Source organism: Schistocerca gregaria, chromosome 2 (genome assembly GCF_023897955.1).
Source record: "Schistocerca gregaria isolate iqSchGreg1 chromosome 2, iqSchGreg1.2, whole genome shotgun sequence".
In the NCBI taxonomy this organism is placed as follows: domain Eukaryota; kingdom Metazoa; phylum Arthropoda; class Insecta; order Orthoptera; family Acrididae; genus Schistocerca; species Schistocerca gregaria.
The window spans coordinates 1,023,543,909-1,023,665,804 of record NC_064921.1 but is presented as its reverse complement, the minus strand read 5'-3'; the positions used below and the strand labels follow the sequence as shown (position 1 = coordinate 1,023,665,804).

Genomic DNA, 121,896 nt, shown 5'->3' with positions numbered 1-121,896 from the left:
GTGTGTTCCACTTTTCTCCTCTTAAGCTGGCTAAAGATGTTTGTGGAAACTGAAACCATAGTTTAGGCTGAAGTTAAGTATGGAACATCATATTATGTGCACCTTTATTTGATGTACATGAAGACAGATGGAAAAGGAACTCATCTAAGCATATTGGCAATGCATAGCGGCGAATGTGCGTCCCCACTGCCACTTACATTCTGGCATTGTAGCTTGGTGTCGCCGTGGAAGTCAAGGAGGAAAGGGATGCTGGCAAGAATGTAATTGATGCAACAACTATGGAATAGTGATGAGAACAACCATTCCGTCTCTAATGCCAAAGCGTTGCATGTACATGGTATGATCTATTGTGAGCCACAAGTTATGAGCAATCTGTTTCACGTGAAATAGTAAAAGTAAAATTGAAACATTGCTGTTGCAGTATAGAATAATTACCCCAAATCTGACTCTGTAATTTCAGCAGCTTAAATAGATCAGAGCTCTCTTCCAGCACCCAGCCCAAATGCTAAAGCAGAACAACTCACAAGGTGTTGTTTAGTGCTACTGCTAAAGCAATTAACTTCAAGAATGGCAACCGCAAATTACTCGTAAGGTAAAGTTGGCTCACACATGCAACCAGGTGACAGAATGTACATGAAGTGCAATACCACAACAGTGTAACACTCCAATACATAGTAAAGCAAGGATGAAAAACCAAGAAACTAAATGGGGCTTTAAAATTTTTGTGGTGGTGCATTCATGTTAATTATCATTCTTTATTACAAAATGAAAATATTTATTGCTCAAGAATATGCAGTATAAATAATATGTGGTATTCATACCCAAAGCAGTTTTAAAGAATTCTTTAGAGTGTAGCTGCCTCACAATACATTTAGTCTGTTGTAAATTTTGTTGTCAATTAACAAGCACGATACAAAGACCATAGTTGATGTTATAAATATAATACTGATATATAATACATAGCCACTGACATACCTGAAACATATATCTGATGTCTTGAAGCTGAAGTGCCAAGTTCCACCTCATAATGAATTACTGTGCAAAAATCCACAAAAGAAGTAACTGACTAAAGCTGAAAAGTACTTTCTGAAGCAGCCAAAACAAAACAGGCCAGGGCAGATCCTAATTAGATACAAACAAAGTGACAAAACCTGTGCAGGTAAATAATACAATGCACGCAGTTGTTTTATGATCTTCAGATTTTGAATTTACAGGCTACATAAATGCCAAGAGTGCAGTAGGTAAATATACATACCACTGTAGGTTTGGATAATAAGTAACTATCTATGTACTCAGCCAGAACAATACAAACACCATATTTCCAATGATATCCAGATAAGCATACCACCATACCTACCTTTCTCTACATTTTTACGAAAAAATTAAAAATTCTATACCACAGAATATGAGAGCTAAAATTACCATTGATCTGCCTCAGTATATTTTATCACTGAAGCATATTTATCATACAAATGTGTTTGTTGATTTCTGCATTTTACTTTTTTCATCCCGTAATGTAACAAGTGTGTTCCACAGAAGTTACACAAGACAAAAAGTCTCTCGTGCTCTACTTACTTCCATTTTCATTGTCAGAGATTATTCTCCTAGTGTGAACAGCTTGGGTCAAATTTTCCAGCAGTCAAAAATTGTTAGTGCTAAAAATTTGCATTAAAAACGTTGTATTTGTTTTCACACAGTTGGTGGGTGATGGTTCTGAAATCTTACAATGGGTGAATTGTTTCATTTGTGGGTGATACTGTTCTCTGGATCTAAATATATACTAGACAAATAAGATTTGTAGAGGAAAAATTGCCCCATGCCAACAAGATTCCAAAATTATGAGAAAGAATGCAACATTTGTTGTAAAAGCAAAATAGTTATATTTGAAGACTCCTGGCCATGTGTTTGTACAATAGATAATTCCTTAATTATTTACAAGTAATAGTATGAGCAGTGTATATATTTACAAGTCAGTCATATGCAAACTTTCTGCCACAAAAAGTCGCAACATTTTGTTCAGATTGTCTACCGTGCTGAAGTCAATAGCTTTGCGGTTATCACGGAATGTGTGCCAGACTTCAGGGAAGGCGCGTGGTATTATATGTAGTACGCGTACACCTGTAATAAAAAGTTATTTTTACTATACTGCAAATATTGGAAGAAAATGTAATATATATAAAATAGAAAGAAACTTCAACATGGGAAAAATATATTAAAACAAAGATTTCAAGACTTACCAAGCGGGAAAGCGATGGTAGACAGGGACAATAAATAAAACGCACAAAATTTCTAGCTTTTGCAACCGACAGTTGCTTCTTCAGGAAAGGGGGAATGAGAGCGAAAGACGAAAGGATGTGGGTTTTAAGGGAGAGGGTAAGGAGTCATTCCAATCCCGGGAGCGGAAAGACTTACCTTAGGGGGGAAAAAAGGACAGGTGTACACACACACACACACACACACACACACACACACATATATATATATATATATATATATCCATCCGCACATACGCAGACATTTATAAAGGCAAAGAGTTCGGGCAGAGATGTCAGTCGAGGCAGAAGTGCAGAAGCAAAGAAGTTGTTGAAAGACAGGTGAGGTATGAGCGGCAGCAACTTGAAATTAGCGGAGGTTGAGGCCTGGTGGATATCGAGAAGAGAGGATATATTGAAGGGCAAGTTCCCATCTCCGAAGTTCTGATAGGTTGGGATTGGTGGGAAGTGTATCCAGATAACCCGGATGGTGTAACACTGTGCCAAGATGTGCTAGCCGTGCACCAAGGCATGTTAAGCCACAGCGTGATCCTCATTACCAACAAACAGTCTGCCTGTGTCCATTCATGCGAATGGGCAGTTTGTTGCTGGTCATTCCCACATTGAAAGCGTCGCAGTGTAGGCAGGTCAGTTGGTAAATCACGTGGGTGCTTTCACACGTGGCTCTGCCTTTGATCGTGTACACCTTCCGGGTTACAGGACTGGAGTAGGTGGTGGTGGTGGGAGGGTGCATAGGACAGGTTTTACACCGGGGGCGGTTGCAAGGGTAGGAGCCAGAGGGTAGGGAAGGTGGTTTGGGGATTTAATAGGGATGCACCAGGAGGTTATGAAGGTTAGGTGGACGGCGGAAAGACACTCTTGGTGGAGTGGGGAGGATTTCATGAAGGATGGATCTCATTTCGGGGCAGGATTTTAGGAAGTTGTATCCCTGCTGGAGAGCCACATTCAGAGTCTACTCTTGGTGGAGTGGGGAGGATTTCATGAAGGATGGATATCATTTCGGGGCAGGATTTTAGGAAGTCATATCCCTGCTGGAGAGCCACATTCAAGGTCTGATCCAGTCCCGGGAAGTATCCTGTCACAAGTGGGGCACTTTTGGGGTTCTTCTGTGAGAGGTTCTGGGTTTGAGGGGATGAGGAAGTGGCTCTCTTTATTTGCTTCTGTACCAGGTCGGGAGGGTAGTTGCGGGATGCAAAAGCTGTTTTCAGGTTGTTGGTGTAATGGCCCAGGGATTCAGGACTGGAGCAGATTCGTTTGCCACGAAGGCCTAGGCTGTGGGGAAGGGACCGTTTGATATGGAATGGGTGGGAGTTGTCATAATGGAGGTACTGTTTGATGTGGACGGATGTGTGAAGCTGGCCACTGGACAGATGGAGGTCAACGTCAAGGAAAGTGGCATGGGATTTGGAGTAGGACCAGGTGAATCTGATGGAACCAAAGGAGTTGAGGTTGGAGAGGAAATTCTTGAGTTGTTCTTCACTGTGAGTCCAGATCATGAAGATGTCATCAATAAATGTGTACCAAACTTTGGGTTGGCAAGCTTGGGTAACCAAGAAGGCTTCCTCTAAGCAACCCATAAATAGGTTGGCATACGAGGGGGCCATCCTGGTACCCATGGCTGTTCCCTTTAATTGTTGGTATGTCTGGCCTTCAAAAGTGAAGAAGTTGTGGGTCAGGATGAAGCTGGCTAAGGTGACGAGGAAAGAGGTTTTAAGTAGGGTGGCAGGTGATCGGCATGAAAGGAAGTGCTCCATTGCAGCGAGGCCCTGGACGTGCGGGATATTTGTGTATAGGGAAGTGGCATCAATGGTTATAAGGATGGTTTCCGGGGGTAACAGACTGGGTAAGGATTCCAGGCGTTCGAGAAAGTGGTTGGTGTCTTTGATGAAGGATGGGAGACTGCATGTAATGGGTTGAAGGTGTTGATCTACGTAGGCAGAGATACGTTCTGTGGGGGCTTGGTAACCAGCTACAATGGGGCGGCCAGGATGTTTGGGTTCGTGAATTTTAGGAAGTAGGTAGAAGGTAGGAGTGCGAGGTGTCGGCGAGGTCAGGAGTTTGATGGAGTCACGTGAAAGGTTTTGTAGGGGGGCCTAAGGTTCTAAGGATACCTTGAAGCTCCGCCTGGACATCACGAATGGGATTACCTTGGCAAACTTTGTATGTAGAGTTGTCTGAAAGCTGACGCAGTCCCTCAGCCACATACTCCCGACGATCAAGTAGCACAGTCGTGAAACCCTTGTCAGCCAGAAGAATGATGATGATGGATCGGTCAGCTTTCAGATCACGGATAGCCTGGGCTTCGGCTGTGGTGATGTTGGGAGTTGGATTAAGGTTTTTCAAGAAAGATTGAGAGGCAAGGCTGGAAGTGAGAAATTCTTGGAAGGTTTGGAGAGCGTGATTTTGAGGAAGAGGAGGTGGGTTCCGCTGTGATGGAGGACGGAACTGTTCCAGGCAGGGTTCAATTTGGATAGTGTCTTGGGGAGTTGGATCATTAGGAGTGGGATCAGGATTATTTTTCATCGTTGGCAAAGTGATTTTCCAGCAGAGACTACGAGTGTAGGACAGTAAATCTTTGACAAGGGCAGTTTGGTTGAACCTGGGAGTGGGGCTGAAGGTGAGGCCTTTGGATAGGACAGAGCTTTCGGATTGGGAGAGAGGTTTGGAGGAAAGGTTAACTACTGAATTGTGGTGTTGTGGTTCCAGATTGTGTTGACTAGAATTTTGAGGTGTTGGGGGGAGTGGAGCTGGAAGTGGGAGATTGAGTAGCTGGGAGAGACTGGGTCCGTGTGCAATGAGAGGAGGTTGAGGTTTGTTGGAAAGGTTGTGGAGAGTGAGTGAGTTGCCTTTCTGGAGGTGGGAAACCAGGAAATTGGATAGTTTTTTGAGGTGGAGGGTGGCATGCTGTTCTAATTTCCGGTTGGCCTGTAGGAGGATGCTATGAACAGCCGGTGTGGATGTGGGAGAGGAAAGATTGAGGACTTTGATTTGGAATAGACGTTGACGAGTGTGTTCATTGGCCGAGTCGATGTATAGGTGAAGGATTAGGCGGGTGAGGGCTATGGATTGTGCAGTTTGGAAACTGGTATAAGGACTGATGGAAAGAAGGATTGCAGCCAGGTGAGGTATGAGTGGTGACAACTTAAAATTAGCAGAGATTGAGGCCTGGTGGGTAACGAGAAGAGAGGATATAGTGAAGGGCAAGTTCCCATCTCCCGAGTTCGGATAGGTTGGTGTTGGTGGGAAGTATTACATTATATGCAGTCTCCCATCCTTCATCAAAGACACCAACCACTTTCTTGAACGCCTGCAATCCTTACCCAGTCGTTATCCCGGAAACCATCCTTATAACCATTGATGCAACTTCCCTATACACGAATATCCCGCACGTCCAGGGCCTCGTTGCAATGGAGCACTTCCTTTCACGCCGATCACCTGCCACCCTACCTAAAACCTCATTCCTCGTCACCTTAGCCAGCTTCATCCTGACCCACAACTTCTTCACTTTTGAAGGCCAGACATACCAACAATTAAAGGGAACAGCCATGGGTACCAGGATGGCCCCCTCGTATGCCAACCTATTTATGGGTCGCTTAGAGGAAGCCTTCTTGGTTACCCAAGCCTGCCAACCCAAAGTTTGGTACAGATTTATTGATGACATCTTCATGATCTGGACTCACAGTGAAGAACAACTCCAGAATTTCCTCTCCAACCTCAACTCCTTTGGTTCCATCAGATTCACCTGGTCCTACTCCAAATCCCATGCCACTTTCCTTGACGTTGACCTCCATCTGTCCAATGGCCAGCTTCACACATCCGTCCACATCAAACCCACCAACAAGCAACAGTACCTCCATTATGACAGCTGCCACCCATTCCATATCAAACGGTCCCTTCCCTACAGCCTAGGCCTTCGTGGCAAACGAATCTGCTCCAGTCCTGAATCCCTCGACCATTACACCAACAACCTGAAAACAGCTTTCGCATCCCGCAACTACCCTCCCAACCTGGTACAGAAGCAGATAACCAGAGCCACTTCCTCATCCCCTCAAACCCAGAACCTCTCACAGAAGAACCCCAAAAGTGCCCCACTTGTGACAGGATACTTCCCGCGACTGGATCAGACTCTGAATGTGGTTCTCCAGCAGGGATACGACTTCCTAAAATCCTGCCCCGAAATGAGATCCATCCTTTATGAAATCCTCCCCACTCCACCAAGAGTGTCTTTCCGCCGTCCACCTAACCTTCGTAACCTCCTGGTGCATCCCTATGAAATCCCCAAACCGCCTTCCCTACCCTCTGGCTCCTACCCTTGTAACTGCCCCCGGTGTAAAACCTGTCCTATGCACCCTCCCACCACCACCTACTCCAGTCCTGTAACCCGGAAGGTGTACCCGATCAAAGCCAGAGCCACGTGTGAAAGCACCCACGTGATTTACCAACTGACCTGCCTACACTGTGACGCTTTCTATGTGGGAATGACCAGCAACAAACTGTCCATTCGCATGAATGGACACTGGCAGACAGTGTTTGTTGGTAATGAGGATCACCCTGTGGCTAAACATGCCTTGGTGCACGGCCAGCACATCTTGGCACAGTGTTACACTGTCCGGGTTATCTGGATACTTCCCTCAAATCCCAACCTATTAGAACTCCGGAGATGGGAACTTGCCCTTCAATATGTCCTCTCTTCTCGATATCCGCCAGGCCTCAACCTCCGCTAATTTCAAGTTGCCGCCACTCATACCTCACCTGTCATTCAACATTATCTTTGCCTCTGCACTTCCGCCTTGACTGACATCTCTGCCCAAACTCTTTGCCTTTAAATATGTCTGCGTGTGTCTGTATATGTATGTATGTGTGTGTGTGTGTGTGTGTGTGTGTGTGTGTGTGTGTGTGCGCGCGCGTGTGTGTGCGAGTGTATACCTATCCTTTTTTCCCCCTAAGGTAAGTCTTTCTGCTCCCGGGATTGGAATGGCTCCTTACCCTCTCCCTTAAAACCCACATCCTTTCATCTTTCCTTCTCCTTCCCGACTAAGCAACCGCTGGTTGCGAAAGCTCGTAATTTTGTGTGTGTGTTATTTAATTGTGCCTGTCTACCAGTGCTTTCTCGCTTGGTAAGTCTTGGAATCTTTATATACATTTCAGTGACTTTTCAATGTATTTTTCTTTGGGAGGAGGGTGTGGGAGAAAAACTGACTAAAACCATATCTCAAGAAACTCAGTGACATTCACTATTTTGTCGTTGCGTTATTTAAAAATACAGATTTTAAATGTTACAATGGATAAATGATTTTGGACTGAAATTATGTTTTTTTTTTATGGGCGCAGAAAGCGCTGAGACTCTAAATACTCACAAAAATATAACATTAGTGTCATAAAAAAGTGTTATTTGTTGTTCATAGCAAATGTTGAATACAAGAAAGCTTTTTTGTATGCTCTATTTTTCAATTCACAAATCAATTTTTCAACTGAAATGTAATTTTTATGAATAGTTTTAACTGTAACTCTAGTAAATTAAAAATTCACAGAATTTCATACCTAACAAATTTTACTTTTAGGCTTTAGCTCTGTTAAATGGTTCACTACATAAAAAAAACATTTACAGTGTGTATTCAGGCACACTCCAATTTCTGCACAGTATGTGTATTAATTATACTTATTTTTAAAGTATTATGTTAATAATGTGCTGTAACTATCACCCATTCAATGGCAGGCTATTAAGGAGTGCAGTTATCTGCAACAGAACTGAAAACCAAATTCTACAGATCTAAATTTGCACACAAATACTGAATAAATACAATGCCACGCAATGCCAGTATGGATGATGGGCACAGATTACTTGAAGTTACAAGAGCCTAAAATTTACATTGAAGTAGTGCTGAAGATTCTTATGCTGGAAAATAATGAACATGTAGGACCGAACCGACTAATGATTGGTGTGAAGATTGCAATTACTAAAAATTTGTTGCACAAAGCTTGAAGGAGAATTATGTGAATCGTCCTGAAAAATAATCATATTGCTAAAGGAGTCAATGTACAATACGAGACAGGTACAAGAAAATCATGTTGGAACAATGTAGGAAGATGAACTGAAAATTCTGTATAGGAAACTACTGAAAACAACAGTAGCATGAGGAGAAAAAACTAACACATTCCGTCAGTTAAGATGGAAAATGGCACAGTAGCTAATGACACAGTGTAAATTATATAAGCATTGCACAATTACTTGAAGTGAGTATACAGTTCGATGGGTGAATAAAATACACACGTAATGAATAATTAATAGCAACAACATTCTGAAAATAATGCCAGATGAGGTACACAATGGCAGTGAAAGTATGGAAAAAGGAAAGGCATTGTTGGTTGAACAAAAGAAGTGGTTAAAGATATGGGCAAAAGTATTACAAATGGGAATTGCAAAACTGTTTACAGAATGCTTACAGGGGAAGATAATTCCTCAAAACTAGAACAATGCTGTAATTATTATAATTCACAAGAAGGGATGAAAATGAACCAAATCAGACCTTACTACTCCACATAATGTGCAAAACAATCACTACAATTTTCTATAGCAGCACAGAACCACCATGTATTTTAATTAATCACAGGAACAAAATGGCTTTTATGTACATATAGTAAAATGATTATTTATAGGCTGAGAACTACATTACAGACTAGAATGGAGTAAAGAATGTGAATTCTCATACTGCAAGGGATTCAATGTGGGCTAAAAGCCTATATATAAGTCTGTAATAGCAGCCCTGAAGAAACAAGGTTTTGAAAAAAATATAGATAACATGGATACACCGCTACCAATGGATGCTCAAACATAAATGCAAACGATAGCCAAGCCTGCAGGTTGCACTACGAGTGGTATTGTCAAATGTCATATACGATGGAAGTGCCAGATGTGGTCAGAAGAGTGTTCAGAGTAGTTGTGTGTTCTTTATGTAAGAGCTAAGTGAATTCAAACCTGAGTAAATTGTTGGTGCTCTTATGGTGTGTGGCTGCTTCTATAACCAAAGGAGATGAAGTGTTTGGTGTCTCAAGACGCTCCTGTATAAAATTTATACCAGGTAGAGGGTAAACAGAAAAACATCTGCTAAGTTACAGTGTGAACAAAAGGGTGGCTCAGGTGATTTTGATTAGACCGTCACTGAAGAAGACTATGGCAAAGGATACACGGACAAAATCTGCGAAAGTCACTGCAGAACTGAATGTTGCACTCGTGAATCCTGTCAGCTTAAAGCACCACGAAGGGAGCACTATTAACTGGGAATTGCAGGGTGAGCTGGGATTACCAAACCACTCAGCAGTGATACAAATACCACTAACAGAAAACATGGTGCTGAAGCCATAAAACCAAGACAATACAGCAAAGGAAGGAAGTCACATGGTCAGATGAGGCTTCTTTCACATAGTTTCGAAATTCTGGTCGAGTTTACATAGCCAGAGTGAAACAAGGTGTGGGTTCATTGACGACTGGGCAACCTTATCACGGTATTCCATGGCCCCCACTGTTACTCTGCAAGGTTGCATTACTGCTAAGGATGAGGTAACCGCTTTCACCCATCAGGTCCATCCCACGGTACAGTGTTTGCTCCTCAATGCTGTGTTCCAAGACGATAGAGCCTAGTTCACTCAGGTCCCACTGTCCAGATCAGTTTTTGCCGGTACGAAGATGTATTGTCGCATCTCCCCTCGCCTCCAGACACTGTATCTCAATATTAATGAGCCTTTGTTGTCTAATTTGGAGAGAAGGCTGTGTAATCGCTACCTACCTCCACTACCACTACCTGCACTTGCCACTATTTTATAGGAAGAACTGTATAAGGCAAAACCAAACAGAACCTGCATTTATCCGTTCTGAAATGACAGAGCTGCTTTGAATGTCAACGAGTTTCCTACACCATATTAGGCACGACAATGTGTTGTGTTTTTGGTGTTTTCGTATTCTTGTCCAACCCCTGCCTGTGTCAATGCTGCAGCTTCCATTAGACTCCATCAGGATAGTGGGAAATTCATAACAAAGGGGAGTGAGGCAAGGAGAATCCAAATCATCAACACTATTCACAGAATTCCTAGACAGAACTTTCACATTCTTAAAATAACAAATGATGCCTGAATTGAAGAGGACGCAAAGTGTAGACTGAATATAGCATGGAACGCATTTCTGAAAAACAGGAATTTGTTAACATCTAATATAAATTTAACTGTTAGATGTCTTTTCTGAAGGTACGTCCGTGGAATGTAGCCTGGTACGGAAGCGACACATCAATAAGCAGTTAAGACAAAAAGAGAATAGAAGTTTTCGAAATATAGTGCTACAGAATAATGCTGAAGATCTGATGGGTACAACGTGTAATTAATGAGGAGATGCTGAAAAGAATTGGAGAGAAAATAAATTTGTGGCACATCTTGACTAAAAGATAGAATAGATTGATAGGACATATCATCAGACATCAAGGGAGACAAAGAGAGGAATACAGCAAACAGGTTCAAAAGGATGGTGGTGGGAGTAGTTATTCAGAGATCAAAAGGTTGCACAGGAGACGCTATCATGGAGAGCTGTATCAATCTGTCTTTGGACCGAAGACAATGATTACTACTACTACTACTACTACTACTACTACTACTACCACCACAACCACCAGTTGTTTTCATTGCTAACATTAAGAATTTATATCTGCACATACAACTATAATTAACTGTTTCAGTTATGACTCATTATTAACTGCAATGCTTTGGTACATTTTGTGTTGTTATATTAAATAATGTGTACATAAATAAATGTGAAGACACTGTTGTCCACTGTGTTTATCAGATGATGGCTACGCTCTATTACCTCTTATTAGGAAAGGAATGTGGTCATCCTCAATCCCTGATGCAGTAGACATGAGTTGGAAATAACGTTGTTCAGGCTTTCCATTCGAGTATCTCTGTAGCTGTTTCAAAGCAGCTAGGCGTTCCTCTGTACTTGCAATGTGTCGGTAATACTGTTCGGTGTTCGAAAAATAACTGTAGAATACAGGATCAGGAGCACCCAATAAGTCAAGCAAGACCAATACATCCTGTAAACAACAAAGCACACAATTAACAAAATCCACTATTATCGTCTCTGAGTTAGTTAGGTAAGTTTGTTTACTTGTTCCATAGATTACATACAAGGCAAACATGGAAGTTTCATAAGACTTCAGATCAGTGTGAAAATTTCACTGAAGAGAAGTGAAGAGTATCACAGGAAGGAGATTTCTGCAATCGCGTTGCACATAAAATATTTTCTTTTGATTGTCCTTATGATTATCCTTATTTGAGAAAGTGGTGGGAGATAAATTTTAATTTCTCTGTGCCATTCCTGCAGGGTACTGCTTAATTTTCTCTTCTAAATTACTAGCATTAATTTTCTCAACTTCTCTTAAAAAATGGTTATTAAAAATGTCTCATGGCATGAAAGACTGAAACGAAATCTGAGGTGGTTTGTACTGGTTTGAGCAAATGGCCGTTCATCTGTGCAATGTTCTGGCATTTGCCAGCAGGCTGATGGGTGTGTCAATATAATGTGGCAGTAGCGGCAGGACCCATATGCTTCTGTCAGATTTGCCAGCATTCAGGCATGATGTGCTGGACTGCTGTTGAAATTGCTCGTCAATATAAAGTTTTAGTCTTCAGTTACTTATTTTAAAGTTTATTTGTGTTAATATTTGCTGTAAAAGTAACTTATTAGTGGATTTCCATTAATCTCAGTCTTCCTTCCTGTGTTACTGACTCGAGTGGTCTGTTATTCGTGAGTGTGCTTACATTGTTCATCCAAGCCTCACACCTCAGTAGTGTGTTTACATTCTGCGGCGTACAGTTGCAGCTGTAGCAGTTATAAAGCTAAGTACTGACAGAGTAAATACTGCCATTTGCTCAAACCAGTACAAACCACCTCAGATTTCGTTTCAGTCTTTCATGCCATGAGACATTTTTAATAACCATCTTTTAAGAGAAGTTGAGAAAATTAATGCTAGTAATTTAGAAGAGAAAGTACTGACAGACTTATTTGTGCACTGTTATAGAGTTATTAAATTTAATAGTTTTCAGTGGTGTTTTGTGCTATTTGTGGTGAAATAACAATTTAATAAACTTTTGCAAACATTCAAACATTTAAGAGTTTTCTGTGCGTTGAAGTCATTTAGTAAATTTTGTGCTATAGTTTTCAGCTGGCGTTTATTATTGTTTCTAGTGAAATATTTCAGTAAAATTTTCATTCAGTGTTTTCAACTTCACTGAGTGTTCCAGTGACTGCTAGAATTTTTGGTTTTAGCAAATAATTTTGTGAATTTTTGTTGGTATTGGTATTAGCTAATGTGTAGTAGTATTAATACAAGTAGTTGCTTTCTTAGTAGACAGAGAATTTTGAGACCACTATTGTTAGTTCTGTAAATAGTTATACTGGTGTAACTGAACTTTGGTAACATAGGCTTATAGTTTTTTCATTAACTGTAAAATTTTACCATGAGTAAGAAGTGTGGGCTCTGTCGTAGGTTTGTGAGCAGTGGGATTTGTTCAAGGTACTTTCATTGTGTAGAATGCAGTGGGGAAACCATTGGGCATTCTAGCGAGATCCTCCCTTGGGAATGCAGAATATGTAGTAGAAATAAGTTGATTGAGGAGCAGGAGTGTAAGATCTGTGCCCTTCAGGTGCTATTAGAACGTCTAAAGAAGGAACCAGGTAGGTTGAGGAGGGTGAAGGGTGGTGGGGAATGAGAAGTGGAAATGGCAAGAAGGCAGCTACTAGGAGGAGGTATTCAGACAGTTACACTTTACGTATATGCAATAGATTTGACCATCTGTCAGAGTTGAGTGGAGAGAAGCCTCTTGTATCTGTAGATGTAGGGAGCATGCAGTAGACATCAGCAGTTAAGAGGCCTAGGTCAGCTGCAAAATCTTAACAGAAACAACAAGGTTCTGTGGCTAGGTAGTTCGCGCAGAAGAGGTGTGGGCCAGCAGTTGCAGGAAGAGTTGGGGAGTGAGTACCAGGTCACCAGTATTGTGAAGCCTATCGCAGGGTTGGCTCAGGTGACTGACACCATAGGGGAGTTTTGTAGGAATTTTCGGAGGAGGATCAGATAGTGATAGTGGGTGGAGCACAGAACAGTCTTCATAAGGACGGGGAATATGATTTAGGTGGTCACTTGCTAAAGATAGCTACTACAATTGGTGGCTCTAATGTGCATTTCGTGCAACTGTTTCGCATCATGATGGGCCTCATCCTGATGCGACTGTTAGGTACGTTAATATGGGGCTGGAGAAGGCACCGATGGTAGAGGGCATGGATCACATTTCAGTGGTGCCAGTTGAGTCTATCCGTAGATCAGGTTTCACTAGGCATGGCCTGCACCTCAATAGGTATGGGTAGGTGAGGCTGGCAAAGCTTATAGGTGACACTGTGGTGGGATCACTCATGGAAAAATTTCTGTAGGAGTTGGTGTTATAGCTGCATTTTTTTTTGGATTGAAGTCAGCTGATAGGTATACCTGCTCAAAGGAAGCCCCTCTAACAGGGCTCACCTTCAGTGGACATCATGTTTCCAAGTAGGGAAGGAACTAGCATATTTCATCAAAATGTACGTGGTATTAGAGATAACGTTAGTGAACTGCTTATAGATGTTGACTCTGAAATTATTGGTATACCGGAGCACCACTTAAATAATTTGACAATTCAGAGGCCCCCCTTACCTGGTAAGGATACAGATCAGCTGGCTGTTTTTCAAGGAGTTTCTTGCGGGGTGAGGGAGTGGCTATGTATGTAAAAAATGGTATTCCATTTGAGTCCACAGACGTATCATGACACTGCACTGAACAGATATTTGAATGGTGTGCAGGGCAGTTGAATTTAGTGAAACAAAATTTCTAATTGTTGTTGTTTATAGGTCCCCTAACTCTGACTTCAGAGCATTTCTGCTCAAGCTAGAGAGGGTGCTTGACTCACTTTGTAGGAAGTACCAGAAATTAGTTATATGTGGCGACTTCAATATAAATTTTCCTTATGATGGTGCAAGAAAAAGAATGTTGGTAGATCTCCTAAGTTCATATGATCTGATGCACATTGTGTTTTTTTCCAACTATGGTGCTGGGGAACAGTAGCACAGCCACAGACAATTTTTTTTCCATTTATTCTTCATTACTAGATCAGCATTCTGTTAGTAAAACAGTGAATGGCCCTTCAGACCATGATGCACAAAATTTAACAGTAAAAGACTGTTGTACTCAAACAAATGTTATATATAATTAGAAACTATGTTGGAAAGCTAATCCAACAGCAATAGAGAGTTTTTTTAAACCTTGTCAAGGAAAAAGAGTGGCAGCATGTTTATAGTGCCAATAACATAGATGACAAATATAATGCTTTCCTTAACACATTTCTCATGCTCTTTGAGAGGTTCTTTCCATTAGAACATTCTAAATAGGGTACTAGCAGTAAAAGGCAGCTCAAGTGGCTGACTAGTGCGATAAGGATATCATGTAGAACAAAGTGGGAATTGTATCAAAATGTTCACAATCAAGCTACAGTAGCCCATTACAAAAAGTACTGTAAGGTGCTTAAAATGTTATTACGAAGGCAAAGACTATGTGGTATGCAAACAAAATAGCTAATTCAGAGGATAAAATTAAAACCGAATGATCAGTTGTGAAGCAAGTGTCTGGTCAGCACCACAAGGCCGACAATATGTCAGTTCATAGTAAAAATATTTCTGTTTCTGATAAATCGGATATATGTATGAATTTAACAATCATTGTCTGAGCATTGCTGGTGAATTAATTTAGTTTCTACAGGGAATTGTATAACTTTCTTGGCAAATGCCTTTCTGCAAGGGATGTCTGAAATACTCCTCTGTGATACAGACAAAGGTGAGATTGGGTCAATAATTAAATCACTGATGATTAAGGACTCTCATGGATATGATTGGAGTGTCTAGCAGAATATTAAAGTACTGTGCTGCACATGTTAGCCCTGTATTTGTAATTTTTCCTGTAGGAATGGTCAGTTTCCTGAGTGATTAAAGTACTCAGTAGTAAAGCCGCTATATAAAAGTGGAGAAAGGGATAATGTAGATAATTTTAGACCTATTGCTATGCCACCAGTGTTTGCTAAAGTTATTGAAAAGGCTGTGTATGTTAGGATAATTGATCATTTTATATCACATGATTTGCTATCAAATGTACAGTTCAGCTTTAGAAGTCTTAACAACTGAAAAGGCTATTTCTCTTTTCTCTGTGAGGTACTGGATGGCTTCAACAACAGGTATCTAACGCTAGGCTTATTTTTTGTATTTAACTAAAGTATTTGATTGTAGTGATCACAAAATATTGCTCCAGAAGTTGGAGCAATATAGAATACAGAGAGTAGCTCACAATTGGTTCACCTCTTACTTTAGCAACAGGCAGCAAAAGGTCATTATTCACAGTGTTGAGAATGGCTGTGATGTGGGGTCTGAGTGAGGTATGGTCAAGTGAGGGGGGGGGGGGGGGGGGAGATCAGTGTTAGGGCCACTCCTGTTCCTCACTTATTTATATAAATGTCCTCTAGTATTATGGGTAGCTCTAAAATGTTTCTGTTTGCTGATGACAGTATCTTGGTAGTAAAGGATGTTGTGCACAATAAAACTTGATGTTTTAATTTCACAGAATGGGCATATGATTAGTGAAAATGAATGGTTCAAATTTCTAGGTGTTCAGATAGATAGTAAACTGTCGTGAAAAGCCCACATTCAGGATTTTGTTCAAAGAGTTAATTCTGTCGTTTTTACTATTGGAACGGTATCTGAAGTGAGTGATCAGTTGACATGAAAATTAGTCTACTTTGTTTATTTTCATTCAATTACATCATATGGTATTATATTTTGGTGTACTTATTCCCATTCCAAAAGGATATTTTTGGCTTAGAAACGGGTGGTTCGGGTAATAAGTGGTGTAAGTTCATGAACCTCTTGTCGACCCCTGTTCACAAGCCAGGGTGTTTATACATTGGCCTCTCAATATATATATATACACCTTATTGTCATTTCTTGTTATCAATATTAGCTTATTCCCAAGAATAAGCAGCTTGCATTCAGTTAACACTTGGCAGAAATCAAACCTGCATTTGGATCAGACTTCCTTAACTCTTGTGCAGAAAGGTGTGCAGTATACTGCTACACCCATTTTCAATAAGGTACCACTTGAACTCAAAAATCTTAGCAGTAATCCACACACTTTCAAATCGAAACCGAAGAGTTTCTTCATGGGCCACTACTCCTATTCTGTCGAGGAGTTCCCTTAAAAATTAAGCTTATTCTTGTAGTGTTGTTGATTGCAATTACTTAAACTTAAGGCTTGACTTTTTTTTTCGGGTTCATAAACATTTTAAGTTTATCTGTTATTACCTTTATGTTGTAATTTCATATACTGACATATTCCATAAACTTGGGGATTTGCGCCTCAATTTGGTCCTATGGAACTTGACGTGTAAAATATAAAATAGAAAGAAACTTCCACATGGGAAAAATATATTAAAAACAAAGATTCCAAGACTTACCAAGCGGGAAAGCGCCGGTAGATAGGCACAATGAATAAAACACAAACACACACACAGAATTTGAGCTTTCGCAACCGGCGGCTGCTTCGTCAGGAAAGAGGGAAGGAAAAGGAAAGATGAAAGGATGTGGGTTTTAAGGGAGAGGGTAAGGAGTCATTCCAATCCCGGGAGCGGAAAGACTTACCTTAGGGGGAAAAAGGATAGGTATATGCTCGCTCGCGCGCGCCCACACACACACACACACACACACACACACACACACACACACACACACACACACACACACACACACACACACACATATCCATCCATACATACACAGACACAAGCAGACATATTTAAAGGCCTTTGTGTGTGTGTGTGTGTGTGTGTGTGTGTGTGTGTGTGTGTGTGTGTGTGTGTGTGTGTGTGTGTGAGCATATACCTGTCCTTTTCCCCCCTAAGGTAAGTCTTTCCGCTCCCGGGATTGGAATGACTCCTTACCCTCTCCCTTAAAACCCACATCCTTTCATCTTTCCTTTTCCTTCCCTCTTTCCTGACGAAGCAGCCGCCGGTTGCGAAAGCTCAAATTCTGTGTGTGTGTTTGTGTTTTATTCATTGTGCCTATCTACCGGCGCTTTCCCGCTTGGTAAGTCTTGGACGAATGTCATTAGCAGTTAGCAAAAACTTTTAGTAATACAATTAAGCACTTGAGACACAAACAACTAAAAGTACAAGAAATTACAATCCATCAAATTAAAAGAGCTTAATGAGACAATTATTTTAGTGTACAGCCTGATTATGAATGTGAAGTATTTAATTAATTAATTAATTAATTGATTGATTAATGGAAAAGAAACTTGTAATGACTTACTGCGACAAATGTAATAACACTTACACTGACTGAGCCACAGACAAGACCATCTGACCAAATGAAAGGACTCGTCAAGACAAATCGATTGATCTACCAACATGTTTACTTATGCACTTAATTAGCTGACAAGAAACATTTGAATTATTGCTTAATTAAAGTCTGCATAGCTAATTATACAAAACAAATAACACAAACAGCATTGCATCATGTGCTGGAGAATGCAACCAATGCAACCACACACTATACACAACCTATAGATCATTAATTTTCAGTGTTTAATTGCTATTTTTGGTTAATTAAATTAATTTTTAATAGTTTTCCAATAACTTAAGTCCCATTGTAGGTACACAAATTTGGATGACATTAGCAGAAAGAGCAGCTGATTTCCTATAACACTGATGTGCTACATACATGTGTTCAGTGCATGTCCAAGGTACAATTCACTAAGATTAAATATAGTCCTAGTTACATGAAAATTGTTTTCATTTTAATTGAGATTGCTTGTAAAATATTCATCCTAAAATTTATTATAATGTATAATTTTAATCAGCATCTTAGTGTGCATATTTGATATCATTAGTTTTAAGACAGCACGTAAGTGTATTAATTTGTACTGGTGAACAACTATACAAATTGCTTGTTGCGATTAAGGGGAAAGCCAGATGTTATCTCTGTAGGAGGCAACAATGGTTGGAATATGTTATTTGAGCACAGAGCTGGTTTGCTCTTTGAATTATTTCACAGAGTTAAATTTATATTTTTCAAGTTTCTTAGGTCTGTGAACTTACAGATAGGTCAGTGGCACATTTACGAACAGTTTACTTTAAATTTATAGACATTTTGCAACTCTATATGGGGGCTCGTGTCATATTCATGTCAAAAATACAACAGCAATAGGTCATTCTTGACCAGTCCACTGTTGAATGTACATAATTAGTTTATAAGTACTGGCAATTTTCTATTAATAATCACGTTGTCGGGGCACATTATTTGTACAGTATGTATCCAAAATAACAAACTAATTTTGCTGGCTTTGTATTTCAGTGAGATTTAATTTCATTGTCATTGAGAGGGACAGACAGGAATCGTAATGACTATGACCCCTATGTAGTGCTGTCACTATTTCTTGGCACTACTGAGTCAAATAGCAACACTGTCACAGATGCTGCAAAAGGCCACAAATGTTGGCAAGTGCAGAGCCGATCAAAGCACTGTTACATCGTATTGAGCAACACCACTGGTCAACTTCGACAAAGTAGGCCAAACCAGTGGCCAGCAACATCGATACAGCAGAAAAACAGTCCAACTGCAGCATCAGGCTGCCAGTTAGTACACCTCCAAGATGGGCTGTTTTGGTGTAAGTGGTTGGAAGTGGTGCTTTGGCAAAACAAGTAGACCCAAACCAATATAAATATCCACATTGTTGGCTGAAGAGGTCTGTCTGGCAGCATCATCTATAATGGGAGGTCTATGCCAGGCAACATGGTTAGCTACAAGCAGCCAATACGTGACTTTCCCTCCATCACCAACCGGCTTACTGCTGGTCCGAAGTCCATCACCATGGACCCAGTTGCTTCTAGCCAGTCAGTCACCGCTGGGCTTACTCCAACTGAAAGCAACCTTCTGCCCTGGAGGGCAGCTGATCGAGACCAGGGTGGTGCAGCTGTTTAACCATCTGCGACTGGGTGGATATAATGAAGTTATAAGCCTCTGCTCACAGTGGCAGACACCGCTACTGAGGGCTGTCTTCCTCTACAAGAATCATGGCACGTCCTGCCTTGAGCTGCAGAGCCATGCCGAGATGGTAAATGTGCTGCCCAATGTGGTGTCATCCCCCAGACACCACACTTGCTAGGTGGTAGCCTTTAAGTCGGCCGCAGTCCGTTAGTATACGTCAGACCAGCACGTCGCCACCATCAGTGATTGCAGACCGAGCGCCGCCACACAGGTCTAGTCTAGAGAGACTCCCTAGCACTCGCCCCAGTTGTACAGCCAACTTTGATAGCGATGGTTCACTGTCTACATACACTCTCATTTACAGAGACGACAGTTTAGCATAGCCTTCAGCTACGTCATTTGCTACGACCTAGCAAGGCGTCATATTCAGTTACTATGTCTTCTGAACAGATAATATTGTAACTCATGTACCGTCAAGAGCAACGTTCATCATTAATGGATTAAAGTTAAGTATCAAACTAATTACATCCACTTTCTGAATTCTCATTCCTTGTCATGTTCCAATCCTCACGTCAGTATAGTTCTTCCCTCCTCAAGCCAGCCTGCATGAGCTATAATGCGTGCATTTTGGCCTCCAATCGTAACACGGTGTTGGCTCTTCTGCCAACACAACACCCAAGTGTGTACATTTTCACATGCCACTGTGGTTAAAGTATAGAGTTCTTGACACAACCAGCACTGAGGCAATTACGGTGCACCACGGGCCACAGGTGACAGGGGTGAACGACGGCTGTGGAGATGTGTACGGGCGAACAATCATGCAACTGACCACCAAGAAGAGCTGAGGAACTGCCAACAGCTTCTCCTCAATGACCGTTCAGCAAACATTGCTGTGAACGGGCCTCCACAGCAGGTGCCCGGTTCACGCACCCGTGCCAAAACCTGTTAGTTGGTGATGAAGGTTGGAATTTGCATGTCACTACTGCAACTGGACATTCACCGAGTGGAGACAGGTGACCTTTTCCGATGTATCGTGTCTTGTGGTTCATCAGACTGCAGTGTGGATGGCACGAAACATCTGAAAGCAAAGAGTCAAGACCGGAAGAGGGACAGTTATGGTCTGGGGAATGATTTCCTGGCATTTCCTGCAAGATTTCATCATTTTGTAAAGCACAGTCGATCAACACAAGTATGCATCTATCCTCAGGAATGACGTCCACCCCTCAGCATATCGTATCTACCAGCAGGACAAAGCAATATGTCACACAGCTTGCAGTGTACATGCAAAGTTCGAAGATCACCAGGATGAGTTTACCGTTCTCCCTTTGCCATTTGCCATTTGCGAAGTCAGTCAAGAATCTGTGGGACCTCCTCAGTCAGGCTGTTCGCACAATGGATCCTCAACTGAGAAACTTTGCACACTTGGCGACTGTGCTGGAGTTGGCACCGCTCCACGTGGTCACATTATTGTGACTGGACAGTGTAATGTGTTTTATTGCCAGTGTGATCACTGTGTGAGAGCACAGGTGACTTCAATCAGGTTATTGAGTTTACACACAATAAAAGTTTTGGGAATTGTCCACCATATTAGCAGACAGACTTACTTTTGAATTCACGGAATGATTCTTTATTTTTGTTACACTTTCTTTGGCCTTTTTACGTCTGAGATAAAGCTCTCTCTGATTTTGTAGCAACTTTTTGGCGAGGTTACTCAACTGGAGTGGGATCTTCGCATGTAACTGTCTAAAGCATATATTTTAATTTTTAAAGTTTTTTTCTTTCATAAAATGCAGAAATACAATTGTGAGCCATTACCACCAATGCCTAATTAAGCACAGTAGTGTTCAAATATACCTGCAGCTCGATGAACAATTGGTTTTGACTTTTATGACTTATTCAATAAGTGACAAATGTCAGCAGGTGCTGCCAGAATTATACTCTCATAAGATAAAAAAAGGAGTATTGAACTGGACTGCCATACCAAAGTGTATCAAGAGAAATTTTTATAAAACTGTAATCTGAAAAAATATATACAATTAGGATGACTTACAATTCTGTCCAGTTCTTTTGCACCACTTTTCCTTGGAGATCGTGTCTGTTCCCACTTTTGTGCCAAATGCCTTGCCCCATAAATTGAATCTGTAGGGCTCCAGTGACGGAAAGCTTCTTCTCCATCAAAGAAAATAAACATCAGACTCATGTCTTCCTAAATTAAAAAAAAAAAAAAAAAGTTACTTGCACATAAACAGATAAGAAAAAGTAATGTTGCATATCATACAATACACACCAATACATACATTTAATCAAAATTGCAGTAGTTAAAAGTTAATTTTGTGTATGTTCCCCCTACAATACTGACACTACTTTGGATGGATTCAATCAGCTTAATGAACAGTTCCTATCGAATATTGCTTAGGTAAAGCTATCCTCAGCTAAGAATGGTAACGGGGATGTTGATCTAAATGGAAAGCATCTATTGTGTCATGGGCAGGCACATTAAAAATGATTCAAGGAAAGCACACTGGCTGTGACATTTGAGTTCTACATTCAACCTACTATACATTGTTAAACTGACCTCATAATGATGCACTATCAACCACAAAAAGAAGAAAATTACCAATAGCACTACCATATAACGAAACAATAGTTGTAGAGATCTCTCACATGTACCTTTAACCCCACAACGAAATCATTTTGGGTACACGGAGGTCAGAACACTGTATTTTGGTATTTAGCAGATTTATAGCTTATTTCATATTTCAGACCCACTAAAAATGTAAATGCGGAGGTTTTCCTGCATTACACATTTGGGAACAGTGTAGTGCTCCTATCAGTATGTTCTCATCTAAAATGTTCTCCTGTTCAATGTATTTCTATTAATTGTGTAAAACATGTTGGCCCAAGATGCACAGAGTTATCCTTGATTGAAACAAATGGTCAGTTTGAGGAAGAAATCAAACAGCATAATCCTGGCACATTGGATCAATGAACACAGCTGTTGGTTAAAAATTTACAGCAATCAGCAGAAATTTTATTTCCACCTGATTTCATCTCGGTAAATGTGAAATGCAAACTATCTTTAGTGCATCAAAATATTGGAGGGCTTAGAAGTAAAATTAATGTACTTATTATGTGCATTGATGAATTAGAGTCATAAAACCCAGTTGATATAACCTGCCTCTCTGAATATCATGTGACCACTAGTATAGATATGTTAAACCTAACTGAATTTAAGTTAGCCTCTTACTTCTGTAGACAAAATATGGAGAAAGGAGGAGTTGCCACATTTGTTAAAAACATTTTCAAATTTAAGAATACTGGCATTAATAAATTTTGTTTAGAGTAGCACTTAGAAGCATGTGCAACAGAGATAGAATTTCTTAAAAACAAAGATTCCAAGACTTACCAAGCGGGAAAGCGCTGGTAGACAGCCACAATAAAATAACACACTCACACAAAATTTCGAGCTTTCGCAACCGGTGGCTGCTTCGTCAGGAAAGAGGGAAGGAAAAGTAAAGATGAAAGGATGTGGATTTTAAGGGAGAGGGTAAGGCGTCATGCCAATCCCGGGAGCGGAAAGACTTACCTTAGGGGGAAAAAAGGATAGGTATACACACACACACACACACACACACACACACACACAAGCAGACATATTTAAAGGCAAAGAGTTTGGGCAGAGATGTCAGTCGAGGCGGAAGTGTGGAGGCAAAGATGATGATGAACGACAGGTGAGGTACGAGTGGCGGCAACTTGAAATTAGCGGAGATTGAGGCCTGGTGGATAACGAGAAGAGAGGATATATTGAAGGGAAAGTTCCTCTCTTCGGCGTGAAAGGAAGTGCTCCATTGGAGCGAGGCCCTGGACGTGCAGGATATTCGTGTATAGGGAAGTGGCATCAATGGTTACAAGGATGGTTTCCGGGGGTAACAGACTGGGTACGGATTCCAGGCGTTCGAGAAAGTGGTTGGTGTCTTTGATGAAGGATGGGAGACTGCACGTAATGGGTTGAAGGTGTTGATCTACGTAGGCAGAGATACGTTCTGTGTGGGCTTGGTAACCAGCTACAATGGGGCGGCCAGGATGTTTGGGTTTGTGAATTTTAGGAAGTAGGTAGAAGGTAGGAGTGCGAGGTGTCGGTGGGGTGAGGAGTTTGATGGAGTCAGGTGAATGGTTTTGTAGGGGGCCTAAGGTTCTGAGGATTCCTTGAAGCTCCGCCTGGACATCAGGAATGGGATTACCTTGGCAAACTTTGTATGTAGAGTTGTCTGAAAGCTGACGCAGTCCCTCAGCCACATACTCCCGACGATCAAGTACCACGGTCGTGGAACCCTTGTCAGCCGGAAGAATGATAATGGATCGGTTAACCTTTCCTCCAAACCCCTCTCCCAATCCGAAACCTCTGTCCTATCCAAAGGCCTCACCTTCAGCCCCACTCCCAGGTTCAACCAAACTGCCCTTGTCAAAGATTTATTGTCCTACACTCGTAGTCTCTGCTGGAAATATCACTTTGCCACGAAGAAAAATAATCCTGATCCCACTCCTAATGATCCAACTCCCCAAGACACTATCCAAATTGAACCCTGCCTGCAACAGTTCCGTCCTCCATCACAGCGGGACCCACCTCCTCTACCTCAAAATCAACCTCTCCAAACCTTACAGGAATTTCTCACTTCCAGCCTTGCCTCTCAATCTTTCTTGAAAAACCTTAATCCTACTCCCAACATCACCACAGCCGAAGCCCAGGCTATCCGTGATCTGAAAGGTTTCGGATTGGGAGAGGGGTTTGGAGGAAAGGTTAACCGATCCATTATCATTCTTCCGGCTGACAAGGGTTCCACGACCGTGGTACTTGATCGTCGGGAGTATGTGGCTGAGGGACTGCGTCAGCTTTCAGACAACTCTACATACAAAGTTTGCCAAGGTAATCCCATTCCTGATGTCCAGGCGGAGCTTCAAGGAATCCTCAGAACCTTAGGCCCCCTACAAAACCATTCACCTGACTCCATCAAACTCCTCAGCCCACCGACACCTCGCACTCCTACCTTCTACCTACTTCCTAAAATTCACAAACCCAAACATCCTGGCCGCCCCATTGTAGCTGGTTACCAAGCCCACACAGAACGTATCTCTGCCTACGAAGATCAACACCTTCAACCCATTACATGCAGTCTCCCATCCTTCATCAAAGACACCAACCACTTTCTCGAACGCCTGGAATCCGTACCCAGTCTGTTACCCTGGAAACCATCCTTGTAACCATTGATGCCACTTCCCTATACACGAATATCCCGCACGTCCAGGGCCTCGTTGCAATGGAGCACTTCCTTTCACGCCGATCACCTGCCACCCTACCTAAAACCTCATTCCTCGTCACCTTAGCCAGCTTCATCCTGACCCACAACTTCTTCACTTTTGAAGGCCAGACATACCAACAATTAAAGGGAACAGCCATGGGTACCAGGATGGCCCCCTCGTATGCCAACCTATTTATGGGTCGCTTAGAGGAAGCCTTCTTGGTTACCCAAGCCTGCCAACCCAAAGTTTGGTACAGATTTATTGATGACATCTTCATGATCTGGACTCACAGTGAAGAACAACTCCAGAATTTCCTCTCCAACCTCAACTCCTTTGGTTCCATCAGATTCACCTGGTCCTACTCCAAATCCCATGTCACTTTCCTTGACGTTGACCTCCATCTGTCCAATGGCCAGCTTCACACATCCGTCCACATCAAACCCACCAACAAGCAACAGTACCTCCATTATGACAGCTGCCACCCATTCCATATCAAACGGTCCCTTCCCTACAGCCTAGGCCTTCGTGGCAAACGAATCTGCTCCAGTCCTGAATCCCTCGACCATTACACCAACAACCTGAAAACAGCTTTCGCATCCCGCAACTACCCTCCCAACCTGGTACAGAAGCAGATAACCAGAGCCACTTCCTCATCCCCTCAAACCCAGAACCTCTCACAGAAGAACCCCAAAAGTGCCCCACTTGTGACAGGATACTTCCCAGGACTGGATCAGACTCTGAATGTGGTTCTCCAGCAGGGATACGACTTCCTAAAATCCTGCCCCGAAATGAGATCCATCCTTCATGAAATCCTCCCCACTCCACCAAGAGTGTCTTTCCGCCGTCCACCTAACCTTCGTAACCTCCTGGTGCATCCCTATGAAATCCCCAAACCGCCTTCCCTACCCTCTGGTTCCTACCCTTGTAACTGCCCCCGGTGTAAAACCTGTCCTATGCACCCTCCCACCACCACCTACTCCAGTCCTGTAACCCGGAAGGTGTACCCGATCAAAGCCAGAGCCACGTGTGAAAGCACCCACGTGATTTACCAACTGACCTGCCTACACTGTGACGCTTTCTATGTGGGAATGACCAGCAACAAACTGTCCATTCGCATGAATGGACACAGGCAGACAGTGTTTGTTGGTAATGAGGATCACCCTGTGGCTAAACATGCCTTGATGCACGGCCAGCACATCTTGGCACAGTGTTACACTGTCCGAGTTATCTGGATACTTCCCACCAACACCAACCTATCCGAACTCTGGAGATGGGAACTCGTCCTTCAGTATATCCTCTCTTCTCGATATCCGCCAGGCCTCAACCTCCGCTAATTTCAAGTTGCCGCCGCTCATACCTCACCTGTCTTTCAACAACTTCTTTGCCTCTGTACGTTCACCTCGACTGACATCTCTGCCCTTACTCTTTGCCTTTAAATATGTCTGCTTGTGTCTGTGTATGTGCGGGTGTGTGTGTGTGTGTGTGTGTGTGTGTGTGTGTGTGTGTGTGTGTGTGTGTGTGTGTGTACACCTGTCCATTTTTTCCCCTAAGGGAAGTCTTTCCGCTCCCGGGATTGGAATGACTCCTTACCCTCTCCCTTAAAACCCACATCCTTTCGTCTTTCCCTCTCCTTCCTGAAGAAGCAACCATCAGTTGCGAAAGCTAGTAATTCTGTGTGTGTGTTTGTGTGTTTTGTTCATGTGCCTGTCTGCCGGCGCTTTCCCGCTTGGTAAGTCTTGGAATCTTTGTTTTTAATATATTTTTCCCATGTGGAAGTTTCTTTCTATTTTATTTACGTCAGAGATAGAATTTCATAATACGTCCTTTATAATAGTAGCCATATACAGAGCACCTTCAGGAATTTTCAACCCGTCCATAAATGGTCTTGAAAATTTATTACTTTATCTAAAATTAAAAAACGAAGAACTAGTGGTTGCTGATGATTTTAATATAGATGTCCTGAAAAACACTGTCAGTGAACAGTTACTGAAATCAGTTACATTGTCATTCAATTTAATTTCTACTGTAAATTTCCCAACCAGGGTATACAAATGTTCTAAGGCTGCCATTGATAATATCTTTATAGACAATTCTAGGCAACTAAGCCACATTACAAATCCAGTAGTAAATGGGCTATCTGACCATGACATGCAACACCTAACATTTAATTTTGAAAATTGCCAGGGTAAAATATCTATCAGAACTGAGTACAGAAGGCCAATAAGACAGTCAAAAACTGAGAAATTTAGGAGATTGCTCAAAGAAATTAATTGGATGGATGTTTACAGCATCCAAGACAAAAATGGAAAGTACAAAACATTCATTAATAAAGTTAGCACCTTATTTGAAAATTGTTTTCCCCTGAAGGAAACTCAAATTAAGCAGAAGTCTAATAAGAAACCATGGATCACACAAGGTATAAAGATATCATGTGAGACAAAAAGGAAACTATCTGATATGTAGGGACACCTTTGATACTAGCATTACAGCTCATTACAAAAATTAACTGCAAAATACTGAAGAAGGTTATCCAGAAATCTAAACACCTGCATTATGAGAAGAAGAAAAATACATCCAGAAATAAAATACAAACAATGTGGGATACAGTTAAGTCAGAGATAGGTACGACCAGAAATGAGGAGGAACAAATAGCTCTAAAAATAAATGAAACCCTGGTAACAAATGCATGTTGTGTTGCAAACAATTTAAACAAGTATTTTGTCTCTGTTACTGACAGCATGGGGTTGTCAGGTTCAGTAAATAATGCAATGGAATATCTGATAACAGTGAACACACGCAATCTCAGTAAAATGGAATTGACACTTACTTCACCCAAAGAAATAGAATACATCATAAAGTCCTTGAAATCAAAGCATTCTAGTGGTTATGATGACATATCAACAAAGTTATAAAAGTGTGTTCATGTTAGCTTAGACATACCTTACGTTATTTGTGTAGTCAATCACTTATCACAGGAACATTCCCAGACTGGCTTAAATATGCTGAAGTTATACCTCTCCATAAGAAAGGGGGCAAAGAATGCCGTCAAATTACCGACCGATCTCACTTTTGCCAGCTTTTTCAAAAATCTTTGGAAAGGTTATGTTCAAATGTCTACTTAAGCACCTTAGTGAAAATAACACACTGTCAAAGTCACAGTTTGGGTTTCTTACGGGTTCTGATATTGAGAAGGCTATTTAAACTTACAGTGAAAATGTCCTTAATTCATTAGACAAAAAATTAGAGGCAACGGGCATATTATGTGACCTGTCAAGGGCTTTTGACTGTGTCAATCACAGCACTCTTAAGTAAATTAAAATATTATGGCATCACTGGTAGTGCTGCAAAGTGGTTTCAGTCATATCTTACTAAAAGAAAACAAAGAGTGTCATTACATAACACTTCAGCAGTAGGCAATCAGACATCATTTGACTGGGAAGAAATAACATAGTGTTCCCCAAGATTATCTTGTGTATATTAATGACCTGTCATCTGTTACATTACCAGATGCCAAGTTTGTCTTATTTGCAGACGATACAAACATTGCAATTAATAGTAAATCAAATATAAATTTAGAAAGAGCGGCTTATCAGATTTTTACTGACATTAGTAAGTGGTTCATAGCCAATTCACTGTCATTAAACTTTGAAAAGACCCACTATATGCAGTTCAGAACTTCCAAGATATTTCCTTCTAGTGTGCGTATAAAATATGACGACATGGAAATAGAAGTTGAGAGTGTAAAATTCTTGGGATTACAACTTGATAATAAATTCAGTTGGGAGCAAAATACTAACGAACTGCAAAAGTGCCTAAACAAGTCTGTGTTGGCAAGTGAATGATGTCAGACATGGAAGATATAAATATAAAAAACTGGCATATTTTGCTTATTTTCACTCCATTATGTCATATTGTATCATATTTTGGGGTTACTCTGCAAACCGAGAAATTTTTTTGAGTACAGTAAGAGTAATGTGTAGTGTAAATCCAAGAACATCATGTCGAAACCTATTCAAAGAATTGGGCATACTAACCACAGCTTCTAAGTATATTTATTCCTTAATGAAGCTTGTTGTAAATAATACATCTCTTTTTCCAACTAACTGCTTAGTACACAGTATCAGTACTAGGAATAAGACAATATACATAAAGATTTAAAATCACTGACTCTTGTCCAGAAAGGAGTCCAGTATTCAGCAACGTGTATTTTCAATAAGTTTCCAGCAACCATTAAGAGTTTAGTTTCAGACAAGGCACAATTTAAACATAATTTAAAAGAATTTCTGGTGGCCAACTCCTTCTATTCCATCCATGAATTTCTCAAAATGTGCAGTAGACCATTTTCATGAAAATTTATTACACTTTAATTTTTGACAATACTTGGTTGCAACAGCCAAGTAACTATTTACTGTGTGAAAGATGGATGTATGGAAAGCAGATGTAAGTCTTAAGTCTGTAAATAGTGGAAGTTTAATTTTAAATCTTGTATATCATTTGACTGTTCTTAACTGAGGATCATTGAAATGAATAATTTACTTTAATTTTTGACAATACTTGGTTGTAATAGCCAAGTAACTAGCTACTGTGTGAATGATGGATTTAATGAAAGCAGATGTTAGTATTAAGCCTGTAAATACTAGAAGTTTAATTTTCATTCATGTACTTAATTTTACTGTTTATTGACTGAGGATCATTAAAATTAATGAAACTCAAATTTTTCTAATTACATTTTTGACATGTTCCACACCCAGCAGGATCCCCTCTTTTGTAGGTCTATGGAATGAATAATTAATCTAATCTAATCTTTATGACGAGGTCTGTGGACAGCCTGGATTCATACACTGCTTTCTGCCTGCATTTAATTTGTATTCAGCTAACTACCCCAAATTTCTGTAAGCAAGAGGCAATGGAAACCTCTGGCCGTGGCTTTTCACGAATGAAAATATGTATTGTGAAACACTTTGTGCCATAGTCTCTGATAAAGTAGATTCTATTGTACACATGGACCAATATGGTTTAGATCTGCTTGTAAAGGCACTGCACCACTTTTGCTTGTATGTAAGTGTTACTGCAGAATATTAACAACCCCTAATGCTCCTGTCCTTGGAAATTCCACATTCAACAGCCTTGGGGTTAGTTGCTGTACCTTTACTCATGCATCATGATCTTTCCTATTCATTTGTAACTCTTGGGAAAATGTACTTTGTACTTATCTTCACACACATATCCCCTGGATATATCAGAATATCATGTCGCATTCTTTAACTGTAGGGAAACCATAGTGAAATGGTTCAAAAACAGGCAACTTGTTACAGTAGCACCCAAAACTTAATGATAGTGTATTGGGATGGAGCCTGATTATGAGTGACAGTCTAGTGTTTTAAGCATTATGTCATCTCACATGGTCGTATGTTGAATACATTTACTCAACAGATGGACATTTTAAGTACATTATTGAGATATTCCACAGAATAATTTCACAACAAAATAAAAATTGTTCTACTTACAAACCAGCACCAGAAACAAGTGCACTCAGATACCTCATAAATTGCTAACTTCAAGTGACTGCTAGATAGGAAATGCTTGTTACATCATAAATTTATTTTCTTCTACCTATATTTAACTAAGTCACATTTTAGAAAGTTTTCATATAAAAACATAAACGTAAAGAGATTAAATCGACAAACGGGAAAGAATCATCATATCAGCACTCTATAGTTCTTTATTTGGATACTTTCAATATTTATATCTTCCACCGACTCACACTGTGGTCCAGTATTTACATTCTGGAACAAAATGCTAATCAATAAACATTAAAGCACAAACACAATGTGTCATTAAAGTTAATGTGGCAAATGATTACTATAACTGCTTCATTAAACACTTAATTTATCCCAGGGTCTCAAGAGCTCTTTCAGCGAAAAATGTGGACTGTTACTGGTATCACGAGGTGGGTGGCAAATTATGTGAATGCACTCACAATTAATATTAGGCACGAAAATGAATGGCCACGTCGAAATACTCAGCACAGAGTACTAGTAATAAATTCAGGTAAAGTGTACAACTAATGCTCAAACTGAGATGCAAAGTTCCTTGCTGGACAATTCTGTAACTACAACCTCTGGTAATAAAGTGAATAGTCCTGTAACATTAACTACAGTTACCTTATTGTCCTTCGAAATAATCACCTCCCATAACTATGAACCGCTGAGCTCTGCGATACATGTTCTGAAAACTTTGCATGTAGTAGTTCTTTGGGATGGTGTTCAAAAGCCGCATCACATTTCGTTGGACTTCAGGAATATCATCAATCTCTTTCCTTTCAAAGCGAGTCTGAGTTGAGGGAATAGGAGAAATCTGGAGGATTGAGATCTGGAGAGTATGGTGGATGTTCAAGTTGCACCACCTCCTCTTCTTCCAGGAACTGCTTGACGATATTGACTTATGTGGGTGAGCACTGTCATGAAAAAAAGAAAAACCAGGAACCTTGTTGTGCATACTGGGATCATACCCTGTGTAGACATTGTATGAAATAGGTCAAAATTTCAACATACTGTGCAGTGTTCAACGTCGTTCCTTCACGTAGAAATTCCTTGTAGATAATGGTTGTTTGGGGGAGGAGACCAAACAGCAAAGTCATCGGTCTCATTGGATTACGGCAGGACGGGGAAGGAAATTGGCCGTGCCCTTTCAAAGGAGCCATCCCGGCATTGCCTGGAGCAATTTAGGAAAATCACGGAAAACCTAAATTGGGATGGCTGGACGCGGGATTGAACCGTCGTCCTCCCAAATGCGAGTCCAGTGTGCTAACCACTGCGCCACCTCGCTCGGTGTGAATAATGCCTCGACTATTGACAAAGGTGATGAGCATTGTTTTGACCTTTTCCCAATGAGATGATGTCAGAGAACACCATTCAATGCTTTGACATTTCATTTCGAGGTTGTACCCGAGACATCAGGTTTCACCCTCAGTGACAATATGGTTCAAGAAATTGAATGTCACATCCACCATTTCAAGAAAATCCTGTGAAGCCTCTAAATGTGCCTGTTTCTGATCACCAGTCAAATGATGTCGCACAAGATGACAACACGCTTTCCTCTTCCCTAACTGCTGGGTAAGGATGTGCTGCATGGATTCACGGTTCATCTGCAGTTCATCCGAAATCATATGCACAGTTAATTGACAGCCGTTTGTGATTAATATCCTCACTTTGTCAATGTTTTCATCACTGACAGTGGTCGCTGGTCATCTGCTAAGGGGATTGTCACAAACACTTTCTCAGCCTCCTCAAAAATGGGCGAACCACTCTTACACACACTTCATGGACAGTGCTTGATCCCCACAAACACATACCAACATTGCATGTGTTTCTTTCAGTGTCTTGCCAAGCTTAGAACAAAACTTTAAATAGATCATTTGCTTACCATTGTCCTGTTCTCAGTTCAGAACAAACACACTAAACACGCACTTCGTCCAACGGGCCTAACATGGAACACACATGATGATCAACTGAACTACGGTGGGACGGGGTGTCAACACTGGACACTATGCAGGTGCAGTGTTGTGAGTCACCTGAGTTGCCCCATCTACCATTCTGATTTCATTCACTGAACTTTATTGTCAGAGGTTGTACATAACATGTTGGGAGACATGTCGACTCATGCAATGTATAACTAGCCACACTAAACAACTTACCTGATTACAATAAAGTGGCATGATGGGAAACTGAGTTATTAATTAACAGACAACAGAAAATTTCAAAGCAAAGCAACCATAAAGGAAGCTTACTGGGGGGATATGTGTAATGTGACAAGATGTCAGTTCCAAACATAATGTATTTATTCGCAGCTTTTTAACAATCTTTAATAGCTCATTTCCCAAGAAAATAATTAAGAATGGTACAACAAAGCATCAAAAAATCTCTGGATTATAAAAGTAATCAAATTATCATGTGCAAGGAAAAGTAAATTGTCTGAAATTATTAGGACAAATGGAGAAATAGGACTGATTACATATTACAAGAATTACTGTGCTGTCTTATAGTCAAGAGAGAAACTAGGAAATCAGTTAAGGAATGTAAGGACTTTGTTATTCAAGAAAATAGCCAAATAATAAATGAGAGCGATCAAATAGCCAATGTATTTAATAATAACACACCTGAAGCATCCCAGAAGACTGGAGTGGACAATTCAGTGGATAAAGCAATAGAAATATGCAATAAGCAATGCCTTATATGAAGGCATACTGAAAAGCAATGCCTCTGAATTTCTCATGTGAAAACTCTTAAAGCTTTCTAAATAAAACAAACTTTATTAACTTTGGAGAGAAGGGTCCATGATCACCATCTACCTCCATCACTGTTATCTGAACCTGCCACTATCCTGCATTTAGAATGGCATAAGATTCTGTTGAAAACTACACACGACTGGTATTTATCCATTCCGAGACAAATGGAACCTGTTTTGAATCACAACAGGTGTTCAGTATCGAATTAGGCAAGGTAATGTGTTGCGTTTTTGGTATTTCTACATTTTTGTCCACCTAGATTGCTTCTCCAATCACGCGCAGCCCTCTGCTGTCTGACATCGACACCCAGAGGCAGTGATTGTGGTTTCTGTGTGTGTGTGTGTGTGTGTGTGTGTGTGTGTGTGTGTGTGTGTGTGTGTGTGTGTGTGTGTCCACTATCCTTTCCATAATACTGTCATCGTTCCATCCTGGAGTTTCCATTATTGGAAATGAAAGTTCAAGAGTGGGATTTAAAATAAGCGGTAATAGGATAACAATGATAATATTCCCTGATGACACTGCCGTCCTTAGTGAAAGTGGATACGAATTACAGGACCTGTAATTCAGTGGAGTGAACAATCTAATGAGTACAGAATATGAACTGAGAATAAACTGTAGAAAGACGAGAGTACTGAGGAGTATCAGAAATGACATTAGTTGTAAACTTAACATAAAAAGTCAAGGAATTCTGAAACTATAGAAGCATGACAACACATGACAGACAAAGCAAGGCGAACCTAAAAAGCAGATAAGCACAGGCAAAGAGGGCATTCCTGATCAAAAGACGGCTGCTAGTATCAAACACCTGCCATAATTTGAGGAAGAAATTTCTGAGAAGGTGTGTTTGAAGTACAGGATTGCTTGGTAATGAATCATGGAAAGTGTGAAAATCAGGAAAGAAGAAAATCGAAGTACGTAAGATGTGGTGGCTTAGAAGGATGTCGAAAATTAGGCAGAGGATAAGATATGGAGTGAGGAGGTTCTCCACAGAGTGGCAAAGAAAGGAACATACGGGAAATACTAACCAGAAGAGGGAGAGCATAATGAAATATGTGAATGTTCCATCTACTTTTGAATGTGCCCTGTTGTTACCAACAAATCCTTGAGGGAGTATGTACTCTCAAACAGCAAACTTCTCATCCACAATGCTTGAACAATAGTGATGAAAAGTACCTTACCAAAAATTGTGCAAACACCGAGTACCTGCTCACCAGCACCCATAAGTCATTTAAACATTCTATTTTCTGAGAAATTTTACTATCTCATAACCATAATACTTTCACTAAATCACTTCAACATTCACTGCACATTCTGCAGCTATCTAAAGTTACCATCATAATACAAAGCTAACACACAAGTGAGTAGGACCTATCTGTCTGCTTATTCGATCCAAAATAACAAATTTTGGTCACCTTATGGTTGGTTGGTTGGGTATGGGATTGAAGGGACCAGACTGCTAAGGTCATCGGTCCCTTGTTCCACGATAAAATCACACGAAATAAATACTGTCAGTCGTTAAAAACGGAGAACTGAGACAAGGGACGACACAATACAAGAAAGACAGACAAAGACCAGACAAACGGAACTAAAATCACATTGAGTGTGAAGGTGGTTGGCCGACCATGAAAATAAGGAAAAGCCAACCACCAAATGACATTAAAACCCACAGTTTAAAACCACAGGCCAAAGGCCCAAGTCAATACAGGAAATAAAAGGACAAACACTCAAATCATACGATAAAAACCCCCTGCCCGAATAAAACTCAACACGAGGTCCGCCATAGCAACGTCATCACATAAAAGGGCAGGGAGGGTATCAGGCAGCGCAAACGTCTGCCTGAGTCCTGTTAAAAGCGGGCAGTCCACCAAAATGTGGACCACCGTCAGAGCTGCCCCGCAGCGACATAGCGGTGGGTCCTCCCGGCGCAACAAATGGCCGTGCGTCAGCCGCGTGTGGCCAACGCGCAGCCGGCAGAGGACGACAGAGTCCTTCCGAGAGGCCCGCATGGAGGAGCGCCACACACCGGTCGTCTCCTTCACCGCCCGAAGTTTGTTGGGCGTGGGCAGGGTGCGCCACTCGTCACCCCAGGCACCAAGCACTTTCTGGCGCAAAAGCGACAGGAGATCACACTCCATAAGGCCGAGTTCCAGAGCCGGTGAACTCACTGCCTGTTTAGCCAGCGTGTCAACCCGCTCATTGCCTGGGATGCCGACATGACCTGGGGTCCAAACAAAGACCACGGAGCGGCCGCAACGGGCAAGAGCATGGAGCGACTCGTGGATGGCCATCACCAGACGGGAACGAGGAAAGCACTGGTCAAGAGCTCGTAAACCACTCAGGGAGTCACTACAGATGACAAAGGACTCACCTGAGCGGGAGCGGATATACTCTAGGGCGCGATAGATGGCAACCAACTCGGCAGTGTATACACTGTTCCCGGGTGCCAGCGACCGTTGCTCACAATGATCCTCTAGAGTAAGCGCGTAACCAGTGCGACCAGACCATCGAACCGTCGGTATAGGCCACGGCAGATCCGGGAAACTCGGCAAGGAGAGAAACAAAGCGGCGGCGGAGGGCCGGAGGAGGGACCGAGTCTTTCGGACCCTGTGCCAAATCCAGCCGAATGCATGCTCGGCGCACACACCAAGGGGGCAGACGGAGATTGGCCTGGAAAACAGGCGGGAGAGGAAAAAACTCAATCCCACACAATAGAGCCCGGATGCGAACCGCGATCGTACACCCTGACCGGGGCCGCCTGTCTGGAAGATGGACGATAGAGTGCGGGAACAGGAGACGGTAGTTGGGATGCCCTGGCAAGCTACAAACGTGGGCAGCATAAGCGGCCAGAAGTCGGTCGCTCCAGATTCGCAATGGAGGAACACCAGCCTCCACAAGTAAGCTGTCAACAGGGCTCGTCCGAACTGCTCCTGTGGCGAGTCGGATCCCGCAGTGATGGATGGGATCCAGCAATTGCAACGCTGATGGCGATGCCGAACCATAAGCCACACACCCATAATCAAGGCGGGACTGGATCAGCGCTTGATACAGCCGGAGAAGGGTGGACCGATCGGCACCCCATCCAGTGTGGCTAAGGCAACGGAGAGCGTTTAAATGCCGCCAGCATGTTTGTTTAAGCTGCCTAATATGAGGCAGCCAAGTCAACCGGGCATCTAATACCAGTCCCAAGAACCGATGCGTCTCTACCACAGCAAGAGGTTCACCGTCGAGGTAAAGGCGTGGCTCAGGGTGAACCGTGCGACGCCGGCAGAAATGCATAACGCAGGTCTTAGCGGCCGAAAACTGGAAGCCGTGCGCTACAGCCCACGACTGCGCCTTGCGGATAGCGCCCTGCAGCTGGCGCTCAGCAACTGCAATGCCAGCGGAGCTGTATTAGAGGCAGAAGTCGTCTGCATACAACGAAGCTGCGACGAACGATCCCACCGCCTCAGCGAGCCCATTGATCGCAATTAAAAACAGGGAGACACTGAGGACAGACCCCTGTGGGACCCCGTTCTCCTGGACCCGGGAGGAACTATGGGACGCAGCAACTTGCACGCGGAAGGAACGAGACGACAGAAAATTCTGAATAAAAATCGGGAGCGGGCCCCTAAGACCCCACCCATGAAGTGTGGCCAGGATGTGATATCGCCAAGTCGTATTGTACGCCTTCCGCATGTCGAAGAAGACGGCAACCAGATGTTGGCGGCGTGCAAAGGCTGTACGGACGGCAGACTCTAGGGAGACCAGATTATCGACGGCAGAGCGGCCTTTACGGAACCCACCCTGAGACGGAGCCAGAAGGCCTCGAGACTCGAGGAGCCAACTCAACCTCCGGCTCACCATACGTTCTAGCAACTTGCAAAGAACGTTGGTGAGGCTTATGGGGCGGTAGCTGTCCACCTCCAGCGGGTTCTTGCCAGGTTTCAACACGGGGAGGACGATGCTTTCTCGCCATTGAGACGGGAACACACCCTCAACCCAGATGCGGTTGAAAACATCTAGGAGGCGTCGCTTGCAATTCACAGAGAGGTGTTTCAGCATCTGGCTGTGGATGCGGTCTGGCCCAGGAGCCGTATCAGGGCAAGCAGATAGGGCACTCTGGAATTCCCAGTCGCTGAAAGGAGCATTGTACGACTCCGCGTGGCGCGTGTGAAAGGAAAGCCTCCAACTTTCCAACCGCTCTTTCCGGGAGCGGAAGGCCAGTGGGTAATTCGTAGATGCGGAACACTGAGCAAAATGCGCTGCTAACCGGTCCGCAATCGTGTCGGAGTCAGAACACACCACTCCATTCAGCGAAAGCCCAGGGACAGAGACAGGCGGCCGATAGCCATGGAGTCGCCTAATCTTAGCCCAAACCTGCGATGCAGAGGTACGGACGCCAATGGTGGAAACATACCGTTCCCAGCACTCATGCTTGCATTGGCGAATAAGGTGACGGGCACGGGCACGGAGCTGTTTAAAAACGATGAGGTTCTCCAAGGACGGGTGCTGCTTATGGCGTTGAAGAGCCCGCCGGCGATCTCTAATCGCCTCTGCGATCTCGGGCGCCCACCAAGGCACAGTCCTCCGCCGAGGGGACCCGGATGAACAGGGAATCGCAGATGCCGCCGCAGAAACGATGCCGGTGGTGACCGACTGAACCACCGCATCAATGGTGTCATGGGAAGGAGGTGCGATAGTGGCGAGAGAGGAGAACGAGCCCCAATCAGCCTTATTCAGAGCCCACCTGGAGGGGCGTTCAGAAGAGTGACGCTGTGGTAGTGACAGAAAGATGGGGAAATGGTCACTACCACATAAGTCGTCATGGACACTCCAGTGGATGGATGGTGAAAGTCCGGGGCTGCAGATAGAAAGGTCGATGGCCGAAAATGTGCCATGGACGACGCTGAAATGTGTCGGCTCTCCCGTGTTTAAGAGGCAGAGGTCAAGCTGCGAGAGAAGAGTCTCGACATCTCTACCCCGGCCAGTAATCGCGGCGCTACCCCACAGGGGGTTATGGGTGTTAAGGTCGCCCAGTAACACAAAAGGAGGAGGCAGTTGTGCTATCAATGCAGCCAACACATGACGCGAGACATCACCATCTGGCGGAAGATACAAACTGCAGACAGTAATAGGCTGAGGCGTCCACATCCTTGCAGCGACAGCCTCTAAAGGTGTGTGAAGAGGTACACACTCGCTGTAGACAGAGTTAAGGATGTAGACGCAGACTCCACCAGATACCCTCTCATAAGCTGCCCGGTTCTTGTAATAACCCCGATACCCACGTAGGGCAGGGTCCGCATTGCCGGAAACCAAGTTTCCTGTAGGGCAATGCAGAGGAAAGGGTGACTGCTGATGAGTTGGCGAAGCTCAGCAAGGTGGTGGAAAAAAGCGCTGCAGTTCCACTGGAGTATCGCTTTGTCCATGTCCGAAAAAGGCGTGAAGGGGCCGAGGAGGCAGATCACGCCACTGGGTCACCTGCTGCCACCGATGGAGGACCAGTACAATCTGCTTCCACGGTGTCTGAGGGTCCGGCGAGATCCAGGTCCTCAGCGGACGCCCGGATCTCCACCTTATCCCCGGACGCAGAGCCTGTAGGGAGCAGTGGGGTGGATGCCACCACGTGGTCCTTGGCCTTAGAGGTCTTCTTCTTCGTCTTGTCTCTCTGGTCCTTGGGTTTCATTGGCTGGGAGGGCTCCAGTGAGTCAGTCTCCGGGACGGAGGAGGAGCGGGAAGCCCTGCGACCAGCCGCTGGTCTGCTTTTCTTCCATTGGCTGACGTCACCCTTCCCAGAGGCGGAAACCTGGAAAGGAAGGGACCCTTTTCGTGCTATTCGAGCCGGGGAAGTTTGAGGCTTCCCCAGCTTAGAAGTGGGGACTTATGTCCCCGATGGTTGGGGGGTTGCTGCTCCTGAGGCAGGTAGAGCAGGAGCAGCAGGGAGTGAAGTTCCCCCCACCATCAAGGGGGCAGATGTAGCATTCCGGCTCTGAGAGGTGGCAGTCTGAGGGAGAGCTAATGGGGCCATAACAGTAGTAGCCGCGGCGTAAGAGGCAGTCATTCGAACAGGATGGAGGCGTACGAACTTCTGCTTGGCCTCAGTGTATGTCAGGCGGTCCAGGGTCTTATACTCCATGATTTTGCGCTCTTTCTGGAAGATCCTGCAGTCCGGCGAGCAAGGCGAGTGGTGCTCTCCGCAGTTTACACAGATGGGAGGCAGAGCACATGGAGTATTGGGATGTGATGGGCGTCCACAATCTCGACATGTGAGGCTGGAAGTACAGCGGGAAGACATACGCCCGAACTTCCAGCACTTAAAGCACCGCATCGGGGGAGGGATATATGGCTTGACGTCACAATGATAGACCATCACCTTGACCTTCTCAGGTAAAGTATCACCCTCGAAGGCCAAGATGAAGGCACCGGTGGCAACCTGCTTATCCCTTGGACCACGATGTACGCGCCGGACGAAGTGAACACCTCGCCGCTCTAAACTGGCGCGAAGCTCGTCATCGGACTGCAATAGAAGGTCCCGATGGAATATTATGCCCTGGACCATATTAAGACTCTTATGGGGCGTGATTGTAACCGGAACATCCCCCAGCTTGTACAATCGAGTAACCGGCGGGACTGGGCGGAGGACGCCGATTTGATCAAAACCGAGCCCGAGCGCATTTTGAACAAGCCCTCCACCTCCCCGAACTTGTCCTCTAAGTGCTCGACGAAGAACTGGGGCTTCATGGATGTAAAGGATTCACCATCAGCTCTCGTACACACCAGGTAGCGGGGCGAGTATGGGTCGCTGGCATCCTTAGTCTTTCGTTCCTCCCATGGTGTAGCCAGGGAGGGTAACGATTTGGGGTCATATGTAGTTGCGTTGTATTGAGCCCTGGAACGCTTAGAGACTGCTGGCGGCTGGCCGCCAGCAAGAGATGATGTACCACGCTTCATTGCGGGTCATCCGCCCTGATGCCACCTACTCCGACCAAGGGCCCTCCCCACGGGCGCCACCCAGCCTCAGCAACGACCACCTGGCAGGATGGCCATTGCCGGGAGTCCCAATGCCCCAAGGAGATAGGCATCTACTCCTTGGCATACGTGGGGAGTTAACGGCGTTGGCATCAGCAGAGCGATCCCTGTGTAGTCAGGGGGCTACAACCAACAGGGTACATGGCGGCCCCACCACAACGGACTGGCTACCGTGCTGGATTTCAGGTGATGTAGTCCAATATCGTCATTGGCGCATAAAGCGACATAGCATAGCAGACTGCAATAAACTGCACCCAAGAACAAATCCACGCCCAAGAGATGGTAGGTGAGCGGGCCTGCTAAGCGATGACGACAAACCTGGCTAGAGATGGTAATGCATGATGGACACATCGCTCTTCGGAAAATTTAGAAGGATGGAGGTCAAACCCGTTAGGGGACCATCTCACAAGGCCAAAACGTTTGAGACTCCTTTTAGTCGCCTCTTACGACAGGCAGGAATACCGTGGGCCTATTCTTACCCCCGAACCCACAGGGGGGGGGGGGGGGGGTCACCTTATGGTTGGTTGGTTTAAAAGAGGGGGAAAGGGACCGCACGACGAGGTCATCGGTCCCTTGTTCCTAATAAAAAAATGCCTCAAGTGTGAGAATAAAACAGACGAGACATATAACACAAAAAAAGGAAGACCACATGAATGAAGGAAAGGCAATGAACACTAAAACGAACAAAAGAGGAGAAGAAAATAACAGAGATATGCAAGAAACAGTTAGAAGAGAGTTAAACAAGGAAGCAGATTACAGAGGCTGGTAGACCACAGAAATAAAAAGGAAAAGCCAGCCTCTCTGCAACACAATAAAACCTCCATCCTAAAAGCACTAGGGTGGAGGACATTGAGGAACAAAGGACATGCACTAAAACTCAATTATGTAAGTTATGCTAAAATGACCTCAATGGAGAGAAAGAGAGTTGTGCTGTCATTTTTACATCAGAACTATAAAAATGGCAGCACTGTGACAACGAAAGATTTCCAATATCAATATAACCCACACTGAAGAAGCGATGACAATATTAACTGCAAATAATAATCAAATCTAACCTAGCTTATTGCAGCACGTTTCGTATATAATTTATTTTTTACTTGTATCATCACACAGAAACGAAGATTAAAACTAAAACTCTAACATGGCGCAGATAAACAAAGCTTTTTTTATTTAAATATTTTAATAGAACCTGGAAAAATTGGAGAATAAAGAGATTTACATAGTGCTTTGCACTTCAATATCAAACTTACCTTATCTTTTAGTTTTGATAGTTGTTTCTGCATGGTATATGCCAAATTTATCATCATCGCACATGGTACTGCTGAATCTGTGGCTCCCAAAAATTCTCCTTCACGAAAATATTTTGAATCATAATGGCATGCTAAAGTCAAGAAACTGTGAGCACTTGGATTCAATCTTGCAATTACATTTTCAAATGTAAGAGAGCCAAATACAGGCGTATTTGCTTTGAACTTATCAGTTTCTACATCCCAGCCTAGTTTTGTCATAGTCTGCACTAAAAACTGAAAAAGTCACTCATTACTCATCAAAATCTGTGAATAGTACCATATTACAGATTACATAGATTGAATCTACAAATTACAGCAAGCACTTAAATACTATTAGGTACCTGCAAATGTGGATGTGCACAACCAAAGCATTTTTAACATTGAAACACTTACAGTCATTACTTGAAACATAGGCAACCAGCCTCTGGCTGCTTTCGGTATTTCATCAATTAATTTAATCTACAGCCACGGAGCTCAGTCACCATTATCATTGATAAATTAAGTATTTTTTGTTTACTTCTTTTTTATGAATCAGTTTTGATACAAGAACAGTTAAATGGCCAGCCCTTTAGAGCACTATTGCTAGATTATTAATAAATGCTGAATTTAAATTTAACAAAGATGGTGCTGCAGCTGGATTGAGATGGACAATATTTGGCAGCATTCCCTTCTGGCAGTGGAATAACTACTCCCAACCATAATAATTTCTACTTCTGATGCCAGTGATCTTTCCCCAAATATCTATACCTTTTTCCATTCCCAGCCTCAACTTTTTAGTGATGCATAATCACTATTAAAGCTCACATAGTATTTGTGACATTTAAAATTTTTCCAGGGTACTGATTAACCTAGACCTTATTTAATTGCCTCAGCTCCTTTTGCAAAATCCAGTAACTCTGAAAATAACTTCCTGCATCCCATGTCTGAGAATGAGGCGATTGCTCTTCTACAGTTTGAATAGCAGCTCTGCAACATCACCTGAGGATGCTATCCAGATATTAGTCCCAACTCTGTGAGCCCAAGAACCCACTATTGTCTTTCGTCTCCCACAACTTCTAACCAGTTTCTTACAGTTCCACCATCACTGACTTACTCTGCCTCCAACAACCACAAGAACCCTTCTTCAGTCCCAATATAACAAACTATATATGAACTCTCTACGTTTCACACATTACCTTCAACCTATCTACAAAAAACCTGAGTCCCCTGGAATAACCATTGATATATTCGCTTCTTTGTACTTTCACTCATCTGAACAAAGAATTCTTTTACTCTCTTCCACAGCTTTTTATGACATATCAGGACTTCAATTAAATCACACAATACAATTTTGAAGACAGCATATTGCATAAAAATGGAAAGAGCTGAGCAAAAGAGAAATGCATCAGACATACTACGTACGATTCTAATGCGTCATCTTCCTATAACATTAAAATTCCTTGACCCATAAGCCACGACTGCTCCAGACATCAAATCTTTGGTATGCTGCAGCCATAACATGGCAATTTTATGGGGGTTTCTGAATTGTGGTTCTCTTAGATACCAGAACATGCATGTCCTGCACTACCTCATTTATGGCACTGTGAATCTCAGCAAGCATTTGCAGCAACCATTACCAAATGTTTTATGTACTCTGCTTTGCTTTGCTTTGCTTTGCATTAAATGCTATGTGTTGTTTTCTTGTCTTATTTTAAAATGAGTCAAGTAGTATCCCAGACCCTCCATGAGGTTCAAATACAACTCATGCAAGACCAAACAGGATCGGCTCAAAGCAAGTTGCTCCAATTGACATGATTTAAGAAATGGTTAAGTTCCAATAGAAGGGCAACAAATCCAGATACTTCAAGACCATTGCAGTATTAAATTCCACAACAGAGTCTAAGTAATTTATATGGGTATGCCCAAGCTAGTTAAGATGGCAGATCTGTATGTGGGATGAATATATGAATTTCTGTACTGATGACACGTCTCTGCAGGCAGTGTTATATGTTCAAGTTTAAAAAAGCCGCTACATAATTCAGCCCATACTCTGAGCTTGCTTTCTTCAAGGTTATATGGTAGCACTATAAGCCTGCAAATAGTGATACATTAAGGGTAAAAGATCCCTATTTTACACAAATGTTACAGATTAAATTGCTGCTAGTAGTTAATTTTAAAAGCATACAATCATTATTTTATTACAAAATAAGGTAAACATAAATCATGCGACTTCTTGTGCAATTAATTTATACATAAGATGATTGCATTACAGTTCCGTAAAGCAAAGAAATAAAGAAAAATGCCACTGCTTACATTAGCACAGCCGGATGTAAAAAGGGAACATTTCTAGTAACCTCCTCCCCCTCCCCCTCTATTTTGGATCCAGTTTGTCATTTTTGCTAGACTGCAGTCCATCTCTGCCAGATGTTAACTTCAAACAATGAATTATAAACCACAGTACCAGTGTTGTACTGAGGCAGAGCTGCACTGCTTCAAAATATTGAAATAGTTTCATGGTTGTGTAAGCAAACACAATTTCCAGTGCTGTTCTGATCAATGTGAACACGCGTGCCAGACAGTGAAACTACAATTACAGTCCACACCATGTTTGGCCCGTTATCAGCCAGGGAAACCACTCTTAGGAGATGCCTACACCTCAGATCACAGCATGGGAGCAGTACTTGGCCACAAAAATTTGAACGGATCAGAACAGCTCATTGCTTTTGTGTGCAAGTTATTGAATGTCACAAAGCAGAGATGTTCCCATATACAGAAAAAAATCATATATATCTCTACAAAAATACCTTTCAACATATCACTGACCACAAGCTGCTGGTCACACTGTTCAATGCGGCTGCCAAGATTCTGGACAAACTCCTCATGGCCTACAGAGGTATCCCAATATCACTGCAAATGCTTCAGGAATACCAATGTCAATGCTGATGATTTATTGCAACTGACCCCAATTTTGATCAGGACGAACACAAGTTATTTCAACTTGATGACGACTTGCAAATGACCTTAAATAATTTGCAAATGACTTTAAATAATTTTCCACTCACCAGTGAATTAATCGACAAGGATACTGGAGCGAACTCCATACTCTGGGTAGTACAAAAGTACATCTTACAAGGATCGCCAGAGTCGATGCTATGAAGAGGCAAATATTGAGCAATGTCAATCAGAAATCATAATCCCAACAACGCTTGACGGTGCACTCTAAAAATGCTCCATCAAAGACAATGGGGAGCTGTCAGAAAAAATGCTGTAGCCTGCAGTTTTGCCTACAGTCTGGGGATATGCTAGGACATTGAGAGTATGACACAAATATGCTGTCACTGTAATGCATCAAACAGCTCGGTGCCACATGTTCACCCCATGGCTGGCAGCTACACCCACCATGGGAATGAGTCCACATTAATCTAGCAGGGCCGTTTCTCAACATCATGTGGCTCATCACAATTGATGCATATTCTCACGTCCCTTACACTGTCAACTGTCGGTCTAGCATGTCAGAACAATTGATGAATGCCCTTTGCAAAGTTATTTTGAGGGTCTCCCTCACATTCCAGTTTCTGACAATGGGCCAAGTTTCTGGAGCCAAGCTTGCAAGGATTTCTGCATTCATCATTGGATCTGACACATTTGGTCTCTCCTCTTCCACCACACTAATGGGGATGTAGAGAGACTAGTATGCATTTTTAAAACCCAAAAGAAAAAAATGCATGGAAAAACAGTCAACCAAAGATGTGCTGCTTCTGTTCTAGAAAGAGTACAGGTCCATGTGTCCTTTACAGATGCCCTCATCTGGTGGTGTCGCAGACCAACCATTCGCCAGTACTGCTGTCCAACATATACCAGCCGGAAACACCAGTGTGGGCTTTGGGGTTTGGACAAAAGGCAGCCTAGTTGCCAGCCGCCACCATTTGTCATCTAGGGAGGAGGTTTTCACCATCTAGGTGGGGGACCGAGAAGGCATCTGCGACTCCAATCAGCTCTGCCTATACCATGGTGAGATCCTTCAAGAGAGCCGATGACCTCACCCCCAGTGCCATGACTGGTGTATAGCTTCTCTTCTGCCTCAGCCCCTTCCACCTTGCCTCCACATACATAATGCTATCACTTCCAACAACACAATGTCCCCTCTGGAGTTACACTATCCTTTGTTTTCAGTGGGAAATGCCAATCCCTATGTGAAGCACCTACAGGATCTGACAACTATTTGCTGACTCCCCGGAGCCATCTCCCATCAACCAGCCTCCTCCCGAGCAGCATCAGGAACCACCCTTGGTGGAGGGACTGCCATCAGAGATAGCCACCGGCACCGTTTGGTGACACTGTCCCTGCACCCAGAGCTGCACATCATAGGAGCTGTTGACGGTTCCCTCCCCAGGACACTTCTGGCTCTACATTCCTACTACAGCTAGCTGGCAGCTACTGCATGTGCACTGAATGCTATTTCACATCACAGCCATATATGTGAAGCAAGACAGACCAAGCAAGGAATTTTATCTAGCTGCTTCTACTTTAGCTGATCTGCCAAAGAGATTAACAACAACAACAACAACAACAACAACAACATCACTAGGCACAGAATGCCAGGAAGACTCACTGGCTGGCCACAAAGGCCATCTTCGGTATGGGCGATAAATTGTGGAACATCACAGCCTGGAAGCGGATCTCACCTTCAGCCGCCGCCGCCGCCACCACACACACACACACACACACACACACACACACACACACATACACACACACACACACACACACACACACACACACACACAGGTGCAAATGTTAAGACTGCCCTTATTTAAATGAGTACTCATGCTGCTACAGCCAGTTCACCTCCCTTCACTGTGCTATGCTACTACCGAAACCAGAGATCAAAAGTTTCGATCTTCACTGTCTATGCTTGGCCAGACTATCCAGACACTGTTTATCAGAACGGACTTTGGCTTATGAATTGGACTTCTATTTTTGTGGTGTGAGTAATAAAGATGTGTCAGGAACTACTATGTTCTTTCAGTCATAACACAGAAAGTGGCAATCTAATAATATTGTTCAAATGATCCTCCAATAGATAACGGCACAGGAAAAGAAACCGATGAAGGTGCAAGCACAGACCTACAAAGTGATTATGGCTCAAATGCAAATCATGATGACTGAAGCCCTGTTACAGGAGGCACAACCACTGCCTTTTCCTTTGTGTGACGAAGCCAAAGGGGAATGGGATTCATATTAAAAACCTATTTTCCAACACTTTGCAGCCTCCAAGGTAGGAGATATTAACACCATGAAGTGACTTTTTCTCCTTGGTAGTGCAAGCCTCAAATGTATGAGCTGCTGGGTCAATTACCACTACTGACAGAGCCTACAGCATTAACTTATGATGAAACGTATGTGTAGTCAATGCATAAAAACAGCAGCACTACCACGTCTTTTGGCACAGGTAGAATTTTATCAGAGGAAGAAGTTTCATAGCCGCATGTGACATGGTGCGAGATATGATCATTCAATCAGCCCCAGATAAACAATTCCAACATGACGCCCCGCAGTTAACTAATCGACATCTACATCTACATTTATACTCCGCAAGCCACCCAATGGCGTGTGGCGGAGGGCACTTTACGTGCCACTGTCATTACCTCCATTTTCTGTTCCAGTCGCGTATGGTTTGCGGGAAGAACGACTGTCTGAAAGCCTCCGTGTGCGCTCTAATCTCTCTAATTTTACATTTGTGATCTCCTCGGGATGTATATAAGTAGGGGGGAAGCAATATATTCGATACCTCATCCAGAAACGCACCCTCTCGAAACCTGGCGAGGAAGCTACACCGCGATGCAGAGCGCCTCTCTTGCAGAGTTTGCCACTTGAGTTTGCTAAACATCTCCGTAACGCTATCACGGTTAGTGAATAACCCTGTGACGAAATGCGCCGCTCTTCTTTGGATCTTCTCTATCTCCTCCGTCAACCCGATCTGGTACGGATCCCACACCGATGAGCAATACTCAAGTACAGGTCGAACAAGTGTTTTGTAAGCCCATGTTAGAACAGGTGCTCGTACTTGCCCATTCACACACAGTTTTGAATGTGTCAGGAAATGGTTAGAAACACGGGCACACACAGCAGCAGTCAACCACGACCTAGAAAAGCTTTATATGTGGGACCAAGAGGGAAGCGAACTTTCCAACCAAAGTCCAGAAACCGGTGCCTACTTCCAATGACACCCTGATTGTTTTATTAAACATCAATGTGATGACTGCCTATACTGGAAGTACTTTTGTGATCTTTGCGACTAAGGAGAGTACATAGTGTCCGCCTGCAGAGCAAACATGCATTACCCCTTTTCCCAGCAAAGCGCACCTACAGATGTTAACAAGATCGAGGAAAGCAGTTCAAGCACTGGCCAAACCTGTTTTTGATCTTACAATTAAGGAAATGGCATCTAGCTACAGGTGGTCAATGGTGCTAATGACATTTTGATCAGCTGGCCAATGCACATCCAATTGAGATTACCAAAGCTGACCCCCACACGCTGCCAAATTGTCACCTACAACACATAGCATTTTCCGTGAAAGAGCCAAGTCACTGTCTCGACTTCTTACAGGAATATAATCTGATGGTTGGTTGGTTGGTTGGTTTGGGGTATAAAGGGACCAAACCACGGGGTCATCAGTCTTTTTTTCCTTACACAAGCAAGGCTCAAGATACAAAAACACCCAACACCACACCTCAAAAGAAAACAAATGGAACAAACAAAAAATGGAGAAAACATACACCACAAGGAAAAGCAGAAGAAGGTATTAAAACCACAGAGCAGATGCTCTGGGCTGGCTGATCACAATAATAAAAGAGGATGAGCCAGCCACTCTGCAACACATTAAAATGCCCATCACAAAAAGACAACGTGAGAGGAACACATGTAGGAAAAAGACGACCACCAAGACAAACAAATGCAAAGAAAGTGCACCAGAGTTAAAATGGAGAGAGGGTGGCAGCATCAGAGAAGGCTGAATACCCACTCATAGGTGGTACGATAAAAAGAAGGTAGGGTGCTGGGAAGGTTAAAAGTCTGCCGCAGAGTGGCTAAAAGTGAGCAGTCCAGCAAGATGTGTACAACAGTCATACATGAGCCATAGTGACACTGAGGTGGGTCCCCATGATGGAGGAGGTAGCCACATGTAGCCAATGTGGAGCCAGCAGAGGACCACAGAGTCGCTCACGTGGAGGTCTTCCACACATTCGAAGACTCCTTAATGGCACGCAGTTTGTTGTGCGTACTGAGATTATGCCATTCCATCTCCCAAAGTTGAAAAACCTTGCGGCATTATAAGGAACACAGGTCAGTTACAGGGATGCAAATCTCCAGCTGTGGTTTCCGCGTAGCCTGTTCGGCCAGCCTGTCAGCAAGTTCGTTGCCTGGGAAGTCGACATGTCTTGGGGCCAAACAAACACCACTGAACGATGGGACCAGTCCAGGGCATAGATGGACTCCTCAATGGACGCTACCAAAGGACGGTGAGGGCAGCACTGGTTGATAGCTTGTAGGCTGCTCAAGGAGTCAGTACACAGAAGAAATGATTCCCTGGAGCATGAACGAATATACCGAAGTGCACAAGAGATGGCCACCAGCTCTGCAGTGGATCCACTGCAGCCATCTGGCAAGGAATGCTGTTCAAAATGGCCTCTGTGGATGGAGGCAAAGTCAACATGAACATCAGCCGTCGAGCCATCAGTGCATACCACTTCAGAGCCCCAGAACACATCAAGAATCGAGAGGAAGTGACAGTGGAGAGCGGCAGGAATAACTGAGTCCTTAGGGTCATGGAAAAGGTCCAGAAGAATCTGCGGTCTAGGTGTACAACATGGAGGTTTATGTGGACAGATCTGGATGGGAGGTGGTAAAGGGAAGGACTCCAGTTCAGAGAGAAGGGATTGCACGTGAACTGCAATCATTAGCCCTGACCTAGGCCGCCGATGCGGGAGATGAACTGCCGCGGGTGCAAAAAGGAGATGGTAAGTCAGACGCTCAGGAGAACTACAAATGTGTGCAACGTGATTGGTGAGCAGTTATGCACGTCAGGTCTGTAATGGAAGGACTCCGGCTTCCACAAGGACGCTTGCCACCGGACTTGTCCTACAAGCACCTGTTGCTAGGTGAACGCCACAGTGGTGCACTGGGTCGAGTACAAGCAACGCTGAGGGCACCACTGAACCATAAATCAGACTCCCATAGTCAAGGCGGGATTGAACATAGGCATTGTAGAGCTGCAGCAGGGTAGAACGATCTGCACCCCAGTTGGTTTAGCTCAGGCAGCAGAGGGCATTGAGGTGCTGGCGGCACTTCCTCTTAAGCTGACGAAGATGAAGTAGCTAAGTCTATTGGGCATTGAAAACCAGTCCTAAGAACTGATAAATCTCCACTACAGCAAGTGGATCATCATGAAGGTAAAGTTCTGGTTCCGGATGAACAATACGACACCGACAGAAGTGCACGGCACACGACTTAGTGGCAGAAAACTGGAAGCTGTGGGCGAGAGCCCATGACTGCACCGCTCAGCAACACCAGTGCTGGTGGAGCAGTATGAAATGCAGAAGTCATCTGCATACAGAGAGGGTGAGACGGACAACACTACAGCTGCTGCTAGACCATTAATGGCCACCAAAAATAGTGATACCCCATTCTCCTGGATATGATGGGAACTTTGGGAGGCACCAACTTGGACGCAGAAAATACAAAGAGATAGTTTTGGATAAAAACCAGGAGTGGGCCCCAGAGACACCTCTCATATAATGTCAGAAGGATATGATGTTGGCAGGTCATGTCACAAGCTTTTTGCAATTAAAAAAAAAAAGACAGCAACAGGTGTTGGCATCTGGAAAAGGCTGTTCGGGTGGCAGGCTCAAGGAGAACTAGATTATCAATGGTAGAGCGACCCCGGCAGAAACCGCCCTGGCATGGAGCCAGAAGGCCACGTGACTCCAGGATCCAACACAACCGCCGACTTACCATACGTTGTAACAGCTTACAAAGAATGTTGGTGAGGCTGATGGGCCGACAGCTATCGACATCAAACAGGTTTTTACCGGGTTTGACTACTGGAATGATGGTGCTCTCCTGCAATTGCGATGGAAAGACGCCATCGCACCAGATCCGGTTGAAGATGACAAGGAGATGTCGCTTGTAATCGGACGAGAGATGTTTGATCATCTGACTGTGGATCCAATCTGGCCCAGGAGCTGTGTGGGGGCAATGTGCAAGGACACCAAGGAGCTCTGCAAGTACACTGAGGAGCTCCCACTCTGTATATGTGGCACCATAGGGTTCACTGTGACGTTCAAGAAACGAGAGGGCTTTCCTTTCCATCTGCTGTTTGAGGGTGTGAAATGCTGGGGGATAATTCTCCGACGTGGAGGTTCAAGCATACTCCTCAGCGAAGTGCTCGGCAATTGCATTTGCGTCGGTAGATAACACGCCATTGATGTTAAAGCCAGTAACATCTGTCGAGATTTGGTACTCACAAACATTTCTGATCTTTGTCCAGACTTGAGAAGGTGATGTATGGCAACAAATGGTCACGACGTACCTCTCCCAACATTGCTGTTTCTGTCTTTTTACAAGCTGGTGAATGCCGGCACGGAGCAGTTTAAAAGCTATTAGGTGCTCTATGGAAGGATGTCACTTATGTCACTGTAGAGCTCGCTGATGCTCTTTAATGGCCTCAGCGATTTCTGGCAATCACCAAAGTACTGACTTTCGTCTGGGGCATCCTACAGAACAAGGGATCGTGTTTTCCGCCACAGGAACAATTGTTCTAGTGACCTGATCAACTACCACATTGATGGCATCTTGTGGGGGAGATTCAAAAGTGACAGCAGAGGTGAAAGCTTCCCAGTCTGCCTTGTTTAAAGCCCACCTTGCTAGACGTCTGGAAGAACGGTGCTGGGAGGAGTGACAGGAACTTGGTAAGTTAACTGGTCCAAGGTCTTTGCGATTGTGGGCTCTCCAGTGGACAGATGGGAGAAGTCCTGACCTGCAGAGGGATAAATCAATGGCTGAGTAAATGCCATGAGTCACACTGGAATGTGTGTGTGTGTGTGTGGGGGGGGGGGGGGGGGGGCAAAGTATTGAAGAGGCAGAGGTCTAGTTGTGACAGGGAAGTTTCGACATCTCTGCCTCAGCCAGTAAACATGGTGCCAACCCACAAGGGGTTATGGGCGTTAAAATATCCCAAAAGTAGGAAAGGTTTAGGGAGTTCATGAATCAGTGCAGCCGATGTGTTCAGGGGTTCTGCACAATCTGAAGGAAGACATATGTTGTAGACATTTCCTGTGTCATCCTTATCATGACAGCCACAGCATCAAGAGGGGTTTGAAAGGGTACAGGTTCACTGCGTATTGAGTTCAGGACATAGACACAAACTCCACCTGACACTCTAATAGTCACTATGGTTCTTGTAATATACCCTATAGCTGTGGAGGGCAAGGGTACACCTTTCTGGGAACGAGGTTTTCTGGAGGGCAATGCAGAAAGCAGGTGTAAAGCTTAATAGTTGCTGTAGCTCAGCCAGTTGGTGGAAAAAAAAAACACAGCAATTCCACTGGAGGATGACATTATCATGAGGCTCAGAAGGCACGAAGCATGCAAGGAGGCAGGTTGTGCCTCTGGGTCACCTGCTGCCACCGATTGTGTATGTGTAGCCACTCCTATGGTGGATGACGTCGTATCAGTGAGATCCAGGTCTGCAGGGAACGCTAAGATCTCCACCGCACCCGCAGATGCAGAATTGGTAGGGAGTGACGGTGGTGTTGGGGCCACTGGAGGATCGTTTTTCTTAGCAGACTTCTTTGTTTGCCCTCTCGCTTCTCTTTAGGGGCTTGCTGGGAGAACTTCTCCGAAGTAACTTCAGGCAAGGCGGAAGACTTTGAAGCTCTTCGTCCACCAGGTTTTGGTTCCCTTAGCAACTGGTGAGTGACAACTGTGGCATTAGTGGAGACCTTGGGAGAGAGGGTCCCAATGGGCCTCCTCTGCATGAGAGGAGCCGGAGGGGGCTGTTGCTTCTCCGGCTGGGGGGGGGGGGGGGGGGGGGGGGTTTGCTCCAGGGGCAGGTACTTTGGGAGCAATGGAAGGAGATTTTCTCCCTCTCACCAAGAGGGAAGATGTATTCTGGAGCCCCTGGACCACTGTTCGTGGCACAGAGTGTGGTATGACTGGTACTTGTGATGGCGATGGTAATGTAGCAACAGCGTATGTGGATGTCAACCAAATGGGGTGTAATCGTACAAATTTACTTTTAGCCTCTTGGTAAGTTAACTGGTCCAAGGTCTTTCTGCCCCTTTTGCAGTACTGTGCAGCATGGCAAGCAGGGGGGTGATGCTCTCTGCAGTTGATACAAGTGGGAGGAGTTGCACAGGGAGTATCTCGATGCAGTGGACATCAGCAGTATCAACATGTGGCGCTGAAAGTGCAGTGGGAAGATATGTGACCAAATTTCCAACACTTAAAGCACCACATAGGAGGAGGGACGTATGGTATAACGTCACAGTGGTAAACTATCACCTTGACCTTTTCAGGCAATGTATCACCCTCAAAGACCAAGATGAAGGTACCAGTAGCAAACCTGTTGCCTTTGGGTCCCCTGTAAACGCGCCAAATGAAATGAACACCCCGCCATTCTATATTGGCACAGAGCTCGCCGTCAAACTGCAAGAGGAGGTCATGATGGAAAATAATCACCTGGACCATGTTGAGGCTTTTAAGGGGAGTGACAGAAACAGGATTATCACCCAGCCAATCACAAGCAAGTAATGCCCGGGATTGGGCTGCAGATGCTGTTTGTATCAAGACTGCCCCGCTTATCAAACAGCACTGTCACTACCCCAAACTTATCCTCAAGGTGTTCAACAAAAAACTGAATCTTCATAAGTAGAAAGGAGTCCCCGTCCATTTTGCTACAGACTAAATACCAAGGCAAATAGGGCTCATCTTTCTGTAGCCTTACGTTCCTCCCATGGTGTAGCAAGGGAAGGAAACAATTTAGGATCATATCTGTCAGCATTGTACTCTATCTTGCCCTTCTTAGAGACTGCTGGTGCCGTACCGTCACCAGCAAGAGATGACTTAGTCCTCTTCATTGCGGGTCATCTACCCTGAAGCCACCCACTCCATTCAGGGGCTCTCCCCACAGGCACCACCCAGCCACAGCAGAGGCCATCTGGAATTATGGACGTTGCCCGGAGTCCAGATGCCCCAGGAAGACAGGCATCTACTCCTTGGCATATGTGGGGAGTTTACAGCTCAGGCATCAGCAGTGCAATCCCTGTGTTGTCAGGGAGCTATCGCCAAATGGGTACATGACAGCCCCACCACAACAGACTGGCTACCATACTGGATACTTGGATACTGGGCACACAGAAATCCAATATTATCATGGGAGCGAAAGAGGACAGGAGACAACAGAAGACGACATACCCCAGGAAGTGTGCTCACCCAAACAGTTGAATTGCAGGTGGAGATGCAAAGCCATGACAAGAGGTCCAGCAGATCGAATCTAAGGGCACTATGGATAACTCATGCACCGCGTAAGGTATCCTTCCTCATATGGCCTAGACTTCTGTAGAATTTGGAAAGTGGCAGGCCAAACCATAAAATGGGACCCAAACTTAAAGGGCCGAAAAGTGTGAGACTCCTTTTAGTCACCTCTTACGACAGGCCACAAAAAATGTTGACGCATCAGAACAACCTATCGCTTTTATGCCAAGTCACTGAACGCCGTATAGCACAGATATTCACGAGTACAACAAGAAGCACTGGCAATTGTGATGGCACTAAAAGAGTTTCATGTTTATCTTTATGGAAATGCCTTTCAGGTCACCACTGACCACTAGCCGCTGGTTGCACTGTTTGATTCAGCTGCCAAGATTCCAAACCAAACTTCTCCCCATCTCCAGAGATGCACATTATCAGTAAGTAACACACTTTAGGAACAGCTCCATGCATGCCAGTGCTGATGGTTCATGTTGATTGCCCATTGGTCCTCACACTGATTTCGATCAGGATAAGCTCATGGGTTTTTAGCTAGACAACGACTTGCATTACGAGTCTGGCCGGAGTAGAGGCAATGAACAACTGAGTCATTATTTCTCTTTAAGACATGGTCTGTGGTTAATGAATGGTGAAGTACTCTTGAATACTGAGTAATGTCAACCCTGAATCATAACCCCACCAGCACTTCGCCACCACATGCTGGAATTGCTCCATGAAGGACATTCAGAAGTTGACAGAACGAAAGCCTTATAGTGCTGTATTACCTACTGGCTGAGGATTAGACAGGACATCAAGAGTATAATACAAACATGCTGCAACTGTGCAGTGCATCAAGCAGCTCTCCAACAGACTTTCGCCACTTGGCTTACAGCCATGTCACCATGGGAACAAGTCCACTTAGTCCTAACAGGGCCATTTCTCGACACAATGTCGCTCTTCATTATCGATACATGTTCCCCCTTCCCTTACACTGTCAACTGTCAGCCTGCCACCTCAGAACAAGTGATCACTGTCCTTTCCAAAGTTTTTTGATTGAGAGCCTCCCTCACATTCCAGTTTCCGACAATTGGCACCAGTTCCAGTGTCAAGCCTTTGACTATTTCTTTACTCATAATAATGGATCCGACATATTCGGTCTCCCCTTCCAACCCCAACCGAATGGGGAGGCAGAGAGTGGTATGCACTTTTTAACCCAAATGAAAAAATATGTCGAATAATAGTACCTGGTGACTTGCTACTTCTGTTCTTGAGTTCGTACAGGTTCGTGCCAATGGGCAAGAAAAGTCCAGCTGAAATCCTTCACAAACGCCAACCCTGAACCCTTTTTCATCTGCTAGTGTCACGGTCCGACCACTTGCTGGTACTGCCATCCAGCAGGTACCAGCCAGGCACACCAGTGGTGCGCACGGGTGTTTGGATGATAGGCACCCCGGTCCCCAACCACCATCATTTGTCTGTGAGGGCAGAGAGTCTTCACCACACGGTTGGGGAGCCAGGAGGTTATCAACCGCTCCACTGAGCTTCGCATTTGCTGTGGTGACATCCTTCAACGAACGCACCAATCCCACCTCCAGTTCCACAACTAGTGACCGGCTTCCCTTAAACCTCAAGCCCGTCCACCCTGCCTCCAAATATGGCATCCTATCACTACCAACAACACCATATCTCCACTGGACTTACACTGTCCTTCATTTTCATCCCCATCTAGTACCCCAGCAGAACCCACTGTCACCTTTCACTGACTCTCAGCAGCCGTCTCTCATAAGCCATTCCGCTCCCGGGCCATGTCAGGAACCAAACTTGCTGGAGATCCCGCACATGGAGATGACTCCGTGACATTTCAGCGACCCTATCCCTGTGCCCAGAGCTGTGCCTCCTAGAAGCTAACAGCAATCCCACATCGAACACACTTACCCAAGCCTGCTGGCAGCAATTGCGGGACATGGACGACCTGGCACTGGGAGAAGACCCCAGGTTGCCAGAGCAAATGGATGTTGCCCACATCTGGACCATCCCATAGCACTTTGATGGTCACTGAGACCCATGTTGCCACTTTGGTGACGAACACTTCGTGTTCTAGCCGGATATGAGAAGGGGGACAATCTAAGCGGTGACAGCACCGTGTCTGGTTACTTCTACCTTAGCCAATCATCCAAAGAGATTGGGATTACTATTTTTATTAACAACAGTAACAACAACAACAACAACAACAACAACAACAACCAACATTAGCCATAGTGTGCTGGGAGGACTTGTCGACTGGCCAGACAGGCTGACTTAGATATGGCCAATAGAGGGTGAGCCATCACAACCTGGAAGCGAGTCTTGCCTTGGGCCACCATCAGGCTCACACTACGAGCTGCCTTATTTAAATGTACATGCAGCCTGCCACAGCCAGTTCATCCCACTTCACTGTGTTACACGGCCAACCAACGCCAACGATTGAGAGTTACGATTGCATTCCAAATTCTGGACTAGCATTCTGGGACATTGTATCATTCACTGTCTATGCTGGGTCAAACTATTTCGACATTGTTCATCAGAACAGACTTTGGCTTGCAAATTGGATGAGTAATAAACATATGTCAGTAATTGATTCTGTGTTCTTTCAGTCATTGTACCTGAAGCTACACATGAAAAACAGAGTGTAAAATGCAGAAGAATTACTGCTAAGCTGTTTATGTCATTTAATAGCTTTGACACACTGGAGCTCTCTTCCAGCATCTACACACTGCAACAAAGAGAAGTGCGATGGTACAGTTCCGTGGTACTGCATAGCAGGACAACGAAAGGAATTAAATTTGATAAAGTGGACAGTAATTAAAAATGAGATAAAATTGACACACACACATTATGATGACAGATTGTAAGTGGAGTAAAATTCAAGAGCGACCACATAGCACCCCAGTACAAACAAGTCCCATTACTGATCCTTGAGATAAATCAACAATACTATATTACACTATCATCTGATAAGTGCCCAGAAATAGTTTTATGATTGACATTGGTGTGCATGTAATTGCTGCTTGCTTATGATTGCTCAGGAAGCACCTGATCCAATTGTTGGACAAACACTGAACACCATACGTTTCCAGCTTTGACAGCAGAATCTTATGGGAAACCAAGTCATAAGCTTTCAACAGATACATAAATACTCCTGTTGATTCCTGTTCTTTATTTTCCAGGTTTAGTGTGCAATTTAATAACTCATAATGGCAGTTCTAGTTGATCTCTTATCTGAATCCATGTTGTTTATTGCATAGGATTTTATTTTATTTACTTTTATATTTTATTTACTTTTTCTGACTATTTTTAAATTCTGTGAAAATTGTGATGGACCTTTAGTTATGTACATCATCCCTCTCACCTTCTTTTACGCATTACAATTATCTTACATGCTTTGAATACATTAAGGAAAGTGTCTGCTCGAAGTGAGTGATCATATCTGCATATAAGTTTTTCAACTAAGCTTAGAACACTTTCATTAAAATTGTTGCGGGGACACCATCAATGTCTGCAGAATAGAGATTTTTAAGCCATTTTATTGCTTTTGGAATTGGTATTCTTATTTCTGTTTGATACTATGGTATTATATGCAACACCTCTGAAAATGTTAAATGTGTTGGCTCCTTCCAAAAGGTTTGTTACATTTTTATTTTCTCATGATAGTGTTATATTTTTACACAAAGCTCTGTATTTACAAGTTTCACTTTTTCAAAACACTTCACATAGTCTTATTATGAAAAGGATAGAGAGGCTACTCACACACAACAGCAATCAGGAGTGGGCCGGGAAGGGGCAGGGATAGCAGGGTGCCGACGGGGGGAAAGAAGTGAGAGCTGCCTGGCAGAGCTTGTAGGGACTAGACAATGGCATGACGAGGCTACCTGGAGCAAGTGTTGGAAAAATGGTTGGGGAGGGGGGGGGGGGGCAGTAGGAAGTGGAAAGGAGAAGAGCAAAGAAAGGGAAAGATCGGTGGGCGTGTTGGCAGAGAGCAGCACATAATGAGGGTGAGGTGATGTTAATAGGGAGGAGGCTTTGGCACAGAAGGGGCAGAAACCATTGGGTGATTTTTGCGGGTCAGGTTACCATAGGTTGACGCCAAGATGATTTCAGCAGTGGAGAATTTGTTGTAAGGATAACTAGCAGCTGCACAGTTCAGAAAAGCCAGTGGTGAAGGCAAGGATCCATATGGACTGGATTGTGAAGCAGCCATTGAGAACAAGTATGTTATATTGGGCTGCAAGCTGTGCCACAGCGTGGTCCACTTTGCTCTTGGCCACAGTTTGGCAGTGCCCATTCATCTTGGTGGACAGCTGGTTGGAAGTCATACCAATGCAGTCCAGTCACATTAATGCGGCTAAGCAGCTTGTGCCAGCACTAGCAGTGGAGGATATATAAAGAGCTTCAGTGTCGTAGAAAACAGCGCAGTCATCACCGTAATGCAAAAACAGAGCAATTTATCTGACATCCTAAAGGGCATTATCATTCGCTTTTGGGCCAGAAGTGGAAGCATTTCTGAAATAGCAAAAATATAAACAACTCGAATGCCACCATGGTAAAGTATACCATGCATTGTAAAACCGCACAATCCAAAATCGACACTGAAGCAACTGTGGTGCACCATAGGCCACAGATGACAAGTGAACAACGACTGCAGAGATGTACAGAGGCAAATAGACATGTAACTGTTGAGCAAATGACTGCACAGGAATCAAGGGGCTACCAACAATACCTCCTCAATGAACATTCTGTAAACTTTGCTGCATATGGGTCTCCACAGCATGTGCCTGGCTCGTGCACCCATGCTGACTGCTGTTTACTAATCACAAAGGCTAGAATTTGCACACCAATACCATAACTGGACTTTCACAGAGTGCTGACAGGTGCTATTTCAGATGAATCACGTTTTATGCTCCATTGGACAGATGGTTGGTTATACCAACATCCATCATGTCTACAGTCTTTCCACTACCGAATGCTACCTCTCCTAATGTCATATTGGCTAAGGTTCAAACTCCTTCAGTGATGACTTCCAAATAGTTCCGAGGTCAAGAGCAGCTTTTTCCCCGCAGTTATACTGGCAAGTGCATTTATTTGTATTTCATTCTGTGGTCATGGTTATTGTATAGGCATCACATTTGACATCTGGCTTTTTAAGGGCAAAATAGTAAACACTGGAGGTTATATAGAAAACTCTTTTGTGTTCACCACAGGGGAAATATCAGTTAATTCTCAACTCGTGGATTTTCCTTTCAATTTTATAAGCTCTATACTTCTTACACTCATGGAGAGCTGCATCAAACCAGTCTCAGGACTGAAGACCACAACAACTTCCTGCACTAATCTGGGTGACCCCCAGAGCAGTATATACATTTCAGAAAAAGTGTACAAGGATCACTTGATTTATGAGCTGAGCCTCCACAATTTCCACATGTAGCCCTCGTGTTAAATGCTGTGGTGGTATGACCAAATCTTGGGTATTTAAAGCTTAGCAGTGGGCTGGGAACAAACACACGAACCGTATGATGAAATATAGCCTGCAAGAATATGTTCAGGTAGTTCTGGAGTGTTAAAAGATGAAAATAAAGGTAGCAGTATTTTCTCGTGTGCTGTTGACACTTCCCATATAGTTATGCACTTCCGTGACTGACACGTCGTTCCATTCTTCACATAATTCCTCAGCGTCCATTTCCATTGTATCAGAGCAGGTAAATATACCTTTACAGAAGTTAAGAGTGTTATGCAATTCAGGCACAACAGGATAATCACCTAAGATCTTCCATCCTCGAAGTTTAGATATTTGATGTGGCATGACAGTTTCAACTAAAACTGTTGTGTTACGAAACTGTTTAACACTTTTAAAGGATCCAGAAATAACCTCCAATCCACTGCGAATAGAAAGCGGCGATATTTTCAAAGGTTCCCTCTGCTCTCTTGATTACAATGAAAGTGTTACAGTAGACAAGTACTCTGTTACTGCAGTTCTGACAGCACCCCCCTCCCATCAAGAGTAGATTCGAGTTGAGGTCGCTCCACTGGAATCCCATGATCTGCTAGGGAAATTAATGTCAAACCCCACACAAAAGTCACGATTGCCTGAACAAGTCTTAGATAACGGGAGGGGTTGGGGTGGGAGAGATTATTAGGCACACCAGAAGTTACTTCCTAGAAACTATTTTACCTCAACAGCCATACATCCCACCAGCATATAAAACACAGTCAGCTGGCAAAGCCAAGGCCCGTGTTCCCTGAAATACAAAACATAACTCTACCATCCCCTATGATGGTCCCAAAAGTATACTCTGAGTCTATGCTATCACCAGCATAGCCCACAGCGTCACTGGGGTACACAAACCTTCCCACCTGGCACTCAAGGTGTCTAGGACAATCAGTTAGGGAAGAAATTATTAACAGTACATGTCAGCGGTTGGGAAGGGAGTGAGAAAGAGTTGTAGCCTGTCCCCAATGTTATTCAATCTGTATATTGAGCATGCAGTAAAGGAAACAAAAGAAAAATTCAGAATGGGTATTAAAGTCCATGGAGCAGAAATAAAAACGTTGAGGTTTGCCGATGACATTGTAATTCTGTCAGAGACAGCAAAGGACTTGGAAGAGCAGTTGAACAGAATGGACAGTATCTTGAAGGAGGATATAAGATGAACATCAACAAAAGCAAAACGAGTATAATGGAATGTAGTCGAATAAGTCGGGTGATGGTGAGGGAATTAGATTAGGAAATGAGACACTTAAAGCAGTAAAGGAGTTTTGCTATTTGGGGAGCAAAATAGCTGATGATGGTTGAAGTAGAGAGGATATAAAATGTAGACTGGCAATAGCAAGGACAGCGTTTCTGAACAAGAGAAATTTGTTAACAACAAGAAGAGATTTAAGTCACAGGAAGTCGGTTATGAAAGTATTTGTATGGAGTGTAGCCATGTATGGAAGTAAAACATGGGCGATAAATAGTTTGGACAAGAAGAGAATAGAAGCTTTTGAAATGTGGTGCTACAGAAGAATGCTGAGAATTAGATGGGTAGATCACATAACTAATGAGGAGGTATTGAATAGAATTGGGCAAAAGAGAAGTTTGTGGCACAACTTGACAAGAAGAAGGGACTGGTTGGTAGGACATGTTCTGAGCCATCAAGGGATCACAAATTTAGCATTGGAGGGCAGCATGGAGGGTAAAAATCGTAGAGATGAATACACTAAGCAGATTCAGAAGGATGTAGGTTGCAGTAAGTACTGGGAGATGAAGAAGCTTGCACAGGATAGAGTAGCATGGAGAGCTGCATCAAACCAGTCTCAGGACTGAAGACAACAACAACATGTCAAGTAAGAAACTTAAGTAACATCGACTTGTTTTACCCAAACCCTACTTTTGCACAGGATTTCTAAGAGTTTTCAGTGAACTTCAGCCATTTATAACATCAGTAGTGGTATTCAACACAAGTATATGTTTAAAACCTATTTAACAATTCTGTACCCATGTACCCACATCAAAACGCAATTTTTTTTGGAAGTAATGAGATTTTGTCATTTGAGAATGAAAGTGACTAAATTCATTAACATAGTGCTTCAAAACTTAATGGTATTGGCCTATGTTTGCCATCATCAGAACCATAAAATAAAGTGGCAAATGGTAGTGGTGATGACAAATAACACTATGTCAAAGCCGAGTATGGCAAAGGAGCGTGTATCACCACAATCATCCTTTTGCTGCTTTATCTTACAATTCTTATGATGATTAGGGTAGTCAGACACCAATCAACATTTTATGATTGTGTAAAAAGAAAATAAAGTGTTAGCAATTATTTAAGAACAATTTTCTGACTACTTACTGATTTCACTACTTCATGGGTCGGCGTTCCAACTACTCTTGGTATCAGTATGCTATCAAGCACTTCCTCAAAATTCGTAGTATTTGACAGTTTGGAAATAGTGACAATTTCATCATTGCTCAGCGATGAAGGTTGGTATCCCTGCTTTAAACAATAAAAACACAACTCATTAGGTATATTTGTTAAATAACTACACAGGTGATTCAAATGAAAACCTTAAAACTGCAATAAAATTTCTAAAAGTAAATTTGTAAAGAGCCAAGAATTATCCTTGTATTGCAACAAATTACAAACAGATGGCAGCCTATTGCTGCATCACAAAAAAAGAAGGGTGTGTCTGTCCAAAAATTTCAATCAATTGACTATTTGTTTGAAAGATAACTAAAGAATTACCAGCAATCAACCAATCAAAAATGCAAACTACATTTGAAAGATTTAGCAGATTGCAAATAAATCTAATCAAAGGAATTAAACATGTTAACATAGGAGGAAAGATAGTAAATAGGGAACAAAGTGAAGTAACTCTTAAAAAATGTGGCAAGGTTATCAGACTAGAATGCGAAATGTAAACATGGGGAAGATAGCAACCTACAACAAAAGATTAAAGAAGAGTGAAGAAACTACAAGTAGCGTATGTTTAGAAAATGTATTAGGCAGCAGGTTTCAGTTTCTGGTGCATTGTGTTTTGTATTCAGTATAATACTCATCACTGACACACACGTTTTTGCAGATGAGATAAATGAAGTGGTAGATTTTTGCTTTACGAGCGTTCTTTGGTTCACCACTGCGCCGCCCTCAGTGATTTTAGCTTTCCTTCTACTCACTCACAAGAGTCTATCTCTACAGTCCTGCAAGAAATTGGAAGTATATGATTAGGAAGCCCCCCCCCCCCCCCCCCGCCCCCCATGAACCATGGACCTTGCCTTTGGTGGGGAGGCTCGCGTGCCTCAGCGATACAGATAGCCGTACCGTAGGTGCAACCACAACGGAGGGGTATCTGCTGAGAGGCCAGACAAATGCTTGGTTCCTGAAGAGGGGCAGCAGTCTTTTTAGTTGCAGAGGCAACAGTCTGGATGATTGACTGATCTGGACTTGTAACACTAACCAAAACGGCCTTGCTGTGCTGGTACTGCAAACGGTTGAAAGCAAGGGGAAACTACAGCCGTACTTTTTCCCGAGGGTATGCAGCTCTACTGTATAGTTAAATGATGATGACGTCCTCTTGGGTAAAATATTCCAGAGATGAAATAGTCCCCCATTCGGATCTCTGGGAGGGGACGTCGTTATCAGGAGAGAGAAAACTTGCGTTCTATGGATTGGAGCGTGGAATGTCAGATCCCTTAATCGGGAAGGTAGGTTAGAAAACTTAAAAAGGGAAATGGATAGGTTAAAGTTAGATATAGTGGGAATTAGTGAAGTTCGGTGGCAGGAGGAACACTACTTTTGGTCAGGCGAATACAGGGTTATAAATACAAAGTCAAACAGGCGTAATTCAGGAGTAGGTTTAATAATGAATAAAAAAATAGGAATGCGGGTAAGCTACTACAAACAGCATAGTGATCACATTATTGTGGCCAAGATAGACATAAAGCCCACGCCTACTACAGTAGTACAAGTTTATAGCCAACTAGCTCAGCAGATGATGAAGAAAGAGATGAAATGTATGATGAAATAAAGGAAATTATTCAGATAATGAAGGGAGACGAAAATTTAATAGTCATGGGTGACTGGAATTCGGTAGTAAGAAAAGGGGGAGAAGGAAATGTAGCAGGTGAATATGGATTGGGGGTTAGAAATGAAAGAGGAAGCCGCCTGGTAGAATTTTGCACAGAGCACAACTTAATCATAGCTAACACTTGGTTCAAGAATCATAAAAGAAGGCTGTATACATGGAAGAAGCCTGGAGATACTGACAGGTTTCAGATAGATTATATAATGGTACGACAGAGATTTAGGAACCAGGTTTTAAATTGTAAGACATTTCCATGGGCAGATGTGGACTCTGACCACAATCTGTTGGTTATGAACTGTAGATAAGAACTGAAGAAACTGCAAAAAGGTGGGAACTTAAGGAGATATGACCTGGATAAACTGAAAGAACCAGAGGTTATAGAGAGCTTCAGGGAGAGAATAAGGGAACATTTTGACAGGAATGGGCGAAAGAAATACAGTAGAAGAAGAATGGGTAGCTTTGAGGGATGAAGTAGTGAAGGCAGCAGAGGTTCAAGTAGGTAAAAAGACGAGGGCTAGTAAAAAGCCTTGGGTAACAGAAGAAATATTGAATTTAATTGATGAAAGGAGAAAATATAAAAATGCAGTAAATGAAGCAGGTGAAAAGGAACACAAACGTCTCAAAAACGAGATCGACAGGAAGTGCAAAATGGCTAAGCAGGGATGGCTAGAGGACAAATGTAAGGATGTAGAGGCTTATCTCACTAGGGGTAAGATAGATACTGCCTACAGGAAAATTAAAGAGACCTTTGGAGAAAAGACAACCACTTGTATGAATGTAAAGAGCTCAGATGTAAACCCAGTTCTAAGCAAAGAAGGGAAAGCAGAAAGGTGGAGGGAGTAAACAGAGGGCCTATACAAGGGCAATGTACTTGAGGACAATATTATGGAAAGGGACGAGGATGTAGATGAAGACAAAATGGGAGATAAGATACTGCGTAAAGAGTTTGACAGCGCACTGAAAGACCTGAGTCGAAACAAGGCCCGGCGAGTAGACAACATTCCATCGGAACTACTGATGGCCTTGGGAGAGCCAGTCCTGACAAAACTCTACCATCTGGTGAGCAAGATGTACGAGACAGGCGAAACACCCTCAGACTTCAAGAAGAATATAATAATTCCAATCCCAATAAAAGCAGGTGTTGACAGATGTGAAAATTACCAAACTATCAGTTTAATAAGTCACAGCTGCAAAATACTAACGTGAATTCATTACAGACAAATGGAAAAACTAGTAGAAGCCGACCTTGCGGAAGATCAGTTTCGATTCCGTAGAAATATTGGAACACGTGAAGCAATACTGATCCTACGGCTTATCTTAGAAGCTAGATTAAGAAAAGGCAAACCTACGATTCTAGCATTTGTAGACTTAGAAAGCTTTTGACAATGTTGACTGGAATACTCTCTTTCAAATTCTAAAGGTGGCAGGGGTAAAATACAGGGAGCGAAAGGCTATTTACAATTTGTACAGCAACCAGATGGCAGTTATAAGGGTCGAGGGGCATGAAAGGGAAGCAGTGGTTGGGAAGGGAGTGAGGCAGGGTTGTAGCCTGTCCCCAATGTTATTCAATCTGTGTATTGAGCATGCAGTAAAGGAAACAAAAGAAAAATTCGGAGTGGGTATTAAAATCCAAGGAGAAGAAATAAAAACATTGAGGTTTGCCGATGACATTGTAATTCTGTCAGAGACAGCAAAGGACTTGGAAGAGCAGTTGAACGGAATGGATAGTGTCTTGAAGGGAGGATATAAGATGAACATCAACAAAAGCAAAACTAGAAGAATGGAATGTAGTCTAATTAAGTCGGGCGATGCTGAGGGAATTAGATTAGGAAATGAGACACTTAAAGTAGTAAAGTAGTTTTGCTATTTGGGGAGCAAAATAACTGATGATGGTTGAAGTAGAGAGGATATAAAATGTAGACTGGCAATAGCAAGGAAAGCGTTTCTGAAGAAGAGAAATTTGTTAACAACAAGTAGAGATTTAAGTGTCAGGAAGTCATTTCTGAAAGTATTTGTTTGGAGTGTAGCCATGTATGGAAGTGAAACATGGAGGATAAATAGTTTGGACAAGAAGAGAATAGAAGCTTTCGAAATGTGGTGCTACAGAAGATTGCTAAAGATTAGATGGGTAGATCACATAACTAATGAGGAGGTACTGAATAGAAATGGGCAGAAGAGAAGTTTGTGGTACAACTTGAGAAAAAGAAGGGACCGGTTGGTAGGACATGTTCTGAGGCATCAAGGGATCACAAATTTAGCATTGGAGGGCAGCGTGGAGGGTAAAAATCGTAGAGGGAGACCAAGAGATGAATACAGTAAGCAGATTCAGAAGGATGTAGGTTGCAGTAGGTACTGGGAGATGAAGAAGCTTGAACAGGATACAGTAGCATGGAGAGCTGCATCAAACCAGTCTCAGGACTGAAGACAACAACAACAACATGATTAGGAAGACTGTGTCCAGAAATCCACATTTTGCTTCGGGCCTTCTCTTATTGTGGTGTGTCTACATTTATTATTGTTTCAATAAAAAACAGTAAGTGGGTTTTCTGTTAAACTGATATGACACTAATTTGCAGGTTTCTAAGTTTAAATAGAGTATGCTAATTGCCTCTGACATGGATAAGATACATTTTTTAATTATAACTAGTTATTAACGTAATTTGCAAAAGCAGTTTATCACACTACATTACTGTGATGAATTCCATTTATCATACACATTATGTGTTCTGTAAATCCCATCACAAAGAGAATCTTGTATCTTGTAATGCCACACATCCCTCATGACTCTCAATCACTGTGGTATCTTGTAAACACAATTCGAGTGAAAGAATTGGGGGCAAATGGGCAGCGAGTGGTGGATGGAGTGTGGGGAGGAGTTATTGCAACAAGGATTCCCCTGGGTGTGGTTTTTTTTTTTTTTTGTGATCAACTGAGAGACGATACAGAAAAGAGCAGTAAAAATACTGACACATATAAGCAACTGGGTGATGCAAGTTCAAGGCCAACTGGATGAAACAAGTGGATGATTGTAAAGACAGTGAAAACGAAGGTAGTTTAATATCTCTTTAATGATGATGTCATAAGGCAGGGCAAAACTTGGATCTGCACTCCACTCAAATGCCATTTCACTTCCTTAAACATTGCACCACCTCAATACGTGAAAATGTCACACAGGAATTTACAGAGACAGCATCGAATGCAGAGAAAAGAAACAAGTCTGAATCATAAAAATGGTATGAATGAAAGAGCAGTAAAAGAAACAGGAGCCAGTCAAATTAATTACCAGATTCAAGACAAAGTGTAGCACATATTTTCAACTGTCACAATGTATTTGTGAATTACATACAAGGTGGTTTCAGAATAGGTAGTAGAAGAAAGACTGAAGGAAAAAAAACTAAAAATGTAAACAAGAGAAGAAATACATTTAAAATGTTGAGAAAATGGTAGCCATAAGAAAAATAAGAGTAGGGCCTTTGTGGAATTAGAAAAGGGAAAGCAAAAAACAGAGAAAATTAATACTGATGGAAAAATCTGGAAATGAGATTACAGCCTTAAATTGCCATATAATGGTAAGCACCAGGCAGTTTACAAAAATTAATTACATCCTGAAAAAGAATATCTATCAAAGAAATTAAGATTTTTTTTTTTTTTTTGGAGGGGGGGGGGTGGCAAGGGAGGAGTAGAAGTCATGTAGGTAAAGCTCATTTTGTGACCACTAAAGACAATAGGTTACATTCACTGTGACTAAAAGTAAGATTCTCTACTACCAGTGTGATCAACCTGTACCCCTGAAGAAAGCGTAACAAATGAAATTGCGAAAATAGCAACAACTCCCAAACAAATTCTTGTGAACCTTACAACACTGTCTCTGTTTCTAGCTCTGCCTGGTTTCCTTCCATTTCTGGTAATCAGCAGTGGCTACAAGGATTGCAGTGGTAACTCCTCACATCTTGGTCACTAACTGACAGAGGATTAAATAATGGAATCTGGCTGCTGCCATAGCTATTTCTTAGAATTATGTGGCTCTTGAAATTATTATTAATTTCTATCTATTTCTGCTCAACATGTGACCTCCTCATTAAACCTTGAGATGCTGAGATATATGCTGCTCTGCTCTAGTATTAACCGCTAAATCTGCAACCATGAGTGAAACTCTTACTAAGGAATTTGGGACATAAACAATAAACATGAGCTTGGCTCATGGTGCTTCATGCAGACTACACGTAAACAAGATGAACCTGGCTCATTGTATGTCATTCAAGACAAACAACAACACAAATCAGACTCTTGGTCAAACAGTTCTTGATATTCTCTAACTTCAGTTGCAAGTACTCCTTCATTGCATTCACACATGTTGCTCATAACTCCCTAAAATAATTAATCAACCCATATACCTATCATGTGAATAAAAAGAACATCTAATAACGATGATAGTAGTAACAAAAATTTTGTTATTGTAGATCGTGATTTGGTAGATCCTTCCGACAATGATAATGGTGGTAGCAGTATTTTGTTTCTTGTTAAAAAATGCCCAAGAAAATAAACCACTGAAGATGACACTGATGATGAAGACAGTGTCAATCATCTATCACTGAAGCATTAGATTTGGAAAGAAGAAAATTAAACAAAAAATCTGGGAGTACAAACAGACAATTGGCATAAAGAGTGTCAGTTTTATAGGAGTTAGGTGGAAGTATAAGAGGGTTATATTGTTTTTGTATATAATGTTTGACAATATATTTTGGGATAATACTGTTATTGAAACGAATTGGTACGCAAAACAAACAAAGTTCAATGAAAATTCAAGAAACAAAATTAATGAGACATGGATACTTGTCAGTTACAAAGAAGTTCAAATACACTTTAAATTATGCATAATAATGGCTCAAGTAAAAAATAAATAACTAAAAAATTCAGATGTGCTGGTCTAAAAGACTCAGAAACACCAAAATTTTAAACTATACCACTGAAAAAATGTGTGTAAATCATAAGAATTTTACATTTGGCAAATAACGATGACTGACACAATGGATAAATTATGTAAGATCATACCTGCGGCAAACTATTTTAATAAAAAATTCAGAGAAGTATACGTAATGGATGAGAACATTGTGTTCGATGAATTGTCAATGAAATTTAAGGAATGCAAGTGTAATAAACATTTTAATCCCTCGAAGGGGACAGGATTTGGGATAAAATTTTATAAACTGTGAGAATCAGTGTCAAACTATTGCTATAAATTTAAAATATACTCAGAAAATGATAAAACAGATCTTGTTTACAATGCATCTGAAACAGTTGTGATTGAGTTATCAAAGTCGGTACTAAGCAAAGGACACATTTTGTACATGGACAACTAGTATTCTCTGCCAAAACTGTTTGCAACTTCAGTTGAAGATGCACCGCATGTCGTTGAGACAGCAGATTTCAGCAGAAGGTAAAAAAAATTTTAAAAAAAATAATTTGGGAGCTTTTGCTTTGCTAAAGAAAAATTTGCAAAAGAGGGAATCCGTAATTAAAAGCTGCAACGGCATGTTAGCATTGAAGTGCAAGGATAGAGAGGATGGTCGTATTATTTCTACAAAGCACGAAAGTGTAGAAACAATTGAACACAACATAAGTCAATGGTACCTCACTTTCCAACCAAAATGTATTGCTGATTACAACAGGAGAATGAATGATACTGGGTGCAAAGATCAGAAATTAGCAGTTTCCCTGCCATGAGCAAAAACTTGAAAAGGTACCAAAAATCTTTAATTACACATTTGGTATGAAATTTTATAATTAATATATTCTGTACAACAAAAACAGTATGAAAAAGAAACAGAATTACACCAAGTACGGACTTCAAACAGCAGAAGCATTGTTACATATGATTAGTGAAACTGAACAGTTCAAATTTCTAGACGTTCCGTTAGATAGTAAACTGTCGTGGAAAGACTTAATGCTGCTACTTTTCTTATTCGAACGGTATCTGAAGTAAGAGATCATTCAACACGAAAATTAGTTCTCCTTTGCTTATTTTCATTCGCTTATGTCACATGGTATTATATTTTGGGTAACTCTTCATCAGCTTACTCCCAAGAATAAGTAGCTTTCACTCAGTTAATACTCAGCAGAAATCCAACTTGCATTTGGATCAGATTTCCTTAACTCTTGTCCAGAAAGGTGTGCAGTATACTACTGCATCCATTTTCAATAAACTACAAAAAAAATTCAAAAATCTTAGCAGTAATCCACATGTTTTCAAATCAAAACTGAAGGGTTTCTTCATGGGCAATTTCCTCTATTCTGTTGAGGAGTTCCTAGAAAATTTAAGCCAATTCTAATGTTATATTGTTGATTGTGTTTACTTAAACGTATGACTTGACTTTCTTTGGGTTCATAAACATTTTATTTTTATCTGTTATTACTTTTATGTTGTAACTTCATGTACTGACATGTTCCATGACCTTGGAGATTTGGTCCTCCATTTGGTACTACAAAACTTGACAAGTGTAAAAAAAATTAAATAAATAAAAAAATTGACATTTCATGTCAAAAAATTATAAAAGTTAAGGACCTTGTTGGCAGGAGATGTACCAATGAGACTACACGTGCGACAATGGAGTCTCCTCCAAAAATATATAGATCCCACACCCTTGAAAACTCATCCAACAAGAGCCTGAAAGCAGTAAAAAAATATCAAACTGAGTCAAGTGTCATGAGGATGTAGAAACTGTCACTTCTACATCTACATCTACATCCATACTCCGCAAGCAACCTGACGGTGTGTGGCGGAGGGTACCCTGAGTACCTCTATCGGTTCTCCCTTCCATTCCAGTCTCGTATTGTACGTGGAAAGAAGGATTGTCGGTATGCTTCTGTGTGGGCTCTAATCTCTCTGATTTTATCCTCATGGTCTCTTCGCGAGATATACATAGGAGGGAGCAATATACTGCTTGACTCTTCGGTGAAGGTATGTTCTCGAAACTTTAACAAAAGCCCGTACCGAGCTATTGAGCGTCTCTCCTGCAGAGTCTTCCACTGGAGTTTATCTATCATCTCCGTAACGCTTTCGCGATTACTAAATGATCCTGTAACGAAGTGCGCTGCTCTCCGTTGGATCTTCTCTATCTCTTCTATCAACCCTATCTGGTGCGGATCCCACACTGCTGAGCAGTATTCAAGCAGTGTGCGAACAAGTGTACTGTAACCTACTTCCTTTGTTGTCAGATTGCATTTCCTTAGGATTCTTCCAATGAATCTCAGTCTGGCATCTGCTTTACCGACGATCAACTTTATATGATCATTCCATTTTAAATCACTCCTAATGCGTACTCACTTTGTGTTACATGAGTGTAATTGGGCGATAGTGTGTAGGTCAAGGGATTAAGACTGATGAGTGTACGTGATGTCCGAGTGGTTCTGGTTCTTCCGTTCCACAAAACAATAAGGCCATTCTTAGTTGCAGCGGGTAACCTACACTGCAAGATTTTAGTCAATGTTCTTGACTTGTCTGTACTGTGTGTGGGTATAATCAATCATATCCAGACAGCTCTCATAACAAATCACTCTGACAGTGGAGAACTACATCCACAGATATTGGAGTCTTAAAATAACCCAATCTGTCTGGTGGGACACTAGCTATTGCTAAGTCCAATGAAATAGTCCAAGCTAAAGATTGTGCCACCAAATTTCCAAAAGATAATGTTCTCACCATACTGATGACAAATAAATGCTGGGCACTGACCAGCTCCCACCAAGAACATTACACATTACTATCTAGGTTAGGGATATGTTTTATTAATAAAATATATCACTAATCTAGAATTTACAGTCACAGACAGCCCGTGACTTAATTTTTATTAATACCATTTCTATCCAGCCATGATTGCTTCAAGTGTCTCCATTTGCGTACCTTGTAAAACATAGCAATCAACAATGACTGTTGCAGCACTACTGCACCTAATCTATTTGGTTGCTAAAGGTGGATGCATCCACCACACAAATTATTGATTGACTGAAGTCTTCCAACATCAACAGATTTTGAACAGGGGAGTCCACATGCCATGAAAAATGTGCACACACTGTCCCTAGATTACAAGAATTATAGTCCGCCACCGGTAGCTGAGTGGTCAGCGCAACAGACTGTCAATCCAAAGGGCCCGGGTTCGATTCCCGGCTGGGTCGGAGATTTTCTCCGCTCAGGGACTGGGTGTTGTGTTGTCCTAATCATCATCATTTCATCCCCATCGACGCGCAAGTCGCCGAACTGGCGTCAAATCGAAAGACTTGCACCAGGCGAACGGTCTACCCGACGAGAGGCCCTCGTCACACGACATTTCATTTTACAAGAAATATAATCCCTTTATATTTTGAAATCATACATTAAAGACAGACCTTGCCAAGTTGAGGTGGCAACAATAGGGACAGCCATACAAAAAGTGCAACCACAACTGAGGCATGGATGTGGAGGGGTCACAAAAACATGTAGTTTCTGAAGAGCGGCAGCAGTCTTTTCAGTAGCTGAAGGAGCTAAAGTCTGGATAATCGATTGATTTGTCCTTGTAACTTAAGCCAACATGATTTTGCTGTGCTGTAATGTAAATGAGGAGAAACTAGAGCAATTATTTTTCCTGAGGGGATGAATATGTACTGCACAGTTAAATGATTACGGCATCATCCTGGGTAAAATATTCTGGAAGCAAAATAGTCCCCCCACTCCAATTTCTGGGTGCAGCCTACCTAGCAGGATTTCATTGCTAGGAAAAACAAAACTGGTACTCAATGGGTCGGAGCATGGAAGGTCAGACCCTTTGATTAGGTAGAGAGGTTAGAGAATTTAAAACTGGAAATGAATAGTTGAAGTTAGATATAGTGGGAACTAGTGGAGTGCAGTGACAGGAAGAAAAGGACTTCTGTAACAGACACTCCCCAATAGCAGAAGTTTTAAAATTCCCCTGAAAAATAACCTTAGTCCTTATGGTAATTTTTTTTCAAACTTCCTCCATAACAGATGCAGACATCAAAATGTATACCGCAACAATAATTAAAACTTCCAAACAACAGAGTGTGAAAGAAAATGACAGTTGCAAATTAAACAACAACAATCCTTTTCATACATTCAATACATTAATACGTGTAGTGTTTTGGTCTTCTATACAACTGTCTTTGAGTTGTTATATGAACGTTTGGTTAACCATACCAACCAAAAATAAATGAGAAAATTAAATTCTTACTAAAGTTTGAACCTTGTTGAAGAAAGTTCAACTCCTACATGCCAATATGTTACAGGGAATGAAATTTGGGTATTTTACTTCAAGCTAGTCGCACAAGTGACTGTTCACACAGTTGACAGAAATCAGAGTCCCTGCAACGAGATAGGGAAGTTATTTCATGTATGGTACTGTTTTCTAGAATGGAAAAAAGAGATTCTTCATTTTGATTACCTTTAAAAGGATAAATCATAACTATCTAATCATGCAAAATACTTTTAAATCACCTGGATAAAACATTTCTAAATTGAAGACTGTACCTGGAGGAAAAAAAAACTTTCCTCAGGATAATGCATCTGCCTACAAATATTTTTCCGCAACAGATTAGATTAGATTCTGTAGACCCAAAAAACGAGATGATTTTCCTGGGTGTGGAATATGTCAGAAAGTATAACATACAACATTTGACTATAATACTTACTACCCTGATTTTTTGTCACGAGATTGTCGAAATAGGAGAATACATCGTGGTAAACTGGGACAGCCAATATTTACAGAATTAACACGTTGTCAGAATGAAACATTGGTATGCACTATTAATAAATTTATCATACACAAAATACCTAATCTTGACTGTTGTGACCAAATGCTTTCAAAACTGAAATATAATACATTTTTATTTAAACTGGCTTAACAGTCTCTCTTAAGATACTCATCTATAGAGTAGGAAGAGACTTTCAAACTCTGGTTAAACTGAGCTTCATCAGAAACTAAGTTTTTGATGGTTGCTGTCAATTTATTGAAAATGTATGTTCCTAAATATTGGACCCCTTTTTGGACCAAGGTAAGTGATTTCAAGTCTTAATGTAGATTGTTCTTGTTCCTAGTATTGATACTATGTATTGAGCTATTGGTTGGAAAAAGAGATATATTACTTGCAACAAATTTTACTAAGGAATAAATATACTGAGAAGCAGTGGTTAGAATACAAAGTTCCTTCAACAGGTTTATACACGATGTTCTTGAATTTGCACCACAAATTATTCTTATCAACACTTGTGCACCCTAAAAACTTTTGCTCGGTTTGATGAGTTGCTCCAAAATATAACCCCCACATGACATAACAGAATGAAAATAAGCAAATTGTGCAAGTTTATATATGAAATTTAGAACTGTCAACTTTTTCGAGAGTTAACTGAATGACAGGTTCCCTGGCCACAACATACAATACATAACCTATGACACCCACCAACTACTAAACACAAAGCAATTCATGGCTAGATGGTGATGTTACGGTAAATGCACAAGGGCATTTTAAGAACTTAAATCACACTGTGGAGTTGGAATAAACTTGCTGGTAAAACTTTTAAAAAACTGTAATAACATGCAAGGGGATTAGGTAAAAAAATACCTGCATATTTCATTAAAATAATTATAATAACCATGAAAAAATTTCCACCGTTAGGCTGAGAAATCTCCCTGCTGTGCTTCTAGCTTATTAGAAGGAAAGAGTAACTAATGACCCTATGATAACCACAGTGAGGAAATAAATTTTTATAACTGAAGGCATTATCCTGAATGAAGGAAGTCACAAAAAAGTTCATCATTCTCTCTTTATCATCTGAACTTTTTCCTTAAGGCACCTTGTGCACTATTTTACCACAAAGTATATCTTGTTGCATGGATTAGATGAGTTTCTACAGGTTCATTGAAAATATCCAGTACTTTGGGACGAGCATATAACTGCATCTTGTTTTTGTTAATGTAATCACAGAGGTTATACTAGACAAGAAAACCATACTTTACAATTAGTGAACAGGGTGCATTACAGAATTGTTTATTTGTTCAAGGCATACCTGAAAGAAAAAATACTTCCATTTCCAGCAGATTTAAGCCATATTAATGGATTAAAGCCATATCCATAAGTTTTCCACATTCCAATATGCAATTAAATTGTCACATGTGAAAATTAGGCAGTTTTTCCCTTTCGTAAGTTAACATGGCAATACAAATCTGAATAAATTTTGTGCTCACTAAATCGCTGCAAAACGAAGCAGAGAGGATTATTATTTTAAAATTTAAAGCCAAAACATTAATGTAAACCAGAGAGATGGGTGATCATATGTAGATGGGTTTAAAAAATAATTATATACATTATTTAAAACTGTAACAAATTCAAATACTTTAAAAGATATACAGAACGTCTTTGATTATTTGTGGTATTCATTCGAGTCAAGGCATTAACTAGCATTAAACAGATTTATGACAGAAATGAGTATAAAAGTGTACACAAAAATAGTGCCATAAACTGTCGGTTATGTCAATACGAACTGACACAGTGAAAGTACATTTCTATCAAACATGTCTTTCATCTTCTGGTCATAATAATCATGAATCATTTCACAAAATAGCATTTCATATACCATCTGCATACAGGTTGAGGAGGATGAGTGAACTCATCTTGGACACTAGTATTCATTGTCTGCGAGCTTTTACAAATATAAATAAACAAAAGCCACTGCATAGTTTGGAACAACAATAGTGGTTAACGACGCGTAAATTTCGCCTTAAAATACAACTTCTAGACGATAGTGGCTGGTGACACAACAACGGATTCAGCATATGTTTAATGGATGTTGCGGGAGAATTACGTCGCAACGTACGCTATACGTTTATAGACGTTATTACATGATATCAAGAAGTAAATAATATATATGGACGCCATAAAGTCGAAGTAGGTGACCAAGATCTATACAGTGACATACTTACACGTGCAATTCTCTTAGACGGATCGCTGGTTGTAACACTTCCGCATAATAGAATCAAAGCTACACCATAGCACAAATACATATTTTCGTACTCTTGAGCTTATCTGTATGTCAGCTTGCTTCTTTCGAACAGAACTTTTACGTGTGGACCTTGCCAAATTCGAAAAGACCGCTATAGTTTCACCGATTAGATGACCATATGGTTACTACCAACTACCACAAAGGCTGTCAAGTGACAGGCCAACAAGTATTTACATCCAGGCAAAGATATTGAAACAGGTATAGGTAAACACATACCCTTCTAGATACACAAAGATCATTGTAGTTAAATTCGCAGAAGTGAAGGTTAAATGTCTGAAGTCTGTCGCTTCTCAAGCAGTTGCGTAACTAACATCTACCAACGTCACAAAATCACTTTGTAAGATGTTAATGGCGTAAAATTGTTAGCTTTAGTTTTTGTGTGCCCACAACAGCATTAAAATGCGTGTGAGTCTAATAAGTGCGCTGTACTCATGACGTGGCTTAGTTCCTGACGATTAGTATTATGTTGATCAAGTGACTTGCTTTGTTGGCGACATTGTTATATCTTAAGATGGCAGCGAGAGACTTATGTCACAAGTTGTACTAGAAATAGTGGTTGCTTCACGTCGTGGAAGCGCGTTGGTGCTAGGCTGTGCTGCGTTTGCTGAATTTCAGAAAAGTAAGTAGTAATTAGGGTGTCGATTTTAATTCATAACATGCAGACTGGTGAAGTTCTACGTACTTGATGATTGGAATTTAGAATGCTGATGTTGAGTTGCTGTTATTGTAAGCTGTGATTTCAGCGGCGTTGAGCATTTCATGAGCAACAGAAGCTAATATTTATCACCGAAGGATATATATTTATTGACAATTAAATATGCGTTTTCGGTTTCAGGTGTCTGAAGATGTCTAACGGAGCACTGTCATCCGACACACCTGTTGCGCGGCTTTGCCATATAATACAGTGGAAGCATTTCGATGGTTATGGATTCAACTTACATGCTGAGAAGGGGAAGCCAGGACAGTATATCGGCAAAGTCGACGAAGGTTCACCAGCTGAAGCCGCCGGTCTGAAAGAAGGTGATAGAATAATAGAGGTCAATGGTGTAAATATTGCCAACGAAAACCATAAGCAGGTAGTTCAGAGGATTAAGGCAATCCCCAACGAAACAAAACTTTTGGTAGTTGATGCTGAAGCAGATAAATATTACAAAGCAAACAATGTCACTATTAAGAGCGGTTCACCCGATGTTAAGTACCTGAAAACACCAATGCCAGATGCAGACAATTCAGATGATACAGATGAGAAGAAGTCTGGGAATAATGAAGATGGTCAGATTGATGCAGTCGCTAATGACAAGAAATCAAGTGATGCTGGAAGTTCAAATACTACTCCGTCAACAGACAGGAAGAGTAGTAGCAGTCATGTCTCCGAGCATGGAAATGATTCCAATACAGTGCAAGAGGTAAATTCAAAATCTCCTGGGGCAGGAAGTAACAATAGTACTTTAGAGCGCAGTAGTGCTAACAGTGGGATTAATCTGAACATGTCAGCAAAGGAACTGCGAGAGAAACTTGCATCTCGTAAAAAATACGATCCGAAAAAGGAAAGTATGGATTTCAAGAAGAAGTTCGAAATAGTGCAAACTTTGTGAATGGACAATCAGTTGTTGAGGAGAGTGAAACACAAACAGCACAAAATCTGATCTGAAGGAAAGAACTTACTTTTAGTGTATTTTTAACGGTCGTCTACATTCCATTTCGCTGCAATGAATAATGGAAATTTCTTATTTGGTTTGGGATGTAATTCTTAGTTAAGTTATACTGAATAGTAATTGGGTTTTTCACTAATTACAGTTCCATCTTCATTATGCACTGGAATCGTCTCTGACATTGTTTCCAGTTAAGCATTAGTTAATGAACATTTAAGACAATATTTGTCGTGGTAAACATTCCATTGTTGTGTGTTGTAGATATATTTTTAAAGATGAGGGCTTGCATTTTAATTGTTGCTCTCTGATGTTATTCTGAACTCAGCTGCAGTAAGCAAATAATTTTTTTGTGTGTGTATAGCTCGAAGAACTGCATAGTCTGGTGTAACTTCAAGATCAGACTGTCAAAACAACTCTTGATTTCCCACTTTTCAACCTAATAATTTGTATCAGTAAAGCTCAAAAAGTTTTTTGCCCAACTCATATGCAGGTGAGGTGACTTACAAGTAGCACTTGTTGAATTGTGCACTGCTATTGATAAAATTCACTCACTTTGACAAGACTGTAATAGTCTTAAACAGCTGTATGTATAGAATCAGTATTGTCTATTAATGTTTCCTTATCTGAATATGGAGTCATAGCATCTTTCTTGGTAGTGCCTATGGGCATGTTTCCAGTGGCAGTGCATTAGAAGTAAAAAAAAAAATTGCCTTAAAAAAAAAGTATGTTAGCCCTACCTTAGTTTGGCCATTTTCTGGGTCACACATTGTGTTGTTGTGCTGATGTACAGTGCTTCAATTAATCAGTGCCTTATCCTCTAGTCTCAGTGCACATGTTAGTCAGTTTCACGAACTTTTTCTTGGAAAGGATAAATAGGTGCATTCTTGAAAAGATCATACGCTTCTGCAGCTTTTGCAGAATTGATGAATGTTTAATGATAACCTTGAGCTACAATGCTGTTATATTTTTGATAGTTTTTACATATATTGTGTGCACACTTCTGTGCACATTGAAAATATTTTATTAAACTCTATAATATGGAAATCATATACTAAAATGTTAAAAGGTTATGAAAAATGGTGAATATTTTTGTAGTGAAATGCCGAACTATGGACTATAGTTAATTCTGCTTTTGTAGAATATCGAATGCAGCTCATTGAAAATTATGCTGTAGGATTGGCAGAAATTGCCCCAGGAAAATATAGTTCACAGCGTGATGCACAATAAGACTGTAATAAAGAGCTTCACTTAATATGAACCTATACTTTGAGATGTGACCATATGTTTTCAGAAGCATAGCTTTAACACCAAAAACTTTACAAAGTATTTGATAACTGTGTTTTAATGTTTCTTGAATTAGAATGTATCATACATCAGAGTCATATCAATGTATTTTTGTCGTGACTTACAAGTGTATAAATATTATTTAAAATACATCTGTTTAAAGCATCAGCCAATCTGTGTTTGTTTACTGTGTGTGTGTGTGTGTGTGTGTGTGTGTGTGTGTGTGTGTGTGTGTGTGTGTGTGTGTGTGTGTGTGTGTGTGTCAATCGCAATGATGTCCATGGAGATAAGTAGTTAATAATGGTGAATAACTGGCTTACGTGTTATTTGAGTAATTAATGTGGGTGTTCAGATTCTAATTATGCACACAGCAATATCACAATATACATGTAACATCATAGAAAACTGACTTGTCCAAACATAGCATGTGTGGTTCTGTTAATGTTGGGTATACTATTGCGAGTGGGTGATCAAAACTGTGTGATGTAAAGTGACAAGCTGTAGTTAATCACACCTCACCAGCTAATAGCATCAGTCTGTTCCATCTTGCCATAGCTTACACTTTAAGGAGTGCAAGCTATCCTTTATTACTGCACATTAGCAATGACATCCTGTAGTGGAGTATAAGTTGTATAAAGCAAACACAACTAGTATGATGTTAAGAAGTGGTAGCAGTAACATTAAAAGTGCATAAAGTTTTTAGAAGAAAATGACAGGCACAAATGTGTCCCCATTTGGAGTGTAGCCTGGGGGTGAGAACAACTGGTGCCTTCATAAAGTATTTACCATCTCTCACAGTGCAGAATTCACCACACAGCAACAAACTACTAGCTGAACATTCTTTTGACAGGTAGGAGTGCTGCATTCACCTGATGACCTGTTATCTGGTGTGAAGATCTGTTGTTTGCCTTTAAATTTTTTTAATCATATAAAACTTGAGAAGAATGTAGTATGATGGGGAAAGGGAGCACGTGTATGAAAGATGTGTTTGTGTTTTTCATGGTCATCATAAATTTTCTTAAGATCTTAAGAAATGCATATTTTTTCCTGTTTTCATAACTCTGCCCCCCCACCCCCCTTTTTTTAAACAATGTCCACCAAGTCGTTACTTGCTAAGCAACTGAATTTACGATACTGGATGTGGACATAACAAATAACTATTCTTGTTCTGCCATATGCTAATTATCTTTGGAATAGTGTGGTTAGAGGCGTCTATGAAATAGTCTATGTAGTATTGAAACTAACAATTTAGCATGTGTACCATGACAGCTATTGTACTGTATATTGCAGATGATACTGCCTTTTCTGTTCCATTTGTAAATTGAATCTTGCATACTCAATTGTATGCTGTTAGCTTAGTGAAAGTTCATGGTGCATCTTGTAAAAATTTATAGTGGCTTTTTTTAATCCAGTTACAACTCTGGCTGCACACCAAATCTTTGATTTCATCCTGTAGCCCCACATAATAAGAATTCTAAACATTTTGGTAGTATAAAGGATATGTCGAACTACTTGTGCATGCAAATTTTTTCGTAAACGCACAAACGTCCAAGAATTCTTTAATAAAGCTGTTTCCATTGACATAATATGAAAAACTGACAATTTCATTTTATGAATATAATTTAATTTTCAATGTTGTTAATTAGATTGTATCAAACTATTGTTTTCGATGGTTACTTTCCTGTTGTATGAATCCATCTCTAGCTGATTCACTGAGTATTACACTAATTCATGCATTGAGGGTAGTATATAAATAATCTTTTTCTAAGGAATGTCATCTGAGATTTTACAGCTGTCAGTATGATGTGCAGCCTCAACTGTAATAGTGCTAACTTGTCTTTTCAGTTCATTCTTTTATAGTGTGGAGTGCATATTCAGAAAAGGCATAAAGATGAGAGCTTTATTCTAATTGACAGACAGCTTGTTAGGGATAAAATTGTGCTCGAGAATTCTAAGGAATGAGTAACATTTATCTCTTTGGACTTGTACAATGTAATATTTTCTACAATATTTTTGGTAAGTGTTTCACATTTTTGGAATTTTGAAATGAAGTCTTCAGTCCCACTGCCCTAACTTGTGTTAATGTACATGGACTTCTGTTATAGGTTAATAACAGAAAGTGAAGTGATGACAAATTACCTAATTGATCCTTGATGGAAAATTTTGGCAATGAGCCTGTTTAAGTTTAAAAACTTCTTTCTGCAACAGGTGTTAGATAGACAAATTTTAATGTGAAGAAAATGTTTTTTGAGTGCTGAATGTTAAGAGGCGTTGTATAGTAAACCACTAGAAGTACATTACTCAAAACTTCATTTTGTTTTGTGTCAGTTTCGACATAATGAGCTATGTAAAATATGCAGGTTAGTAGAGATTGTATAAAGTGTGAGAATTGTACTGTCTATAGATGACTGTTTTTTCCCCTCTCGCAATTTTTGACTGTCTCAAATGGCGATCCTCAAATCCATGTGATGCACGGAACCACCACGTCATGATGATGCATGGTCATGTGCAGTATATGGATATGAGGATGGCTATTTGAGTTGTTGGAAAATAAGAGTACACATTGTGCAATGATGATAGGTAGAAGTGTTTACAGTTTAATGTCGGAAATAGACTGAGATAATTAGTTGAGAAACTGTTGAAGTAGTGTGGCGACAATGAATGAATTGACATCAAGCTTAAAATAGAGCTATCCCGGCATTCATGTCATGTTGTTTATGAATTCTGAATTCTGCTTTTTGTCAGTGTGAGTTCAGTAATTTGATCACTGCATCACCTCGTTTTGAGTTATAAAAATTCATTGTACTTGGGATGGGCCAGCTATTCATATCATAATACCCTAAACCAGACATATGCGAAGTTACAACAAGCAAGAAGTTACATGAACATTAGAAAATGTATATAGCCATAAAAAAAATTACACAGTTAAAAAATTGTATGAAAGAACCAATCAGTTGACAGTTTCACTGTGGGTATATCAGTAACATCAAATATCTTTATAAGAGGAGTTAGATAATTACTGCAGAAACAAACTTTGTGGTCAGATTGAATGTATTTAGTTCCCGAGATTTATTTAACGAGGAAAATAATGAACAAATGACACTTGCTTGTCAAATATGGATGTTTTTAATGGAAAACAAATCTTGTAGAATAGGTGCAGACCTTGTTAATAATTGTGGAAACAAATTGACACTATTAGTAATACTGAACTTATAATTTTGTCATTTGTTGCAAATAGATGTAAAGTTAGAGGCTCCAGTGTGATTTATAAATGCTATGGACAAAATATATTTTGTACTTTTTTCATTGAACAGACACTGTTAGTACTTTAAAAAGTGGTTTATTATACTTAGTGTATGAGAACTTAGCTTACAAAGAGAGCTATTGATAACAGCTTCTAAACACAAGACATTATGAAACTTCCTGGCAGATTAAAACTGTGTGCCAGACCGAGACTCGAACACGGGACCTGCCTTTTGCGGGCAAGTGCTCTACCAACAGAGCTACCCAAGCACGACTCACGCCCCGTCCTCACAGCTTTACTTCTGCCAGTACCTCATCTCCTACCTTCCAAACTTTCAAAAGTTCATTCTACAAGACATTATATTTCCTACTATAATGCTTGTGTTAACTACTAACACTAAAATTTCAATATACAAAAATTTCTCAGAAGTGTAATATTTACCTCGTTCATTAAATATACCTCTTTCTGTGAACTGTGCAGTTTGATTGGTAGTTGAGGGGGAAGTAAAAAGCTTCAGAGCAAACACTTCCATGTGATAGTGGTAGCTAATGGAACAAAGAAAATGACAACCAAGATTGTTTCAGTGAAATAAGAAAAAAAGTTTTTGTGCATATCATCCCAAAATATTAACTTAGTCATGAAGAATTTTATGAATGTAGGCAGGAATGAGTGGTAATGTGTAGACCGGGAGAAACTGTTTGCTTTCCAAATATACTGAATGATGCCAACCAGTTGTTTCTTTATTATCAGCATTTGGACCAGTTGCTTGTTGGTTCCCTTCTAAGATGAACAGTTTCAAGCATTTCACACATCTTGAGATTGCTTACATTCAGTGTGTGTTTTGTGCAGTTAACCACTTTGTCATGTCAATTTTCACACTAAAACAAAGATTATACAATAAATTGAGTGGTTCATATTGTGGAAAATGATTGTAAATAGTGTTAACTATATTATAATGGAATTGTGTAGGAAAAAAATCTATTCACCAAGCAGTTGCAGGAGAAAACACACAAAGGTTAAGTAAATGTGCAAGCTTTCGGAGTTAGTGTATGCCCTGGGTCATGGCAAACTTAACAGATGGTACGTCTCGAATGACTCAGGATTTTGAGCAATTTCTCCAAACTCCCTACATTTTCTAAATCTTGCCATTACTTTTTCTTTATCCCCCATCCTTCCCCTTCAACCTTCTGCCAGGGGGAGGAGCCACTGACTCCCAAAGCTTGCTCATTTACTTAATCTCATGTGTTTTTCTTGCCACCACTTGGTGAGCAGATATTTTAAATCAATAAAATAACATTATATGTTCAAAAAATCTTATTATTTTTGTTGATATATTAATTATATTTAGTAAGTTATCTTTTCTCTAAATATATTCAAGTGACTAACTAACTAACATCAAAGGTGAAGTTGCACTACAATGGTGTGAAAGTGCTGTAGTGAAATTGCAGTAAAGAAAACTTGTATCAATTGCCACTTTTGACTGGTTTCAGGATAGTCACATTTTCTTGTACACCATCATGTTAGGGCATCGGCAACAAGTACATATAGCTGACGCATCTGCTAGAGTTTGAACACTATTTAATAAAATACCACTTGTGAACTGCACAGGTGACGCACCCGTTGTTGTAGTGTAATGTGGTGGGTGTACTGTAACGCAAATATGATGTAGGTTGTGCTTAATTGTAACATATTCTGGAAATGAGCATCTTAAACCAAGTAAGTGGGTCTTTTTTTTTGGGGGGGGGTTAGGAATATCCACTTCTGTCATCTTACGCAATTATTATTCCTATTAAATTGTTAATCGATCATGTTTTGCAAATAAAGTGTGCATTAATAACACTCACTGATTGTAAACTGTTAAGATGGGAAGGAGATACGGAAAACCCTGTCAAGTTTGAAAGAAATTTAATTGATTTAATGCGTGTGAATGGTTGCTGTTATTTCAGTGCAATTTATGTTTAAGAATTGTCACCGAATTTGACCTCCCTAACAAAATGAAGCACACAGAAGTGGAGGAGGAAACAAAGTGAAACTTCACGGATGGAGATGGTATGTAATCTTATTTCAGTGATTATAATATCGTGTCAAATTTACAAAGAGCATGGCAGTATGAACCCACATATCAGTATGCTGAAGCACTCTCTCTGGCCTGGATGCAGACACTGACAGGTCCCACATGTTATTTGGGAATTACGGGATCCTTGCTGGCGATGGATGTACTTCAACATCACACATACAGTTCACGGAGACGCGTGCCACATGTGGACGAGTGTTGCCCTGTTATACTGCTGCGTGAGAGGTAACGCATGACGATGCACAGTATGAGATATGCCGTCAGTAACTACCAGCCACAACCTGAAATTGTGCTCGACCGTTCCCCACTGCCATGTCACTCCAAAACATAAGAAGAATAGAACCTTTCGCCAGGTCTCCACCATACTTGTTGACAGTAGTTGTCGACGATCAAGATTCGTTGGTGAACACAATGCATTGCTGTTCATCAGAAGGCTGTGCCGATCACAGCACCCCTCCAAACACGTGTGTTTGTGTTATGGTGCTAACTGCAGCCTACACATGACAGTAATTCTGTAGTCTTGCTGCTCTAGTTTCGACCATAGGTGCTGGGTGATGCAGACCTTTGCAGGGAGTCCATTACTTGTTCTCAGTGGGCAGATGCGGATTGAAGGTGCACAATGTAGTTATCCTCCTGTGTGGCAGTCGGACGTGGTCGACCAGAACGTTGCCCTCACATTCCCAATAAGTCACTGTCAAATTCAGATACTCGTCGAATCTAGATATTGCACAATTCGACCAGCTGGCAAAATGGAGATCCACAAACAGGCCCCTATCGACCTGTCAGGTGCTGATAATGCTGTCTCTCATATGTCTCCATGTCCTTCCGCACTGACTCAACACTTGATGCCGTTCACACTCCCTTATGTACTGTAGTAGGCCTGGTAACAACACTAATGCACTCTGGTGGCTGTTCAACCTGTTACAGAGAAATCATTTACATACGTGAATTCCAGTGACACCTGACCATGTTGTCTGGTTCTTTTCTTGTCAGTGGCCCAATTTGCCCCGACTTCTTTAAGAGTTATATGGTCTTGCTTCTTTCCCGCAATCTGGTACTGAACCCAAAGTGAAACTTTCCTATGATATGGTTTTGCACACACTAAAACCTTTTGCTTTTGTGGTAAAGGATATGCAGTGGACACTTTCTTGTAGTACCGCCTTGAAAAGAAAGCACAAAAAGTGACACCTGGCGCTATGGCCTGGTGTGATTCTTTAAATTGGTCACCACTTCGCCCATTCAGGTACTAGCCGGACTCAGCATTGCTTAGCTTCGGTGATCAGGCGGAACTGGTGTTGCCAATTTCACTTTTAAGACAAAAAAAAAACTAGTAGGGAAGGGGCAAACCAATGTGGTATAATGTATCAAATAGTGGTTCAGATTCAAAAAAGTTTACAATCAGCTCTGAGTAAATCAGTTAAATGAAATCAAACAAAGGAAAATATAGGATGTCTATTTGTTGTGCCTATCTGTGACTCAGCCTCTCCGATATATGGTCAGTTTAATGAAAGGCATTTCAAGTGAAATGGGAATGAAATGGCAACAAGAGGAGGAAGAACTGTCTCGTGCTGAATATCCAGTTGTGCTGTTTCATTCTTTCCTTATTTTCCAAACTCTTCAAATGCTCTCAACCATACTTTGTTAGACTGTTAGCCTTGTGAGAATGGAATTGACTTGCCTGAGAAAATACTTAAGTCACCTTAAGGAGTATTGAGGTGAATTAAGACAGCTCTTCAACTTCTTGAGATACTAAAACTTCACACTGAACAGGAACGTGAACCCAGACTCTCACCTAACACTACAGTGTGCACTGTTCTGGAAAGTGAAATACTTGCTTTGGGAACATTGTGCCATGCCGGAAAGGTACGTAGAATAACTTGTGAAGAGTTTAGAAAATTGGGTGGAGAGGTTTTAAAAGGTTGAGCATCCAGGAAAGCTCCACATCACAGTTTCAATCACTGGGTATATTCTTTGTGAAATGCTGGTTTTTTTGTCCTGGAACAACACAGTTTTAACCTCTCAAGAAATATGTTCATATTATGCACATATTCTGTAGGTTCATTCCGTTCCTTCCTTCACTGTAATGCAGTGTCTAATGTTCTCTGGGTTTCTCATAGAAGTGAAAAGTGCAAGAAAATTGTGAGTCATTGTTCAGCAGTGATTTTCTATGCTGTCTTCAGATTTCTTGACATTTGTTGCTTTTATTAATTCCAGTGCTTTATAGTTCCTTAATTTGCAACAAACAACTAGATAGGTACTGTTACATTGTGTATTGGTTGTTCTCGCAATGTTTTAGTAGGTCGTTTGCTGTTGGAAAGTGGTTTTTCCCACCCTGACTTTGGCCGTAGGTACTATCTGTTCACTAGTTTGCCACCTCTTTCTGCTGTGATCAACTTCCTAAGAATAGTAACACATATTGCAAATAATAACAGGGATAGAATTTTCGGGTACATATCAACCAAAATTTTGTTTTTTATTCCTCAAAAATGTTCGTTTCTTTTTGCATATTTGAAATTTCATTTTTGTTTTGATTGTGCTGAATGTTAACCATGTCAGGATGAACAGTTTGCAACTCTAGTTCTTACTGTAAGGTATTTTGTATAGTTATTGAAAGTGTTACATTAGACAAATGTATTTTGGCAGTTGTGAACTTCCTGTGATCTTAGTTGTTTATTCATCCACATAACTTACTGTGATATTAAGCAAATCAGTTTAAGACAAAAAGAAAACATAATTGAAAGTTAAGTCCTGAGTGTATCACTACTTGAAAGAATATTTTTAATCACATACCATCACCACCCATTTCTCTTACGCATCCTTCCATAATGAGATGGTTTTGAGCTCATGAATATGAAATCTTAGCATGTCCCGGACCTTGAAAGTTTTCTTGTTAAAATTAAACATTTTGATTGAGTTCAGAGTTTGCAGCTGAATTGACATTATCAGTGTTGCTTTAACTGTACTGCATACTCACAAATGAGATGATGGACTTTCTGTTGCGTTATGTGAATTGTCTGGACGGTGCTAAATGTAACTGTTTACATTATCATTTTACGACCTACAAGGACCACAGCAACTTCCCAAATTTGAAGTCTGCCAGTGAATGAGCTCTTGTAACCCTGGTGTCTTAAGACGCTAAATACAGTTTTGCTTGTGTAACATAAAATCAAAATATTGACAAAATAAGTATTTCAGTGACTTTAAAAGTTAAAAGGCTTCAGAAAGTGGTACGAGAGAATGTGAATGGTAGACAAACAAAATGTTCGTAGGCTACATAACTCCCATAGAGATTTGGAGGTGCACATGTGAAAATTATGTAGTTACCTGCAAGAAAACGATGAAAATGACGTTGCAGTCAGTGATAAGAGAAAAAAACAAAAAATCTTTTTAAGGGTGTAAAACTGCGTTTTGTTACTCCAATATTTGTTAATTACTCATAAGTTTTATACTGCAAGACAGGTTTAAGTCCCAGGCGCAGCTTGGGTCACTAGAGGCGCATGTGCAAAACTTCTACATACAGGTCGTATCATAATTAGCGGCGAAAACAACCCATTCCCACGCCCACTAGGATTTAGAATTATTTTTAAAATGTCCTACCAAGAGCCCAAGGAATGGCATTAAAGTTTGAGGGGAGGGGGCAAATGATTTGGTACTTTGCGTGGAAAACTTCTCGAAGTGGCCTTGTATATCCTTAGGAGGCCATGATGGGTAACAGCTGACTAGCGGCCACACTGCCTTTTTGTGGATGTTAGTTACTACCTGATGATCGCCCAGTAAGCCGAAGTAGAAAGCGTAATTTGTTTGGTCTCACTCTTAAACTACTGTACGTAGAGGTGACGGAAAACATGTAGGAACATGGCAAAAAAATCTGCTTACCATTTGGCAGAAGATAGGAAAATGTTGGAGGAGATTAGTGTTTTAATGTCCCGTCGACATCGAGGTCATTAGAGACTGCATACAAGCTCGGATTAGGGAAGGATGGAGAAGGAAAGCGACAGGTCCCTTTCGAAGGAATCTTCCCGGCATTTGCCATAAGCAATTTAGGGAAATCAAGGAAAACCTAAATCTGGACGGCCGGACGCGGGTTTGAACCGTCGGCCTCCCGAAGACGAGTCCAGTGTGCTAATTCTTGCGCCACCTCGCTCGGTGGAAATGTTGGAGGAAGTCGGAATGACTGATTATCAAAATGTCACAGGAACCAAAATCAGATGAGGCGACAGGCTCTGAGTTTCAGGTTCTCTGTTACACCGCAGTGGATTGCAGAAACAATGAGCACCTACGAGCAAGTTCGAATAACACATACTCAAACTACTGCGCGGCACGTACAAGAATACTCAGTAATCTTTATGAGCCACTATGTTTTGTGCTCAATTGCAATATCGAGCAAAGGAAGATCTACTGTATGCGGCCAGTAACATGTTGTTTGACTTGAATCTTTTGAAAACTATTGGTGAAAACTGTTCCCAGTACGACTTTACGATCTGTAGCCCGTATCCGATTTAATGTTTCCTCAGCTCGTGTTCCTTCCTTGTTTAATCCTTGTGACAGAATCAAAAGGGTAATCACTAATGCCTATACGCAATTACTAAGGGGTTTCTGTCCCAGTTTATGCCTTGATAGACATTTAAAGTGATTTGTAATTCATTATAGAAAGTGAAGCTCTGGACGGATCACATTTCATGGATGGGGGAATTTAATAGTGGGAATCTACAAGCCTTGGTGCATACAAAAGCTGTGTGTGGAGAGAACGAGACGTGTTTCACGTGAGTGAATATACTTTCTAAATCAGTTTCCTCTAGAATCTAATAATAAGAGTCGTGACTTTCCACCACAAAGCATTTAGATGCATACATCCACAGGAGGATCAAACCTCTTTTGGAGGCAGAATATTACCCTAAATGACATAAAATAGTCCCCGAATAATTTTATTCAATCTGTGTATGTAAGGATTCCTTTAGATATTAAATAATTGTTTGAAACGGCATCCAGCCGAGGCTGAAACCTTAGTTGTGATCTCAATCACTTCTAGATCTAAATCTCTGTAGACTGCTGTAAGATGCATAGCAGAAGGTACTTTTGTCTCACATTGAGAAGTCTCCACTTGTGGAAAGTTCTGTGTATTATGTGCTACAAGCGTTATCGTGCCTTAATAATGACTACAGGACCAGCATGAAAGATGGTGCACAATTCTTATCTGGCAACAGCCCTTGAAATTTTCTAATTAAAATTTTCTGAAATAAATACGTCGGTCTTTGAATGTGAGGTAGTTCACGAGATACAGTGTTGCGGGAGAAAATTCCACGTTTCGTTTGTTATTTCTTGATTTGTTGTATTGTGACTCTGAAACGTGTCATACCTGTCACCGTTGCATTATAAAATTTGGCACACTTAAACAGTACTCGATTAATGCGTCAGAGGCAGTTAAGAAGTAATGGTCACGGCATCAGCATGAACGTAAAATATTGCACTTCTAGCTAGATGTCAGCCCTATAAAACCAGACTCGGGGCCTACAGACGTGCCTAAGAAGACATAACTTGTAGACTCGGTGATTAATGGATGAAGTCGTATAGACATGCGGTGATAATCTATCTTCCTCGCTCACTCTTCGGGAAAAAAAAAAAAAAAAAAAAGTGCTAACCCTGTCACCCCCACTATTCGAACCGGTATCTTCTGGTCGTGTGACACCGCGGTTTTCAGCAACGGAGGTGGGTTTCCTGAAATGGCAGTGGTCCAGTTGCCTACTCGCGATGGGCAATTTAGCAGTCAGAACTAAATAACTGCTACTGTGTCGACCACAGGGAATCCTCGTTTAATGCTTGCCATGACCTACACTGCGCCTGCGGCTTTCACAAACTGGCCGACTAGAGAAACGCTGGAAGCGGCAGGACAGGTGCAGTGAAGCACTGTAGATTTTACTTTTTCCATCGAGGAAAACTACCCTGGTTCGTCAGGGAATGTGGTACTGTTCCCTATTCAGAACAGTGAACGTAAATCTCAACCATTTCAGGTAACAGTAATATAACGTGGCATAATATCTACAGCGTGTAAAGACGCTGACAAATGGAGAACCCAGGTTGCCGCCCCCCTCTCCCCCCGCCATTTTTGAAACAGCCCGTAACCGTGTTCCACGATGACCCCTCTTTTCGGTCGCAACGCGCGACAGTTTTCATAATGCGGAAGACTAAGACATATTGTACCAAATTAACTAAAACCAAAGGAAATTGCTGTATACAGGGTGATTCAGTGATTGTTACAAACTTTCAGGGATCATGGAAAAGAGTGACTGTATTAACCTCTAGTAAGGCACTCTGGTCTGGAAACAAGTAAGTCGAAAATTATAAGGGAAAATCATTCTAATACTTCTGACAGTGGGGTACATGCACCAATACAGTTGTAGCTACAACTGTAGTTATATGGACCAAAGCAGGAAAATAAGTCCAGCAAACATACGCTCTAGAATGCATTATGTAAGAGCTATGGGCTCTTGTTTATCTTCACTACTGTGAAACACATCTCTTTTATGTATTTCCTTAAGCATGTCTGACGTCACCTGAGTGACACCATTCCAGGACACTGGACTGGAAGAGGAGGAGCAGAAGATGAACTTCATCTCCAGTGTTCTCCCAGGCCTACCGAATTCACACTTTGTGACTTTTATCTGTGGGGTTACTCAAAAGATCGTATTTTTATCCCCCTAATGCCTGACACACTCGAAAGTCTACGACATTGCATTGGCGAAGCTGTGAATTCGATAACGATGGACATGCTGTTTCTTGTGAGGCAGAAAATGAGCCACCGTTTTGATATTTGTCGTATAACACCTGGTGCTCACATTGAATGCATAAAAATTTGAACTTTTCTCATCCAGGAATGTTGGAATTCTTTCTGTCTTCGTAGTTTGGAAGCAATAAATGTTCGAAATCTGTTCTTTCTTTTTGAACACCGCTGTATTTTAGAGCCCATGTGTACTGGACGAATGAGGTATACATCTTAGAACTCATGTTTATTAGATTTTTTTTGTTTTTGCCCGTACTACCACCCACGAAAGAAGCCTGTCCTACAATCTTAGCATCAGCCGCACCAATATATGCATATATGCATTCCACTGTCAGAAGTATCAAAAAGATTTTCGCATATAACTTTCGACTCACTCTACCAGCATCTTAGTCCGTTACAATAACCCTGTATAGAAAAGAAACAATGCAAAATGAAATATACGCAGTGAATCTGGTAAGTGCTAGCATATGTCGCAGGAAACAACAGCAGCAAGCTCTGGTTTGATAACTATAGTGTGGGCTGATACCCAAGTTCTGCAAGATACTTCTCTGTTAGTATTACGAAGTGCAGTGCAGATTTTTTTTTAAGGTCGCAGACCTAGATAAGAGACATCTACGTCTACATGGCTACTCTGCAAATCATTTAACTGCCTGGCATAGGATTCATCGAACCACCTTAACAATTATCTATTATTCAAATCTCGTATAGCGCGCGTACGAGCTCTGATTTCCCGTCTTTTATCGTGGTGATCGTTTCTCCCTATATAGGTCTGTGTCAACAAAATGTTTTCCATTTGGCGTAGAAAGTTGGTGATTGGAATTTCGTGAGAAGATTCCGTCGCGACGAAAAACGCCTTTCTTTCAATGATCCCCAGCCCAAATTCTGTATCATTTCGGTGACCCCTCTCCCATATTTCGCGCCAATAAAACGCAGTCTTTGGTTAGACTTCCTCACAACATTTTCTGTGTGTTACTTCCAATTTTTAGTTGTTTGTTGTTGTTGTTGTGGTCTTCAGTCCTGAGACTGGTTTGATGGAGCTCCCCATGCTACTCTATCCTGTGCAAGCTTCTTCATCTCCCAGTACTTACTGCAACCTACATCCTTCTGAATCTGCTTAGTGTAGTCATCTCTTGGTGTCCCTCTACGATTTTTACCCTCCACGCTGCCCTCCAATACTAAACTGGTGATCCCTTGATGCCTCAGAACATGTCCTACCAACCGATCCCTTCTTCTGGTCAAGTTGTGCCACAAACTTCTCCCCAATCCTATTCAATACTTCCTCATTCGTTATGTGACCTACCCACCTAATCTTCAGCAATCTTCTGCAGCTCTACATATCGAAAGCTTCTATTCTCTTCTTGTCCAAACTATTTATCGTCCTTGTTTCATTTCCATACATGGCTACACTCCCTACAAATACTTTCAGAAACGACTTTCTGACACTTAAATCTATACTTGAAGTTAACAAATTTCTCTTCTTCAGAAACGCTTTCCTTGCCATTGCCAGTCTACATTTTATATCCTCTCTACTTCGACCATCATCAGTTACTTTGCTCTCCAAATAGCAAAACTCCTTTACTGCTTTAAGTGTCCATTTCCTAATCTAATTCCTTCAGCATCACCCGACTTAATTCGACTACATTCCATTATTCTCGTTTTGCTTTTGTTGATGTTCATCTTATATCCTCCTTTCAAGACACTATCCATTCCGTTCAACTGCTCTTCCAAATCCTTTGCTCTCTCTGACAGAATTACAATGTCATAAGCGAACCTCAAAGTTTTTATTACTTCTCTATGAATTTTAATACCTATTCCAAATTTTTCTTTTGTTTCCTTTGCTGCTTGCTCAATATACAGAATGAATAACATCGGTGAGAGGCTACAACCCTGTCTCACTCCCTTCCCAACCACTGCTCCCCTTTCATGCCCCTCGACTCTTCTAACTGCCATCTGGTTTCTTTACAAATTGTAAATAGCCTTTCGCTCCCTGTATTTTACCCCTGCCACCTTTAGAATTTGAAAGAGGGTATTCTAATCAACATTGTCAAAAGCTTTCTGTAAGTCTACAAATGCTAGAAACGTAGGTTTGCCTTTCCTTAATCTTTCTTCTAAGATAAGTCGTAAGGTTAGTATTGCCTCACGTGTTCCAGTATTTCTACGTAATCCAAACTGATCTTCCCCGAGGTCGGCTTCTACTAGTTTTTCCATTCGTCTGTAAAGAATTCGTGTTAGTATTTTGCAGCTGTGGCTTATTAAACTGATAGTTCGGTAATTTTCACATCTGTCAACACCTGCTTTCTTTGGGATTGGAATTATTATATTCTTCTTGAAGTCTGATGGTATTTCGCCTGTCTCATACATCTTGCTCCCCAGATGGTAGAGTTTTGTCAGGACTGGCTCTCCCAAGGCCGTCAGTAGTTCTAATGGAATGTTGTCTACTCCTGTGGCCTTGTTTCGACTCGGATCTTTCAGTGCTCTGTCAAACTCTTCACGCAGGATCTTATCTCCCATTTCATCTACATCCTCTTCCATTTCCATAATATTGTTCTCAAGTACATCGCCCTTGTATAGACCCTCTATATACTTCTTCCACCTTTCTGCTTTCCCTTCTTTGCTTAGAACTGGGTTTCCCTCTGAGCTCTTGATATTCATACAAGTGGTTCTCTTATCTCCAAAGGTCTCTCTTTAATTTTCCTGTAGGCAGTATCTATCTTACCCCTAGTGAGATAAGCCTCTACATCCTTTCATTTGTCCTCTAGCCATTCCTGCTTAGCCATTTTGCACTTCCTGTCGATCTCATTTTTGAGACGTTTGTATTCCTTTTTGTCTGCCTCATTTACTGCTTTTTTATATTTCTTCTGTTACCCAAGGATTTCTACTAGCTGTCGTCATTTACCTACTTGATCCTCTGCTGCCTTCACTACTTCATCCCTTAAAGCTACCCATTCTTCTTCTACTGTCTTTCTTTCCCCCATTCCTGTCAATTGTTCCCTTATGCTCTCCCTGAAACTCTGTACAACCTCTGGTTCTTTCAGTTTATCCAGGTCCCATCTCCTTAAATTCCCACCTTTTTGCAGTTTCTTCAGTTTTAATCTACAGGTCATAACTAATAGATTGTGGTCAGAGTCCACATCTGCCCCTGGAATTGTCTTACAATTTAAAACCTGGTTCCTAAATCTCTGCCTTACCATTATATAATCTATCTAATACCTTTTAGTATCTCCAAGGTTCTTCCATGTATACAACCTTCTTTCATGATTCTTAAACCAAGTGTTAGCTATGATTAAGTTGTGCTCTGTGCAAAATTCTACCAAGCGGCTTCCTCTTTCATTTCTTAGCCCCAATCCATATCCACCTACTACGTTTCCTTCTCTCCCTTTTCCTACACTGGAATTCCAGTCACCCATGACTATTAAATGTTCATCTCCCTTCACTATCTGAATAATTTATTTCATCATACATAATTCAATTTCTTCGTCATCTGCAGAGCTAGTTGGCATATAAACTTGTACTACTGTATTTAGTTGAATTTACGGCCTTTAGATTAGACTGATTTTTCATGTAACCGAAGTTTAACGAATTCCTTTTAGCACTCATGTGGATGACCTCACACTTTTCGTTATTTAGGGTCAACTGCCAATTTTCGCACCATTCAGATATCTTTTCTAAATCGTTTTGCAATTTGTTTTGATCTTCTGATGACTTTTTTAGTCGATAAACGACACCATCATTGAAAGCAACCTAAGACGGCTGCTAAGATTGTCTCCCAAATCGTTTATATAGATAAGGATCAGCGAAGGCGCTATAACACTACCTTGGGGAACGCCAGAAATCACTTCTGTTTTACTCGATGACTTTCCGTCAATTACTACGAACTGTGACCTCTCCGACAGGAAATCACAAATCCAGTCACATAACCGAGGCGATATTCCATAAGCACGCAATTTCACTACAAGCCGCTTGTGTGGTACAGTGTCAAAAGCCTTCCGGAAATCCAGAAATACGGAATCAATCTAAAATTCCTTGTCAAAAGTACTCAACACTTCATGCGAGTAAATAGCTAGTTGTTTCACAAGAACGATGTTTTCTAAACCCTTGTTGGCTGTGTATCAGTAGACTGTTTTCTTCGAGGTAATTCGTAATGTTCGAACAAAATATATGTGCCAAAAACCTGATATGGACCTGTAATTAATTAGATTACTCCTACTTCCTTTCTTGAATATTTGTGTGACGTGTGCAACTTTCCAGTCTTTGGGTACGGATCTTTCGTCGAGCGAACGGTTATATATGATAATTAAGTATGGAGCTAATGCATCAGCATACTCCGAAAGGAACCTAGTTGGTATAGTCAGGACCAGAACACTTGCTTTTGTTAAGTGGTTTTAGTTGCTTTACTACTCCGAGGATATTTACTTCTACGTTACTCATGTTGACAGCTGCTCTTGATTCGAATTTTGGAATATTTACTTAGTCTTCTTTTGTGAAGGCATTTCGGAAGGATGTGTTTAGTAACTCTGCTTTGGCAGCACTGTCTTGGATAGTATCTCCAATGCTATCGCGCAGAGAAGGCATTGATTGTTTCCTGCCGCTAACATACTTCACATACAACCAGAATCTCTTTGGATTTTTTTGCCAGATTTCGAGACAGTTTCGTTTTGAAAACCGTTTTATAAGCATCTCGCATTGAAGTCCGCGCTCAATTTCGAGATTCTGCAAAAGATCGCCAATTTTGGGGATTTTGCGTCTGTTTAAAACTGTTTGATTCGTTGTTTCTGCAACAGTGTTCTGACTTGTTTTGTGTACCAAGGAGGATGAGCTCCGTCGTTTGATAATTTGTTTGGTATAAATCTCTCAATTGCTGTCGATACTATTTCTTTGAATTCAAGGCACATCTGGTCTACACTTACATTATTAATTTGGAAGGAGTGGAGCTTGTCTCTCAGGAAGGCGTGAAGTGAATTTTTATCTACTTTCTTGAATAGGTATATTTTTCGTTTATTTTTGGAGGTTTTGGGAGTTAGAATAGTCTATCTCCCTACGAGAACCCTGTGTTCACTAATCCCTGTATCGATTTTGATGCTCGTTATTAACTCAAGATAGTTGTTGCTATGAAGTAGTGTGTTTTCACAACCGTTTACTATTCGCGTGGGCTCATGAACTAACTGCCCGAAATAATTTTCAGAGAATGTGTTCAGCACAATTTCGGATGACGTTTTATACGTACCTCCGCATTAAACATAATTTTCTCCAACATATCGAAGGTAAGTTAATATCACCACCAACTATAATCGTATGAGTCGGGTACGTGTTTGAAATCAAACCCAAGTTTTGTTTGAACCTTTCAACAACTGTTTTATCTGAATTGGGAAGTCGGTAAAAGGATCCTATTATTATTTTATTCCGGTTGCCAACAATGACCTCTGCCCACACTAACTCACTGGAAGTATCTACTTCAATTTCGCGACAAGATAAACTACTTCTAACAGCAACAAACACGCCACCGCCAACTATGTTTAGCCTATCCTTTCGGAACACCGTTAGGTTCTTTGCAAAAATTTCGCCTGAGTTTATATCCGGCTTTAGCCAGCTTTCAGTGCCTATAACGATTTGAGCATCAGTGCTTTCTATTAGCAACTGGAGCTCTTGTACTCTCCCAACACAGTTACGACAATTTAAAACTGTTATACCAATGGTTCCTGTATCTATGTTCTTCCTGTGTTCGACCTGCACCCTTTGTGATTGAAGCCCTTCATGTGTTTTCCCGAGATCCTCTTACCTTAAAAACCACCCAGTTCACGCCGCACAGCCCCTGCTACCCGTGTAGTCGCCTCCTGTGCATAGTGGTTACCTGACCTATTCAGCATAACCCGAAATCCAACCACCCTTTGGCCCAAGTCGAGGAATCTGCAGCCTCTGATTCAGACCCTCCACTCGGCTCTGTACCAAAGGTCCGCAATCGGTCCTGTCGATTATGCTGCAAATGGTCAGCTCTGCTTTCATCTTGCAAGCAAGACTGGCAGCCTTTACCACTTCTGTTACCTGCTCGAAACCAGAGAGAATCTATTCTGATCCAAAGTGACACACGTCACCAATGTGAGCAACCACCTGCAGTTGGCTGCACCCTGTGCTCTTCATGGCATTGGTGGCGGGGGGACCCATTCCACATCTGGAATGACTCCACCCGATATACACATGGAGTGTACATTAGTTTTCTTTCCCTTCTTGGCAGCCACGTTCCTGAGGGGCCTAATAATGCACCTAGCGTTGGGGCTCCAACTATCAATAATCCCACCCTATGTGATTATCCGGATTTTTCAGGCCGAGAGGTTTCCTCTGAAACAGGACAGGCGACAGGATCTGGCTCAGCGACAGTGTGAGCCACAGACAGCACCGGAACCTGTTTGTCAGACAAACCGAGGAGGCCTTCCATGCGGCCGCCTGGGAAGTCTTTCGCTGCCTGCTACGCCTCGGGACGACCTCCCACTCTAACACAGGTGAGAGCTCAACCTCAGTGCGAGCAGTAACTGGGTTGGCCACCGGTAAGGACCGATTGGAGGACTCGGACATGCTGGATGTCTGTTGTATCCCTATGGCCAGCCCACAACAGTGGTGCAGGTAAACAGGCTATCAGCACATGCTGTACAACTCTACTAAGACACTGACGAAAATGCAGGAACTGTGTCTAATGCAATAAAATCTATCAGGTTGCCTTTGTGTATAAATTTGTTTATCTTTTTGGTTGTAATAGTAGTAGTTAGTATACAATATTATGAAAAGGAAAGTTGCTACTCACCATATAGCAGATAGCAGAGAGATCGCACATAAGCACAACAAAAAGACTGTCACAAATAAAGCTTTTGGTCATCAAGACCTTTCTCAACACACACACACACACACACACACACACACACACACACACACACACACACACACACACAGCCACAGCCTCAGGCAACTGAAACCATACTGCGAGCAGTAGCACCAGTGCATGATCTCAACACACACACACACACACACACACACACACACACACACACACACACAGCCTCAGGCAACTGAAACCATACTGCGAGCAGTAGCACCAGTGCATGATAGGAGTGGCGACTTGGTGAGGGTAAGGAGGAGGCTGGGGCAGGAAGGGATAGTATGTTGGGGTCACAGATAGTAAAGTACTGCTTCTTAGACGGCGGCAGGAGAGAGGTGGAGAGGGGCCTCCACTGACTCCACAGTTCCTGCCCCCCTTTACCACACAGTGCCCTGCTCATCACTATTGATGCCAACTCCCTTTACACTAACATTCATAATGCCGTCCTTACTGCTATTGAACACTACCTTTCCCAACGCCCAACGGATTCCAAACCAACAACCTCCTTCCTAGTCGCCATGGCCAACTATATCCTCACCCGAAATTACTTCTCCTTTGAAGGCATTACCTACAAACGAATCCAGGGTACAGCTATGGGCACCATCCTGTGCCAACACCTGGTCCTATTCAACCCAACAAGCCACCCTCCTAGACATTAACCTCCACCTCAAAATGGCTACATCAGCACCTCTGTCCACATCAAACCTGCTAACCACCAGCAGTACCTCCACTTAGACAGCTGCCATCCGTTCCATACCAAGAAGTCCCTTCTGAACAGTGTAGCCACCCGCAGTCGATGAATCTACAGTGACCAGCAGCCCCTCTAGAAATATACCAGAGGTCGCATTGAAGCCTGCACAGACCGTAATTATCCTCCCAACCTTGTACAAAAACAAATCACCTGTCCCCTATCTTTCCAGTCTCCCACCACCTGACAGTCCCACCGTCTGGCCATATAGGGGCATTCCCCTTGTAACTCAGTACCACCCAGGACTGGAGCATCTGAATTACATTCTCCACCAGGATTTCGACTACCTTTTGTCGTGCCCTGAAATGAGAAATGTCCTGTCCACTATCCTTCCCACCCCTCTCACAGTGATATTCCGCCGTCCACCAAACATACATATATACTTGTCCATCCTTACACAATCTTGCTCCCAACCCCTTATCTCATGGCCCATACCCATGTAATAGACATAGATGTGAGACCTGTCCCATATATCCTCCTACCTCTACTTATTCCAGTCCTGTCCCAGGCAGGGCTAACTGTGAAACAAGTCATGTGATCTACAAGCTAAGCTGAAACGACCTTGCTGCATTCTACACCACTAGCCATTAAAGTTGCTACAACAAGAATAAATGCAGATGATAAACGGGTATTCATTGGACAAGTATATTATACTAGAACTGACATGTGATTACATTTTCACGCAATCTGCATGCATAGATCCTGAGAAATCAGTACGCAGAACAACCACCTCTGGCCGTAATAATGGCCTTGATGCGCCTGCGCATTGAGTCGAACAGAACGTGGATGGCGTTTACAGGTACAGCTGCCCATGCAGCTTCAACACAATACCACAGTTCATCAAGAGTAGTGACTGGCTTATTGTGACAAGCCAGTTGCTCGGCCACCATTGACCAGACGTTTTCAATTGGTGAGAGATCTGGAGAATGTGCTGGCCAGGGCAGCAGTCGAACATTTTCTGTATCCCGAAAGGCCCATACAGGACCTGCAACATGCGGTCGTGCATTATCCTGCTGAAATCTAGGGTTTCTCAGGGATCGAATGAAGGGTAGAGCCACGGGTCGTAACACATCTGAAATGTAATGTCCACCGTCCACTGTTGAAAGGGCCGTCAATGCGAACAAGAGGTGACCGAGACGTGTAACCAATGGCACCCCATACCATCACGCCGGGTGATACGCCAGTATGGCGATGACGAATACACGCTTCCAATGTGCGTTTACCGCGATGTCGCCAAACACGGATGCGACCAACATGATGCTGTAAACATAACCTGGATTCATCCGAAAAAATGACGTTTTGCCAAACGTGCACCCTGGTTCGTTGTTGAGTACACCACAGACCGGCGTCAACCTTACGTGAATGCTCTGAAAAGCTTATCATTTGCATATCACAGCCTCTTCTTCCTGTCGGTTAAATTTCGCATCTGTAGCACGTCATCATCGTGGTGTAGCAATTTTAATGGCGATTAGTCTATGTGGGCATGACAATCAACGCTGGCTGTCCACGTGAATGTCCACCGACAAACTGTGGCCAAAAAACAAGTGGACCACCCGGTTGCTGAACACGCTGCCAAACATGACATCTGTCATTTCATTGACTGCTTCACAGCCTGCGCATCAACACCATCTTTTCTGCAAATACACCCTACGTTCCCGTAACCCTCTTGGCCTCAACCTTCGTTGGTCACTGTCCTCACCCATCCAGCCCCCTCCCTGTTCCCATTCCAGTATGACGCAGCCATCAATCCACCATCACTCTGTCTTTTTGCTTCTCTCCTTTTCCACTACTTCCCCCCACCCCCATCCCCACCTCTCCCCTGCCCTCCGTCTAACCTGCAGCACTTCACTGTCTGTCACACCCGTCATACTACACCTCCCCCTCCCCCTCCCCGCCCCAGCCTCCTTCTTACCCGCACGCGCGTGTCCCTCTGTTGTTGATGAAGACCTTGATGGCCGAAAGCTTTATTTGTGATAGTTTTTTTGTTTTGCCTATCTGCGACTCAGCATCTTCGCTGTATGGTGAGTAGCAACTTTCCTTTTCGTAATATTGTTACATTACATTCTGGATTTTCCATTAGTAGTTCGTATAGTTACATTTCGTTTCCTGGTAGCAAACCACAAACAAGATAGCAAATAAAACTTGTCACACCACACTTTAGTGGAGGAGAAAACTGGCGATCTCAAGAAAGACTAGAAACCTTGTTCATGGTATAGCAATGTTGTTCTTAGGTCTTTTCCCACGTTTGTGTAACAAATAGATAATTAAGTCTCGTCCATGTCAAACACACAGTTCTTAAATTCTCACAGGTGAATAGGTTTCTTCACTGCTGCTCAGTCTTCAACGCTTACAAGTTTAGTTAGTGAACTGCAAAAGCGTATTGAGTATGCCCGATAGCGCAACATTGTAGTGGAAAATGAAAAATGAACACCACGAAGCTATGGCTCGCGTGAATTAAGTCGTATCTATGTATTGTATCGGTAGTGCAGTCGATATAATCGTAACCAAACGCTCATAGACCTACTGAAAGATTATCCGAGAAGAGTTTCGGCATTATTGTGGATGCGCCTAGGTTTCATGCGGTCCTGCAATAGTGCTTATATACGTTCGTAGAGGTGTCAGTTAAGAGTCTAAAGAGTAATGCTTCACGCTACTTTCACAGTTGGTCGCGGAACCTTGCCGACAGTACAGGCTGCACCATGCGTGGTCGGACACTTCTCTACTGACTGCCCTGTCCAGGGGATTAAAAAATTTTGAAGAGTTTGTCGGGCAACGTCGAAAGTGGGTGCACTTGCAGTTCCCGGGTGGATGAAAACACCCTCTCGTAATGATGAAGTTAACGTGATCTTAGAACCAGAACCAGATTTTTAGAAAGTGAAGCCAAATGGGGCCCAAGAAAACATTGTTAAAACAAAGCTAGTGGGTGTGATGGAATTACAGCATAATTGTTCAAAGTTATTGGAGGGAATGCAGCGAAAGTGTTGCACTCAATACCCGTATGTCAGTAAAAATGGAGAAACCAACAGTGGCCAAAAGACTGAAACAGTTCAGTACTCATCCCAATTCCGGAGAAGGAAACTTCTAAAGTGTGTTCGAATTACCCATCAATCGCACTTATCTCACGTGCTAATAAAGTCGTGCTTAAAATCTCACAAAATAAACTTATCATTATATAAACCGAGGGCTAGCCGACGAACAAGCTGGATTTCGTAAAGAAAGAGGAAACTGAGATTAAATTGCCAATATCCGATGGATTTATGGAGGAGACAAGAGAATTCCAGAAAGAGAGGTATCTCTGCTTTATTGATTATGCTTATATCTGTGTGTAGACAACAGTAAATCATGGGAAGTACGCAGAAACATGGGAGTGCCAGATCACCGTATTTACTTTATACGAAATGTATAATGACCAAGAAGCCACAGTGAAAACCGTACAAGGAGCAACTAAATGGGTCAAGATTCAGAAAGGAGTACGACACGTTTGCATATTGCCACGTTATTCAATCTACTTGTAGAAGATGTTATGTGGAATATCTGATTAGATGGAGTACTGGAATTAAAATAGCTAGGATAATTGTAAATAATCTTAAACATGCTGGTGGCTGAAAGTGAAGAAGAGTTAATGGTCCTATTATTGAAGGAGAAAGAAGAAAGTGAACAGAGTAGGTTAATATTGAATGTCAAGAAAACGAAAATTGTGGAACTACATCTATAACTTCATTGCATGTAGGAGGAGAAACAGTAAAGACAGTTCCCAGGTCCAGTTATCTCGGGTCTTAGAATTGTGCTGTTGGCGATTGCAGTCACTGAATCAGGAGAAGTTTATTACTTGGCAGAAAGGCTGCGCCCAAACTCGCCAATGTTTTAAGGAGTACCTGTAACTACGAAGAGCCGTTTAGTAAGAAGACTACCTTTTGCAGCTGTGACGTCAGACCTGGATCATAGCAAAGATTCCTTTGAATTGTTGTATTTGAGGAAACTCGTTAGGAGTTCCGTGCGTCGCGAAGAGAACGGCTACAGGTCGGTATTACAACTAATAAAATCAGATTGCTCCTTGGAAGGTCTGATAGTGAAACAAAAACTAACCTACTTTGGGCATTATGAGAATACACGATTCGCTGCAAATTACCTTAATGCTGGGGAAGATCGGAGGCTTAAGGAGAAGAGCATGACAAAAATGTGATGGATTGATGGTATCACTGAAGTGATGGGTTCCAACCAGGAAAGTCTTCGGGACATACGCAAGTCATAAAAAAATGGTGTGCTGTAGTTTATAGGGTCACAGAGTCGAAATCGACCAAATGATTAGAGAGAGAGAGAGAGAGAGAGAGAGAGAGAGAGAGAGAGAGTACAATCCCACGTAATAACGCCAAAAAATGGCTCTGATGGACATTGAACCTGCACGTGACAGTCAGTGCTTGTAAGGCAGAAACTATCCTCCTCATTAAACACTAACGTGCGTCACTCATCCCTCCAGTTGGACTGTAGTGATGCGGTCTAAAAGAAAACCCGACCGGCAGCCCTATCTCAGAACTCATCTTCCAGCAGATGTTTCCTGACGATTGTACGTGGCATTGAGGGTAAATTTTTTGTCCTAATATGTAAACGGTTCGTTTTTATCCCCTCAACAAGTTTACGATCATTGTACATCATGAATTCACATACAACGATGTCTCATTGGTTCCTATACGTCGCTGACTAATAAATTCTGACAAGAGCAAAACTCGTAGCTATCACGGAAGCTTAACTGGCAGAAGCCGACAGCTCGTGGTCTAGTGGCTAGCGTTGCTGCCACTAGATCACAGGGTCCCGGGTTCGATTTCCGGCCGTGGTGGGGATTTTCTCTGCCCCGGGACTGAGTGTTTGTGTTGTCCTCATCGTTTCATTATCATTCGTGATAGTGGCTCGATTCGATTGTGTAAAAAAATTGGACTGTGTAAAAATTGGGACTTGCACGACCGCTGATGACGGCGCAGTTGAGCGCCCCATAAACCAAACGTCACTAACTGGCAGATTGGAACTGTGACTCGGAACCAGAACTTTGTCTTTTGCTGACAATGTTCTTACCGCCGGTTTTAATCTGTCTGAAAGTTTCAAAACAGCCCATACTCCGCTGCATAGTGAAAGACTGGAAACAATCCTGTAGGTTGTGGCAAATCCATGTCCACACAGTATCCCTTCTTCCAACGGTGCTAGTCAAGCAACGTATGCAGGAGAGTTTCTGTGAAGTTTGGAAAGCAGGAGAGAGTTTTGATAGAAGTGAACCATGAATTCAGTCGGCAAGAGTGTTGCCCGCAAAAGGCAAGATGCTGTATTTGACTCCCATTTTGGCACACTGTTTTAATCGGCCAGTCAGTTCCAAAACAGCGCACTCTTCGTTGCAGAATGATTAATTCTGGAGACTACCTGTGACTCCCAGCCAGAGACTGGTCTGTCACATTTTTTTCACCATTCCTCCTATTTGGACCTGTCGCTGTATTACCAAAGTTGGACTGCAAAATGATTGTATGATGCGAGAGAAAGTCTGGTGGTTGACACCATGGATGCAACATTGTGCCAAATTGGTGCTGCGGTTGCCGCACAGTCAGCAGTTACCATTCGTTTAAAGTGGCGATCCAGGAATGAATCTACAAAGTGTTACAAAAGGGTACGGTCAAACTTTCAGGAAACATTCCTTACACACAAATAAAGACAAGATGTTATGTGGACATGAGTCCGGAAACGCTTAATTTCCATGTTAGAGCTCATTTTAGTTTCGTCAGTATGTACCGTACTTCCTGGATTCACCGCCTGTTGGTCCAATTGAAGGAAGGTAATGTTGACTTCGGTGCTTGTGTTGACATGCGACTCATTGCTCTACAGTACTAGCATCAAGCACATCAGTACGTATAATCAACAGGTTAGTGTTAATCACGAACGTGGTTTTGCAGTCAGCGCAATGTTTACAAATGCGGAGTTGGCAGATGCCCATTTGATGTATGGATTAGCACGGGGCAATAGCCGTGGCGCGGTACGTTTGTATCGAGACAGATTTCCAAAACGAAGGTGTCCCGACAGGAAGACGTTCCAAGCAATTGATCGGCGACTTAGGGAGCACGGAACATTCCAGCCAATGACTCGCGACTGGGGAAGACCTAGAACGACGAGGACACCTGCAATGAACGAGGCAATTCTTCGTGCAGTTGGCGATAACCCTAATGTCAGCGTCAGAGAAGTTGCTGTTGTACAAGGTAACGTTGACCACGTCACTGTATGGAGAGTGCTACGGGAGAATCAGTTGTTCCCGTGCCATGTACAGCGTGTGCAGGCTCTATCAGCAGCTGATTGCCCTCCACGGGTACACTTCTGCAAATGGTTCATCCAACAATGTGTCAATCCTCATTTCGGTGCAAATGTTCTCTTTACGGATGAGGCTTCATTCCAACGTGATCAGATTGTAAATTTTCACAATCAACATGTATGGGCTGGCGAGAATCCGCACGCAATTGTGCAATCACGTCATCAACACAGATTTTCTGTGAATGTTTGGGCAGGCATTGCTGGTGACGCTTTGATTGGGCCTCATGTTCTTCCACCTACGCTCAATGGAGCACATTGTCATGATTTCCTACGGGATTCTCTACCTGTGCTGCTAGAACATGTGCCTTTACAAGTACGACACAACATGTGGTTCATGCACGATGGAGCTCCTGCACATTTCAGTCGAAGTGTTCGTACACTTCTCAACAACAGATTCGGTGACCGATGGATTGGTAGAGGCGGACCAATTCCATGGCCTCCACGCTCTCCTGGCCTCAACCCTCTTGACTTTCATTTATGGGGGCATTTGAAAGCTCTTGTCTACGCAACCCTGGTACCAATGTAGAGACTCTTCGTGCTCGTATTGTGGACGGCTCTGATACAATACGCCATTCTCCAGGGCTGCATCAGCTCATCAGGGATTCCATGCGACGGAGGGTGGATGCATGTATCCTCGCTAACGGAGGACATTTTGAACATTTCCTGTAACAAAGTGTTTGAAGTCACGCTGGTACGTTCTGTTGCTGTGTGTTTCCATTCCATGATTAATGTGTTTTGAAGAGAAGTAATAAAATGAGCTCTAACGTGGAAAGTAAGCGTTTCCGGACAAATGTCCACATAACATATTTTCTTTCTTTGTGTGTGAGGAATGTTTCCTAGAAGTCTGGCCGTACCTTTTTGTAACACCCTGTATAGGGTGAGACACCGAAGAAAGACCACCTCAGATGTCTCCTGAACGAATGAATATATCGAGATGCGGTTTAGCAAAGTTATAGCGGAAAATATGGTGCGTTTTCTGACATTCGCAAGTAATTTTTATCGTTACTAGTCGCCGAATTACGACACCGACTTCGTTTTTTTTTCTAGTGCAATGACATATATATGTTTTTTTTTGGAGTTTGGAAGAAGTTTTTAAGAGAACTTCAGCAACATAAAGTGTATGGGTCACGAGCAAATCATATCAATCACCGCAAACCATTATCCCGCCGTCAGGAGAGGAGGCTCCACAAACGTCTTACCTATTATACCAGGAAGGTAACCAAACATTTAAACTAAGGTAAGATTCCTGTGTTGTTGTCACAGCTGTTATACCAAGTGCCCCAGATGTTGGCCTTGGGCATTGCTACACCCTAGAAATTGATTCTGGAAAAGCAATACTAAACATCGAGTTTTATCTGGACTTAACGGCAGTGGAGAACTGTATTGGAAGGGTTTTCATGCATTCGGGAATCTTCGTTTTTTTTCTTGAAGGTCTAGCAGTGTTAAGTTTGACTAGTTTGCAGACCATCTGCGTTTCCTGAACGACCGTTCCATTGTTCTGCAAATGTTCTCTTAAGAGGATCTGTCATTTACATGTACGAAACAGTAGGGATATCCGTCATGCTTGTACCACGTCGATCGCTTAACGTTCAATGGGATATCTTCCAATAACTGCGGCAGCAACATATCTTAGGAAGTCGAGACAGTTGACTGTAGATTCCCATTAATAAAACATGGACCAAACTTGGACACACCAAGAGCGTTGTTTCTCCACTTCTTTGAGTCAGCGTGGATTTTCAACTGACGATTATTGCATTGCATATTGCGAAGATTGACTTGCCCATGGTTTGCAAACACCCTTCTTCCGTAAACAAAATTTCGCACAGACATGCCGTATCACTTTATATTTTTCGTAGATAACATTTGGAGGACTCTGACCAATTTTGGAAGTCATTGCCATGATGCGAAAATGTTTTGTTGACATCCGCCGACCAGGGGAAAATGGTCACCATAGTAAAATAAGAGAATGAGAACTTGCGCGGAAATATTTGTTTTGTTTTTCCGCCTTTTTAGAGAGTGGAACAGTAGAGAAATAGTGTGTAATTGGTAGGCACATAAGTGTGAATTACATAGCAGTTATACAGATGTAGAAGTCGTAGATGCAGCTAAATGGGAAGATGATGAAATGCGATGGAATGTAGTGTTCCTAGAACATTCGTTTGATTGATCCCCCCCTAGTACTTCCGAGAAGGCTCTTGGTGATATATGCACCCCTGCGCGTTACTGCAGCTAAAATGTTAGTTTCATTTCTTTCATCAGTTGCTCTTCGTTTCCTTGGCTTATTTTATTCTACCCCCGTCCAGCTTCTATGACTCTTTTCTTAAGGTTTGGAAAGACAGATCTTGAGTGCTTGGCACGATTTGGATACTCTTCTGCATACAACCGCACTGCTGCTTTTTAATGGTTTGACGACATTCGTCATTAACGATATTCACTTTTTCCGCTGTTCTATACATTCTGAATGTCTCAGTAGCCTTACGAACAAATTATGTGATTGCTACAACCACATAACGCAGACGGATGGGCTTCAATCGCACAGGAAACACATGAGTCGTACCGTACCCGAGTTACGTGTTTACTTACATTTGGTATATTAGGGCAGACGTTTGTGGAACCTCTTCCCCAAACGGCGGGGCGAGACGGTGGTTTGCGGCGCTGTTGTCTTGTTACAGTTGGACCAAGTCCCAAACATATTACGTCGTTGAAGTTCTAAATCAAATGGCTCTGAGCACTATGGGACTCAACTGCTGTGGTCATCAGTCCCCTAGAACTTGGAACTACTTAAACCTAACTAACCTAAGGACATCACACACATCCATGCCCGAGGCAGGATTCGAACCTGCGACGGTAGCAGTCCCGCGGTTCCGGACTGAGCGCCTAGAACCGAGAGACCACCGCGGCCGGCATTGAAGTTCTCTTAGACGCTTCTTTTAAATGCCTGAGGAAACTATATAGTTTCATTAGAAAAAAATGGCCAAGTGCGGAGGGACTCGCGTACTACGGGTTCAACACAAACTTAATGTATAGTTTATCCATCTTGGGAAGCGAGAATCTCTACGAATTTTGCATATCGATATCGGTACCGGCAAGACATTCTTCCTGGGAATTCCAGCACCGTATCAAAATCTCTACAGCAGTTCCTCAAACATCTCGAACATGCAAAAGAAACAAACAGGGGACTTAAGTTTATATATGCAGAGAGAGAAGATTTAGTAAAACATTTTTTATGTCCAGCGTAGACGTGTCTAGAGACGCGCCGCACAGCAGTGGGATATCAACCTGACTGTCGCCTGCTTTATGGGCCGACACCAGGAGTGATGGTCTGGGCTGCCATTTTCTTTTTCCTCACAGCAGAACCTCTTTGATTTTAATGCGTGGCACTCTTACAGCACAGCGATACGACGACGATATTCTACACCCAGGTTTGTTGCCCTACATGGTAAGCCATCCTGGGCTTACATTCCAGCAATGCAGGTCCTGCCTGCCACACGGCAAAATTTTCTACTGTTGGCTTCGTGCTTGCCAAAACCCGCAAGGCCGCCGGATCTCTCGCCAACTAAGAACGTTTGGAGCATTATGGGGAGCGGTCTGCATCCAGCTCAGGATTTTGACGGTGTAAGGCACCAGTTAGGATATGGCGCGATATCCCTCAGGAGGATGTCCAACAACTCTTGTCAATCAATGCGAAGCCGAATAACTGGCTGCATCTGGGCCGTAGGTGTACCAACGCGTTGTTGACTTGCTGAGTTTCTGAAACTCCTTCTCTCGAATAAGTTGTCCAGTTTTTCTGAAATTGTAATCATTAGTTTGTCGGCACATGTAAATCGTATCTACCGATTACCGCCTCATTCAGGTAATTTCACCGTTGTGCGTCGGTTTTTCTTGTCTTGGAGCGTTTATGAAGAGTGTAGGTGCCTTGAGACACTGTTAGTGCTGTTGATCCTGTCTGATAAATCTCTTAAGTTTATTGAGAACGTTAGGTCTCCCACCACGTTTTCTTGGGGCACACTGTGGTGTTTCAAAAGTCTAAGCAGGAAACATCGCATTTCTTTAACGCTTGAGCGACGCCAGGTAAAAAATGTTAATATATATATTTATTTATTTGTAGTATGTTAAGTGGAGATCTGTTATTTAAAAAGATTTTGTTTCTTTTCTTTCATGTCGAGCATGACAGCAAGATGACCTAGCGGGGACTCCAGACGCGGCGGGCGACGAGAGCTAACCACTGTTGCATCCTAGTCGACGGCCGTTGAAACATCTTGCTGACCATTATTAAAATATGTTTTATGTTTTTTTTTCTTTTATAAAATGAAAAGGGAGTTCAATGTTGAAGGTGCAATGATAAAGTTTGTAATTGGATGTCAATTGGCTATCAACTGTTAAATAAAATTCGAGTTGGAAGTTAAAACATCAGTTTACTCTGTTGTTACGACATACATGGTAAATATTACTTATGTGTGAAATTTGCAAATTTTATTAAAATTCAGACTTCTTGAAGAGATTCTGGCACAATTTTATCAGGAGTGTGGACGATCTTCAATTATTAACTAGTTTAAACTTTTATTAATGAGAGGTCGACACGTATTGACATTTTGAAAATAGTCGATACTGTGAAGTGTATTAGAATTCTGTTTTAAAACTTTATCGACGATTGTGGTCGAGAAGATTGGTTTTAAAGTGGAATATTTCGTTAAATGAGTACAAAATTGATTCTTTAGTGACATTAAATAATTATTTAAGGAAAAATTAGGAGCATTTCAATTTATTCTGGCAAAGGTATCAAGGAGTGTCAGACCGCACAACGAACATATAGAAACTGTGGCGCTTTGTTGAACTGCCAAAAAAAATTTTTTGCGATATAATTTTTCTACAACAGGGACTGGTGAATTTTGCTGCGTCTATCCTTATCTTCTAGGTTGAATCTGCTACAGCTTAATGTTTTTCTTTGTGGAATTTGCAAGTAACTGGGAAAAGAACTTATAATTTGATCTTCGGCGGACCGTCGATATTGGGTACACGGTAAGGTTGTTGTGAAGCCTGTTGGTTTGCAGATTGCCTTTCTTTCCCCTGCTGCAGACATCGTTGCTGAGTTGCTGCGACAGGATCGGCGGTTCAGCGCAACACCCAATGTTAGTTTCGTTGCTACGGAACATTCACAGTCCAGTACAACATATCGGATTGTGTTAGTCGAACGTTCATCGAGCCAGTAACATATTTGCGAAGGTAGTCCTTATGATGGTATTTTTACACACAACGGAGCTCCTGTTCCGCTCGATTCGCCCTTTCCTGTTGTCACGTTGACAACGGCAGTCGGCAAACTGAGCTCGCGGTGTGCTGGCAGTGACGCAGGCGTACTACCGTGGAGGTAGAATAAGGGGAGATGGCGCTACAAGTCCCGTCCACACGCAACGATCTGTCTCCGCAAATGTCTGCGCACATCACATCTGCGAAGACAGATCGTTGCGTGTGGACAGAAGATTTGCACCAACCTGAGGTGTGTGCAAACCTGGAAGTTGGAGTTGGAGTTGAAGATTTGAGCGAAACCTCTCAAATCTGTGGGTTCAAACCACATCTGCGCAGAAAAGTTGGAGCGTGTGGACAGGAGATCGCCGCAAATCTGGCGCGAAACAGCTGTTTGCTCAGTCTAGTGTTTGTACTTGTGCGCATAGGACATTAAAATGATTGATACTCGTCAGTGTTCTCGAGAGTTTGTAAGTGAATTCATTGAAATATATAGAAACCACCCATGTTTGTGGAAGATTAAAAGTAAAGAATATAGTGACCCGAGACAAAAAATTGCGGGCAGTTGACGCCTCGGCAAACAGAGGAACAGTAATTAAAAAAAAAAAAAAAAACGTTGCGAACTGGCGAAATTATATGCAGATGGATGTTGAAACTTATAATTATCTCTTAAAGCTTGTAACCCCTCATGTTATGAGAAAAAATACTTGTATGAGAAAGGCAATTTCTCCTCATAAACGGCTGGCGTAACATTAAGATTCCTAGCAGCAGGAAGGAGCTACAAGGATTTGGAATTATCAACTGCAATATCGAAACAAACATTGAGTGAAATAATACCCAACACTTGTGAAGCTATTTACGCTGTCCTGAAGGATGAGTTCATGAAGGCAAGTCAAGTAAATTAAGTCTGTGAACGAACTGTTTACCGAAAAGAGTTATCCAAAGTTCAGAAATCTAGAAGATCTGGTGTAAGAATAGACCAAGTATACCAGCCAACGTTATGGTATTTTGATCTGCTTGGCTTTCTTAGTGATCAAGAAACGCCGAGACCAAGTAGGAGTACAACTGAGGATGAAATTGGAGTGTCAGTGTGCGAGGAAATGGAACACGAGGTAATGTAAAACAAAACAAGTTCGCCCTGCTTTCGCTTTAGCAGCCACTGTCTGCTCCATTTTGACCGCCTTCTCTGTTTCCTGCGTTTGGTCTGAACGTTTTTTGCAACACAAGTTGGGATACAGACCACAACAGAATTTCCTCCATTTCTATATTTCAAAATAACTGAATTAAGTTTTTGACTTTTACGGGGAGCGTAGTCGCTTGTCACTGATATTTCTTTTCTACACCGACAGATGGCGGGCGAGTAGTAGATTGGGGTTTGTGTCGTGTGAACACACATTTGCAGCGATCTTTTGCATGTACAGACATCTGCGCCAATGTCTGCGCAGACAGATCGTTGCGTGTGGACCGGGCTTTACGCTGTACGTTGTGTTGAAGCCAGTGGGCTGGACCTGCCGCCATCTTGGATCCCTCTAAACATTAGCAGCCAGTGTTTCTGTCGTGTGCACGCGACATTTGCATTTTTATAGTAAATGTTACACTGTTTTAGTGAACAGCATAGCACAAGGAACGCAACTTCAAACGTTTTGCTGGTCTTATATGTGTATTCGATACAGTAATACGACACGAAAATATGACGTCTCTGCCATCAGTACTGTAATTCGTTTTTGTTTATACACTTCGAATAACCGAGAAGAGAAGTATGTGCTATAAAAAGTGTGCTTTCGTAATCCATTTCTATTCATTTTCATTGTGTTAGTGTCTATAATTGATAAAGCCAAAACTCCAAAAGCAATGATTGATAGCTTAGATGCACCGACTTGTATTCGTTGCATTTTCAAGTCAAATGCAAATTTTAAACCTTCAAGTTTGCAAGAAACTTACCTTATTTCCTTTGGTGTCCCATAGATAAATGCAGGGATGATATAAACAAGCCAGCTGTCATGTCAACAAAGTGAAAGAGTCGTTAAATTACGAAGGAAAGTAACTGAATTTAAGACTGTCAGGCCCATTGCAGTTTACACATCTGCTTTGTTTTTAAATTGAACCTATCAAGTGACATTGAGTGTGGCAAATAACATGAATTTACAGGGAAACACGACAACACAGTGATTAATGTAATGATCTATGTAGCCTGGAGTTAGATAGGGAGCATTGCTTTAACAAATATGTAAGCCTTTAAGTACTTATAATTTAACTACTGGAACAGGTGTTCCACACATTTTACTGAAGATTTACTTAACTACATGTAGTTACATTACTTTTATATTAAATTATCGCATTTGAAACATTAGTCCCCATTTCCAGTATATTTCTTGCCAGAAGTTTTCCGTTACTTGGGAATAGCCAAACAATGAAAACCAAGTGCATTGCTCACCTCCAGAGAGCTCTTCACGTTGGACTGACAAGAAATCTGAAGTCAAATCACAGAAATAAAACCATTCTGTAAATCTTTACAGTGCATCAGAATTTAAAGAATACGTAAATTTGGCACGGACTTAAATGCGAGATGTCTTTAATAGGTTCCTCAACGAAACATTGTCTCGAAATTCCTTCACCAGGGAAGACGAATGGTATATTCCAGAATTTGAAACACGAACACCTGCTAGCAAGAGTTTCTTAGAAGTAGATACCTTAGAGGTTGCGAAGCAACTCAAATCGCTTGATACAGGCAAGTCTTCAGGTCCAGATTGTATACTGATTAGGTTCCTTTCAGATTACAATGATACAATAGCTCCCTACTTAGCAATCATATACAACTGCTCGCTCACCGATAGATCTGTATGTACAGATTGGAAAATTGCGCAGGTCGCACCAGTGTTTGAGAAGGGTAGTAGGAGTAATCCATCAAACTACAGACCTATATCATTGTCGTCGGTTTGCAGTAGGGTTTTGAGGCATATACTGTATTCAAACATTATGAATCACCTTGAAGGGAACGATCTATTGATACGTAATCAGCATGGTTTCAGGAAACGTCATTCTTGTGCAACGCAGCTAGCTCTTTATTCGCACGAAGTAATGGCCGCTATCGACAGGCGATCTCAAGTTGATTCAGTATTTCTAGATTTCCGGAAAGCTTTTGACACCGTTCCTCACAAGCGACTTCTAATCAGGCTGCGGGCCTATGGGGTATCGTCTCAGTTGTGCGACTGGATTCGTGATTTCCTGTCAGGAAGGCCGCAGTTCGTAGTAATAGGCGGAAAATCATCGAGTAAAACTGAAGTGATATCAGGTGTTCCCCAGGAAAGCGTCCTGGGACCTCTGCTGTTCCTGATCTATATAAATGACCTGGGTGACAATCTGAGCAGTTCTCTTAGGTTGTTCGCAGATGATGCTGTAATTTACCATCTAGTAAGGTCATCCGAAGAACAGTATCAGTTGCAAAGCGATTTAGAAAAGATTGCTGTATGGTGTGGCAGGTGGCAGTTGACACTAAATAACGAAAAGTGTGAGGTGATCCATATGAGTTCCAAAAGAAATCCGCTGGAATTCGATTACTCGATAAATAGTACAATTCTCAAGGCTGTCAATTCAACTAAGTACCGGGGTGTTGAAATTACGAACAACTTCAGTTGTAAAGACCACATAGATAATATTGTGGGGAAGGCGAGCCAAAGGTTGCGTTTCATTGGCAGGACACTTAGAAGATGCAACAAGTCCACTAAAGAGACAGCTTACACTACACTCGTTCGTCCTGTGTTAGAGTAGTGCTGCGCGGTGTTGGATCCTTACCAGGTGGGATTGACAGAGGACATCGAAAAGGTACAAAAAGGGGCAGCTCGTTTTGTATTATCACGCAATAGGGGAGAGAGTGTGGCAGACATGATACGCGAGTTGGGATAAAAGTCATTAAAGCAAAGACGTTTTGCTTCGCGGCGAGATCTGTTTACGAAATTTCAGTCACCACCTTTCTCTTCCGAATGCGAAAATATTTTTTGAGCCCAACCTACATAGGTAGGAATGATCATCAAAATAAAATAAGACAAATCAGAGCTCGAACAGAAAGGTTTAGGTGTTGGTTTTTCCCGCGAGCTGTTCGGGAGTGGAATGGTAGAGAGATAGTATGATTGTGGTTCGATGAACCCTCTGCCAAGCACTTAAATGTGAATTGCAGAGTAGACATGTAAATGTAGATGTAAGAAAATAGCGCTTAAATAAGTCCACTTACGAATGAAATCTGAGTTGTTTAAACTTTACAATCAGAACGATTAGTGCACCTGTAAGAGACGCAGGCTGGCATTTTTTTAAATCAAAACACTTCACGACTACACGGAATCAAACCACCGGCAGCGAATGTTTTGGGGTAGCTAACATGGCGGACATGAAAGGGGCATGAAAGGGAAGCAGCGGTTGGGAAGGGAGTGAGACAGGGTTGTAGCCTCTCCCCGATGTTATTCAATCTGTATATTGAGCAAGCAGTAAAGGAAACAAAAGAAACATTTGGAGTAGGTATTAAAATTCATGGAGAAGAACTAAAAACTTTGAGGTTCGCCGATGACATTGTAATTCTGTCAGAGTCAGCAAAGGACTTGGAAGAGACGTTGAACGGAATGGACAGTGTCTTGAAAGGAGGATATAAGACAAACATCAACAAAAGCAAAACGAGGATAATGGAATGTAGTCGAATTAAGTTGGGTGATGCTGAGGGAATTAGATTAGGAAATGAGACACTTAAAGTAGTAAAGGAGTTTTGCTATTTGGGGAGCAAAGTAACTGATGATGGTCGAAGTAGAGAGAATATAAAATGTAGACTGGCAATGGCAAGGAAAGCGTTTTTGAAGGAAAGAAATTTGTTAACATCAAGTATAGATTTAAGTGTCAGGAAGTCATTTCTGAATGTATTTGTATGGAGTGTAGCCAAGTAAGGAAGTGGAACATGGACGATAAATAGTTTGGACAAGAAGAGAATAGAAGCTTTCGAAATGTGGTGCTACAGAAGAATGCTGAAGATCAGATGGGCAGATCACATAACTAATGAGGAGGTATTGAATAGAATTGGGGAGAAGAGGAGTTTGTGGCCCAACTTGAGAAAAAAAAGGGACCGGTTGGTAGGACATGTTTTGAGGCATCAAGGGATAACAAATTTACCACTGGAGGGCAGCGTGGAGGGTAAAAATCGTAGAGGGAGACCAAGAGATGAATACACTGCGCAGATTCAGAAGGATGTAGGTTGCAGTAGGTACTGTGAGATGAAGCAGCTTGCACAGGATAGAGTAGCATGGAGAGCTGCATCAAACCAGTCTCAGGACTGAAGACCCCAACAACAAACATGGCGGGTCTTTACTTGGGTCGGCTTCCAGTTTATGACGCCATGACAACGCCTCTTATTTTTACCTCCTAGAGTACTACGCTGGCGGTGCCGCGGCCGAGAGCGCCGCGCAACCACAGACCTTTGCCGCAGACCGCTCGGCCTTGGGCCACGTGCCCGCTGCCCGCTGTGCTGCTCGCCTGCTCGCCTGCTGCCGGATACGGCCGCCGCGGACACGGCGTGACCCACAGCGCAGCGGCGGCCGCATCCCAGGCACGCGCTCCTTCCCGCTGCCAGCTGGGCCCGCGAGTGGGGCGACCCGCACTCCGGCCCCACTTCACGTTACGCTACCACGGGCGCCAACAGTGATCTTCTCGCGCCACATGAGCCAAACCTTCATCAACAACTACGAACGAAGTATTCACTGAAATTTTAAATTGCTATTGTTGTTGTGGTCTTCAGTCCAGAGACTGGTTTGATGCAGCTCTCCATGCTAATCTATCCTGTGCAAGCTGCTTCATCTCCCAGTACCTACTGCAACCTACATCCTTCTGACTCTGTTTAGTGTATTTATCTCTTGGTCTCCCTCTGCGATTTTTACCCTCCACGCTGCTCTCCAATTCTAAATTGGTGATCTCTTGATCCATCAGAATATGTCCTACCAACCGATCCCTTCTTCTAGTCAAGTTGTGCCACAAACTCCTCTTCTCCCCAATTCTGTTCAATACCTCCTCATTAGTTAGGTGACCTACCCACCTAATCTTCAGCAAACTTCTGTAGCACCACATTTCGAAAGCTTCTATTCTCTTCTTGTCTAAATTATTTATCGTCCATGTTTCACTTACATACATGGCTACACTCCATACAAATACTTTCAGAAACGACTTCCTGACACTTAAATCTATACTAGATGTTAACAAATTTCTCTTCTTCAGAAACGCTTTTCTTGCCATTGCCAGTCTACATTTTATACCCCCTCTACTTTGACCATCATCAGTTATTTTGCTCCACAAATAGCAAAACTCCTTTACTGCTTTATGCGTCTCATTTCGTAATCTAATTCCTTCAGCATCACCCGACTTAATTCGACTACATTCCATTATTCTCGTTTTGCTTTTGTTGATGTTCATCTTATATCCTCCTTTCAAGACACTATCCATTCCGTTCAACTGCTCTTCCAAGTCCTTTGCTGCCTCTGACACAATTACAATGTCATAAACGAACCTCAAAGTTTTTATTACTTCTCTATGAATTTTAATACCTATTCCAAATTTTTCTTTTGTTTCCTTTGCTGCTTGCTCAATATACAGATTGAATAACATCGGGGAGAGGCTACAACCCTGTCTCACTCCCTTCCCAACCACTGCTTCCCTTTCATGTCCCTCAACTCTTATAACTGCCATCTGCTTTCTGTACAAATTGTAAATAGCCTTTCCCCCACTGTATTTTACCCTTGCCACCTTCAGAATTTGAAAGACCGTATTCCAGTCAACATTGTCAAAAGCTTTCTCCAAGTCTACAAATGCTAGAAATTTTAAATTAGTATTCTTCAAATGGTCTCGTACTCAGTGCAGATAAAACCCACCACATTAGGTTCCACACACCAAAAAGAAGTCTTGAAGGAATTACCGTAACGAGTAGAGATCAACCAATACAGGAAGTTGGGGATACAACATTCCTGCGTGCCTATACAGAATCACCTAAAACTTGCACCGCAGATACTGCGGAAATGAAAAGTGCTATTGACGTGTGGCTTTCACTGCATGCATTGGCAGTCAGGGGCTCGTATTGTACGAGCGTGGGTCAAATGAAGACCTTAATATTTTTTAAAATATTATTTATTGTGCAGAAGTGGTACAAAGCTGTATCACTTTTCAACATAATCTCCCACACGCTCAATGCAAGTCCTCCAGCACCGACCGAGGTGTCGCAGTGGCTAGCACACTGGACTCGCATTTGGGAGGACGACGCTTCAATCCCGCATCTGGCCATCCTGATTTAGGTTTTCCGTAATTTCCCTAAATCTCTCCAGGCAAATGCCGGGATGGTTCCTTTGAAAGGGCACGGCCGACTTCCTTCCCCGTCCTTCCCTAATCCGATGAGACCGATGACCTCGCTGTCTGGTCTCCTCTCCCAAACAACCCAACACCAAGTCCTCCAGAGCTTACAAAGTGCATAAATTCCTTTAGAAAAAAATTCTTTCGGTAGTCCGTGCAACCACTCATGCACCATATGGCGTACCTCTTCATCAGCACGGAACTTCCTTCCTCCCATTGTGTCTTTGAGTGGTCCAAACATATGGAAATCACTTGGGCCAAGGTCTGGTGAGTATAGTTGAGGAGGGAGACACTCAAAATGCAGATCTGTGATTGTTGCAACTGTTGTACGGGCAGTGTGGGGCCTTGCATTGTCATGTTGCAGAAGGACACCTGCTGGCAGCAATCCACGTCGCTTTGATTTGATTGCAGGCCGCAGACGATTTTTTAGGAGATCTGTGTATGATGCGCTGGTGACAGTGGTCCCTCTACGCATGTAATGCTCCAAAATTACGCCTTTTTTGTCGCAAAAGGGAGTCCGCGTAACCTTCCCTGGTTCTGTTCGAAACTGTTTTGGTTTTGGTGATGAGGAATGGCGCCGTTCCTTGCTCGTTCTCTTCGTTTCCGCTTGGTGGAAGTTCAAAATGGTTCAAATGGCTCTGAGCACTAAGGGACTTAACATCTGTGTCATCAGTCCCCTAGAACTTAGAACTACTTAAACCTAACTAACCTAAGGACATCACATACATCCATGCCCGAGGCAGGATTCGAACCTGCGACCGTAGCAGTCGCGCGGTTCCGGACATGGTCACATCGGTCGGCTTGGTGGAAGTGAACCCAGGTTTCGTCCCCAGTAACGATTCTTGCAAGGAACCCATCACCTTCTCGTTCAAAGCACCGAAGAAGTTCTTCACAAGCATCAACACGTCATTCTCTCATTTCAGGAGTCATCTGCCGTGGCACCCATCTTGCAGACACTTTGTGAAACTGGAGAACATCATGCACAGTGTGGTGTGCTGACCCCATGACTAATCTGTAAACGTGCTGCAATGTCATTCAGTGTCACTCGGCGGTTTTCCTTCACTATGGCTTCAATTGCTGTTATGTTTTGTAGAGTCACAACTCGTTGTGCCTGACCTGGACGAGGATCATCTTCCACTGAAGTCACACTATATGCGAACTTCTACTCCATTCGTAGACTTGCTGCCGTGACAAACATGCTGAACCTTCATTGGTTGATGAATTTCAATAGGTTTCACACCTTCACTAAGCAGAAACCGAATACCAGAACGCTGTTCTTCCCTGATGCAAGTCGCAAGTGGGGCGGCCATCTTTATACTGGTACTGCGAGGGTATGTGTGCATCTGCAGTATGTTGCCACCTACAGGCCATTCTGCACGCCGTTTTTAGCACGCTTACCAACTTACAGGATATCGGCGCGAAATTTCGATTTGTTACAGATTTAAGGTTTTCGTTTGACTCACCCTCGTAATAATGCTCAGAAAATGAATTTTTTGTGCAGACATACACATTTTTACATGCAACAATGCCTGTTAACAGTAACAGACTAAAAGTAGGGTGCCTGCCGGAGTGGCCGTTTGGTTCTAGGCGCTGCAGTCTGGAGCCGAGCGACCGCCACGGTCGCAGGTTCGAATCCTGTCTCGGGCATGGATGTGTGTGATGTCCTTAGGTTAGTTAGGTTTAATTAGTTCTAAGTTCTAGGCGACTGATGACCTCAGAAGTTAAGTCGCATAGTGCTCAGAGCCATTCTTTTAAAAGTAGGGTAAATTAGAATGTTTGTGATGTTTCATGCAGGAGTACAGTGCGAGCCGTTTACGAGATATCGTACTGTGCAAATTTTGCACACCGGCGCTTCTTTGTAGCATTCAACACGTGTAGTTGCTAGGTACGATGTTGTTATGTTTTCTTATAGCGTCCTTCTGTGTTCTTTGAGTGCAAAGCGACTTGTTAGTCAGTTCGTGTATGACAGTCCAAGCAGTATGTCCTTAGTGGACGATGGTATTTACCAAATCAGAAAAAGCCGACATGCTCATCGTGTTTGGAGAATGTAGGAAGAATGCAGTTCTTCTACGGTGTATCCAGCAAGATAACTCAAGTGATTTCAACCATCTCGGCAATTATTTATCAACCTCTGCAACTAGTTACGTGAAAGTAATCCTCTAACACCTAGACAACGTAACAGAAAACCGCACGGGATTAGCCGAGCGGTCTGAGGCGCTGCAGTCATGGACTGTGCGGCTGGTCCCGGCGGAGGTTCGAGTCTTCTGTCGGGCATGGATGTGTGTGTTTGTCATTAGGATAATTTAGGTTAATTAATGTGTAAGCTTAGGGACTGATGACCTTGGCAGTTAAGTCCCATAAGATTTCACACACATTTGAACATTTTTGGATCGTTATCCCGTTGGAAGATGCCGTCGATCTCAGGGAACACATCAGGCATGAAGTGACGTAGGTGGTCCGCGTGTTTACGTAATTCCTGGCACTCATGGTGTCTTCAGTTACTACCAGAAATACGATGGAAACCCAGGAGAATCCACTGCAGCATAGTACTGCCCTCATTGGCGCGGTGCATGTTTCGAGCTGTCATTCACCTGGTGTCCATACACGACCATCGACATGTTGTACCAAGAAGCGTCAGTCATCCGACCAGGCGACACGTTCCCATTCATTCACGGTCCAATCCCAGTGCTCCAGTTCCCATGGCAATGGTAACTGACGGCGCTGTTGGCTCAACATGGAAACGCGTAGCGGGCGTCTGCTGCAGAGGCTCCTAGTTCACGAGTGCTGAACGGAGTGCTCCGAAACACTTGCGCCTGCACCAGCGTTTTGCTCTGTCATCAGATCTGCCTTAGACCGACCGACAGCTGTCCAGAGCAGGCGATCCTCCGACCCCCACGTTCTGAGGTGTCCAACGACTTGTCTTCTTCTCGTACTGCGCTGGATAATCCGTCGACTTTCCATGGACGCTCACGATAACAACACGCGAAATGCCGAACAGCTTCGCCGTTTTGGAGATGCTCATTGACAGACGTCGGACCATAACGATCTGCCCCTTGATAAATTCACTTATGTTAGTGGATCTGCGTGTTTGCGGCTATTAAAGTCACTGGAATGATAACCACTCCTCTCGGCACTGTTTATATACTTTCCTTACCGCGCCATGCTCTCGCAAGATCACCATACTGCATTCAACCACGCGGTGGATCCTGACCGTACTGTATTGGTTCATCAGCGTATATGAGAAAATTAAATCTACAGGGCCCTACGTATAATGTTGTTGTTGACGTGATCGTCAGTCCGAGGACTGATCTAATTCAGCTCTCCAAAATAACCTATTCTGTGCATCTGTCTTCATCTGTGCATAAATACTACAACCAACATTCATTTCAGACTATTGGTATCCTCAGAGGTCTCTCTCTCTCTCTCTCTCTCTCTCTCTCTCTCTCTCTCTCTCTCTCTCCAAAGCTCCCCTCCCCTCCCCCCTCCCCCAAGGCACACTTTCCTTCATTACCAAAATGACAATGTCTTGATGCCCCAGGATGTGTCCTATGAACCGATTCCATTTTTTAGTCGAGTTGTGCCATAAATTTCTTCCTCCCCAATTTGATTCCGTACCTTCTCTTTAGTTTCCGATGTTTCTGTCTAATCTTTAGCAATCTCCTGTAATATCTCATTTCAAAAGGCCCTAGTCTCATATAGTCTGAACTGATTATACTCCACATTTCACTGCTGTATAAGGCTACACTCAAGGAAAGACTTCCTCCTCCTCCTCCTCCTCATCATCATCATTTAAGACTGATTATGCCTTTCAGCGTTCAGTCTGGAGCATAGCCCCCTTATAAAATTCCTCCACGATCCCCTATTCAGTGCTAACATTGGTGCCTCTTCTGATGTTAAACCTATTACTTCAAAATCATTCTTAACCGAATCCAGGTACCTTCTCCTTGGTCTACCCCGACTCCTCCTACACTCTACTGCTGAACCCATGGGTCTCTTGGGTAACCTTGCTTCTCCCATGCGTGTAACATGACCCCACCATCTAAGCCTGTTCGTCCTGACTGCTACATCTATAGAGTTCATTCCCAGTTTTTCTTTGACTTCCTCATTGTGGACACCCTCCTGCCGTTGTTCCCATCTACTAGTACCTGCAATCATCCTAGCTACTTTCATATCCGTAACCTAAACCTTGTTGATAAGGCAACCTGAATCCACCCAGCTTTCGCTCCCATACAACAAAGTTGGTCGAAAGACTGAACGGTGCACAGATAACTTAGTCTTGGTACTGACTTCCTTCTTGCAGAAGAGAGTAGATCGTAGCTGAGCGCTCACTGCATTAGCTTTGCTACACCTCGCTTCCAGTTCTTTCACTATGTTGCCATCCTGTGAAAATATGCATGCTAAGTACTTGAAACTGTCCACCTGTTTTAACTTTGTTTCTCCTATTTGGCACTCAATCCGTTTATATTTCTTTCCCACTAACATTACTTCCATTTTGGAGATGCTAATCTTCATACCAAAGTCCTTACATTTCTGATTTAGCTCTGAAATACTACTTTGCAAACTTTCAATCGAATCTGCTATCAAGACTAAGTCGTCCGCATATGCAAGACTGCTTATTTTGTGTTCACATATCTTGATCTCACCCAGCCAGTCTATTGTTTTCAACATATGATCCATAAATAATGTGAACAACAGTGGAGACAGATTGCAGCCTTGTCTTACCCCTGAAACTACTCTGAACCATGAACTCAATTTACCGTCAACTCTAACTGCTGCCTGACTATCCATGTAAAGACCCTTAATTGCTTGCAAAAGTTTGCCTCCTATTCCATAATCTCGTAGAACAGACAATAACTTCCTCCTAGTAACCCGGTCATATGCCTTTTCTAGATCTATAAAGCATAGATACAG

At 42.2% G+C, this 121,896-nt stretch overlaps 2 protein-coding genes across 3 annotated transcripts; one reads left to right on the top strand and one right to left on the bottom strand.

Moving 5' to 3' along the window:
- Window positions 1-1,856: 1,856 nt before the first annotated feature.
- Window positions 1,857-75,400, bottom strand: LOC126335536 (glutaminyl-peptide cyclotransferase-like). Of its 2 annotated transcripts, none has more exons than XM_049998911.1 (6): window positions 75,316-75,400; window positions 61,618-61,761; window positions 41,206-41,478; window positions 21,416-21,571; window positions 11,122-11,347; window positions 1,857-2,118 (listed from the first exon to the last, which is right to left on the bottom strand). In XM_049998911.1, exons 1-6 carry the CDS (start codon window positions 75,394-75,396, stop codon window positions 1,964-1,966), a joined length of 1,035 nt encoding a protein of 344 aa, XP_049854868.1. In that variant the 5' UTR covers window positions 75,397-75,400; the 3' UTR covers window positions 1,857-1,963. The 2 variants fall into 2 exon arrangements, with proteins under 2 accessions (XP_049854868.1, XP_049854869.1); XM_049998912.1 differs by having other exon boundaries at window positions 61,618-61,758; window positions 75,316-75,398.
- A 525-nt stretch (window positions 75,401-75,925) lies between these two features.
- Window positions 75,926-78,499, top strand: LOC126335537 (Na(+)/H(+) exchange regulatory cofactor NHE-RF1). The gene is made up of 2 exons (XM_049998913.1): window positions 75,926-76,014; window positions 76,231-78,499. The coding sequence occupies exon 2, from the start codon at window positions 76,241-76,243 to the stop codon at window positions 76,988-76,990; it is 750 nt and encodes a 249-aa protein (XP_049854870.1). The 5' UTR covers window positions 75,926-76,014; window positions 76,231-76,240; the 3' UTR covers window positions 76,991-78,499.
- Window positions 78,500-121,896: the final 43,397 nt, after the last annotated feature.

Bases quoted from the DNA above. Each gene is read 5' to 3' on its own strand.
- LOC126335536 (XM_049998911.1), bottom strand. From the start codon at position 75,396: ATGTATTTGTGCTATGGTGTAGCTTTGATTCTATTATGCGGAAGTGTT. The intron at 61,762-75,315 runs GTAAGTATGTCA...TATTGTTTAAAG, and splicing joins CGTCTAAGAGAATTGCACGT to CAGGGATACCAACCTTCATC. The intron at 41,479-61,617 runs GTAAGTAGTCAG...TGACTTTTTCAG, and splicing joins CCCATGAAGTAGTGAAATCA to TTTTTAGTGCAGACTATGAC.
- LOC126335537 (XM_049998913.1), top strand. From the start codon at position 76,241: ATGTCTAACGGAGCACTGTCATCCGACACACCTGTTGCGCGGCTTTGC.